The following is a 144,179-nucleotide window of genomic DNA, read 5'->3' as shown; positions in this document are numbered from 1 at the left end:
AATTTAATCTACCCGCTCTGCATATTATGTAGTTTCTACACTATATAGTTACACTTAACTTTAAACCATGAGGCAATTGTGTTACATACACGCAAGATGCTTACATAAATCCAAGAGCTGGCCAATCCCTTTTTTTCAGTGTGTATACCATTCAAGTAAACTTCATTTGACTGGATTCACTTAAATATAATGTTTTATATTGTAGTTATGTAACAGAATTAGATGGAAGATATAATCAAATTACTTACTTCCAATTACAGGGAAGCTATTTGTAGTCAAACTGCACATACACACAGTATATTCTGCTACATTCTGAGGACCACCTACCCTTCCCAACTGAGTTTTCTTTATAGAATCCCAAATACTTCATACCAAAATATTTCCTCAACCTGTCAGATTCAAATTAGATCCTTCAAAAGGCTCACTGTGCATTTGCTCACATGCAGTTACTGTGCAAACAGACAATGCCTGTTTGTTAAGTATTGCTTCTAATACGATGTACCATCTATGAGCTACAACTGTCTTTATCTGTTTCAAGACATGTTAATCCAATTTTTATCCACGTGTTCTGAAAGTTGAGTGAAGCAAATCTTTCTGTCTGTGACACACTAACACCAAAGATATCATCAAAGTACCCACAGAATTAAAACCATTAAGATTAATGGCCTAATGGTGGTGTAATGATCTTTAAGCTATCATTGTGTAAGCTGTTTCTATTGTAATGGTGATTATTCGAATGGACAGCCCTGGGCAGTCGTGGATATAATCATGCGATATTTATTGCAAAACTGAAGTAGATCTGAGAATCTTTACAGGGTAAGCATAAATTAGTCAAAATAAAGACTCACCTCGGGTGTTTTTGTGGTTGATTGTTTTATGGATTTTACAGGTTACCCACATAAAGAATGACAAAAGTAGTGGAGTAACCAAGAAGATTAAAGCCACTACTGATTGAGGTAAAGAATGAGAAACATCTTACTTCAACTGAGTAAATCCCAACTCAAAATATTTCCCTAGGAATAAGAGTGAAGTGTTGGGAGTCAAACAAAGAAAAAAAAAGGAAAGGGAAGTCAGGCAAGTGAGAAAGGGAAAGGAAAGATCATCTGGCAGGAAAAAAAAGGATGACTGACTGTGGTTCAGGAAGAAAGAAAAAAAATCCATATAACTTTTTAAATACCAGGGCAGCTGTAAGGATCTGTGGAGGCAGCCTTCAACCCAGGAGAGCACAGACATCAACAGTGTCAAAAGTTCTTGGCTGACGAAGACAAAAAAAAAAGCCTAAAAAAGAAGGCTGCTTCTGGTAGGTTGAACACTTGACCTTTAATTCACACACAACAAAAGTTATATCAGTTTCATCTTTGTTCCACCTGATGTCATGTCTGAATTTAAATGTGTAGCCAGCAGGCAGAAGCTAGATCCTTTTAAAGAAACTCTTGCATCTTGGCTGTCATCTGTTAACCTCTGAGGAGTTATTTTAGGTCGACTAAACCAAGGCTACATGTAAATGAAATGTGATAAAGACCTGCTTATTATGGCTTTATTAATGGCTCATTTCAGAGAGATATTCATATGCAGTAACCACGAAGAATGATACCTTCAGCTTTACCAGAACTAGTAGTGCAACAATATGACTGATAAGTTTTCAGGTGTGTCTGCTGACTGGCTGTTTTGAGTGGCCTTCTGGCAAGTACAAAACTCAAACAAATCAACATATTTAATGAATATTAACTTCCTAAAGCAGTTCCATACATCCAAGACGTCATTTGTTTGACTTTTTAACTTAACATCCTAGATCATTAACAGTATGAGGAGCATTTTGGAGTTTGTACTCACACTGACACCTGTGTTCCTGTATTATTGACTTACATTACACCCACGCTCATTGTGCTTGATGTTTCACTCAATAGCTCAGCTCAAAGTCATTTCCATCTTTCTTCTACAAAAACACAGCATTTTTGAAGAACTTGTCCAACAGCATAGTTATTAACTCAGTCTTTTGCCATGTGTTTATGTGCGTGAGTCATGGAGTGCTATTTACACAGTCCTGTGGAGTAATCCGCCTTAAAAGCCAGCTGTAGGACACATGAAAAAGCAGAATTTGTTTTTGTGGTACTTCAAAACCACATAACGAAAAAGGTTTCAAATCATTTGACTGTCTGAACCCTTTATGGCTGCCCCACTAAAGAAAGGGTTGCTCTGCACGCTCCGTCAGCATTCTGGGGGAATAAAAGTTAACCAAACTCTTGGTAGTGTGGTTCTTCAACTCTTTGACACTATATCATCATTTTCAATGCAGTGATGTGGTAAATAATGGACGAGTAGAAGCGCAAACATCGAACGCCCGAGGCTTAATTCCAGCATAAGGGGGTCTCAGGCTTGCAGGAGGCTTAAATCAGAGAGTGCTGTATACTCCGTCTCTGATTTACTGATGAGTCGCCTTTGCAGTCGTGATAAAACACCCAGCCCAACGGTGTCCCAGAGTGTCAGTGTTATGTGTTTATGTATATTATTTGGTCCTTTTTGGTTTACTTTTTGCTTTATTTTACTTTCTGTGTTTTTCCTTCTGTGTTTTCTCACTTTTCCAAGCATTTCTATGACCTTGATTTCTCTCTCAGTCTTTCTCAGGTCACCGCCTCTACTCCATCTTCCAACTACCTTCGGTCCAGTTTTGGACTCTCCTGTCACTTTGTACACTTTGTTCATCGAGATTAGTCTTGCAATTTCTGATATTTGTTGTTGCGTCAAAGATCTTAATTTACTTATTTTTATTTTACTTCACATTGTGCAATGACTAAGTGAGAAAAACAATTTTTGCATAAACAGCATACATCTTCTACTTCAACTTTCAGTTGCTGCCACAGCAGATCCCCTACCTCCATCATCATCCTCTGCAACACCAACCCTTTGCATGTCCTTCTTCCCTTCCAGGAAGCCCCTCTGTTTTGTTCTGTTTTTGTTGTTTTGTTCATGAACTAGTTCTTACATAGTACTTTTCTACTCTCCTGGAGCCTTCAAAGTACTTTATACAACATGCCTCATTCACCCATTTACACAAGCATTTTTCTGCACCTTTCTACACCTTTTTCTACACCTAAGTGCTCTTTCGCTTCCTCTCTTGCTTACTTCCTCTCATCACCCCCTAGGTTCCTGCAGATGGCTGCTCCCCCCTGAGCCTTGTTTGTGCCAGATGTTTCTTCCTGTTAAAAGGGAGTTTTTCCTTCCTACTGTCTCCAAGTGCTTGTTCAAACAGGGTCATTTGGTTTTTGGGGTTTTGCCTCTATTACTATAGCTTCTTTACCTTACAATATAAAGCATCTTGAGCAGATTATTGTTGTGATTTGGTGCTAAGTGAATAAAACTGAAATGAAAATGTAATCGAATACTTCTCTGTTACTCCTGACTCCCTCATGCACTACCACAGCTCTTCTCTTGGCATGCGCTTCTAGATCTTCAAAGACACAGTGAAACTCCTTCTGACTTTCTCTATACTTTCTCAATACTCTCAAAGCAATCGTATCTGTAGGGCTCTTTCTCAGCATAGTGCTGCTTAGTGAACATCACCTCGCTTCTTAACCTAGCTTCAACAACTCTTACCCATAGCTTTACGGTATGGCTCATTGACTTTATTCCCCTGTAGTTACTAAAGCACTGCACATCACCCTTGTTCATGAAAATCTGTGCCAGTACTATAATGTCTCCTTTTCTCCAGCAAATTACACATAAGTTTATGCTTCATCTTTAGAACAACCATGAAAATGCTGCTGGTAAGCTTCTGCCGCCAGCTCATAAGCTTGCACGATACTAACTTTAACAAGGCCACACTCTTCTTTATACTGAGTGATGAATATGCCTCCTGAGCTTTACCAACTAGAAAAAACTAAAACAGTAAGGTCTAGCAATTCTTTGATTACACGTTCAAAGTGCAGAAAGTACTTTTCAACATCTTTCTCGCTGAAAGGGGGGGCCAGATTATTGTTTTTACAAATATCAAAATGACTCATTTTTTTTCATGGTGGCACTTTGGGTTTGAGCTCTAAGCTCCATCTCATTCATTTCTCTTTCATGTGCATGCCTTTGTTTTTTTTTGTTTTTGCCCACACTACCTTACCTGCTCCTTTTCCTTGCCTCAACTCTTAATTCTTAAAGACCCAAGTCTTTATTTCCAGCTCCTTTAATCCTACAACTCTGTCCTGTATCCTTTCACTCTGCTGCAACTCTTCTGTCTCTTCACCTTCAGTGGTTAAGTCACAGAACAACTCAAACACTTCAACTAGTATCTCCTGTCCAGCCAGACCATTATTGCTTTTGACACAGAAAATCTTTAAATTCCTTAAATTACCCTGAGGACCAAAACTGGTCTACCACAGATTGGAGATCTTTCTTTATGCAAACTAAGAGTGCTATGATCCATTTGTATTTGCAGTTCTTAGGTTCATGTTCATTTAGTCTGTTCCCCTTCATGCTCTGGTTGGCTTGGTCTCCTCTGTGTTCTCCCCAGGCAGTCATGTCTCTCGCCCTCTCTGTTCCCTCGTCTATCATGTTCCCATGTCTGTTTATCACCCGGTTCCAGTGTCAAACGTTTGTCTTTTAGTCTGCATCTCAGTGTGTTTCCTGTTTTATTTTGACAGTCTCTCGTCCTGTGTTCGCTGTGTTTAGTTTTGCTTCCTCCCTGTATCATTATGTCTGATTAGTTCTGGCTGTGTTTCCCTCCTGTTTCCTATCCCCTCGTTATCCTTTGTGCATTTAGTCCCCTGTCTTCCTCTGCCTGTTGTCTCGTAGTCGCATGTTGCGGCGCATGTGTCACCGTGTTCCTCGGTCCCCTTGTTACTGCCTAGTCTGTTCCCAGTTCTTAGTTCCCAGCTTTCATTTTCCAGGGTCAGGTTTTTGCTTCCTTGTATTTAGTATTTGGTTTTGTTTACAGTGAACAAAAGTTGCCTCCTTTTCTCAATTCCTTTATGTTCTGAGTCCTGCAACTCAGCAATTCCAACCTACCTGATGTGGTAACACATATATGACCTTAGTGACCCAAAAGTGATGGGGTAGGTTTAGATCATGGGACAAGTCTCCCAAGTTTCTCTATAATGTCTGTAATATTATAATAGAGGCTCGTCCCATGATCTAATGCCAAACATATTAGTAGACACAGCACCGCAGTGAGAGTTTACACGCCACTGTTTATTGTAGGCAGATAATTAGATAAATGAAGAGCCTAATGCCAAACACCACGGAGCAGGTTAGAGGGAGAGTGCTAAAACAAAGGACCAGCCTGTATAAGCCCAGCCCACAAGCCAGCACAAGTGCCAATCACCTGCCGTAGCCAGGGTTGATATGGAAACCGAGAACACTGGGATGTAACACATGTTTACAGCAATTTGCAGCATACTCGCATTTCTCACACGGACTTAACTACAAACAGTTTTCGTTATGACCAAAGAATTCAACAGATGTTTTCTAAATACAAGATGCGGCAAGCTTCATGGAGCTTATCAGTAGAGCTTGAGGGGAAATCCCCACCCCCCCACCCCCTCCACCTCCATTACATGGTTACATTCCTGGCCTGGCATTGATATGGGTATGGTCTGTGGGCTGCTGACAGCACAAATTGCCAGTAAACAAACAACTGAGTCTTCGCCTGATAACACATGAAAGAGAAAGGGTCTTCACAGTGGCACTGTGTGTGTGGGCAGACAGTATGTCTTCATACCTTTCTGCGGTGCATTTGTCTCCTTATATGCCATCGGCGCATCAGAGGATTCCCACTGAGGGGCCGTCGCTTTGAAATCCTCCTGGTATGTTTGTTTATGTCAAGCGCTCGCATGTTTCAGGGATCACATCTTTCCTTTTTCCCTTTCTTGAATTCCCCTCCTCGATTGCCTCAAGGAATTTATTAACTCCTTCTGCTTCTCACACACACACACACACACACACACACACACACACACACACACACACACACACACACACACACACACACACACACACACAGCCGCACACATGCACATACACATTGAGTGGTTAAAACCTCTCATAGGATGAGGACTATATAAGGTTATTAGGAAGAATTTGTGCAATATATGTAATCCAACATCACAAACACAGCACAGAGAGTTAGATCTTGAAAGAAAATCTGAATATTGAGAGCTGGTAAAATAAATATAGACAAGCTGTCTTAATCATTTTTGGCAGTAAGCAAAGTGACAAATATTTGTTGCTTTGCAGTGTTCTTTTCAGCACCTTCCATCATCCTTTTGAGTTTAATGGTCAGGCTAATTAGGTCTTCGGAGAATACTGCTGTCAGACGTGTCAGACTTGTCACTAGAAAGGAACCCAGAGAGACCATTAGAGACTGAATTGATGGCTGCAAGACAATCCCTCCAAGTGTTGTTCATTTTAGGCTAAATGAGCCTTTGCTGATATTCCAAACAGAAAGCTAAATCCCATGGGTTCATTTGATATGTATTAGTGGTCTAGAAGCTCCCTCATGGCCAAGCAACCATGCTCTACAGTACATTTTGGACTCCTATACAACTGTTTTGTTTTTGTTTTTCATGCTTGTGAACTCATCTTGTACATATCTGTCCTCTTGTTTAACCAACAATATTACATGTTATAGATAAACAGTAAATGAGCATTTTTTAATTTGGGTTTAGTCTGACTAGCTGCTCATTGGTTTGGTTCACTTGGCTGCAAGCAACGCTGGCTTTAAATGAGTGAGTTAAACCACTGAAAACATAATGCAGTGACAATAAAAATACATATCAGTGTGAATATTTGTAGAAAGAAGTTCATTTCACAGCGTTTCCAAACAGAGAATAAATATTATGAATATATCATAGCCACAATCAAAGACCCAAGTCTGGCTAGTGTTACAAGGTTGTGTACTTTAAGCTAAAACAGACACCAAAAGCACGGTGATTACATCGCCATGTAAACTCACATTTAGTAAGTCAGTGTTTTATTTACGAGAACGATAGGTGCATATTAGCACAAACAGTAGTTTTCTATCTTACACAATGAGAGCAGGAAAGTTTTCCCATCTACCTCTATGTCATTCAACAAGAATGTCACTGAAATATCAAGTCTTAACATGTCGAGCCATGAAAGCTTTCTTACTGAACCGGAACATACTTTAGGAAAACGGTTATAACAAAGTTTCAGTCAGGTCTGAGTGGACCTGAAAAGCAGTCAGATGTAACTGACAGAATATTCAGCAGACTCAACATATCCTCACAAAGTCTGGTCAGTGATCTGGACTGCTAATGACTCACGGTGATTCATGCAGGAAACAGACAGAGAGGTGAAGTTTGGGAGGGCCAAAGTCTACACTGTCGAATCATTTATGCATTTCAAGTACTTCTCTTTCTTTTCTTAAACACTGTCTAATAACCTTGTCACACGTGACGAATGCTCTATGAAGATATATGAAGTGGTTCAACATATTAGAAAACAAACGTTTTTCTTTTCTTGTCTAAGCAAAGACTGAATATAAAGGATGGAAACAGCCTACAGATCTGAAAGGGGAAGTCAGTGTGCTGTAGTCTTTATAATAACCAGAAGGGGGCAATTCCTCTGGTTTCAAAACTAAGTTTGGGTGTGTAGAAGTCTATGGTAAAACAACCCTTCATTTATCTTGATTTTTTGATCTCAGTAAAAAATTTTTATAAGGATGAGTTTATCATTCTCCATCACTAGCTTAAAATCATACTGAATACAAAATGAGATTCACTCATTGGACTGGACTCTGCATCCAGTTAGAGGTATGTTTAAGGCTGTGGCTGCTGTCAAGACATATTGTTGCACATCTGAGGGTGCAGTGCCTTTAGTTGCACTGCCAGATGTACCCCTCTTAATTAAGTCTTATTTATAAAGCTGAAGGCTTTACAGTAGGATTCACTAACCAGTGGGTGATGTCATGTTAGCTACATGTAGCTGAATTGTAAGTTTACTCATTTCCAACAAAATGAATGTTGAAGTTTCAGGTTACCAAGTTACCAAGCCAAGGAACCTAAAGGGTTTAGAGTTTCTGTAAAGAAGAGGAGCCAAAATCCCTCTTGAGATGTATCCAAACATGGGATGTGTTACCAAGGTACTCGCCAGAGAAAAACATGTACTTTGAGGACAGGGTGGCGAGTGTTTACTGGAGGTAGTTGCTTGTTGTCATTTGGTAGATTATTTGCTAAGACGTATACAGTATTGCTCCAAAAACCCTCTTTTGATTGTTTACGTTCCTAGCAGATTGCCATGGCTGCCTGTAGTTTTCATGAAAGACACTGACTTGTTTGCGCTCATCAGATTCTCACTAAATAGTACTTTAACTTTGAAGGTTGTCAGTTAGTGAGTGTTTGCAGACAAGTCCGGGTCTTTCATGCAGTCAACCATGGCAATCTGATACCAACCAAACAAGGAGGTTTTTAGTGTGGCACCCACTTTGCAACCATTTTCACCCAACAGCCAGCAACTTTCAGCAACCGCTTGCCAACCACTTGGAGAATACACGTTTTCTTAGTGCACAGAAGTTGCCAGGGCATTGAGGGCCGCTTCTTTTCCTTAAATGGAACATATCTGTCACTGTCTTTTGATGTGGAGACTTGAAAGAAAACCTTAAGCTGCAATTGGTTTCAGTGTAATAACATTTGCGGTTTCTGCCCCACCCACTGATCAAGTATCTACCTGAGTACTTGTCAGTCATCTTGAGAACTGCATACTTGAAAGCAGTTGGCCTTACCTAATTATAGGTAACACCTATAATTATCAGGTTTTGAAGCAGCTGAGACATGCAGGGCGTCCAAGTTATTTTACTGTTAAAAAAAAGAATGCATTGTGGTTATGTTGTGTTATACAGCTGCTATACAGTAAACTAGAACCTGCGTAACACATGACTCTGATTTCTGGCCAAGAAATTTCAGGCTTCAGCAAGCATTTTATTAGCTTAGCTTAGCACAACAACCTGAATAAAGGAATCAGCAGGAGAGGTTCCGTTCACCTTTGCGAGAATCTTTTCAGCCTCGATCTCACGACAAAAGTAAAATGACAAAAAAGGTTAAGTAGGCTTACAAAGTCTGAACATCACCTTTTTCAAAATGGTATTGATCCAAAACATACCAGAGAAGCACAAAGAACACAGAGTCTGTAATACACCACAGTCCCATGCTCTCCAGGCTACAGGATCAGCTCACTAAAATGACTAGTTTCAAAAAACGGCAGGGCTATCTGCTAAATACAATAGTGAATACAATCCACAGAAGCAGCAGAGCCATCTAAGACGTCCAAGTTATTTTACTGTTGAAAAAATAATGCATTGTAGTTATGTTGTGTTATAAAGCTGCATATTTCATATTCCACAGCTTGTGTTAAAGGTGGTTGAAAAACAAATCCACAGTGGCAGGGTCAACAAGAGGTTCAGGCAAGACCAAGATCCAGTTTTTAAATGATGTAACAATTCATGCATGTGGTTTTCTAGTGCTTATTTGAGGTTGGAAAATGCCAATAATTTAGACTCTGGCTATATGTTATATAGTGGAATTAGCACACAAGATATAATAGTGATAATTAGTGAGTGTTACATGTGCTAGATGGTAGATCTGTCACTGCTTCATCTTCTTCTTGAACCCTTCAGGGGTTCCCACAGTGGATCACCTGCTTCAATCTCACCCCGTCACTATCCTCCTGCTCTGCATGTCCTCCTTGACTACAATCAAGTATCTTGTCTGTGGTCTTCCTCTTTTCCTCCTGCCTGGCAGCTCCATATTCAACATCCTTTGTCCAGTATATCAGCTATGCCTCCTCTGCACATGTCCAAATCATCTCAACCTCACCTCTCTAACTCTGTCTCCAAACAGCTCAACCTGTCTAATCTTGTCCATCCTGGAAAATCTTAGCATCTTCAACTCTGTTACCCCAAGCCACATATTTTTCAGCATGCAGTCTCTGAGCTTCGCTGAGATCGCTGCCTGGAATCAGGATGAAACTCTTTGGCTTATATACGATTTTATCAAAAACACAACTCATTTGTCTTCCTCTGAAGCAATCAAAAGTAAATATGTCATTTCTTTCTTCCCCTGACATTAAATTTGGGCAGCATTGCTCCCAGCCTATCCCTTCTTTATTTCAACAGAGTTAGATGTAAAGGCTTCTGTAATGCCCCCCTGGAGGCACACAATTATGAGAGTCAGAATAAGAACAAGGTAATTACCATCAAGACTTTTGGGCCTCGACCAAAAGCATATTATCCACTTCAAACGCTGAGAGAAAAATGCAAACACAGGGGCAGGAGAGCTACTTTGCTGCATAGCTGAACCTTCACATCACTTCTGCAGGAGTTATGTTTATGGAGAAACATTGTTTGATGTATTATTTCTCTTTTTTGTGCAAAGATACATTTCGGATGCCTTTTTTCACAAATGTTTGTAGAAGCAGTCTTCATAGGTGCTTAATTTTTACATCTGTGGCCACTGAAGTGATTGGAACACCTGAATTCAATGATCTGGATGGGTGAGTGAATAGTTTTGGCAATACAGTGCATCACTGTTGCAAAAGAAAAAGTACATTACCGTAAATAACCGACTATAAGAGAGGTGCAAATATGTTTTCAGGTGACAGATTGCCAGGGAGAGCTGAACAGTGTGTGCAAATTATGGTGACTGCAAATACGGCGCCTCTTTGTTTCCATACCCATCTATTTTTTCTTGCCTGTGCAAACACGCGGAATGTGACTTTTACGACATCTGCGGCGCACTTACCGCCTCGGAAATGAAAGAACACTGTTCCAGAAAGTAAATGCACTCGAGCGAGTGTTTGACGGTTATTGGGCTGAATGTTTTACTATGTTTTTCTACAGCCATCTCAGTGCCTCTTTTGTCCAGTTTGGCATCGATTCGGTGACGCAACCATTATGCTCTTGTTAATCAATAGCTCCCAAACAAAAGCATTAAGTAGATGCACTGTAAAGAGAAATATCTCCTTGAGCACGCTGCTATGAATGGCCCAGCACAGGCAGGAAAAAAAAAATCTATAAACAATACAAACATGCCCACAAATAATTATGCAAAGACTACTCAGTCCTGACCCCAGCAGCAACCATTAAAAATGAAATAATGCTTTGCACTGCTCTCAGAAAACTGCTTTCACAAGGGAGCAGAAATTGTTGTAGTAAATAAAATGATAGTGGGAGCCCAGAGACTGCGTGCCGTGGTTATAGCTTGTTTCCCAGACCGCCTGTAGACAATAAACACTTTCCCTTCTCTCACCATGCCTGCAGATCTCTGTGTGCACTGTGAACCTTGTTGTTGTACGATGCAGCTTCTAAATTTGAATACATGTAAATATGGGGCTGTCTGAACAATGGTCAAAGGAAGCCGATCTATTCACTAAGCACTAATTTGTAGCTAGTGTATAAAATGCTGCCTTGTTGTTAATTATGAATAATGAACCAGTCATATCCGCAGGTTGGTCTTTATATTACACTAAATGGTGTTTTGTGAGGCACAGCAAAAAACAGCTTTTATTACAGTTGTGAGCAGGATCGCTGCTCAGTCTCGTCTCGTTTCTCTGCGGTCGAGAGGCGCTCTGCTCCAAAGATTTAATTCTAACCAGCATAAAATTGGACTATTCTTCACTTGCACTTAAGCGGAGCGCCTTGACCTGCAGTTTTACTTCGTGCATCCCCTAACAACGCAATGCTGAGCCAAAGATACATTACAAAGACATCAACAGACCCGAGCACAGAGTGTTCCTGAAGGGCCACGTGAGTCCAGTCAAACCAGCAGACAGGAAATAATCTGTCGCCCTATACGGGAGTGAACATTTTAATATTCAAAACAAAATGAAAGGTTCGAGTCCAGATTTGATCTGAAAAACTAAAGTTAGTAAATGTAAAAAGAAAATAAAAATAATAATAATTAATTAAAAAAAAATGAAAGGTTATAAATGTCATGGAACAAGCTTAGAGTAAAAAAAATAAAAGCTGGTTTGATAAATACAAGAAAGCTGCCGACTATTGATGAATATTCTTGTAAAAACGAGGTTTTATAAGTATCTGTTTAACGCAATTTGTCTCTGCCTATTTTAAGGATGTGCCATCTGTATTCATTTATGTCAGCATTACATGACGTGATTAAGCACCAGATCTGAAGAGTGTTACACAACCTAGAGATTGATAACCTCGTGTGTGAGTACAAAGCATGAGACACTGTTTCTAAAGTAACCGCAGTTCTCTAAATTCATGCCAACAGCTCGATATCTATGTTAATTTATTGAATGAAAGGGTTGCTTTGTGGACATCCTGGATGACCAGTTTATTTGAAGCACTACCGACTTCAGAAGAGACAGATGGAAAACATGAACAATACGCAGCAATGCCAAGTAGAGGAGAAAATAAGAGGAAATGAATATTCTAAACTTTATTATGTTTATTTTAATGGATTATTCGTTTTTTTGAGAGATCACTGTAAAGACCAGTAATATTCAAGGCCTGTCCAAACTTACACAGGTACACATTTTGGAAAATGAAGCTTTTTCAGTAGTTTTTGGAATTTTGTCCATATGTGGTGTTTTATGTTGCTCAAAATGAAGCTTTTGAAAAATGTTTTCCACGTGAAGACATTCAGAGACGCTGTTTCTCTGTTTACATGTGGATGAAAATTAGGATTTTGCCTCGCAGTGTCAAAGGTGTGGCCTTTATCCCCTTTGCTGATCGCAGATTCTGCAAGTGTTATTGTTTGTAGGGTTCTAATTGGTCAACATTTTTATATGGTTATATGGTACAGTGATTTATTAAAACATGTGCAACCATAAATAAGTGGAATGGAAATACAGAAATCAATATTCAATATTCGATATAACCACCTTTTTTCTTCAACACAGCCTGAAATTTCTTAGGCACATCATTCCGAGTTATGCCACGTTTATGGCTAAAGGCTTTTTGGAATCTCATTGTTGGAGCAAAAATATCATTTTATTCTTTTCAAACTGTGTTATCTTTGGCGATTTTCATAAATTTAGCTAAACAAATGAGAACAAATTATATGTTTTTGTGACAGGCTGTTAGCAACAAAGTGCCCAAAGATACAATTAACCCTTTAAGACCTACCATAGAACCAAGTCCGCGAGAGCTTATATTATATTTTTACATGTTGTAGAGCCATTTTTGGGAGCATTTCAAGTTGATATACATCAATACAACCATTATAACCCAAATTTTAATAATATGTATGCATTAAGTGCATAGTAAGTACATAAATTGCAAAAAAGTGCAATAAACTACAAAAAAATTGAAAATCGTTTTTGTTTTTTTTAACATATATTTCTAGTTAGAGAAATTTAAGAGGCTTATCCCTCAAAACTGTAAATACAAAAAAGTTGCACAAAATAGTTTCCCACCACAGGAAATTTATTTTAAGTGTCTTCATAGTTTTATTTTTGAAATACACCAATTTTCATATACTGCAGGAAAAACGAAAATAAATATTATAATGCAAATTTGCAAAAAAACAGCATGTGCATCAAAATAAACTATTTCCAGCAGTGCAATTTGGGTTCTAAGCATCCCAGAAACGACACAGAAAGTCATAAAGTCAAACATAACTTTTAAACACACAAGTATAGGCTCATAAGCCCCTGATGGTAAAAAACTACATTTCCGCAAAATGACGTCACTTCCGGTTTCGGGCAGGTCACAGCGGACATGCGATAGTTCGTGCTGATGGACGTAGGAAGTGTTACGAACAGCTGATCGGATCGGCAAAGCGTGTTTCTGGAATATTATGTTTTTGTTGCTGCAAGTGCTTTTTATGCAGTTTTTGCAAAGCTATACGTGGAAGGAAACCGTGACCTAGGACAAGCTGATGGCATAAAATGTAAGTTCAACTCCTCCAGTTTCATATGCAAAAAAAATTATTGCGCTAGCTTACGTGGTTGCAGTGCTACCGGGATTTAAAAATAGTTACGCACAACGGAGCGTGCCCGCTCCGACCGGCTTTAAAGGGTTAAAAAGTGGTATTTTGCAAAGTTGTCTGTTACGTGCAGAGATGGGCAGTTACTGTAATCCAATTACTTTTTTCGAGTAATGAGTAAAGTAAGGGATTACTATTGCAAAAAAGGTAATTTGATTACTGTTACTTTCCCGTAAGCACGCTGCGTTACTGCGTTACTAAAACCGTGATTTTTTTGCGAGAGTGTCTCATGACAATGATGTAAGCGAGTGCGACGTTCGTGGCAACAGCTGTGTGCAGATCAAAAATGGATAATATAACGAGTGCGGGAGAGAGTGTGACCGTGCAGTGTTTAAAGCGTGGAAGTACTGATCTTACTTTGAGTTTGATTCCGTAAAAAGTGACAAAAACATTAGCGTCCGCTGTTCACTGCGTGGGAAGAAAACTTCTTTTTACAGGGAGAAAACCCCTAAACGTCTGAGGAAGCACCAAATACGCTGCCGCTGGAATGTGAAATTCACAGAGAAACTGCTGTATCCTTCCACTGACCGCTGCGGCACACCTGCACCAGGGCAAACCTCCGCCTGCCCCACTCCTGCTATACAGGTGAAAATAGAGCAACAAGACCGCTGAGTCTTTAATTTTATTTATTTTCTGCTGTGTTTTACGTGCATCTATTTGAAAGAGTGAGTGTAAACACAAAAAACTATTTTATTTTATATGCTGGAATATGCAGAAAATAGGTTTAAATGTTAAACAAATTTCTTCCAGGCAGAGAATGTTGCATATAATTTAATGTTTGCTTGATGCATAAAGTTAAAAGATTAAAACCAATAAAACAAGTTTTAAAAAGAGACTTTTTCATTTGATTACATTTTATATGATGGATTATGCAGAAAAAGTAGAATTGGGCTGAAAGATCTATTGCTTTATTACCTATTCAGGGGATAACTAAGTAACTAAGTAACTAATTGCTTTTGAAAATAAGTAATCAGTAAATGTAACGGGATTACTTTTTTGGGAAGTAATTATTAATTAGTTACTGATTACTTTTTTCAAGTAACTTGACCAACACTGGTTACGTGTAGACACAACACTGGTTCATCCCTTGAGTTAAGTGGCTTAAGAAACATTTCTGTGCAATGGTCAGGTACAAGGACAGTAAACAAAGTCCGAGAAGAAAAAGAAGAAAGTCTGTCTCCTTGGAAACATTTTTTAAAGAGAAGGGGATAACTCATGACTTCTGTACAGTACCACAGCATCAGGTTTTAGTAAATTATAATTAGGATTGATTGTTTCCTTGACACACCCAAAAAAATATATACAGAATAATATGCAACTATACAAAATCCTGTGCATAACATACTATAGATTGCTATCAGTTCCAACAACAACAGTAAAGAGCCTTTAATGAACATGGTGCTTATAAGAAACTCGCAATTATAAATAATTGACCTGAGGAAGCAAAAAACTGCTTTCATCATGTAATATTACAAAACAGGTCAAAGTGATGGAGTTGAACCAGAACATTACTGAATGTATGCAGCTGTGTTAAACATCAGAAGAGCTGAACATCCTATTCCCAGATGTTTCAATCACTTTCAAAGAAGAGAGTTAAAATGTAGGAAGGATAGTAACAGGAGTCAATTTTGGAAAGCGCACGTAGAAGCAGTTGGACAACGAGTGGACTCAACAGCAAGACTGAAAGCAACCAATACAAGTTTTACTCTTTGGTTTACAAGCAAGGATGCCATAACGATTCAGGTAAGTGATCCCAAGTAAGTATTTTCACCACGTGGGGAAGAGCAGAGCAGTGGACTGGCAAAAGTATAGAGAACAGGTTAGTGGTGTTTCCAGTGAATCTGAAGAAATTCAATGAATTGTGCTTAGTAAGAGAAAATAAAGAGCAGGGCCTTTACAAATGTGCAGTGAGATAACTTATTTGTCCCCACACCACTTTTATAGAAACATAAAAGAAGGAAACGACAGCTTCTCAACACATTTCCACAATGCTTCACAGGGATTATAAACTGAGGAAGGCAGATTTTCTGACTGATCCTTTAAAAACACTTGGAGAGACTTTACTGGCACGGCACTCAGCCATAGAGACCGGAGACTAATATGAAAAGTGTCAATCAAAGCAGCAGTGAAGCAGCAGAAAACATGCATACAGACTCAAACTCTCGAGCTCTCGGGATTCTCCACCGGATCGGTGGGGGAAGAAAGTACATGTACTTGTATAACTGGACAAAAATAATACTATGGGTTAAAGAAAAAGCCTATATTTGTTTCTGTTTGCACATACTGGCTCCATATGGGGATGTTCGTGATGCTTCTAAATTATGCCGAGGAAAAACGGGCTTGGATTTCTCCACCAGTAATCTCACATCAATAAACAGCTGCTAGCAGTGACCTGCACTGCTTGGGAGGTCAAACAGGCATTCCTAGATTTCGTTGTCTTTCTTACTTTATTTATGTAGTAAGTGCAAGCAGAGACTCTTAGAGCTGAGATTGTGTGAAAAGAGTCATTTCTATTATAAAGATAACCACCTTTCTTAATGAGCATTTTTTATAATACCTGTGTTTATTTGTCAGGTGACTTGAAGGATTATATATATTTTTTATGTCTGTGGGTGTCGTGATTGACAGTAGACAGAGCATAACATCTTTGCGTGCTATGAAAGAAGCTCAGCTGCAATAAACAAATAAAAAACACAAAAAGAAAACCCAATAACAGTGCTGAGCTTATTGTGATGGATTATGGTGCTCTGTGGATGATGTTTTTCTTTCTGTACACGTAAACTGCGTCCATGTGAATAAATCTCAGATAATTTTCTGTCTACATTTCCCGGGCTTCAGATAGATTTCTTAAAGTTCAGCATCCACACACATAAATGTCTAGACAAACAGTCAAATCCTTTCTTCTTCTGCTTCTTACAACAACAACAATGTATGTGGGAATGAAAGTGAATCAGACAGCTTGGACAGACACAGCCAGAGGCTAAATTACTGCTGGAGTCGCACTTTTTCTGTGATGACATAGCTTGTGTTTCAGTATAGCTGACCATAAAATAGAGATGCTGTCATTAGCATCTGTTTTTTAAAAAGAGCTGCACTTTCATTAAGCAGCGATTTGATATAGGCTAATAAATGTGTCCTGATAGCCAAAGCTAACAGTGACTCCTGGGCAACTACTCAAAAGACCTTCAATCCAAAGCGTGTGATGGTCTGATAGCATGAATATAAAGACACTATAGATAATTTTACTCTTAATGTTACTCCTACTGAGGCATAGCTGACATGTCTGTGAAAGCAATCAATCATAGATCTGTGCTTTCAAATGCAACGCCGTGTAAGCAGCACTTCTAAACCAATTCACTCCTGGAGAATTTTCATTGGGGTTCCTTTTCAGGGACCCAAAAGGTAATCTCTGAAGCTTTTTGCTTTCCATTTGTAGTGATATCAGTCAGTCATGTCTGAGTGAGATTTGGCTTTTTAAAAATCTATCTGATAGTGGGACTGTAAGCAGTGTGTCATGCAGAGAACAGGAAATCTAGATCCAATTCTCAGTTAACCATTATCCAGGATCTGTTGACTAATATGCAGAAGTCTAGTAACACTGGCAGTTAATGTTATCTTTGTTGGCATGAAAAATCAACATGAAGAACACACCTGGTTATGGTTCAAGCCAATGACAGCAAACCTGAAGGTTGAACGGATAATGTAAGCATCTGCCAAATGCTGATTAGAGAATGGAGCGACAGTATGAAAAGAACAGAAAGTGGCTGCAGTGGACACGTTTCATTGTTTTAACACTTAGTTTCACTTTAGCGCTTTGTATGTTAAAACCTCACTCTTCTCTGCACTTGGCTTAAGAACCAATAACAGCACAAGCACGAGTGGCCCACAGACCTGGTTTTACCACACAGTTTGAGTAAAACCCAAAGCTCACAGTAAAAGAATGGATGGGTGTGATGACAGCCAATATTTTGGTGCTTCTGGTAAATTTAGTGGATATTCAGGCCAAGACTTTGGGTTCCGAGGCCAGTGATTTCGACGTTGCATTCTGGCAAATGTGCTCTCCCCAAGGACTGCTTACTTTCATGGAGCCACAGCCCGCTCAAACTTTACTGGTTCTATAGATGATGAGCTGCAAGCTCACCACAAACCCAAACCAGAAAGCTTCCCATATCATAACCTTATGTTGCCTGTCAACAGGTTCTACATGTTCATATACAAATATTCGCTTACAGAGATTATTAGTTTAGTAACTGAGCAGGTGTTGATTTTTTTTAGAAATGCGTATTAAGTTTGTTACTTATTACGTCCCTAAGCCATGGAAGGACAGAGAGCAGATCCATTGAAACACTCGGTCATGTTGCACTCTATATGGCTTTGCATTTGCACTTTAACCACAACGTTCCCAGCTTTATGTCTAAATCAATATTTCCTTTTAGCATTTCTGCAGTTTTGCTGATTAGTCAAAAGGCGGATCACCTGAATAATACCGAACCTCAGATAACAACATACGTGTATCAGACATGTGTTTGTGCAGCTGTTTGTGTTTTTTGTTTTTTCCTTTAGCTAATAAGATTTTTAATGCATTTCTCCATAGTCACAAAAAGCATGTGGCTGCTACCCACAATAACTGTTTGTTACCATGGCAATAGCAATTTAAACACCAGTGCTTCCAACATAGACACTCCTGTGTTTACATCAGGAGTACCTCACATAGCACATCTGCGGTAATGAAGTGGAAGCCAGTTGGCTTTGTTTACAGGCCCCAGCAACAGTCTGCTTACAGAAAGCTGCATTAAATGATACATAAAAATACCTTTTGTTGATTTTCTGGCCCATAGCACAAAGTTCTTGATATTTATATTTTAAATCAAAAATAAACTGGCAAACTCGAGCTCACTATAGGTGCTTTCTAATCAGTTAAGTGTTATACAGCTGATAAAACATTTCACAGTCCCTGTGTCAGAGCTGACCAAATGGATGAGAAAAACGTCAAACAAAAAGAACAGGAAAGGTGTCAAAATACGCAAAGCCAAAACATTTCCGTGGACCAAATGCTCAGTAAATGTTGGCATGTTTATACAAATGTAATAAAAAGTGTGACTGTCTGAGTAAATCCCCTCTACTAAGCAGCATTGTACCTTTGTGGTTTCTGTTAGTGTGCTAGCAAGTGTTTGCGTTGGGAAGACAGAGGAAGAGAGCGAGTGTTGTGGGCTGTATTTGTGTTGGTGACTGTTTGTATGTTCGGTGAAGGTGTCAAATCACTCCGAGCTAACAGTGAAACAGCTGTGGAACTCTCAGGTTCTCATGGAGGATGAAAGGAAGGAAGGAAAAACAAGAAGAACAACACGATCAAAAGCAGCTGTATGGATATTTGTTCCCGAGCCTTTTTGTTCGCTTTATCTTGGAACACCTCGCATGTGTGTGGTATCTGCTCCTCTGTCTGGAAGAAGCTCTGGATCATTATCAAGTACTCGTTTCAGGATGAAGTTGAGGAATTTCAAACTTGGGTGTGATGTTTAGCGAGCCTCTGCTAAACCAGCACAAAGTGATTCCTGTAACAGCTTTGAGAGGGTGTTTGATTGAAAAGTGCTGGTGGTATGTCTGGAGGCGTCATGAAATATTCAGAAATTAGATCACAGGAAATGATCAAAATGATCTTATAAAAATGTCTCCAGTGCACAAATATGCCCACACAGAAAAGATTACACATCCAAAACTTCCTAATGTGACTGCCACTTATTTTGTTTAATAAAGTTTAACTTCTACTAGAACTAACCTTACAGGCAAAAATCTGTCTCACCTAAAGCTTTCTTACCAAGAGTTAGACTTTACACTAGTTGCTGTCCATCATAAAACACCACAGCAAAGTCATGTGTCTTTTGCACACATCTCTGTTTCACACTTCAATAGTTTTGTCTCCTTCTCTGTCTTCATTTATTTATTTGCACTATTTGTATTTATCTGTTCTATTTCTATTGTATATATTAATCGGCATCTGTGGGTGGACAGCAAAGAAAGAATTTCATTGCACAGAGAAATGCCTTTTTTTCTTGTGACACATGACAATAAACACTTTGAATCTTGAATGTGTGAGATAATGACCTACCCAGAACAGGTTTGCCAGAATGGGAAGTTCTGACTCCATTTGCCAGAAATATTTAAAAAACAAACAAACAAACAAAACAAAACATAATAATCTGCAGTGAACCACGATGAGAGCCATTATTCACAAATAGAGAAAACTTGGAACAGTGGTGAACCTTCCCATTGTGGCATAGAAGAGTGGGCAACTGTTCCTCCACAGTGATGTTAATTGTCAACGCTTGATTGTGGCACAACCAGTTATTCAGTCTTGGGGGAAATTACTGTTTCTCAGAGGGAGAGCTAGGTTTGCATAACGTTTTTTCCCCTAATATATGAAATCATAATTTAAAAAATGGGAATGAGAACACTTTGGCTACAAAAGTTGTATAGTGAAAATCTATTGACAGCCCTACTTCATACATGTGGAATTCATACACAAACAGAAACATAAAAAGTAAACTGCAGCCTTTTGAAGAGAGAAAGCAAGGGGGAAATCAGAGTCTGACTTTCTCCTGTCTTAAACTAACAGAAGTTGGTTACACACACAAGTGTGGGATCAATCTTCCTCGCAAATTCTCCAACAAAACTCCCTGCATAAAGGTGGAAGCAAGTATTTCTTAAAATATTAAACTATTGCTTTATTCCCAGCTGTATTACACTCTTCGTAGCTTTTACCATCCTGCAAATTTGCCATTAGAGACACAGTGTTCAGCAATATTACCACTGCATATTTAGCACAACCAGTAGCACATTACACTGGGTTCTCATTTCAGAGACAAAGCCATATCTTACAGCAGAAGCCACAGATATAAATGCTGTGTAGAAACCAGCAGTCGCCAGAAGTTTTGGGTGAGAAAATTGGATGGGCCTGCCTCCAAAACCCTTCAGTGTTTTTGCAAAAACTGGAACTAATACAATAATGTTAAATCACCAGAACAGCTACCGGCACAAAACTTATCATAACACCTGATGGAGGCCCTGGCATTCCTTGATAACTGTACACAAACATACATATTTGGCTGATATAGCAGCAGAAATCAAACTAAAGCAGATTTACAGGCAACAATAATTCAAAAAATAATAACTAGCCAGCTGGAAAGAACAGACTCTTTTCAACAAACTGATAACTCTAGAAGAAAACATGTTCAGAAGGGCTTGTTTTGTGCATATATTCACAAAAGATGAAGTTAAAAGACATGCGTAGACAACAGCATTCACAAGACTGTAGACGAGACTGAGCCAAATGGCTTTTTAACCTTTCGCATTGTGGGTAAAAAGACTTTGACTGACCTGGACAGACAACTCATTTAAATTAGGAATAACTGGCAGTTATCCTGTTAAATTCAGATTTTACAATCATTTTTTACAACACACAAATAGCAGATAAAGAGTTGCAACTACACAAACTATTTGCAAATCCAAGATATAAGGATTTTTTTGTAGTTAGACTTTATACTTCGACTTTCTATTTCAATAGACTTGCATGCACTGCGAGGCCCCCTTAGTAATATGGCAGCTGAGTTAAAACATTGCTTCAATGTGGTATCTCCCAGGGATGCACAGATCTGATATTTGGATCAAATATCATTGAGAGTGAGTTGATCTGTGATCCAGACCATTCAGTTCAGTTTTGTACTTTGACAGCAGCAGCTAGTGGCAGAGTTTGCGTAGCATGGAAGAAGCTAATGGCAGAATGTCACTGGTTCAGACTGGGACAGGTATTTCACTGTAGCTAAACTAACAGCATCTGTGCATTTGCAAAAGTGGTTTTACTTAACTGCAAACTGCGGGCAAGGTAAGCTTACGAATGAAAAGATCCAGTGATGATGCTGCTGTCTTTCTCTCACTGCACGCTCATTTACTCTCACTCTCATTAATTTTGCTCAGAGACAATATTAAAGAAGCTAGCTAGCTCAGCCAAACTATTGTTGGTAAGCTTTTGGTAACCTAACGTGCCAATAAATGTTTTATCACTTCAGCTGTCTCCTGTCAGCTCTACACTTGTGTGAGAAGATCTGAAATAAGACCAGTGCAAATAAATTAAATAAACACCACGTGCATTTTTTTCTTCTCTGTATTTATCCTGGGTACTCAGTATCAACAAACACCCATAGCTAAGAAACTGGTGCTGGATTAGAATGAGAAAAAACTGGACCATCCCTAGTATGTATACAGTATATCTACTGGGCTGGATTAGCTTAATTAGCCTACTTAAAGTATACAGCAAAAATAGTTTAGGTCTCTTAGAAATATGCCTGAATATGACCTTTATCTTCCATCACAACATTGTCAGGTGGCAAACGTGAGAAATTGTTTGGTTGTTGCTTAAAGTTGAGAATGACCAAACAGTTATTTTGCTAAGCTACAGTTACCATACATACACTATACCCCACATAGCTTGTATTTGTAAAGAAGAGGGTGCTTAAACTTAATTGCATTGTGTAAGATATAATAAAGCGGAAAATAAACATTAAGTAAGAAAGATACTCCTAATGTTTTTTTTTGTGGTGTGCTGTGTTTCAACTCCCTTTCTATACACATGGTAAAATCACTTTTTAGCATTTTTTTCTAGTAACAATGTAATTGCCTCCTGAATTATTTATTTATTTATAAATGTTATGAAGGTCTTTGTGAAATCTGCAATTCTGTAACACCACAGCAATGTTTTTTCAGATACATGGACATATGCACTATGTATGCTGCATGCATAATGGATTCCAGTTACACACGTCTATCATGAAACTACTGGAAATATCCAGTATATATATATATATATATATATGTGTATGTATGTATGTATGTATGTATGTGTGTGTGTGTGTGTGTGTGTGTGTGTGTGTTTTGTCATTCACAGATCTAATGAGTGGTCACATAAAAGTATGCAAATGAATATACACAATTCCATAATGACAGAGAAATATAAAACACGTGTGTGTATGTGACAAAATGGCCATATTTTGACCTCCTGTCTTGAGTTTTATGCATTTGGCCCCAGGTGAGGCAAACCTGTGACTAAATCAGAGCCAGGAAATCTCACAAAGACGGCAAATGTGACAGCATCAAAGACAGGATGTGTTCATTTTTCCCATACATTTGTCTGTTTTCCATAGCTGTGTAAGACTGAATGCAAAAAAACAAGGCTCCACTTCTCCTCAACACAACATTACTTAAGGGCTATTATTAAGTATATTTACACATACAGACACAGGCATGTCTGTGGGTAATCAAACATAGCTCTTTAAAATGACATTAGTGACTGCTCTTCTGCTCAGTAAAACTGCGCATGGGATTTTGTTGTGAAACAAACTCCTACTCTCATTTTTCCTAATTTATTTTGTTTTATTTTCCAATCACATAACTGACTGATATAAGAACAATTACCACTGCCCGCTCTACCTCCCAGGCAGCCGCTGTGCTGCAGGCTTCACTAATGAATGTAATTTAAGTGTTATAGAGGATGCGGTTTCATACTGGTGATGGATGGTGGTGTGTGGGGGCCTATTTTGTGTTGTAGTGGAGGTGTATTAATCATTATTAAAGACGACTTAAATGCTTTCCCTATGCACCAAGGTGATTAGGACTCCTGGGTGGACAGTGTGTGTAGCACTGAGGGGACTGCTGCTGGTAGTTTCCATAATGAAGTACTTACTCAACCTACTGCCAAGGGACTGCAGGGTCATGATAAGCTGTTGTAGTCAAGGTGAAGCAGTTTATGGGCATGTTCAAGGGCAAACACAAATATACACATGGCTACATGTGCATGCCAAGACATACAGCAATGCACTGTATGCATACTGTGGAATTAAGTGACACAATCACCAGACAAGAACAACAAAGCTTCAGCAAAAAATAATTAAGTTTGATATGGCTGCAGCCAGGAGAAAATAAATGCAATTTATTTATTAAGTCTGTTTTGAAAACCAAAGTGAAAAAAATGACTATATGCAGAGTGCCAGCAGAGACTTGGGGACATTACTGGAAAACACAGTAATTAGTGAGCTTCAGAGATACTGGTAGGTGAATTTTATTAGCATCAGACAAAGCCTGTCTAACTGTTTTTCTTCATTTTCACAGTCTTTATGCCAAACTAATTTCATTTATTTGTTTTTAAGTTTAGCAAAAGAGCATAATACAAGTTATTAGCATATGGTTGGAATAAAGCAACAGAAACACATTCAGTGCTCACCAGTCACTGAGCCTGTGGTGATGGCTTTGGCATGTGGTGCCAAACCTAGCAATATTGAAATCATTCTGTTTAGCATTCATGGATAAACTAGTTTACAGAAAATAATGACCCAAACACAGTGAAGCAAAAAGATTAAAAAAGATATAAAGGCCAAAGAGGATACCCTGGACAGAGAAAGTTTGGCATCAATTTATATATACACTAAAAAGCTACTTTCGACTGCTCCCTTATTCACAAAGGTTCGCCACAGTGGGTAGCTCCACGAGTTTGATTCAGCAGATTTTTAACAAGCAAATATGTATATGAACTAAGAGAAGTAATAAGCTCATTGGGACCAGTTGGTGCAGAAAATTAGCAGGAAAAGCACAAAGGGCTAAAACAAAATGAACAAGGATACATGAAATCAAAGGATTACAAAATAGCATAGGAATCAGCTCGGCAGGAATAGTAGCCATAAGCAACCTTACTTTAATTTAGGAATATAACTAAATACATGTGCTTATTTGCAAACCTTCACCAATCTGTCTGAGAGTGATTGCAGTCAGTCCAAGTTGTATCACAAGTGTTGAAGACAACTTGCTTCCCACCAGGAGACCTGTGCAATCAAAAGATGATTAAGGCAACTGCCATTTTTTCCAAGTCATAAAGCCTTACTCCACTGTAAATGAGTCATAAGGTGCTAGCTGCAAAAAATTACAACATGAGTGTGATATAAAAACGTCTGTGACTGAGGAGACGCAGTTTCCCGGTGTTGCACTGTTTACCTTTGACATAAAGATCACAGAAAAGCATGCACAAAGTCTCCACATTTCTAACATCCTGCAGAGGACATATGCTCTATAGTCAGAATCTTCAAATACACAGGCATACCATGATATATATATAGAGAGAGAAGAACAAGTCTCTATAAAAAGATGTAAGCATTCATACAGAATACCACTTTATAAACTTCACTCAAGTCAATGAGGTACACAATGTTATGCAGAGACACAGCAAACCCAAACACAGCTAGAAGCATCATGAAAGACTGTTTGATTCAAACCCAATCAACAGACACATCAGTGACTTCCTCCATTGCTTATGCTTACAGAGAGGATGGTGTGTTTGTGGAAAAATGTAATTACCTCGACTTGAAAGCCACCATCAATCTGTCCTCTTTACAAGGATCCGTATGTGTTTGGATGGAAATGCCTAAATCACTGCGGCGGCTCTCCAAGATAACTTTAATTTTTTGTTTCACACAAACAGAGCCGAAATAGAAGCAGAAAAAAAGGAAAAGGCATTTGAAGGTTAGCATTTAAGTTTTAGTCAATGAAAACAACTTTCACTTTAATAATCAAATTGTGATCAGGTTGACTGGTTAGGATTAAGCAACCAGAAAAAGAAGCTGGACTTTTTGTTTTGGCCAAAATGCTCTTTAGAGGAAGGATGAAATTCAGAAATGTCATATCCTGTCATAAGCAACCAAATCTGCTCTGTTTGCTGTTGCCAAACAAGAGTTTGCGGATTGGCTCGCACCAATTCCACCATTACTTTTATTTTTGTGCATGCCAGCAAGAGCATGACGACCGCTGTGCATAACTATTTTGTATGCAAGCTCTTTTCATACATGAAGACCAACATAAGTGACAAATGACAGTCAATTATTCTCTGCTCCTGCTTGAGAGACCTTCGAGCTCAATCAGAAGGTCCACTGGTCTCAAAAAGAAGTGGAGTATACTTCTTTAATGTGGCTTCTTATATTTTGAAGGAAGACAATTTATAAGTAAAGTTGATTTTTGACTAATTAGCATCATTATCACAAACATCCAAGTTGTCCAAATTAATGGACATCAAATGCTGATGTATACATGTACATAGAACATTAGCTTGCCTAATGAGAAGTGAAATGCATTCACTTTCTTCATGCATTTGTTATTAATCAAAGGTTATGAGCGACACTGGAAAAATCCCGAGCTACTACAAAAGCAAATGGCTTAGCATGAGGTAATTCACTGGCCAAAATACAGCTAATCAAAAATTCCGGTCCTTCCTTTTGTGTTGTTCAAATCAAAATCTTTGTGTCGGTGCCCTGCTACACCTACAAGCTCTGCACTGAGCATTTTTACTGCATACAGTGTGTGAAAATTACAGTGTGGGACCCTGATCGCATGATCACACTACTGACTGACTCTCCTTTGAGTAACTGTGGATTGCAATCTATGCTCAGCTTCAACAATAATAAATCCATTTTCTCTCCTCTCCTTATTTTGAATTAAAACATCAGTGTGTCAGACATTCAGTCTGCAGCTTCTCATTTTTAGCCGCTGCTGAAATTGTCCTTTAATTTAAAGAAAGCAAATAAAAGGGAAAAAGTTATTTTCTGATTGTTTCACGGCACTTACCTTCAAAACCGCAAGTAAATACACCCACACCTCCACACAGTCCCACTGAAAGGTGCTGGTTTGAGTGCGTGTAAAAGCAGCCAGGGTGCAAGCTTCTTGCTGACTGTTGTGGCTCTTTCTGCTCTTTGCCTCAGTCTGTAAGCACAGCAATGTCCTTGACTACACAGAGACTCAGATCTGCACCTCTTTATACATCAATGAATAACAGAGAACTAAGAAAAGAGATGGATATAATGATGTTTTAAGGTTTTTTCTTAAAGACTCCGACCTTCACTCTATGCTTGCTGTAATAGTTTACAAGGCTGCACACAAACTGCCCAAAGGATGCAACCCAGAAATGTCCAGCAAAACAAGAAGATATGAGAAAATACATGGTCAAAGTCCCTACACTCACACTGACTTCTACTGGGTCATAAGTAACATAAGTTACATAAGCCTAAAATTGTCTATGTGTCTATATATTCTATACATTAATCTTCAAGTAACTTTAGCAAAGGCCAAAACTTGGCTATCTTGTCAATATTTAAGCTGTACAACTATAAGACGATGTTTCTGGCATCCCAACAGTGTCCACATATTTATATGACTTCTCTGTAGCTTATTGCATCAGGTAACTTTAATCAATACTTTCTGCCTCGGAAATTGAAGGTTGCAGATGATAAAAACTTTTGGAATTTTAATGTATTTTATCTGAAAGCTAAATGTAATAATGTAACTATATTTATAATATTTCTATAGACAGAAATACTTAAAAAGTACTACTATTTTATGTACTAAGTGACCAATTTTTACATATCATAGAAAGTCATGGTTAATTTAACAGAAAAGCAAACAATATATTCCATGTTAGATCATAAATGTGGTGTACTTTTCAGGGTGTGGCCATTGTATTGAGTACATTAATCTTGCGTTTTTACATCTTTTTTACATCCTTATTTAATATTCATTATCTTGATGTGCATCATGGATGTTATGTTATTCAGTAATTGTGATAAGGACTATTTTCCCTGACCAACTGAGAAGAAAAAATAAATAAATAAATAACTCAACCCACCAAAATTTGTATGTTTATGTGGTTTAAACTTATGATTGAGAAATTACACAGTAATTAAAAAATACTTGTGCAGTACTTAAAATACTTACAGTATAATTTGTGTCTCCTATCCTGTAAAATACCTGTGATATGCAATAGCTAAAATTACTCATGCACTACCAAAAACTGTTTATACTTTACTTAAATTACTTACAGACTACTAAACATAATTACATTTTAATTTCTGATAAAATACATTGAAGTTACATTTAATTAAAGGGGAATTACACCCTTATTCACTGGTGGTGTTAGAGTAGGGAAAATCAGTGTTACCAAATTAAAGACTGTATCAGATTTGGTAGCAGTTGATGGCAGTATTGGCCATCAACTATTTTTCAGAGTCCACCTTAATCACCTCTGCAGTTATACTTTATTTATTCAGCATTTATAACTAGTAAAATAACTAGAGTCTCCCAATGTAAAGCAGCAGCATGGGAGTGAATACACAAGCGTGATATGATGTTTCAGTTAAACTAACAAAGGCCTTGAGCAATCATTATGACTCCTGTCTACTGGGAGCAGAGGGTGTAGCGAGGTGTGATTACAGGGGCCACAAAATGAACAGACGGAGGAAAGGTAGGTGATTGGGTGGTTAACAAAATGTCATGCTTCTCACCTCCTTTCCTATAATGACAGTTGGAAGTAATAAAGAGTATTGTACATATTCTTTAGATGTTATTGCTGTTTACTGCCAAAGCTTATTATTTTTTCATTAGCAAATATACTAAAACAATATAGTAAACATATGGTAAAAAGTAAAAATTCATAACCTTTGGTAAAGCCATTACTTAATTAACACTTATTAAACCTTTAGAAAAAGTGCTTTGAAAACAGGACTTTAAAATAAAACCCACTTTTAATTGCAGCATTGATGGAAGTACAATGCTGCATCAAACACTTGAAAATGTCCTGATGATTGCAGAAAATGTGTCATGCAGCATTATTGGGGCTGATTCCTGACTATGTGTTTTATCAACAACAATGGACTTGGAGTGGGCAGCAATTAACGAAGCCTTCCCTTCTCTGCTTGGAAGGATTTTGGTATGTGCTAATCTTCATCCAGAAGAGAATTTGTGAGGTTAGCCACTGAAGTTGGACAAAGGGCCTCAATTTAGTTTCTCTCAAATGTGTTCGATGCAAAGCAGTCAAGTTCTTTTACACCAAACCCATCAAGTCTGAGGTGCAGTCACGCTGAAACAGAAAACAATGTGCCCCAAACTTTTGTATTGTATTGTGGCAAATGTCTTGGTAAGCTGAAGCATTAAGATTTTTCTTCAATAAAACAAACAGATCCAGAACAACCCCGTGTTGCAAAATTACATGGAGACAGAATAAAGCATTACGCAGCTTTCTATTCATTAAGGCCCCATTATATTTGTAACTTCCCGCACTTGTGATAAAGTCATCACACAGCTACATCCATTTATGCGTGCCATTACAATGCAGGTAGCCACTGCAGTATTCTCCTGAACAACAGGTGTTGCCACTCAAACAATACATCCAGATACAGGAGAAGAAGTATCAAAATACTATTAAAAGACCAAAATTTATGTCCTCCTTTAAATTCTCCAAAAATGTGCAATGGGCCGGATTGGGGTCTCTGTTGGGTTGATTCAGCACCATGGGCCATATGTTTGACACCCCCGATGTAATCAGTGACTCTCTGATCTTCCATCATAGAGTCAGAGGTGTGATCCAATACTTTTGTCTCTGTGTCCCTTTAGGCTTGCGTCTCTCTGATTTGGAAAAGTTTCTCCACGGCATTTGTTTATTTAGCTTACCTGTGAAACAAACAAGGAGATTGGGCCTTCACTTCTGTCTGAACTAACCTGGAAAACCACAGAAACAGAAATAAAGAGAAATGAAATAAAAAATCATGGCTCAGCTCGAAAGTCTTTCAGATTCTCTTTCACTCCTCTCTGGACACTGAGACTGAAATTTCACTTTAATCCCTCGACTCCACGTCTGACTGACAATCCAGTACCGTCCTTTCTGCAGTCACAGCCAGTTCAGCCTCTGACCCTGGATCTCACTGTCCCTGACACAGAAAGCAGTGGCCACTGATGTGAAAAATACTGTCACTCATCCATATTTTTTTTCTTTCTGCAATTTCTGAGAGGTAAGTGTGAAATAACCTCAGAGAATGATTCATTTACTGATGCAGCTTTTGATTACTGGCAGACTTGAGTGAGTCAGCCCTGTGAGAGCTGACAGATCTGGTGACATCATGAGCTGACCACTCATTTCTAACCCTACTGTATTTTGCTCTGCCCTCTTGTTTAAGTGCGGCAGCCTCACTGGGGATGGATGACAGTTTGCTGTTAATAATTCAGCAGCAAATAAAAGCCATATTGCAGCAAATTACCTCACTGCAGCTCCCGGCCTTGTTGCTGGGATTGTGATAATGAAGTCATGGGTTAGATCAGCTGGAGAGACTGTAAAGAGAAAAAAAAACATTACATCATCAATTAGAAGGCTCTCGGTTTATACTTTACACATTTTCCATATAGATTTATTGGACTAGCTTCTAGCTCCTTGCATCTGACTTGTTTTACATTATTTGGAAATTACATTTTGAACTCAAACTGTGAAAACTGGATTTACTGAAAGAAATAAATGCTGCAGAGGAGAGAATTTATGTATGTTTTGTTTTGCTTTTTTCAAGTAGAGCCTAATTTAAACACTTTCATAGCCCTCATTCTGAGTCCATTCCCTGTGTGAACTACAGAAAGGCTGTTTTATTGCTGAGCCACAGTGGCAACCATGACAAATAAAAGAAACCACTGTAGTCAATTGCCTGTGGAGCAACCATGAGAAGAGAATGAAGAGATCATTTGTTGTGCTGTCTGAGACCTCTGGTCAGATGGCAGAATAGAGTTGTCAGGAGTTAATACAAAAGCTAAATTAAATAGATAAATCTCTCATCTCTGCCCTCACTGATTGTCTGAGAGGCTTCGAGCTGTGCCGGGAGGTCAATGATGGCTCAAACTTCTGCCACTAGACCTCGAGTCCATGACTCTGTTGTCACTAAGAAACTGTAGCTATGCTTGTGAATGCATCGTGTTGTCTAGCTAACCTCTCTCCATTCAGCCAAACTCCTGTACTGTACGTAGCATAGCCTTCTCTTTAAGAAGCAGTTAAATAACAAGATGATCAAATACCTAAAAGTAACAACATGCGCTACTCTCTCTCCTGCTTCTCTGTCCTTGTAGCTGCAGTGCAGACACGAGTGGGTGGTTATTTCTATTTGACGGAGCCAAATTGAATGAGCGGGCCACTGTTTGTGCCTTTGAATTTATGCAGTTTCTGCAAACAATATTGGTTCTGAGCCAGAAGGACTTTGAGCAATTTATACTGACAGCCAAGAGTTTCTTTTAAATGTATTTTACTGCAGATAATGAACATGGAGGCTCTGACAGGAACATTACGTGTTTCTGTTGAATGTTTACTGATTTTTTTTTTGTGTGCCATTCGAGCAGGTGGAACACACCTGCAGTCATTTTACAGGTGTGAAGAACAGTTTCAGCGCTTGTTTTAATACACACTGCACATACACGCAACCACATAAATGACCACACATGCTGCTTTATCTTATACATCATGCTCTGTTCAGCTGTTCATTTTGAATTTGCTGAAGATGCTTTTACTTGTATTTAGGGAACTTTGTCTTTATAATCAACGCTGGCAAATTGCTCTGCAGTCACCTGTGATGTCTTATAAAGGGAGTGCAAACTGTTGCCACATTATGTGGTACCTAACTGAAATCCCTGGCTTTAGATATGTTGTTTAATCACCTGACCCTTAGTTATTTTGGATTTTATTCATGTTAAAATAAGTACATGTTGAACTCACTGGTTGGTTTTGTTTGTGTGTAGTTGTTTTATTTGGATTTGTTTACCATGTGTGTAGGCTGATCTGATGAGCTGGTATTTAATTTCCTCTCTGGGGTTTGTTTGTTAGGCAAAGACGCTATAAAACCTGGGTGTAGCTACTGGACTGGAAAAATGAAGCCTACAAAGAAGTGCCTTAAAGCTGTATTCTCTATCTGAAGGCCACCAGATGGCTACGGCTTTGGCTGCAAAAAGACTCCTAGTCCTATTGAAGTCTATGTGAAAAGTGTCTTCCTGTCTCGATCTCTGTAAACACTTTCATGTTTAGTCACTCATTTCGGGTTATGTTAATAATAAATTAAGTCTATTTTGTAAATCTTGGTCACGCTATGATTCAAAATGGAGGCAATGAGCAAGCAGTTTCACACTTCACACAATTTCACGCAGTTTCTGTGTGTTTGCTTTTTTACACCATCATAGACTGGCACTTATACACCAATCAGGCATAACATTATGACCACTGACAGGTGAAGTGAATAACACTGACTGTCTCTTCATCATGGCACCTGTCCACTGTCGAAGCAGCAACCGTGCACACATGACCATCATAACTGGACCACGGAGCAACGGAAGAAGGCGGCCAGGTCTGATGAATCACATTGTCTTTTACAACACATGATTGGTGGTTTGTGTGTGTCGTTTACCTGCTTAAGACGATGTTCTGCTGGGAAACCTTGGGTCCTGCCATCTATGTGGATGTTACTTTGACATGCACCACCTACATAAGTGTTGCTGAAAAACATGTACACAAAGCAAAAATGTTTCAGGGATGGTTTAAGGAGCACAACAATGAGTTTGAGGTGTTGACTTGTGTTCCAAATTCCCCAGATGTCAGTCTATTCAAGCATCAGTGGGATGTGCTGGACAAATAAGTCCGATCCGTAGAGGCCCCACCTCTTAACTTATTGACTGATTGACGATCCCACTCTACCACCTGAGCCACAGCCGGCCCTAACATAATAAACGCGCTCACTGTCACATCTTCAAGTTACCATAAAACCATAAATCTTAGAGGCTTCAATACAGGACTTAAGAAACTGTTGGACAATGTCATGGTATCCACGTCCACCTTCTATACCATGATTTTGTATATTTTCAATGTGTTAAAAGAAAAAAGTGTTTCAAAACTTACCTATTTGTATTGTGATACAGAAATTGTATCTTCTAATCATCCTGTATTGATGCTGAATGAAACTATGAATCATCTGAACCAACAGGACCTCAGAAGTAAAACTGCTTTTTGTCACAAAGTGTCACAAAAGTAAAACATTTTTGTGACACTTGAGAACAGGCAGGGGTTTGTGAATTAAAAATAATGATATTTATAGATCTAACTTGCAATGTTTCTCAGTATTACGGAGCCTCTTTAAACTTCCTTCAGGTGAACATAAATACAGAAGGATAAAAAGTGTTCTCTAATTTGACCAAAGATACTTCTACTTTCACATCTGTTGGATATAGATGGATATCAGCAGTAGGCCATTATATTGCAGCTATTCAGTAGCAGTTCAGGTGAATTCCAGCTTGAGGCAGATAGACATGAGCTGCAGTCACCATCTGTGCGCTGGCCCAAAAGGCATGGTTTTCCTTTCACTCTTTCCAAACATGAGAAAGAGTGCAGGGGGTTGCAGAGAAACAGATCAGACGCAAAGTCCAGTTTCAAATGCAGCTTCTTCTTAGAGCCACCTGCCAGCAAGGTTAATAAGAAAGACCTTTATATTTTATTCAATAGTCAGGTGTGTTGTTACGATCTTTATAAAGGAAAAAAAGAGCCACTGAGAAGAGTTGTGCTATTTGATACAGAGTAAAGCCAGTGTTACAGAGACAAAATCTGGCCTCCAGTGTAGTGACTCCTGACCTCAGACGTGTACCGGCATGGATTACAACACGCCCTTGGAGTATTGTGTTTGTAAAGATCATAGATGGTGATGGTGCTGCAGCTGCTGCTCACACGACACATGACGGTGTGTTTCACTTCAAATTTAAAATGAAACTACCATAAAAACTACAGCCTGTTCATTTCTTTGTAAGTGAGCAAACTTCAATTTTCAGCAGGGGATCTGTACCAGCATCTTCGTCTATGTTTTAATTGTTAGCATTGTGATGTGTGCAGCTGAACACACACGTGCTGGCTCAGAAAAGACTGAGTGCTGCCGCTGAGGATGAGGAATCGAGCAGTTTTCATTGACCTTTGCGCTGTAGCAATGATTGCTTGTGCTACTTTTAATTAACTTATTATACAGGTACACCACACACCTGGTATGAAGGCTGTGACGATGTGGGGCTGTAATGAGCATGACAGTGAAATTCCTTGAAAACAACAGAGCCTTATTGATAGGTTTGTAGCTTAACCCGATTCGCTGGAACGTTGAAGACAATGTAATTACACAGCAAACAAGACACGAGTAGGCAAGTTCTTCATGTTTCACGTGCACGGGAGAGAACTGGACAGGCGCCGTTCCTTCGCTTGACCCCAGTTGCTCTCGTCCGCTCCCCCGTAACACTGCTCTTTTATTGTGGTTCCATGAATATGCATAGGGTCATTAACATATAACAGCTTACATAGGTATGCATGTGAACAAAGAATACCCTGTGTGTGTGTGTGTGTGTGTGGTCATAAAATGACTTCCTAACCCTGCTGGCCTGAAAGTCCAGCAGTTCATCTAAACAAAATGCACTTAGAGTAAAACAGACATAGATACGTTTATCCTACCATAAAACAATAAGACAAGGTACGACCTCTCCCATGCTCCCAGGATGTGGGTGTGAAAGCCAGAGTGCTCTGGAATGCACACAACGTGTGTCTGCAGACTACTAAGGATCAACCTTCTATTAATCTACAACTAATTATAAAACTCTAAGCATATATGAGTAGATATTTCTAAGCATAAATGACAATCAACAATACAAAACCTAACACTTATAATAACCGCCCTCTGTGTACACTGATGTATACGCGCAGAAGATAAAGATCCGCTCTGCCTATCAAACACACCCAGAAGGAAGGTTAGCCAAGGACTGCAAGCCATCTGATGCTGTACGAACAGCCATACAGCCTATTCTGTGATTAGAAGAATAAATCTACTGTTGTCTACTATATTAAGCAGGAAATGAGGGTAATATTTACAGAAGATCCTCACTTGCTGCTGCACATGTTTCTGCTGTCCAACTTCATATTCTGGATTGGATTCAGATTTGAACATGCACAGGAGGATTTAAGGAATTGCTATTTCCAATTAGGAACATTTTTTTAAGTGACTTAACAGATTGTTTTCAAAACTTTAGCAGAGTCCCAGAATACAAATATGGATGTGAGCTGGGAAAGAGCATATGTCCACGTAATAAAAGCAATAAAAGTCCACAATTCAATTACCAAAACATGAAACCAGTCTTTTTTAATCTTCATATAGTAATACAATTTCAAACATAATACAAAATTGGTGCTGTTCTGATACAGCTTTAGTCAGGGCAGATGGGAACAAATGCATAGGTGCATTCAGCGGGTTTCTTGTGAGGAATTCAATTTGCTTCTAATCAAGCTAGGTGCATAGCAGATGGAAAAGAACGGGTGTCAGGGTTTCAAAAATGAAAAAAGAAGAAGAAGAAAGGGGTTTTGTGTATGTGAATGCGTGTATGACAGTTCTGGCCCCCAGCCTGGGGGGACAGGTCTGTTTCTGCAGGCCTAAATTGGCTGTCAAACCTGCCACAGACGACTCTTCTCACAAGCCTCAGTCTCATATTTCTCCTGTAATATGAACTGGAGGCGAGAATGGGGGAGGGAAAAAATGCAATTACTGTTCTTTTTTTTTGTGTGTGTCTGTGTGTGTCATCTCGGTCATGTATGAAGGCAAAAACAGAGGAGCTCTTGTTGTAATGAATCCCGCAAAACTAATTTCCACTCCCACAACAAGCAACGGGTGTGCGGGATCCCATAACATGAACCCGCAAAAGATTGTCAGAAACACTCCACATTACATGCCATTACTCCGTATTCTTCCTGTTTTAATAAAGGCTTCTCGGTACATTGAGTCTCCTGAGAGCTTGAATTACATTACATCCTCTTGTCCATGGGTATGAAGGCTTTGTTTTTTCCTCTGAGAAGTTACAGTATTAGTCTTTGGTTCATCTTAAAAAAGGAGACTAACAAAGCCAAATGATATTCACCACCTGACATCCTCATTAAAATGATTTATGGTAATTGGGAAGAGTGACAGCAACCTATCTTGCTTTATGTGTATATTATAAGTGTATATGAGCTAATACAGAATAGTTGTTCTCATTACATTACTAACATTAATATAGAATAAGTCCATGATATTGCACCAGACTGCCATTGGACTGGATGACATGTCCCTTTATTATGGGTACCATGGGCATTGTAGCTCATTTTAAGATGACTAACAACCTGCTGCTGTAAGTACTAAAGCTAATATAGTCCCCAGCAAATGTTTCCACTATGCTGAGTACATTCTACGCACTATATCATGAACATCCATCCATCCATCCGTTTTCTTCCACGTATCCAATTCAAGGTTAGGGTCAGGGTTCAGACAGTGTGGGAGGGCAGATGGCTGGAGCCTATCCCTGCAACCACAGAGCAAGAAGCAGGCACCAAGATGTCTTACAGAATTATTTCAACTCAAACAAAATGTCATTTATGGCTCCCAATTAGTTTATAAAGACTTATGTCAATGGGTTTGGTGCCCAAAGCCACAGAGCAGTAAGAGAAATGGATATACCAACAACTTAGTCATGACTTACTGTAATTATGACAGCCCATACCCAAGACATTAGGTTAATTGGTGATTAATTTGGTATTCTAAATTAACTATAGACGTGTGTGTGAGTGTGACAGGTGTACTCTACCTCTTGCCCTGCGACAACTGGGATAGTCTCCAGCTCCGCCACGACCTTGAATTGGATAAATGGAAGAAAATGGACGGATGGATAAAAAAAAAACAATTTTGATGACAGCCAGTGCCAGCATGGTTTATTTTATTGTCCTGTTCTTTCTTTTCCCCTCTGTGCTAGGAAAACAAACAGATGATAAGCTGTTTTTATAAAGTCTTTTGGCTCTTTCTCACCCTATCTGCAGACATTCAGCCAGTGCCAAGCTGATGTAATATAAAAGATACCTATCAGCCACTGACCTTGGTAAATATAATCTAATTTACAGATAAGATGATATCAGTCAGCAGGGCCTATACTGCCCTGTATCACTGTTCCTGTATCACGCTATAACAAAACTATAGAATTTCAACCCAGCTCAATCATGAAAGGATAGTTTTGTTTTCTTTTAATGTATAATGTATCTTTGTGTGAAAAATTAAATAAAAATCCAAGAAAGCCAACAACCAAATTCTCTGGCATCCCTGCTCAGAAATCCATCAGCACAATGTTCAATATTCTGTTTAACTTTGCAACAATGCAAAGTTCGAATTCCCTCTGCTTTCTCCTTCTTGTGGTTTGTTGCTTGTTTAATGCTTTGTTTTTATGAGCAGAAGTTATTCTGCAAAACATCTTTCATGCCATGCTACAACTACACTGCAATGGACTGCTTTCCAAAGGCAGTTTTGAAATTGATTGACAGCCACCCACAGCGACATGCTACTGTCTCCATCTCTCGACCAGACAGATTTCCTCATTAAATGCACTGTTCTGGCACTGTGGAGGTGATCGATGGCGTCGCTTTCTCATCCTTGTGTGCTCCTCATACGATTCATCATTCACTCTGCTCCTAGACCCCGTCCACCCCCCACCCTCCACTACCCCAAACCCCATCTCAAAATTCTGCAAGGTGAACCATTTCAATGTGGGGATAACAGACGTACAGTAGGTCAGGTGTGGTAATCAGGTGTGGGGGAGGAAAGCACCAAATGAGCCATCTTTCAAAACACTATGCAGAATAGACCTCTGGAAATGCTACAACTCTGGAAATTTCCAGGCAAGGTCACGTTTCTGTCCCTCCTAGGCTTTGTCTGACATTGTGACTTCATGCTCTGGCAACCATTTCCACCAACTGATGGATCACAGGCAATGCCCTCCCTTGCAAGTCTTTTTTTCTGCTGCTTTTTTCCCTCTTGTAAAATAAAAGGAGGTGATTCACCAACTCCAGGGAGGCAGGGAAGGCCCCTGATATGACTTGTATGAACAAATCACATTCTCATTTTCCACGATCATTATCGTTGACATCCAGCTGACCTGTTTTCCTACAGCTGCGACATAGAGCCTCAACTGACGAGTGACCAACAGATGAATCATAATTAAAAACCAGTTCCTCCCTTCCCTCAATCACCACCGTGGCAGCAATATCACTGAGAGTTATCAGCGTGAGACAAGCTGAAGTATAAATGAAATGCAGAAAGAGACAGAAGGTGTCAGTCACCCTGTTTAGAGTGAGCATATCCATCTGTGTCTCCTACAGGCACCGAGGAGGTGCAGCGGCCCATCAGCCAGTCAGGAATAGTTCCCACCTCCTCCCTTCTACTTTCTGATTATTACGTTCTTCATGAATAACTCTGGTTTTCAGTATACCACTGTGCTGCATACTCCCGTCTTGGGAAAGGGGGAGATTAAAAAAAAAAAAACTGCCATTAATAAGGACAAAGGAATGCAGGGCACGCACAGATAACATGTTTCCCTGTGCTGGATAACAGCCGTCTGCTTGCTGTTTTTCTTAACAAGCACAAAAACAGAAACATGTGATGTGTGCTAGGTGTGTTTTTGGAACCCTCAGAGGCACAGAGGCTGGATTGGATTTCCATACCTTGTTTTGGTATAATGAAATGCAGATCCTCTTTGTGCTCCAGAAAAGATAGCTTTCCTAGCATTCAGCTGCAGGATTATCACGTACAGCATAATGTTCGTGCATAACTGAGTCGTCTCAGCCGAGACAGCCGAACAACATTTGACACAAATTATAACTAGCGGGACACAAGTGACATATTTGTGGCTCTGAAGAAAGACATTTTCATGTTATTTTTTTTTTCAGTCTGTCAGAGTAGATCAGGGGTGGGCAATTAAATTTCCCAAGGGGCAACATGAGAAACTAGGACTGTTGTGAAGCGCCAATAACACTATAAAGCATTACAGTTAATACTGAACTGAACTGAGTTCAGCTCATTGGTGTGGCCCGCCACAACAGACCCAGTTTTTCATTAGGGCCCCTTGGGAAAATTAATTGCTTACCCCTGGTCTACCTGGTCACATATGTGAAACATGAAGTACTCTGAGATCACTCTCTGGGCAGTATTTATTTCTAAGGAAATAGTATTTTATTTTATATAGATTAATTTTTGTTTCTTTGCTCTTTTTAAACACCCCTTAAGAAGTCAGATAAGGGTAGCATGACAGATGTTTACTTTGATTACACTAACATTATGTTATGAAGGTAATTATAGCTAACTATAATGTGAGATTTAGAATCCCCAATATACCAGCAATATTTCCTAAATGCTGACAATACAAACAGAGGCAGTAGAATTTAAATCACAGTTTTAAAGGCAAGAGACAGTTTATTAAAGTTTGAACTTATTTATCCATGAAGATAAGGTCAGAGGTCAAAGTAACATGATATTTTGAATCCCCATGTAACATTCCCTATATGCCTATATGTTGACAATCAAAAGAATGCTTGAAGGAAACTTAGTTTAGCCCTATACATGCATTATTATCACTTTGACATTCAGATCAATCAATTGACCTTGAAGGTGGGGTCAGAGATCATGTGGTATTTTAAAGCTCATACAGTATTTTCTATATGTTGACAATACACCCCACACTTGTAATGATCATAGTTTCTAAGTTATAAGTTATTTGTTTTGGTTTTTTACCAATAAACCATTAAGCTGACCTTTAAGGCCTTGGTGGATGTAAGCCACATTTTAATGGATTGCTAACATGAGCCCACTCTACACCCTTACAAGGTTTTATCAGAATTCATTCAAAACTTTTTGAGCTATTGGATTTACAAACAGAATGACATGTACATAAACACCACCAAAGAACATAACCTCCTTGGTTATTACATCCAGTACATTAACATACATTTTTCTACTTACTGTAACTGCTAAATAGCCTCACTTTCTTTCTTTCCTGCTTTTATTCTTGGGTGACAAGTAGCTAAATTGCCCTTTTAAAAAGTAGTACAGCCACTAACACCAATTCATCCATGACCAAGTGGGTGTCCACTTGTTATTTAATGAGGATTTCCTTATATTAAGGAAACTTTAACAGGCTACAACTTTGCACATCAAAGTTTCCTCTATAGCCATTTAAGAGGATCCAGTAAGTGTAAAATCCTTTTCCCTCATTAAATGTCACTAAGTTAAGAACACACAAGTCATGCTTGGAGGGTTTCCATCACGTGTGCGTCAAGTGTGTGTCAGGCCTCCTCGTGGCAAACGTGTATTTATATAAATAGACTCTTAACTCATTGCTTATAAAAATTCATATTAAGTCCTGACTTCACTTTTATGAGACAAATGGAGCAGCAGAGCAAACATTTTTTTCTGTATCACATCATTTTAAAATGTCAGATTAATTATCCAAATAGGGTCTATTGCAAGCTTTCACCTTTGTCACACGCTACTTGTTAGCATAGAGAAAGCCTAAAAGGATATTCTTCTCCTGGTCTTTCTGCTACTAATTGGGCCCCTGAAACTGCTGCTAGTATGGTAATTGTATCTGAATATTCACTTCACCACTTTAAGCTTTTGGAATGAAAGTTCATACAGGGTTCAGGGGTTTGTGGTTGTGCCATGTGTTCATATGAGTGTGGATAAATATGGGAGAGGTGTGGTGAACCAATGGAGTTGATAAGAAAACCCTCCTTCTTTTTGCTTTTAAAATGTAATTGACAGTTGTTGTCTGGGTTCTGGATTAATGCTTCCATGTGAAGACTTCCTTTGGGCATTTGAAAGGAGCCTTGTGTAAGGCATTTTTTTTAACATTAGGAAAAATTAAAAACAAAATTTTAAGAGAATGTGATGAGTGTTGACATTATGGCTGGCACTTTGATATATTGTGTTGCAGAGATTTTTACTGAAGTATGGGTGCTAACCAGCTTGCCCAAAGGCTCTGCCATCTCCTATTGCCACTTTGTACCCCAAGAGTGAGTCACCATGGTGTCAACTTCAGTTCAACATATGAGGAAAAAGAAATGGAGCTGCCAGAGTGTATTTTTACTCTGTAAAGACTGTCTTGTCAAGCAAATTGTGAGGATAGGTGGATGATAAATGAAACAATATATGCAAAGGAGAAGACAAGGGAATCTAACAATTATTCTTGCCGTAAATTAATAAAATGTATTAGACAGTAGGTGCACTATTTTCAGAATTACAGCCAGATGTGTCAACTAGCAGGCCTGGGGAATAGAACTGGGCAGGCACTGCTCCAATTTGGCTCTCAGGATGACATGCATTTTATGGCTTTTCTTCTTGATGAAGACCACTCACATTCATACTACAACAAAGTAATTAAATAATAGAGGGCAATAAGCTATCAATTTTAAACATTTCTTTCTTGCAAGTTAAGGCCATAGAGTAGTGGTGACCAGTGTTGGGCAAGTTACTTTGAAAAATTAATTAATTATAGTTATTAGTTACTTCTTCAAAAAAGTAACTGAATTAGTAACTGAGTTACAAGATTCTAAAAGTAATTAATTACTTGAAAAGTAACTATTGCATTACTTAAAAAAAAAAAAAAAAAGTTTAACCCTCTGGGGTCCGGGGTATAATTGGCCATTTTTGACTACTTTTGATGTTTTCTCTACATTTCACCTTTGAAAACAATTTACTTTGCCTTGTTTGGTATCATTCTTTTCAGCACAACCTCACGTGTCTGAATTTACAGGTATGTTTTCATTTTGACATACTGTATTAACACAATTGATCTAAAATCAGACAAAAAACATAAAATCAGAGTAGAAAGTTGTTGTTTTTTTTTTTACTGATATAAGATGCGGTAAGCTGAAGACAGCTTCAACCATCTGTTTGTTAAAAATAGTAACGCGACCACAACGCATTTTCTTGTTAGTAACGGTACTGGCATTGTAATGATAGGAATAGTAATTAGTTAGATTACTCGTTACTGAAAAAAGTAACGATGTTAGTAACGCCGTTATTCCCATCACTGGTGGTGACAGCATTTATTTATCCCTTAGAAAACCTGAGCCATACTGATGAGACTGCACTTCTTTTTCTTATACTAAGATGGATACTGAGCACACTAAGTAGCTGGATAGTGCAGTGGTAAGACTAATAATAATAATAATAATGGATTGCATTTATATAGCGCTTTTCGGGACCCCTCAAAGCGCTTTACAATACCACTATTCATTCACTCTCACATTCATACACTGGTGAAGGCAAGCTACAGTTGTACTACACACCTTTGGAGCGGGAGTCACAAGGTCAATTCCCACGCAGTACCCAGTAAGGGTCCTGGCTAGAACCACCATGCTAAAAACCAAGCCCTTGAATGGTGCAGTTATTTCTGCATTTCTATTTCCAACTGTCCGCAGTTCAGACACGATACATTTGACTTCATGTTGTACTCTGTATGACTGTGTATGTGACGAATAAAGCTTGTTTATTTGAAGGTATCTCAGGGATTAACTGTGTTAAACTTCTTTACAATGACAGAAGGGTAAGTTTCACAAGTCTGGCCCACTTAGGATCAAAGTGGGCTGCATGAGGCCCATGATGTAAAATGAGTTTGACATTCCAAAAGCAACCTCTTCTGAATATGCAAACAAGTGATATTGCTTACTTTCCGTTTACCAGGTGTTAAGGAAGAGATTGGACCAGTGAGTGTAACACAAAAGTCTCTGTAACAGTAATTTTCGATACGGTTTAACTTTGGATGCTTTGTCTCAGAAGCACAAGGTCCAGATGAACAAAATGCCCATGAAGCCATGCAGAGGTAGCAATGATTCATTCAGCGTTTGTTCTGATATATCAGGATGTAATTCAGCAGGCTTGTTCATAAAAGCCAAGAGAACCCAAGATGTCCAGGGGCTATCTTCACAAAGATCCAACCAAACATCCATGACACTGTGAAAAAGGAACTCTTTATCAACTAGTGAAATGATGAACTTATATGTGTGAACTAACTAGCTAGCACACTCTTCCTAGCAACTGGAAATTTGGTGTAGAGATGAATCTTTAAACATGTTCTTAATCTACCTTTTAAAATTTTGCTTTTGCTTTTCAAATTCCATAGTTCGGGGTGCTATTGATCTAATCTCAGTTTATGCTTTCCAACTTTCAGCTTGCTATCTCTGTACTTTTTAGCGACACTACAACAGTATCGGCCACTGAATAAATTCCCTCAGCCACAGTAAACTGAAGATGAATTCTCACAGTCCTTGGGTCGTTTTAATATCACGCATATCCTGTTTGTTCTTTGCCAATCAAGTTGTTAAGCCAAAGCTCAGGTTGACTGTTTATCTGGCATCCCCGCTCGCTGGGAAACAAAGCCAAGCATTGTAAAAAATTCTACTTCCTCTTTTCACCTTCTTTTCTGTTCCAAGGCAGATTTGGGAGAGGCTGATTTACAGGCCTGTAACGCAGCATTTAGGAAACATTTGTTTTGATTAAAGACAAAGTTTTCAGTTAAACTGTTGCAGGCATTTATAGCACTGGTCTTGTGCGTTCACTGGAAAATGCATTTCCATTCCTTGCAAGAGGGAAAACACTGTAATCACTTGGAAAGAAATATTACTTTTTTTCCCTAAAACTTCTAAAGTTGATAAACATTATTTATCTTTTTTACTTTTTAAGAAATGAGCTGTGTCATAATGTCTCACATAGATATCGTGTCTTTTTTTCTTAGTTATTACTACCACACACAGTATTTACTATTATGGAAGTATTAACTTGGCATGATGTATCAGCTAAATGACTTCACACAGCAGACACCAGACATCTGTTGCAATTTTCTTGGCAAAGTTTCTACACCGGGTTACAGGACCATCTTTCACTCTCACCTAAACAACCGTCAGAATAAGATGTTCCATGTGTTTTTTGTACAAATAAAATCCAGCTGAAAATGAACTGCAGTCTTTCCGACAGCCTTGAGACACTCCATTTTTTTCAGTGTAATTTTACCTTAAATGGGCTTGATTTAGGTTTCTGACTGCTATCCACCGATGAAGCTCTAACAGCTGCTTCTCTAAGCACTAACTACAAACATTTAAAATAGTGCTAAAACTCATTTGTCCTGAATTAATAATTATTAAAAGACTTGTGCCCAGTGTTTCCTGAGTTGCTGTTCATGCCCGTTTATGAGAAATTACCTTTTTACATACCGTCTAATGCATTTAGCCCTGTGAGACCAGAGAGCACAAAATATAAACACAGAAATGTCAAACATGATCATCTGACAGCTTCTTCATTAATGGGGCTTTGCTAGGGATTTGAATATTTCAGGGTTGTTGATATACCAATAGCAGCACCATTTGTCTGGGTGTTCATCAGTAATTTGGTAGTCTGGGACTGGAAATACAAATATTAACCACTTGGGCAATGCAGGCAAAAGTCAAAGACAGCCTAAAATCAGACATTGTGTACCCAGAAAGGTGACCCTCATGTCTGTAGGTTCGATGCTATACATTTGATGTGTTAGACACATGATTAAGTGAATTTATAAATATAGTACACATCAACTGCATCACAATGTGAGGTCATTTTTGACCCACTCTTCCAACAACCTGTGTCCCTAAAAATGCAACGAAACAATTAAATATAGTTATTAGATTAATTTCAATCACCTAGTGCAAATAATCAAAATAATTACAATAGTGTGAATCCAAACAACTGCTGTTCTCTGACAGATAAAGAAATGAAACAAAAATAGATTCAGAGCTATAAAGCTTTGAAATGTGTTTTAAATTTCAGTGAAATAACATTTGATTATGGCTTCACAGTGCAACACACCAACATCAATCATAAATAGCAGTGTGAACAACAAACACGCAGAGTGCCTCAGTAATTCAGCTGAGAGCAGGGGGAAACCAAACACAGAAAGAGGCTGTGATTTTAAAGCAATTGTTCTGTGATTGAAGTACTCTGTTCCCCAGCCCCAGGCTCTCAAATAAAGCCTGATCCCTCTTCCCCCATATCCTCCAAAATGTTTTAATGAGACCAAATCCTTTTAACTCATGCCCGAACTGCCAGAGTTATGGATATAACTGTGTTTGGTTGTGTGTGTGTGCATGTGTGTGTTTGTATATGAGAGTTCTGAACAGTTTCTCCTTCTCCTGGAGTGAAAAGGGAAGAGCAGCAGTTTCCTCTGGAGGGGAAATCACATCAAAGACATCAAAAGATCCAAAAAGGTGATCCAAAGATCCAATTTCAGACCAAATGAGCATTATCTCGCACGACCAACCGCCTAGCTTAACCCAAATACACCAAAATGTGTCCGAACTCTGAATAAAATGTTAGCAAAATATTACACCTGACAGACTTTAAGCTTATCCTAAGCAGCAGTCCTGATCTGAGTGCAAAACTATAACCAAACTGTGTCCGGGATAAAAAAAAAATCGGAATGACTCTTACATGTCATATAGTCAGAAGGCGTTTATCATCAACAGGAAATGTAATTTCAGTGTAGCAACTAAGTATTAAAATAATAATAATAATAATTAGCCTCAGCACAAACACACACACACACACACACACACACACATACGGGTGGTACTGGTCTGTGCTCGGCTGTATAAGGAGGAAACGTTTTCTTTTTCTACACTTTCAGAGTAATGTGGAATTTTCTGAGGAACTGTTGCTTAGCACTGATGGTTATCATTCACAACAAAGAAACAACACAGTGAAAGGGGATGTTCTAGAGGCTAGAAGTGAGGTAATGTTGATAATACATCGTTCACTTAGCTATTTGCAACAATAGCGCCACAAATATATAAACCTCCATAGTTATTATTAGCCATGCCATTAATATGTGAGTTGGACAGTCCAGTATTTCAGTTTGTATTAAATATTTCAAATAGTATTGAACAGCTTGCCACAAAATTTTCCTGCAACACCACTTTGAGGTTGATGTGTGGTTTAGAGTACAAAATATTTAAAAGTTTGAAATAGTTTAAATCATGAGGTGTCTTTAAAACTATTTTTACATGACTATTTAACTAAACCTCTCAACATCCTTTAGATTACCACAAAGTTATGTTTAAATACTCATTTATCAAAGAGTTGTGTGACCTCCATAAATTCATCATCTTGTTTAAATGAAATATCTTGCTGAATCGTACAGATAGTGTCAAATCAGACTCCTACACGCAATAACAAGTTCTTATAAGTTATCATTCAGTCTTCAAGCATTCCTTCACTATCATATGATCTGTGAATGAGTATTTCATGGGAGAGTGAGAGAGAGGTGAGATAAAATGCCATTTCCTAAGAGAATAACATAATAACATATTCCAATTGCTCTGTAACACAAACAATATGCAAGATGTGTACCATTGCTTTAACACAATAAAAGAGATTTTTCTGCTTCCTGCATCTCGTCTTGTAATTAAGAATATAGCTTTTAATTCAACTAGGATTGTTTTGAATATCGTTTTTTGGGCTCCAGAGATTCACTTGTAAATAGCAGCAAATGTTCAAATGTTCATCCAGCAGAGCCAATGGAGTTTGATATTGCAATTATCCAGTGTTTATGATTAAATCTGTTAACTTTTTCAAAGTCAAAAACGGTAAAAGTTGAGAGTAAAACCTTTAAAAGTGATCCAGCAGCTGATATTTTGTGGTGAACTGCTGCTTTCAAAGCTGGAGATGATCACAATCGTGTAAATGGTGGCTGTTGTGATTTTTTTCAATTAATGGCCTCAGGGAGCCAATCAGATCTTTGTGTTTGTATTTATTTTTTAAAAGACTTTTACAGTTATCAGTGATTTTGGAAAATTTTGGTAGTGAGTAAATACAGCAACAATATCAGCACGGATACATTTAACTTATAAAGGCAGGTTATTTCAGTTTGCCGTGATTTATAAAGATGAACTAGAGTGTTTTTCTCCAGTTGATCCTTCTGAGTTAGATTTAAGAAATTATTTCCTCCAAACCATCAAAGTGCCTTTTAGACCACATTATGACAAAACTGCCCAAATAAGTCCTACCATTAATTAATGCTTCAATCACAAATATGATCAGTCTATCTCTATTAATCAATTACTGACGACAGGCCTTCAAACTGGCAGTAATTAAGCCATTACTTAAAAAGCCATCACTTGACCCAGCTTGACCCAGCTGTCTTAGCTAATTATAGGCCCTTCTCCAACCTTCAAAAGTTCTTGAAAGAGTAATTGTGAAACAGCTAACTGATCACCTGCAGAAAAATTATTTATTTGAAGAGTTTCAGTCAGGTTTCAGAGCTCATCACAGCACAGAAACAGCATTAGTGACGGTTAAAAATGATCTTCTTATGGCCTCTGAGAGGACTCAGAGGACTCATCTCTGTGCTTGTCCTGCCAGACAAGCAGTGTTCAATACTGCTGACCATAATATTTTATTACAGTGATTAGAGCATATTGTAGGTATTAAAGTTACTGTGCTGCAGTGGTTTGAATCATATCTATCTGATAAATCTGCATTTGTTCATGTTAATGGAGAGTCCTCTTCACACACTAAGGTTAATTATGGAGTTCCACAGGGTTCCCTGCTAGGACCAATTCTGTATACATTATGCATGCTTTACCTTGGCAGTATAATTAAAAGCATAGCATGCAGTTTCTCTGCTATGCAGATTATGCCCAATTTTATCTATCCATCAAGCTAGATTACACACACACCAATTAGTTAAACTGCAGGAATGTCTTAAAGATATAAAAATGTGGATGACCTCTAATGACCTCCTGCTTCTACATATGATATGTGAATATGTAGGACTGATTCCTTCCATTTGTGCAGTATCTCTAAAATGAGAAACATCCTGTCTCAGAGTGATGCTGAAAACTAGTTCATTAGTTTACCTTACAATATAAAGCACCTTGAGGCAACTGTTGTATGATTTGGCGCTATATAAATAAAATTCAATTGAAATGAATTTAATTAAAAATTAAAAATTGAAACACAATCAGTTTGCAAAATTTGTACCCATGTTAATGACCACAAAATCACAGCGATTTTTAATTTCCACAACAATTAGTTAAAACAACAAAATGGACCTTTCAGCTTTTCATGTACTTTTATTTTTTTTGGAAACCTTTTGATGTGCCTGTCTCTAAATCACTTTGGGTCAACTTTTTTATTCTTTTTCATTTTTAATGTGCTATAGTTATAAAACGAAGACGTGACAGTCAACACCAGGAGGTTCAGGCAGCTGCGTCTGCAACTAGGGGTAAATGACCTCTCATAGCTATAATTGCCAGTTCCCCATAGTGAACAGGCAGATGGAAGTGACTGACCTTTTTTTCACCTACTTTAATGACCAAGGAGGGCCAACTCACTATCTGTTACCTGCTGCCTCCTCTGATGCCAAGGAGAATGTATTCAAAGGAATGAGCCTGTCAGACTGTGGCAGGGAGCTCATGGTCCAGTGAAAAAAAGGGGTAGATGAAACTGAAAATATGCAGAAGAAAAAACTCCATTTTAACAGGAAGAAACATCCTTATTATCTGCTACTACTACTGTAATATGAAAATGTTTGCTTGCTGTTAATATTTGATCCTTAAGGACGTCAGCATATAGTAAGCAATATTCCAGGGGGTCTTATCTTTAGTTGGGATAGGCTCCAACCACTGGATGGATGGATGACAATTGTTAATTGTGTGAATGCTGTAGGCATTCACACAATTATTGTGTTATTATGTTTTTATGTTTCTGTTAAGTCAAAATATTTTTGTTAAGATGTTATGTTAATGCTCCATGTCAGAAATACATTGCATTAAGCCCCTGTCTGTGTCTGTGTGTGCAAGGGGTGCAGCTGTAGTGACAGGAAAAAAGTGCACAGCCTGACGAACCAGACAGAAGCAGCCTCTCTGATTGGTGTGTGTGTGTGTGTGTGTGTGTGTGTGTCCTAAATTAAATGTAAAAACATACACATACACTCTGACACACAGATGCAAACATAAATGCACAGATAAATTCCTTGCATGCATCTTCAGCATTACTGGGTTTCTGCAGCTCCTGGTTTTCGTGTTTAATACATTTCAGCACACAAGCAATTAAACACTATGAATTGGTTCCACAATATTTGCAGTCACTTTATAATGGGTAAGTTGTAAAAAGGCAGTCACTGATCACCACTATAACATTTTGACAATAAATTGTATTTGAATTAAACTGTTTCCTGTAGCCTAAATCTTCGGAGGGTCATCATGACTAGGTCTGCATGCCTACTGTAAATGCACCGATTTCCAGTCATGTGACTGGCTGATTAGATATTTGTCTTAACGAGCAGTTGAGCAGCTGTACCTAAGTTACCTGATTTTAGTCATTAGGCCTTTTAAAAAGTATTACTGCCATTTGTGTCTTAATATTTCTAGTAACACTACTTTAACTGTAGTGAGCACGTGAGACATCCCTTTTTATGGAAAAGGAAGGAAAAGTCATACTTATTATTATTCACATATTACACAGACTATTTGTGCTGACTGAACAGGCTCAGACTGAAGCAGTGCAGTTCCTGGCCCATTTTCAAGTATCATTAAAGTTACCACGTGTATAAGCCTCAATATTAGATGTCAGTAGATTGCAGATTGCAGTCAATGCAGTCACTTTTCTTATCCTTCCTAATTCAAGTGCATAAACCGATCTACGTTAGCTCTGGTAATTCTGATGATCGTTCAATAAATCTTTGTTTAATCTCTTTATTTGCTTTTTCGAGAAGTGAAGTTACAAAAACCCCTTCAATCAATTTTGCTTTGGTGGACAGAAAACAACCGTTGTAGACTGTTTGGGGTTACCTTTTATAATGTGGGACTAGTATTGAATTTTCAAAAGTGAAGTCAGTTCTTCTGACCAGGTTCAGACCAGGATGAGCATAAGTATAATATTGAACCTGAAGTATGATCCTCCCACCCACTAGGGAACCGGTCCCAGCTGTGGGTTCACCTCCTCCTGCTGAACTCATAGAGCAGCAAACAACCAGTCCAGAGACACACTCTAATTTAGCATCAATTTCATCGTTCACTCCTGAACTCCTGTGAAGCATGACGAATGTGGCCTCTCTAAATATGAGTAACTAAGAAAGCATGACAGTAGGCATTCTAGCCATTGCTTTACTGCATAGGTTCCCATCTACTGTAACAAAATGGAGATAAGCAGGCACATAATATGAAAAGGCATGCTGTAGGTTGACTTTGTCTTTTCTGATTCATCGGTTTGTGTGGTTCTTTTCACAGGAGTGACTTAACCAACACTTTATTTACTTATATGATAAATGAAGTTTAGTGTAATGTAGTGCAAAATACATAGTGTTTTCTTTTAATTTAATAACATGAATCTGCATCAAGTTTCCATGGTGACTGTTCAAGAAATTCTGCATTCATAAATAAACATCAGACTGTCAAAAGAGCTCATCTGTGCGACAAGACCAGCGAGTTGAGAGCATTTTCAGGTCAAGAGCCCACCGTAAGCCATTGTTGGAGAGCATTTAAAAGTTTTTCTTCCCGACTGATTTGACAACATCTAAATGGAATCAAGTCAAGGAATTTATAAACCTATCAGGGTATGTGACAGATTTTGTTTTTACTGCATTTCAATAATTTGAAGAATGATGTAGTTTTAAAAGTTAACAAACTGAGAATCATTTTAAGTAACAATGACTAAATTGCTATTTCTTTGACAGGTGTTGTTCAACACACCGATTTATGAAACAGCTGTGAAGATCTGCTGGTATCTTCCGGGCTACAGGACTCAGGTAAGACCCAGATTCATGCAAACCAAAGCTGACAGAAAATATCAGGTAATTTCTGAGGACCTGAGAGTGATTAAATGTCTCCTTTTATTTTTAGATTGCGATTATGATGGAGTTTCTCCGACTTCAGCAGGAAGATCTAATTCCACCTAACCTCACTGCTGAAGATCTGAGAGATCTTTTGGTGGAGAAAAGCAAGGAGACACTCAGAGAGCAGTGAGTTACTGTGACACCTGAAAGTCTGTTTGTGATGAAGTGTAAATGCTGAGAGAAAACTTCTGTTTTGCTTTCTTTTGAAGGCTATGGGAGTTTGAATTAGAGGATTTTGAAGAAGAGGAAGCCAAACCTCTTCTGAGGCTGGTAAGACTAGAAAACTCACAAGACTTGTAGTAATTTGGAAATTTCTTTTTTTCATTATGTTCACATAACCTTTAAACATAACTGCACTGTAAATGTGTTTTCTGTTTCAGGTATGGGCGGTGAACGTCATCAATAAAATGAGGGACGTTGAATTTCAAGCTAGAATGCTTCTTCAGTTCCCAGAGGCCATACCTCCTAAATTTCAGTGAGTCACATGTAATATACAGTTAGTAACCCTATAAGACCCAACCCATCAAAAAATAGCCAAAAAATTCTGATTTTTTGGAACTGAGATGTTTATTAACCCTTTAAACAAAATCCACAAATTTGTTTTTTGCTATGTCATGTTGTGTATGATATACTTTTATTATGTATTTATTATATTTTTTGTATCGCATTTGATACATCGGGTGGTTTTGGCAACTTTTTGTTAACAACAATGTTAACTTTCGACAAAAAAAGAGTTTTGTCCATAACATTTTGAAATTATGGCAAGTATTGATCATGTTGATGAGATAGAGTTCTCAGAAACTCATGTATGTAAGATACAAAGTATGATACAAGTGATGTAAGTATGATACAAAGGGCATTATAGGGTTAACAGTCCAGCTACAGTGTTTCAATATTTAAGTGATGCTTTGAATATTTTAAAAGATAATTCTTATAATGTTTTTCTACAGAACACCTAAACTCCTCAGCATGGTGAAGGACTACATTGAAGTCCTAAAGAAGAAGCAGCAGGAACAGCGTAACACCCAACTGCTCACCATGCAGGAGGTAGTGATCGAGGTAGTTCCCCGCGTTCTCCAGGGCTTGTGGGAGCTTCCTCCTCGTCCGCTCCTAAACATGGCCTCCCAGAATCTAAGCATCCTCTCCACGAGTGTCACCAAGGCCACTTTGGATCGTGTCTCCAAGAGCCTCACGGGGATTGAAACACAGGCCATCTTCACCCGCTCCATCCGAGACAATGTGGTCGACAGCATCCTGGCTGAGATCAGACGAAAATTTCCTCAAGAAATTCTGTCGATCAAAATTGCAAACTTTGCACCAGTGTTGCTGAAGACCATTGCTGACATAGCAATGATCCGGATATGTGAAATGTTTGAGCCCCCTTCAACTCTTCCTATTGTGAAGATCACAAATGAAGAACGCTCCTCTGATGGTCTTTCAATGACAAATGTTCCACCAGCCGAAGGATCTTTTTCAGAAAGATTTCCAGCGTCTGACGTTCTTTGTGAGGAACTTCTTGCTGAAAGGGCATCCAGTCAGAGTTCTCAAGACCTTAAGAGTGAAGGACCTCTTTCAGAAAGTGTGCCAGAGCCTAATGTTCCCAGTAAGGAAATTCTTGCTGAAAGTTTATCTAATCTGAAGGTTGAAAGTGTGGCAGTGGCTGACATTCCCTGTCTGGAACCCTTTGCAGAGTCCGAATCTAGTCTTAACGGCGAAGATCTTGGGACCAAAGGATCTCCTTTGGAAATTGGGACTGTTCCTGATGTCCCCTGTGAGGAACCCTTTGCAGAGTCCCAATCTAGTCTTAACGGCGAAGATCTTGGGACCAAAGGATCTCCTTTGGAAATTGGGACTGTTCCTGATGTCCCCTGTGAGGAACCCTTTGCAGAGTCCCAATCTAGTCTTAACGGCGAAGATCTTGAGACCAAAGGATCTCCTTTGGAAATTGGGACTGTTCCTGATGTCCCCTGTCTGGAACCCTTTGCAGAGTCCAAATCTAGTCTTAACGGCGAAGATCTTGAGCCCAAAGGATCTCCTTTGGAAATTGGGACTGTTCCTGATGTCCCCTGTGAGGAACCCTTTGCAGAGTCCGAATCTAGTCTTAACGGCGAAGATCTTGATATCAAAGGATCTGTTTTGGAAATTGGGCCAGTTCCTGATGTTTCATGTGAGGAGCCTTTTCCTGAACCCAGTATGAAGTCCAAAGACCTTCAGAACAAGACGAAGAAGAAGAAAAAGGGCTTCTTCAAAAGACTTAAAAGTCTGTTCTGCTGTTGTTGCAGACCAAAAGACACTGACTGACACTGAAACGGAAACTGTCACCGTACTGGGTCTGCAACCCAGTATTGGTGTTCCAGTAACTGTAAATATGTAAATATGTTCCTTAATGATTGTTGTTCATGTTTTTAGGGTTTCTTTAGTTTTCAGTGGGCTGGGTGTTTTTTTCCCCTTAGTGTTCTTTACTTAATTCTTGTTCATAGTTCCTGATTTGTTTTCCTAGTTCTTGTTTCTCAGTTTTTAGTTTCTTGAGTCTTGAGTTTTTGGTTTGTTTTTTGTGACGTTTATCTTTAATGAAAATGTTTTCCAGCAATAAAAGCTGCCAATTTAAGTTTCATTCTACGTAAGAGTCCTGTGTTTGGGTCCTACAACCTGCCCGTCACAGCACACCATGACATAAATCAAATTTTATAAACTCGTTCATATTTCTACATGAGTCTCCATCTATATTAAAGAATTTTTTCTTTCAAACATTTGTAAGAGTCTCTTATGGTTCTCAAAATACTTCCACAAGTCCAGTAAGTGTAGTGCAGTAACATAACATATTGATGGTATTATTTTTAATACAGTTTGAACTTATTCTGTTAACATATGAACAACAGTAACTCAAACTGGTATAGAAGAAGAAGGTAATGTGATATCAAGATAGTACCTGATAAAAGAAAAAATGTTCTTTTCTGATTTGTTCTTTGTAAGTTTGATCATACATCACTCGTACATCAGTTTTACAATTCCAAAAGAAAAATAAAGGTCAGACAATACAAAGCTGGGAATGCTTTCTTCATGTGGTAAATGCTTTAGGATTACACTACATCTGTTAGAATCCTATAGGTTGCACAACACCCTAGTAATACATTATTATCTAGTAATTACGCCACCTCTTGTTAAACGTCATGACACATGGCTACCTGACAGTCCTCTATAATTTAAAAGGACAAAGAAGCAAAATGAGGGTCCCATTGAAAACCTGGTGGGTGGGTTGATCAAATGAGTGAACCTATTGTGAGGGATTACCTCAGTGTCACGGTGCAGGATCACAGTGAACAGCTCATCCACACGCTCTCACGAACAGCATCACATGAGTGTCCGACACTCCTCAAGTGCTGACAGATATGAACCTTTGATGTGTATTAGTATGCCTAAGAGATGGTTCACCTCCACCCTGTGCATAAACACCAAGACTGCAATTAAAAGGAGCATTTAAAAATAGATGCGGTCTGTCATGTCACAACAATGTGGGCCATAGATAGCCGACGACCGCAGCGCGTACACATCCAGTTAAAACGATTTTCATCCCTCGCATACAAACACATGCGTGCATGCACACGCCTTACTAATACTGTTGTGCCAACAATATCGCAGGAACGACTGATGACACTGATGACAGAAAGATGAGAGCGCTGACAGGGCGACAGGCGGTGAATACACTTTCATGGAAATAGCTCACGATGAAAAATGATACACTATTCATAGCAGAAAGGTACCCAATTGGTGGCAGATGTTAGATGCAGTATTTTTATGTTATTCCTCTCCTCTCAATTTGAAAAAAGCAATATACAGTATAGCTGGAAACCATTATACAAGTGGACATTTTACCAAATCAATGTAGAAAAAAACTGCCATGAAATGCGCATAGACGCACGTAGATCATACTGGTATTGATTTGTGCTCGCCCTCTGGCAGTGTGAGGTATTTGGACACCACTAGAAGGCCATGGTTATCAATTCAGATGCTTTTTTGATACATGATAGCCATTAATAGAAAGTATTTCTTTGCCTTTAGCAAATAAGAAAATCATTTAGTCGTGCCTTTTCTGCTATGAGGACATATGAGTTTTTGTTTTGTCCCTCTCCTCTGTTTTAATTTATTTTAACTTTATCTGTTGTGATGCCTCCAACCATATGTCTGGGAAACTAGATTCAGATGTACTGTACAGGGATGGGCTTGGATAGACACGAAAAAGAAAAGAAACTGATTAAAAAAATAAAAAAAAACAAAAGAGGTTTCAGTTACCCTCACTGAATTCCCTTCCTGTCCTCTCCCAATATTCTGATAAAATATAAATGTCTTTTAAAACAGTTTTTGTAGCCCAGAACGCAGGAATGAGCACAGACTTCTGTCAAATGAGGTAACGCATGCTCATTTTCTCTACTGTACACAGCATTTATGTTTCCAGCTGCGCATATTCGACCCCCCCAAAGGCCTTTTCCGAGCCTGGAAAAACTCTGATGTAGGCCCCAAAGCACTTTGCAAAGCAGTCCCGTGATAACAGTGCTGAAGAGCCTGTTAATGCTGCATTTACGTCAAAGGGAAACAACATATTTGTATTTTTTCCAGCTTATAAAACAAACATAGAAGTCCTGGAAGGTAACTCTTACGAGCTGTTTGATGTTTTTTTCCCCTGAACCTCTGATTTATCTGCCTGTGTTTCACACAAAATTGAAAGGACTGAAAAGCAGCTCAATGCAGTCATGCACATATACCTACTTAAGTTCAAACTGAGCATCAAAATGGGGAAGAAAGGTGATGTACGTGACTTTGAATATGAAATGGTTGCTCATGCCAGAAGGGCTGGTCTGAGTATTTAAGAAACTGTTGATCTACTAGGATTTTGCCACACAATCATCCCCACAGTTTACAGAACATGTCCAGTGAGCATCAGTTCTCTCTCTCTTTGCTGATGTCAAAGGTCAGATGATAATGGACAGACTAACAACGAAAGACTAACAGGCATGTAAGTAATCACTTGTTATAACTGAGGTATGCTGAAGAGCGCAAATCACTGAACACCGAACAGAGTGCCACTCCTGTCAGCTAAGAACAGAAAACGGTGGTTAAAACTTGCACAGGCTTATCAAAATTGGTCAACAGAAAACTGGAAAAACATCTGGCCTGATGACTCTCGATCGCTGTTACAGCATTCAAATGGTAGGGTCAGAATTGGTGTAAACATGAAAGCGTGGATCCTTCCTGCCTGGTATCAATGGTTCACGCTTGTGTTACTGGTGTAATATTGCAGGGAATCATTTCAGTAGCATGAAATGAGCATCTTTTAACTGCCGCAGCCTACCTGAATACTGACGCTGACCATGTCTATCCCTTTATGGCCACAGTGTGCCCATCTGCTGATGGCTGCCTCCATGAGGATAGTGCTCTATTTTACAAAGCTTAGATCATCTCACATTGGTTTCTTTAACATTACAATGAGCTCACCTTACTCCACTTTTGGGATTATGATTGTGCAGCTGACAAATCTGCAGCAACTGTGTGATCATGTCTGTATGAACCAAACTCTCTGAGGAATGTTTCTGGCAGGCTGTTGAAAACATGTCAAGAAGAATTAAGGTAAATAGGGGTTCAACCCAGCACTAGAAAGTGTCTGATAATTGTACTGTATGTTATTAACAGTGATAATCTTCGCTATAAAAGAACATTTTGTAAAAGAGTGCCATACCTGACATGCCTTTGCTTTGAAGCTCAGACCCGTGGCAATGACACTGAAGCTGCACAGTGTGTAAGTGTTGTAATTAGCACTTATTTTGGGTTAAACAGCATCGCACTTGACTTTGACACAGCTGGAGGAGATGATCATGATTTTAAAGGGACGTGATGAGTGAGACCAATTAAAACGGGGGTCAGACATAAAGATCAGAGGATGTGTCAGTTAAAAATGTCTCTTCAAAAGAAGCAACTTTTTGCAAATGCTGCAAAGGTGTGCCATAAGCAAATCTGAACGGAAATATTTGCTTGCACCAAATACAGTAAAAAAGAGAGTGAGCAGAAAACACTGAAAAGTACTGAAAGTCAGACAAACATGAATCACGTTGTTATGGTCATTATAGCTGTAGATTTCCCTCTCTGGGTATGGTTTTGAAAAGTCTGTATATATACTGAGTCTATCCTGTAACTATAATTCACCCCTAAGAGAAATCTAATAACCTGTATATATGTTGTATATTGTGCAGGTTTCTCATAAAAGCATCACTCACTGGGATAAGCTTTAATAGCTGTTATTTATATTTGGACTGAGCAGGTTTATTCTGTGTGCCTACAGAAATCATTATACCTCCTCTTGGGAGAGCCTGTAGCAACGTGTGGTTCGGCCTGCCAGATGACTCAGCGATAATATGTTTCCCCTTTATCGGTTTTTCCGTTGGTGTTATTGGTCACCTTCCACAGAGGTCATTAAAAAACAACTAGGGAAGAAGGGACAGAAGCCTCGTGCTGTAATAAGGAACAACCTTTAATTACTGATCCCAGACAAAGAGAAGCTAAACGGATGAAATGCTAAACAGCTATTACTTTAATTTCAGCTCGAGTGTGTTTATGCTTTAAATTATGACACTTTTGGCTCCACTCCTCAGGTAGCCGCAAATGAAAAGCGTTTGTGATGATATTGGGGAACTTTCAGCTGAACTGGAAAAATCTAGATGGTTGATTGACATCCTACTGCTATAGCTCGAGTTAGAGCGTATTTCTCTGTCAAGCGCCTCCTGATTCCGCAGTTCCAAACACGCACCACACAGTAGATCCTCTGCATGGTCACCTCACAGCAAGAACATTCCAGTTTTTGACCTCGCTGAGCCAGGAATTTCTGTGGCAAGTTTAAGGGCGAAAACACGACTTTACACTCAGTTACTTTTCTAATAGTTCAGAACTGTTTAACTCTTTGTGATGTACGTTGAACAACGTGCTGGAAACATTTCTAATTCCTGATCCATATTGAGATCTACAACAGTGCAGATGATTTCAGTGTATTCATAGTTTTCACAGGACTTCAAATCATTATGGAAAGGACCACCTGAAGAGCCTGACAATTATTTATAAGCATGTAAAAAATTGGGCAATCTGCCTCACAGCTTAGTAGAGCTTAGAAGAAGATAAATTATACCACCCTTCACTTGCATCTAGTTTAAAGGAGCCAAAAGTTCAAATGGAACAGGAGAAAAATAAAGCAGAAGAGCAGGAGGAAAATTAACACCAAGAAGAATGAAAGAGAAGAGGTAAAACAATAAAAAGGTGGAGTTCACACAAGGCGTTAACGGGAAGAAATGAAGGAGAATATGAGTTAGCTCTACAAGGCCATCATTTCTCTTGAAACTTACAACCCCACCGTTTTCCCCCTAACTTATTCACTGCCTCTTACTTCAAACCTTTACACCAACACACCCCCTAATCCATGCACCTGCCTATTTAACCCTTATAACATAAACATTTACCCCAACACATGTTTCCTAAATGTAGATAGACAGATATAACCTAATAAAATCGAAGGAAATAGCTCAGAACAACAGCACAAAAACAAGAAATTGCTCAGAAGGTGTAACAAAGAACAAAGACGACCAACCAACCAGGTCTGTTGAAGTGAACTGACCCTGTCTGGAAGTTCCTTTTTAACTAAAGCTCTTAAGCACTGTATTCTAGTGCTTGTTTATATAACAGTACAAACATATGCGGCTGTGCGAACAATGACACCTGTCACATATACACGCACACACACAGGCACCTCTATGACATGCATACAAAAGCTCGCAATATCATAAAAGGCTGTTTCTTTCTCTTCCCACACCTTTGTCAGACACCTTTGTCCTAGACAAAAATACAAAAGATTCTTTTTCAAACAGCTGTTTGGTTTTCCTTCAAAACTGATGAGGTAAGGTACACCCTATTCCACTGAAAGCTCAAGAAGGCCTGAGGGAAATGGGCGTAATCTCAATTTTAAAGCAAAGGTAATACGTACAATGGATCCTTGATAAGGTCTGACTAAAATGAATTATTTTTAAATGATTTAAAAAATGCTAATAGTGTTTTACCCAAAAGGCACAAAGTTATCGTACAGTCTCAGTGTCAAAGTACCCCCTAATTTAATAAAGCAGTGGTAAATAGAAAACCATCAATTTTGCAGCAGTTAACATTTGAAAAAGCTCAGATCTCTCAGCAGCTTGTTTCAGATCTGTACCACAGAGAAGCTAAAGGCGTCATCACTATATTTTATTTCAAAAGTTGAAGGAGAAGCAGTTCCCAGATGACCTGAAAGGCCTTGAGGGTTTATAAGAGCGCAGATAAGAGTATTCAGAATATCAGAACTGTTTTGGTCTTAAAACATTTAGTGTTTTATAGGACTGAAGTACATATTTATATATATATATATATATATATATATATATATATATATATATATATATATATCCTGGTAGTGTGGATCAGTGAATCGATGTCTCGTTCACTCTTGGCATACAGCTTGATGTCATCCATGTACAGGAGGTGGCTGACAACCGCTCCGTTTCGTAGTCGGTATCCGTAGCCAGTCTTGTTAATGATCTCACTGAGGGGGTTCAGGCCTATGCAGAACAGCAGTGGGGATTCACTGATCCACACTACCAGGATATACAGCAATGACATTGGAATGTCGTTCGGACTGGAGAAGTGTAGTCGGATGGTAACAAAGAGAGGGAAGGTAGTCAGAACTGAGGGGATTGAACTACCAGAAGGCAACATTGCAGACATAGAGGACAGTTACAAGTACCTGGGGATCCCGCAGGCAAATGGGAACCATGAAGAGGCCGCTATGGAAGCTGCAACCACCAAGTACCTGCAGAGGGTAAGGCAAGTCCTGAGGAGTCAGCTGAACGGTAAGAACAAGATCCGGGCCATCAACACCTACGCCCTGCCCGTGATCAGGTACCCTGCTGGGGTAATAGGCTGGCCAAAGGAGGAGATAGAAGCCACTGACATAAAGACAAGAAAGCTCCTGACCATGCATGGAGGGTTTCACCCCAAGTCCAGCACCCTGAGGCTGTACGCTAAGCGGAAGGAAGGGGGCCGGGGACTGGTGAGTGTCAGCACCACAGTCCAGGATGAGACAAGAAACATCCACGAATACATCACGAAGATGGCCCCAACTGACAGCGTGCTCAGTGAATACCTCAGGCAGCAGAAACCCAAGAAAGAGGAGGGAGACGAGGAACCATCATGGAAGGACAGGCCCCTGCACGGTATGTACCACCGGCAGATAGAGGAGGTGGCTGATATCCAGAAATCCTACCAGTGGCTGGACAAAGCTGGACTGAAAGACAGCACAGAGGCACTAATCATGGCAGCACAAGAACAAGCTCTGAGTACAAGATCCATAGAGGCTGGGGTCTATCACACCAGGCAAGACCCCAGGTGCAGGCTGTGTAAAGATGCCCCTGAGACAATCCAGCAAATAACAGCAGGGTGCAAGATGCTAGCAGGCAAGGCATACATGGAACGCCATAACCAAGTGGCCGGCATAGTGTACAGGAACATCTGTGCAGAATATGGCCTGGAAGTTCCGAGGTCAAAATGGGAGATGCCCCCAAGGGTGATGGAGAATGACCGAGCTAAGATCCTGTGGGACTTCCAGATACAGACGGACAAAATGGTGATGGCTAACCAACCGGACATAGTGGTGGTAGACAAACAGGAGAAGACGGCTGTAGTGATCGATGTAGCGGTTCCGAATGACAGCAATATCAGGAAGAAGGAACACGAGAAGCTGGAGAAATACCAAGGGCTCAGAGAAGAGCTCGAGAGGATGTGGAGGGTGAAGGTAACGGTGGTCCCCGTGGTAATCGGAGCACTAGGTGCAGTGACTCCCAAGCTAGGCGAGTGGCTCCAGCAGATCCCGGGAACAACATCGGAGATCTCTGTCCAGAAGAGCGCAGTCCTGGGAACAGCTAAGATACTGCGCAGGACCCTCAAGCTCCCAGGCCTCTGGTAGAGGACCCGAGCTCCCAGGCCTCTGGTAGAGGACCCGAGCTTGAAGGATAAACCGCCCGCAGGGGCGAGATGGGTGTTTTTATATATACATATATATATATATATATATATATATATATATATATATATATATATATATATCCTTAACTCCTCTATATGGTGATTGAGTCAAATATTTACTCCAAATAAAAAGTACTGTTTCTTTTTCTGTGCATTTACACATAAAAACTGCACGATCGAGGAAGGGGTCATGAATGCATGCCATATTTATGCACATAAATCCAACGTCACATTTGCACATTCATATACACCCATTTATATTTAACACTCACTGCAGGGGTTCAATTTTAAGAATTGGCAAATTTCCTGTCTGCTGCACCTTTACTGTTCTACACCATTAATAGAGGGTTAAAGATAATCATAGCAGATGGCAAAGAGAGGGGAATCTTTGCTAGCTATGTCCAAAAAACCATGATCAGCGTACAGGCCACAGGTAATGGCTGCTTATTCCTTTAAGGTCAAGTACTGATTTCCAAATTTCTACATTTCCAATTAAAAGCTCTTATTATTAATATAATGTGACAGCTAAAGTGTCTGACCTGCAGCAATATGTTCAAAGGGTGACACTTTATAATACTTTCATGCTATTAAGCATTAGTAAAGTATTAGTGGGCGCTTAATTCATCATTTGTATATCATTACTCCTCCTTAGTCATTTTTAAATAGAGATATTTTTATACAGCTGTTACTTTTTACACCATGTACAGCTACCACTGTGCAGTCACAGCTATCACTGCTAATACAGCACTGCTAGTAATAATCATAATAGTTGTAAAAATCTTAATAATATTAATCATAATATTAATAATTCTTTTACTAAGCCCAGTTTGATGACCTAGGCTACCACATGCAACTCTAACTCTAAGTCCAAAAAATGATGAATTACACTGCAGGTCTTTAAACAAACAAACAAAAAATCATGCTTATTAAATGCAAAATGTACTAAGCCAGAAAAAAGACCGGGGCGTGCAGCTGACATGGAATGAAGTGGGCGTTTACAAAATATGCAGCACGTCTGTGAAATAATAAGATGCAAATTGGGGGCAGAGCCGGGACCCTGTTGCTATCACAGACATCTGCTCTTCTTAAACCACGACAGACGCAGAGACACAGGTGGAGCACATGAAATACATTACTTTTATTGTCAGGAAAAAACCTGAAAGCTCTGTTTTTGTTTTTGGCCTCTCGTGAAAAGATCAATTTTGGTTCGCAGAAATCCGTATTTGAAAATAACAAATAATGAAATGCCCAAGAAACGTATCGTTTGTTGCAAAACAACATATTGCATTCATCTGATACTGGAGCGGATTTTATGATTGCAATTCAGCAGTGCGCTCACATAGGAAATCATTGACATTCACGCACCTGGTCTGCCACCTGTCACTGCTGGCAGCTGAACGGGAAGCTCAATCACACATCTGTTTACACTGTTGGAGATACTGCACAAGGAGACCAAGGACATAAAAACTGAAGTGTTATTGTCACCCATGCTGAGCTCTCTGTTTATGATTCAGCTATTTTGCTGTTTCAGTGTAATAAACCCCATCATGTAGCCCCATCAAACAAACCTCAAGAAAAACAAAGGACCGCGTGAAATTCTTTTTAAATGCAATTTTATCAGTAAAGTCAAGAATGTACAACACATGAGCTCAAAACAAGAAAATAGACCTGGTTACACACGTTCACGTCTTTGTGCAATAGAACCCTTCACATCGCACAGTAAAACATAACTTCTTTTTTTTTTTAATAAATAAATAAAAGCACATAAGTTATGTACATGGTACTTAAGTCAAAACATCAAAACACTTCCACTGCCTTGTGGTCTGATTACACTACAACAGAAACTAAACAAGATTCATGTTATAGTGCCTGTACAAACACTAGGAGACACCTAAAGCATTGGCACATTCTTTACAAAAAAGAAATCGTCAGGAGAAGCAATATGTAAATGCTAGCTGAATTGTAATAGTTCAGCACAGAGCACAGGAGCATCAATAAGGCAACTTCTTATTGTTCTGGGCACTTGGGAGGATATTTATATTAGGACATTTTTCACCCTATGAAGCAAGCAAAGAAAGACAGCTAAACTGAGCAAACATATTTATGATGCTGAGCTTTAAGCACTATAGTTCAATGGTTCCTCAGTCTTAGTTTAGGGTCTTAGCACACTAATATTACTAAATCAGCACTAAGTACAAAGAGAGACCTGTTAGGTCATTTTGTTTACAGGAACTGTTCAAAACTGTAGCATTTGCAAAATTAAAGGGACATTAGGTTTTACGAAAGAAGCACATTGTAATGGCTATGAAATGACAGTGTTTAGACTTGCTGCCAAAAAATATCACTGTAACTATGCAGTTCTTCCTGCCACTGGTACTAAATCTGGACTAAAAAGCAGTAAGCACTTTCCCCATTACAATGCACTAATCAGGCAAGGAATAACTGTGGTTGGACATAGCTGCATGACTGAAATTATTCGAACCATGTGCAATGAACATTAGCTACTTACATTCAGAGTGCAGCCATAGATTTCAAACAGGAATGTCTCCACAAATAGTCATGTAGTTACTGCATGACAGCAATTTAACTGAAAAGGACACAGGCACTTAAAATCAACCTTGCTTTTATGTAGACATATAACTAGACTACAACCAGTTGGCAACCAGTTTGAGTACATATTGCAAAAGACGAGACGAATTTCACTTATTGGCACAGACTGACTCAGATTGATCCCAATTTGTTGGCAATCTGTCTGTTTTATAAATTAGATGCCAGTTATTTGCAACCCTTGACAAATGTCTGAGTGATTTCAATCCAAGCTTGTGACTGTTTGGAGACAGGTATGCCTTACCAGGTGACCTGTGCAATCTTCTTGCAATCAAAAGTCGTCACCCAGAGGTTGAAGGTGTTGCACCAGTTGGTCAAGCTAACTACTTCCAATTAGTCGCTGAATACAAAAAACAAAAAAAGAAATCAATCCAATTATCACTTTAGTCACAAGTAGGTTGCAATTCTATTTTTACTAGAGCAGTTTCTTTACTCTAGTGTGACTGAGCCTTTAGTGAGTGGTTGCTCTCCCCAGTTAGATGATGTGATGGGTGTGATCCAGTCTTTGTGACAGCGGGTGCTGAAGTCTGTTGCCACTTTTAAATGTTTGACCTGAACATGACACTAGACGAAATTCTAAAGGCTAAATTACGGTGACATTTTTTCCTGTGGAGATCATTAACGTTTGTACCAAAGGTCATGACAATCCAACCAATATTTGTCAAGACGTTCCAGCCAAGTGTCAAGCAGGATCACAAATGCCTTTAGAAAATTTTATGGAAATATATCCAACAGCTTTTAGGACATTTCATTTCATTTCTGATGGACAGTTGGACAATCCAAAGAGCCAGGCTAAATTTTGACTTCAGGACTTAAGGCAGTTTGAGCGAGCGTGCTTTTGCGTATTGCAGGAAATAATACTCAAGTGCTCGAAAGCTTATTTCTCATTTCTACTCCCTGATTAAACTGACAGATTAGCCCAGCTGCAACATCCCCACTAAGACCATATCTGGGCTTACTTTTTTAAACAAGAAAAACATGCTTCAGATAAAAGGAAATAAATGAGACGGCAAGACTGCAAAACGTGGGACTGATGTTGTCGGCTCTCATCTCTCATTTCTAATGATCTGTGCTCCCCATTGCTCTTTAGCTGGTAAATAAACAGGACCTGTCTGATGAATGAAACAGGGACAGTTTACTCCAAGGCAAAACAATCGCCCACCTGAGAGATCCAGGCTGATGTTTCACTGATATGGAGTATATGCTTTTCTCTCACTCAGTGGGAACAATAATAAATATAGAGCTGGAGGGGTGAGATATGCAGGACCTGAGAAAAGCAGCGAGGGAGAGACGGTAAAAAAGCAGAGAAGGCGAAAGGGGAAACGGGCTGCAGGGGATTTGACAGTCAATATATGGCCACATATATACACACACACAGACACACACACAAAAAGAAGACAGAAAACAAGGAACACTGAACACTCAGTGGTGTTTTGAGCTAAGGTGCATGACAAAGTGAGACAGAGTCTGCTTCTCTCTCGATGTTGCCAGAAACTGTTTACAAAAAAAGACCAAAATAACCTTTCAATGGTAGAAAAAAAGCGTGCCGAAAAACAAATGTAAAAAAACAGAAATGCTTTCTTAAGGCGGCACAGTCCAGTACTGATGCTGATCGTGAATGTCTTTCACCGAGTGTTTTTTTAGAGTTTGAAATGCACCAACGTTCATAGGTACACAATAGTTTCCTCCCTGCCCTCCTCCCCTCCACTGTCGGTCTCCAAGGAAACCAGTGCACTTAGGTCCAGCTGAGGGTCACTGGGATGTGGGCGCACCGGATACGGGTCAGTTCCACTTGCTGTTAGTGACCAGGTCTCCCCATTGTAGCTGTGATCTGAGTGGGCACAAAAAAACACCATTTGTAGGAGAAATACAATCACTGAAATTGAACAATGAGATGTCATCATTTATTCACCACTGATCAAGTATCCGACAGTATGGGACACGTAGCCACGTGTTTAATGAGCTCGGTCTAATTGCTTAGCCCACTTATGTAATCACTAACAGCATACAGATTAAGCGCTGCTGAGCCTGCTGCTCCCTCCTGCACCGTGTCTGAAAATGGGGAAAAAAGAGAATTTCAAGCTATGCATCACACCCCCTCAACTCAGGCGTGTCACTTTTATCAGCAGCTTTCTCAACACGATCAATTGTCAGGCTTCGATGACATCAGCCTCCTCGCAAGCGATGGCGGACAAAAAGAGAAGAGGAGACAAGGGACCAGAAATGACAAATGAAACTGCTAACACCTACGAGTTGGCAAGCATATGGTTATGCTGAAGTACTCTCACAGCAAAATACTATAACCCTGACCAGCCTGTAGTTGCTGTTCTCATAATCTTTTTCAAGGATTAGTATCATTATTATTCAGATGCAATTAGCTCTTAAAGAGGCTATGCTTTTGTAGGTGGTAACTATCACTTGTCTCTGCTACGCTTGCATTCTTTTTTCATCCATGTGCTGTCTAGCATTAGGGCAGGTGTGCTGTCATGGTAACAGATGGCATGAACTATAAATTGCCTCATTGTGTCCCTGTAGGAAAGTGTCTGTTTGATTAATTATATAAGAGTCTGTCAGAGTAGCTCTGTTAGCCAACACACAGGCCAGGCCTCCACTAGATGAGATGTAAAGATAAAAATACCAAATCTCTTTCTTTGAGTTTCATCCATGAAATATTAAGATTGAATGATAATGTGACATGCATGCTGTTAAACATTTAAATTGCAATAAACACAAGGCTGTTAAAGCGTGGCACAGGGTTGTTTTATTTTCTGTCTACAGCAGTGAAAGGTAAATACTACACTACTGCTGTGTGTCATACTTAAACTCACTATTTTGAGTGCAGAAGTGTGTTCACATTATCAACTATGGATACATGAAGTACTTTAAGAGTTGGTGTACTCGTAATGGTCAAAAAGCCCAAAATTCCTGATGTTTGACCCATGAAAATTCAAACACTACAGAAACAAGTGCTCGCTCTGCAGAAAGTAGTGTACAAAAGAGAAGTATCCACTTTAACAATTTAGCATCGCATTTTAGTTCACAGCATGAAATAAAATGTAGCACAACAAGAGATGAGTCTATTTTTTGAAGTGTATGTATTTTTTTGATTTGCATACATAAACCAAATGCAAAATTGGTGCTGACAGTTTAACCAGATGATTTACAAACAGGGAAGAGCTCGCAACTCTCCCAAGTTCCTGATCAAATTCAAATCAGCAATGATTTTCTAACACCAGCCACCCGGCGATTGTCACCGTTTTATTTTTAATTTAATGATGCTCCCAATGTCTGGCATAATTATCGTTTGGAAGCAGCTACAACCAAGAGAGTATGTGCTGTAATAAATCCTTTATTGGCCAGTAATGGCTCAGTCACACTAGAGTAAAAACAGGACTCTAGTGTGTCTACGAAAAGTCAATGGTTGACTGATAATTGCAACAAACTTTGTTGCTTTCGGAAACTGATTGCGGGTACTTGCAGCCCAAACAATCACCATCCAACTCAGACTGACTGCAGACAGGTTGCTGAAGTTCGCCGTTCAATTCATAAATGCAGACAGATTGCCAATACATCTCCTCAAGACATCGCTTGGTAATAGTGGACTTGACCTGGTTACTAACAGGCTGTATTCTGGTTACACTCGTATATAAAATCATGTCTGTGATTTTACAGTTTAATCAATGTCCTGCAGCAAACACGTCGTTATTGGTGAAGGCAACCTCACAGATTTCTGAATTCTTGATTGAAATCTACAAGGTTCTGATTGGACTCTGAATTTTACTGCATGCTTTTCGGTTGTCTGTTGTGTCTGTATTAAGAGTGTGCATGTAAGGATGGATGACTGATGTGTGCAGACCAAATCTACCTACGGATACAAATAAAGTAACCTCAAAGTGACCTGTTGTTAATATGAATTTCTGTGCATGCAGACGGCAACAGATAAATTGCAGTTTTCACCAATTGATCACAAATAATCGGCATATTATCACAAAGAGATTTCCTTTAATCCAACTACTGTTTTCCCCGTATGACTGAGGCATTCACAGATTTCTAGCTTTCTGTAGGGGATATCATGCTCTATGTATAAAAAACAAACAAAAAAAACCCAAAACAGTAGAATTTTACTTTTTTAATTTAAATTCTGACAATAAATAAAAGCAAACTTAAACAGAATTAGGGCTCAGACTAACTTTAGCCAGCCTCAGTACAATGAAATAATAGGAAGCGAACGGGCTCTCTGTAGATGGGCTCGGTGGGTTTGATTGAAGAAGTGGCTGCGTTAAGCTAGTTAAATCAAATCAGCCTGGAGCTGCTAGACTTAGGCAGAGAGAACTCAATTCATTCTTTTTATTTCAGTCTTTTAGGTTTGTGAGCACTTGGACTGACAACAACACGCTGGTGTCAAAAAAACGATACTGTTTATTAGGAAACTAATGATGAATGAATAATGTGCCGTGATCATTGTGTTATATAGGCTCACAGTGTACAAAGAAGCTTTTTTATTGAATGCCAAGGAATTTTTAATGCCCAATACACAACACGGTGTCCAACCTTCCCACAAAATAAATTGTACACAACAACTGTTATAAAGAAAGCAGTAAAATGTCCTGATGAAGGGAGGTTTTATTAAGTTTTGCACCTTTGCAAAAAAAAAAATTATTATTTGTATTGTGTAATGTCCACTGTTTTCTAAGTGTGTTGCAGACTCTCAAAAAATGATCTATTCAAAAGCTACTGTGCACTGTGATGCTTGAGCACAAAGTCACAAAGCAGGTTTTTTGCCTCCTGCAGCACTTTGTACAGGGTTTGAATTCGTCAGCGTGCCGTAAAGTGAAGCGGCTTCACCTTTCTTTTCTTAGTCAACCTCCTCACAGAGCTCTCGTCTTTTGTGTAAAAAGGTGAACAACAAAAACCTGATACGACTCATCAGATGAAGCGTCAGTGTAAAAAATTCCATCCAACTGGTTCTCCAAGATTACACTGAACCAGAACGAATTATGGAAATCCACTGAATTAAAAAAGGTGTGTGCATGTGTGTGTGTGTGTGTGTGTGTGTGTGTGTGTGTGTGTCGTGTGCACAAGAAGAAATAGTCACATGCAAAGGTGAGGATGAGAAGAGAGATCATATTTTGATCCATGTGACTGACAGCACAATGGATCATTTGCATCTGAAAGAGATTCCTTTTCTTTTCACACGGAAAAAAAAAGAATGGAGATACCGGGTTCCTCCACATACCAGGCAGCTTGTGACCCAGAATGAGATCGCACGAGAGCTCTTAAAATATGAGACTGAGCATAAGACACAAAAATGACTCCTTGCAGAGGTTAAAATCGAACAGGAACTTATGTGGCGATTTGGTCTTTTATTAACTGTCGAGGAGACCCTTAAGGGACCCACTGAAGAGCGCCTTGTGGTTACACATCAGCTGGAGCACACCCTGTGCTGTAGACTGCAGGCAGACATCCACCCCGGGCTTGTTAACAAGTGACTCAGGTTTCACTGGGGCATTGCATGTGCTCAATGATGAGGAAAGGTTAATAAGCTGATCAATGACAAAGAGATTGTGCTGCCTGCTGTAAGCTGGTAAACAATAGCAGGAACACCACATTAGGCTGCGCTGACCCGGTTTTTACGAGGGCCCAGGGAGACAGGCCGAATGTAAACTGTAATTTTCCCCGCCTGCTGAGAGCATCGGGGCGAGCACGCTGATGAATGGATCAGAAATGGGGACGGGCAAACATGGGAATGTAGCCGACACCTCCAGAGCGCAACCTGATTAATCTGTGACTGCATCTCTCATTCCTCCCCACCCCCCGCCCGCTCACGCCGCCCCCTTTTCACCTGATGCGATGACAAGCCATGCTGTAATGAGTTTTGCAAAGATTTCTTTCAGATCGATGTCCCAATCAGTCAGCCATCGCCTGCAGACTGTGATTCACACGCTGTTGTCTCCCCGGCCACTCGATAGATAGAGAAAGCATTGATTTTCTTTTTCCTTTGGCAGGCTCCAGCATTGTGGGGTGGGGTGGAGTTTGGGGGGGATACTGGTGCAGGTGCAGGTGGTGGGAGGACAGGCAAGGCCTCAAAGTGGTTACGGCCTTGAGAGTGCGGCGTGTTTGTGTGTACAGTAGGCTCTCGCATGCATGGGTGAAACCAGTGCAAGCAGAAGGTTTGTTGACATTCTCACAGGGAGCAGATTTCTAATTTATGTTGACAGGGTGATAACACAGTACGCTACTGTTCAAATACATGAGGTAAATGCAATGTGTAGCGCTGTGCTAAAATGCATGTTCTTACATATTAAATGTAGTAGAAATGGAAATAAGTAATTGAGCTATTTGGTGCTATAAAAAATACGATCCTCTTTCGGCAAACAAAACGTATTCACTGACAGAATTGTCAAAATATATCCCAGCCTCAACTTTAAGAGGTCTGTTTGAGCAGACGGGGAAAACAACAGCTCTGAAACCAGCACAGTTACAAGTGTACCAGAGACTTGTATGGAAGCCAGCTGACGGCTCAGTATCATTAGGTCTTCCTCAAAGAGGAAGGTCCCATCTTATCTTAGGCTACGTTCACACTGCAGGCGAAAGCGCATCAAATCCGATTTTTTTGACCCTATGCGACCCATATCCGATCATGGTATGACAGTGTGAACGGCACAAATCCGATATTTTCAAATCCGATCTGGGTCACTTTCGTATGTGGTACTGAATCCGATACATATCCGATGTTTTAAAAAGCGACTGCTGTTTGAATGGTCATGTCGCATTAAATCCGTCTTTTACGTCACTGACACGAGACAGACGCCAATTATCAGCGCCGGAGAAGCACCAGAGAAGACACCGCGAACGCTTCCTGGCCATCCAGTGTAGATGTTAGTGAAACTGTTGGGAAGACAACGTTGGAGAAACGTGAACATTTTATTTGTACTGTATAATCTGCAGATTCTGACCGAAATCTGCAACTATCCTTTGAAGCACCGCTCCTCTAAAACAGCAATAAGGATAATTATTAGGTTTTCTATATTATTATGTAAATAACAAAATAACTTCAAGCAAAAATTGGGAAACGTAAAGTCCAAAGTCTTTATATTAAGGGCCATCAGTCAAACAATATTGTTTGCTCTGGGTCTAAACAGAGCGCGTTGTGTGTGACATCTTCTTTTGCGCATGCGGGTCGCTTTGAGCGTTCACACTAGAGCGCGTTTGCTGTCGCATTTTATTTGTAGTGTGAACAAGCAGACAAAAATCGGATTTGATCAAAAAATCGGAATTGAGCATTAAGACCTGCAGTGTGAACGTAGCCTTAAAGGCTTCACAGTACCATATCCCCTTTGCTCTCAGACTGAAAACTTACTTGTGGTTCCTAGGATATTTAAGAAGTAGAACGGGAGGGAGAGCCTTCAGCTTTCAGGCCCCTTTTCTGTGGAAGCAGCTCCCAGTTTGGATTCAGGAGATAGGCAACCTGTCTAATTTTAAGACAAGCCTTAAAACTTTCTTTTCTAAAAAGCTTATAGCTACGGTTGGATCAGCTGACCCTGCACTTTCCATTTGTTATGCTGCAATAGGCCTAGGCTGCTGGGGGCTTCCCGTGAGGCACTGAGTGTTTTTCCTTCCCACTGTTGCCAACTATTTGCTCATAGAAGGTTGTCTGAATCGTGTGGTTTTCTCCCCACTATTGTAGCATCTTTAGCTTTGAATATAACAGTGACTGTTGTGATTTTTTGCTATATAAATGAAATTGAATTGAACTGAGAGAGGAGAGTAAGTACACCAGTGTACAGAAAAGAGATGCACGGGACTAATCCCATGAAACTAAAACCAAATCGAGACCATCAGTATATCTCAATTAGAACCACTGAAAGCCAAAATGTGAATGCAAATAAAATTCAGTGTATAATACAGTCCAGTTACCTCATTTGTTTTTGATCTGTTTGGAAATCAATATAGTAGCAAGCAAGTGACTAGAAAAGTTAAAAGACAAAGAGGCCCAAGCTGGCTTTGCATTTGTGTCTTCTCTTTCTAACTTTGAAATTGAACTTTGTGGTAATTCTTACCATGCCTTCCTGCAGGGCTGTAGAGGTATCCAGTCCCCATCATCCATCCCTGGGAGTCTGAGTGTTGGCCGTGGGGAGTCTTAGCTCCAGGAGGCTGTCTGCCGTTGGATTGGGCCAGCAGGGAGTTGAGACAATTGTGTGTGCTAGCATCATCTCTTCTGTGGTGCACATGGCGGTTGTTGACGCTGGTATTGGCTAACGCGGCCTCGTTCACAAACACAGAGCCGTTACCAGCATGGCCTCTGGACGGACTTGATGCAGAGTCCTGAGGGAGAGGGAGGAAATATCAGGGCTCGATCCAGACTAGCAAGATGATCATCGAGAACCATGAGAACAGGAAGAGGAAACCCGTTTTCGTTCCAGGATAAGATCATTAACAAACAATGAATGCTGACAGCTGGATGGCATTCACACCTGTGAAATCTGTCGACAATCAACCTTTGAAATACACTCACGCATTTACATAAAAAGACCAGGAAACACATTTGACATACCTGCCAAGAACTAGAAAAGCCTCCATTTCAAGATCTCTACTTTTTCTCAAGCTTTAATTACAAAAAGACAAAAAAGTGAGTCACTCAAAATGACATTTTCTCACTTCATGCAATAAACGGATCTCTTTCTCTGTCTCTCTTTCTCCAATATAAAGAAAGTGAATGAAATTTTATTTTTTGATGCTCGCAGTACTGAAACATTTCTTTCTGTGGATAATATAAAGACTTCACTGTGAAGTTTCTGCAGAGGCAATTTCTTCCAGAGAAAGCCATTTCCAAGAAAAGTGCTCACAGTATGTTCTGTGGATTTATGTGAATAATGGAGAAGCTGTTTCTGGAAAGACACTCTCACTGACATTTTTTCCCCCTCACAAATGACTCACTTATAGTTGCAAAGGGAAAAACTCTCAAGAGAAAATAAAAATAAAAGTATATCAACTAAAGGTAAGTGAGGGAACATGTTGTCATTTGGGTGAAACAACCCTTTAATGTTTGGCTAAGGGCAGATTAGGACTCATCTTCACATAAACAGGGCCTTTCCCTCTGCTGAGTGCAGGCAGCACAGCTAATTAGATGCAACCAGAGAGTCAAAGTGTGTGTGTGTGTGTGTGTGTGTGTGTGTGTGTGTGTGTGTGTGTGTGTGTGTGTGTGTGTGTGTCATTTGATCTGTCTCTGACCCTATGAACCACTGCCTCTGGCTGAAGCATTAGTGTGTGTGTGGGGGGAAACATTAGGACCTGCACTGTCTCGGCACGCTTTTGTTGGACCGACTAAAATAGATTAATGGAAATAAATAAAGACTGCAAAAAGCCAGGAGAGCCTCATCACGTCTAGCCTGGAAAAGACCAAGGTGGGGGTGGCGGTTGTGGTGACGTCGGTGTGTAAATTAATGAGGGACAGAGGGAATATCGAAACCTGAGCCTGCTCATTTGTCCGTCCATTCTGTGCTCTCTGTGTGTCTTCTGAACAAGTCACACCTGCTGCCGAACAGAGCAACACAAGCCCCATAAGCCAACGGAGGTTCAGATAGATGTATGTGCTAAATTAGTTTCACCACTGCTGCAGTTCCACGTGAGGTATATTGGGACTTAAAGGGCAGGGGGAACAGCACACCCTTTATCCTCCATGCCTTCCAGCTGTGTGGGACATTTTGCTGGAGTGCTTTTCAAACAAAGTGTCGATAATCTAAGCCCCTTTGGGTCACGATTGATTGGTTTCTTAGGCTGTGCGCCTCTGGTTTTAATTATTTTTGTCAGAGCTTTTATTTGCAGTGGTTTAATTATCATCAATCATTAAGATGTTTACTGGTGAGCGGAGCTGCCGGAGCACTAAGACAAATGGTGCTGAAATTGCTCTCATTATCGCGGGTCGTATGTCAAGAGGGGATTGGGCTGCTAGGTGTGAACGTGTGAACCAGTGTAACCCTGGCTGATGGCTGTATGAGAAAAGCTTCTTGTTAATGATTTTAGCACAAGAAATACTCCATAGATGCTGTATATCTGCTCCCACTGAGGTCACGAGCGTTAGTGAGGGGCATTACTGGCTCATAGATTCACTGGTAAAAGAAAGGGCTATCACTTCTGTTCCCCCCAATACCTGCTGGCCATCAAGAGGGATGAACATGTGAGGATTCGCAGTTGGAGGGCTGTCCTGCGGCCCGTGCTTCCAGCACTGCAGCAGCTTTTGCTGCTCATCCAGGCGCTCTCGCTCCCTCTCCACGCTCCTCTGGCCCTCCCTGAGTCTCTCCAGGTTCTGCTGGTACTCCTCGAGCTGCTCGTCCAGCTCTACGCGTTCACGTCTCAGCCTCTCCGCTGCCACCTGGCACTGCCTCTCCCTCTCTTCCAGCATGCTCTCCTGCGCCCCCTGCTGACTCTCCCTAGCCTGGCACTCTCGCTCCCAGCGCTCCTTCTCCTGGCGCAGGCGGTCATGGAGCCGCTGGGCCACTGCCGCCTCCTCCTTCTGCTTCTCCAGGTTACGCTGCTTCTCCTGATCCTGGAGGGCGCTGCCCCGGACGCTTGGGAGGTGCAGCCGTTGGGCGCGAGGGGAAGGGCGGCCGCTCTCTTGGAGCAGGAGCCTCTGGACCTCATAGCAGCTGTCCTGGATGGTCACTGCAGCCTGGCACAGAGAGGGGAAGGACAAAAGCGACATGGTTCATCAAAATGCAAACGATCAACTGCCACTTTTACCACCGTGTTGCCTCCTCGCAACATATTTGAATGGCAAAATGTGACGGAAATCATGATCAAGGCTAAAGTGATGGCCTTTAATTTTTATGCATTAAGGTCACAGCAACTAGTGACAGGAAGCCACAGCTACTCTCCGCCTGTGGTTTTCCGAGTTCATACCCAAGATGAAACTTTGAATATGGAAATCACATCGTGATCAAATCCTCGAGCCTAAGTAGATAGGCAAGAGTGCGCAAACATGTCATATGCAAATACATCCACATTCTCCTCCTCACACAAATTTAAATTTTACACCAAAGAAGGAGCGTGAATGAGAGCCTGCTTATGATATAGCACGTATCTGTTCATACTGAGATCACAGGAGGTGTTTTTCTTTTTCTTTTAAATTCTTTGTTGGCCTAATATAGATGAGGGCTGTGAGGAGGGTAAATAAAAATAGCTCACCTGTAGACTGTACAGCAACCGAGTCAGGTTTTGGACACTCTGAGCCACCTGTTAATAGACAGAGTCAGATACAAAACGCAGATTAATGGGTCTTCTGCAGTTTTCATGTGTGAACATCAAGATTTCACTTCCTATTAGTTAGCTACACAAGTAACTACAAACTGCATTCCTCTTTAAGCTTGAAGTTGCATTCACAGAACACCTGTGCCCCCTGGAGGCCACATGTGGAACATCACCACATTGTTTAGGGTTAAATTATCTCAGCTGTAGTTGGCATGAGAAGTTATTCTCTCTTATCAGAGTAATTTACCTCACAGGTCACAGAAAGCTGCAAAGAGCAGCAAGGCTGTTGCATGGTAATTGGAATAAGTCCCCATATCAATATTTAATGCTGCAATACCTCAGGAAACTAAATGGACTTCCTTTATTATGAACTTATCAATGATTCATTAGATTAAGGCCAAGATGTAATTCTAATAGACTGCACTGAATTATTCAAGCAACAATCTTGAGCCACACATCTGTAAAGACGTGGAAAGAAGCCGTGCTCAGATGCAGGGAACACGTTACCTCCGCAGTACAGCAGCGAGGGAGGCATTACCTCCTGATATCTGCATCAATATTTAACTCAAAAAGCAATTTAATTTATCTTCTCTGTTTATATGGTGAAGTCACAGTTCCTATGAGCTAAATCCATTTTAAACAGCAGGTTGCGTACCTTCAAGTCAACGTCGCCTCGATTGTCTTTTTGAAAGTCAGTTGTGGACTGAAATACGAAGGTCTCAGGCCAGCTCCCCTCACTGCCCCGAGGGTCTTCAGGCAAGACCTCCAAAGAGTCTGAGGGCTCGACAGGTACGGCAGGGCTGACAGGAAACACGGAGTCTGTGTCAGAGTTCTGGCTGTGACTCGATGGTGAACGGGCCTTGGACGATAACATGGCCTTCAGGTTCTCAGCTGGAAAAAAACAGACGGGACAAGTATAAAACTCAAACTAGTAACATCAGTAACAACATTACTGAATCAACTGAAGCCATCGACTGTTCAATTTTGTTGTAAGAACATAATCCAAGTTTTCTCGCCGGAGCCGTTGGCATTTTAAAAATCATGTAACTCTGTTAAATTAAAGCGCCAGCATCTCACACTTTATGAATTTTCCTAAAATGGGTTTATTCATCATGTAGTGAATTTCAGGGTATGTGGAACAAAAAGAAAAAAAACCCATTATGACCATTTCAACCTAGCACCAAAGACGTTACTTTATTAAGCTAAAACAACAGATGCTGCCTGCCGTGCTGTTTAGCATCATGCCTTTTTTGCACACCTTTAAATATGAAAGCTGCTATACCAAGAGCTAGAGGTAACTTGCTAAGATTATTTATATCTCTTACTTATATTTGTGATTTTCTGATTTATTCTTACAGTGTAAATATGTTTCTTCTTTTTGCATGTATTGCTCTTTATGTTTATGAGTGTTGTTGACCTATTTTGGCTTCATCTCATACACTCGTACACATGCTGGAGTCCTTGATTAACACATAAATGCAAAGGGGACTGTAGTTAGATAAAAGACAATGGGTCACAGATAATACCACATGTATAACCAAAATTCATTTTTAGCTTTTCCATAATGTTTTTCTTCTCTAATAAATGAATTATTAGATGTGTTAACTATTGTGTTCTCTGTTATTCCCTTTGTGGATTCTAACATGTATTTTAACGTTATTATTTGCGTTAATTTGACCTGATATTAAAACTTGTTTGATGATCTAAAACACAAAAAGAAAGGAATTAGGAACATAGGTTTTATGTTTAGGTATTTTTCCTCTGTACTGTATTGCTACAGTAGATTTTTTAATTAAATGATCAAGATGTGATCAAGTGCAAACTCTCAGCTTCAATTCAAGGGGTTTTACAAAAGCTTTTCAATAACTGTTTAGGATTTTTATAAGTACTATAAGGAATACTGTAAGTTGATAGTACTGTGGATATGAAAATATGTTTGCTGAAGTGTGCAGTGCATATGAAAGTTTCACCTTCTTGCAGAGCAGCGGTCAGCAGTGCAGCAGCCTGGGGAAGCTCCTCTGAGTGCGGCTGCACCAGCACTCGCGGTTCAGCTAGCGAAGCCTCCAACCTCCCACTCAGAACAGAGAGCTGTGCGTAGATCTGCAGCTTCTCCGCCAGGCTAGAGCAGATCTGCTGGTCCTGGCTCGTCAGGCTCTCTGGTACAAGAGTTCATGTAGTTCAAAGAGCGTAAAATGTTAACAGCTACTATGTTTACAGTTTTTCTCAGTTGCTTTGGCTCATTTCTTAAATGACAGCTGAACGTAGCCAAATCATGTGTGAAACTCTTCAGAACAGTCTGTTACTTTAGCACTTCAGAACAAGCTTTACTTGTTATTAGTGTTTGCAAATATTTTAGAACATTTAGGCAAGAGACGACACTGAGTGCGGTGTAATTGAGACCATTCAGAGATGCTTCAGTCTTTAATAATGCTTCTATACGCTCAATATTTTTACTCTTGATAATATGTGAGCATCAATTCATTTGCAGCTCAATGAACAGCGAATAGTCCATCTAACAGTCACAAATATGCTGAGCCAACATGTACAAGTCATCAGACTGTAAAGCATCTTTTAGAGCTTCAGTGCAACAAAGTTACAACAATGTAACATTTTTCCATTACAATAGATGCAAAACATCATTTTGACAAATGCATAAAAGGCAGCGGGCAAGTTAAGAACCTTTGGCAGTTCATCTGCAGTGTTTTAACATTTTAAGAGAAATGCATCTGCAGAGCCAAAACAGCAGCATTGGGAGAAAAGTGTCAAAGCATCTGAAAAAAAACAACCCTGTAATAAATCTACATTTAAAATAATTACAGTCAATAGGAAAAACACCCCAAACAAAATGGTTAAAAATACCTTGTAGCTTTTGAATCTTCTGAAAACGAGCCTCGGCAGCTCGCTTCTCCTCGTCCGATTCACTTGTGTATTCCTCTTCGTCCTCCGGACAGCTGAACAGAAGCGACAGTTAAATCAAGTCAGGCAGGCAAATGTGTACACATCATAAAATCTGTGTATTCAGTTCTCAAAATCCTCCTTTTCCCCACAATTTAAACTGTAATTTAATTCAGTTTAGTTTTATTTATATAGCACCAAATTACAACAACAGCCACCTCAAGGTGCTTTATACTGTAAGGTAGAGACCCTACAATAATACAGAGAAATCTCCAACAATCAAACAAACCCGAATGAGCAAGAATCTGGTGACGTGGGAAGGAAAAACTCCCTTTTAACAGGAAGAAACCTCTGGCAGAACCAGGCTCAGGCAAGGGCCTCATACACACCTCTCTACGGCCTCTCTAATGAGCCTCATCCATGTGTTTCGCTCCTCTTTGGACGACGTGTGGACCTCATACATTTCTGGTCCAGCCGCTGAGGCGCTGATCAGAAACATCCCTCTCTCTTCGTTCGCTACTTCCCGAACTATTAACTTCTGTAGTGGAATCACTGGAGGCTTCTGGTCCTTCAACACATTTAAAGCATAGAGAAAAAAAACCAAAACAAAACATCAATCATCCTTACACGGTGCAGTGTTTATTACTGATTTCTTTACTGAATGCGTACCACAGTTGCAAATGTGTACTTCTGGTCTTTTTCTTGGAGGAAGATGAGGGTGTCTGTGAGGAGCAGCGCCAGGACGTCTGGGCAAAATAACAACGGGTAGAAAAACAGTTAGATCAGCAAGGATGCAAAAATGACACATGAACTTCTAAGTATCAGGTATCACCTTTGAGTCGCCCGGTGGCAGTCTTCCACAGGAGCACCCCCTGGTGTTTGAGCACTTGTCCGGGTCCCATCATATCCTGCTTGCGGAAGGTGTGTCCGCTCTTCAGCTTAGCTGCACTGCGGTTCTCCATGCGGTTAAAGACTTCCTGTAACCTTTGGTGCCGTTCGTATTCGCTGACCCTCATATCCACGGCTGCTATCACCTCTCGAATGTGAGCCAGGGCTTTCGAAAGGTCTGCGTGCTCCTCTGTTTCCTCTGATGGACAGAGCAAAGGAAAAGCAAAAATAAAAAAAGAGGGTTTTCTTGTTTTTTTAACTAAAGTAAGGTTTTATTTTTTGTCCCCCCAACACCTAAGTGTAGTAGTCATAAGAGTCTGTAGCCAGCAGAGGGCAGTAGATGACTGACCTTGAGTATAGTGTAGGATCCTCTCTAGCAGCACTGGGTACTTTGTAATCCTTTGGGTTACCAGCAAGATGCACTCTGGGATTTCCCTCCGTCGCACCAAAGAATTATTCCCTTGTTGCTTTAAAAATGAAGTATAGCAATTATGAAAGATCTAGTGAGGTGAAAGGGACTGAGTCTATTTTAATTTAATGATTTTTGAAAACATGGCACAAACGTTAAATACCCTGATGAAGGTCTGAAATCGTTTGTTATGTTGTTGGAGCTCTTTGAAAAAGCTGACAGCTTCATTATGGCGGCTGCAGAATTCCCCGTATACCTGCTTCATCTTTTCCCCATTCTCATCCGTGAACTGCAAAAAGTAGAACTAGGCAAATCAAACATGACCTAATCCGGTGTAACCACACCTGAGACAAAGGTATACCCATAAACACCAGTTAACCTGCTGGAGCAAGATGTCTCCTATTCTCTGGATGAGGTAGTTCCTGTGGCCCTGAGGCTGGGTCGAGCTGTGTCGCCGTTCCCTCATGGCGGCAAAGAAGGCGTGGTGAAAGAGGAGCAGCTGGTCCAGACAGGGGAAGACTCGCTCCACCGCTTCGGTGTCCAGCTGCACTTCTTGTCTCATGCCTCGCCGGAAAATCTCGGCCATGATGTGCAGAGTTTGCAGGTGATGAAGCTCGGTCTGCATCAACTCTGGATCAGGGTGGGGGAGGTGTTAGATTTGGGACATGTGTTAAATTATGCCAATAAAAAGCTGAATCTCTTACTCAGTCTTAAAACAGTTCTCTGTGGTTTGACACTTTTACATATGAAATCCTGACACATGCAGAAAGTAAAGCATTCCAGGAGACGCCTTTCACAACAGCAACATCTGCTTACCATAGATTACATCCTGCCTCTTGACAGCTCGTTTGTCTTGCTTCTTGCAGAACTTGTGCTCAACCGTCAGGCTCCATGATTCAGCTTCATATTCCACAGAATCAGCTGATATGTCACTGTGGATGTATGAGTCTGTGCAGTCTGCAGACGGAAAGAGGCATACAAATCACTTTAATTTCTCTCATTTAGTTTTGTTTATTTTCTGTAACATTTTATTTAGTAAAAAGAGACTCCCTAGCTTCTTTCCCCACAAATTTGACAAAATGACACCTGCAAGTTCTAACAAGGTGTTCAACTTTTTAACTGTTCAGCATTTAAACTGCATAATAAAAGAAAGTTTGGATGCTTCTTATCTCACATAATGTTTTTGTACGATTTAATAGCGTAACCTTGGACTACAAAATGTTATGAGAATGTCAACAAAGTGCAGGTTATAATGTTCTCCCTACGAGATGATAACAGCGAAAAAAAGCTTCACAGCGCAATGTTCTGAAACCACCTGCAGGGCATCGGTGAGGCCTGAGATTTAGAGGGAATCACAGAGAAGTTGTTGGAGACAGATTATACAACAATACACACTTAAACTCTTCACATGTGAAAGTCTGGGATCGCATTTTTGATCTTCAGTCCTTTTATCCTAGCAGCACTGGGTACCTCGTAATTCTTCGCATAAACAATCCTCTGATGCCATCAGACCAAAACAAGTCAACTTTAGTGACTATATGTTACTTTCGGCTGCTCCCTTGTTACAAAGGATCGCCACAGCAGGTAACTAAATGTTTAAGCAAGAAAACCCCTCTAAAGTCAGATGTTGGAACTCTGAGGGCACTAGCTTAGTGCATTTCAGTAGGAAAGTCAGGAAAACAAGGGCTGCTCTAACTTTACAAATCCAAGTTGAGGGGGGCATTGCAGATTAAAATTCTGACTTAAATATTAGGTTAACTGGTGTGCATAAATTGGCTAGCTGTCTGTCCCTCTGTGTTAGCCCTTTGATGGACCGGCACACCCTCCAGGGTGTCACTAGTCCCTCTGTGACCCTGCACCAGTTAAGTAGTTAAGAAAAAGGATAGATGCATTTCAAATATTGGAAAAATTGCTATGATATCAGAAAAAACATTGCAACCACCATTTCCACTAATGGTTTGACTGAAAGTTGGAATGCGCAAAAGATTTTACAAATGCTTCGATAAACACTGAACGTTAATCATAAATTACACAAAAAAATCTGGCACAAAATCTTGCCCCTATCATATAGCCTCCATAATAATTAAAAAGACTGAAACTAACACTGAAACTAATAGAAACAAAACTAAAACTCAACATTTTTAAACACAAAGACTGAAATGAAACAAGAAATTCCACTCTGGCCTAAAGTGGACTAAAAACAAAAAGTCAAAATGAAAAAAAAAACCCATCAACTAATAAGTAAATAAATAATTAAATACAAAACTATAATACTTCTGGTTAGGCCATAACATTTTAAAATATTATTTGTATTGTCAGAAGGTTAGAAAAAACGGTTTTGGAGAATGTTTTCCCAAGTTTAAGAAGAAAGTTTTGGGAAAAAAATAAAAGTGCCACTCAAAACTTTACTAGATCTCTGAATCATAATGATTGGGGGATCTACGCTATAAGTGCGTCTCAGAGTTGGTAAGGATAACTGCCTTGTAAATATAAAAGTCTAAAAACAGTGTAAGACCCCTGATTTATTTACAGACTGTGGAATGCATGTTAATGGTTCACTAAAGCTGTGTAAATCTGAGACTTGTCTGACACACAAACACACGATGCCTTCAGGTTGCTACAGGAAAACACACATATCTTTGCTCTCACTAAATTTCAGTACATTTTCTTCCCCAAAGCATCTCCTTTCTGATCAGGCGGTTTAAAAAAAACCTTGAAGTTAGTATTTAAATATGGATTTCACTGTTACATACATTTTTTTTTTGTATTTGGGGATCCTGAATGCGCCTTTATCACGCCTTTCCTACAACTATTCTATTTGAATAGAATATCTATTCATTGGTTCTATTTTAAAAGTCAAATATAACGATCAAAAATAGGTGGAAAGCTACTTTTTTTACAGTAATATTATAATATAATACTTTAGAAAATAGGAATGTTTTCCAATTATTCTTTGAACACCCATCTGCTTCCAAACATTTCCTGATTTAATTTAGAGTAATGGAAGGAACTGTGATGCCTACTCAGCAACTTATATGCCTTTGTCCCCCATAAAAAAATACTTTCAGTTTCTGACTAATATTCTTACAGTTTGACCTTTTAAACTGCACTGATCAGGCTTTTTCTTGCAGCAGCAAACAATGAAACAGAAACTGATCTGTTTCTTTTTGGGTCTTTTAAACAACAAGCCCTATTCATGCCTTACCCTCTCCAAAGGACGACTCGGTGGAGGTGGAAGACACTGGAGTTGGCAGGAGCTCTTCGGATTGGCTGCTCAGCTTCAGGGTATCGGACTCTGTCTCTGAACTCTCAATGAGTTGGCTGTACCAAGAGGAAAAACACAAACAATCGCTACTTATCGCTATTTTTTTCTTTTTTAATGAATGTCACCACAACAAATTGTGTAAAAGATAAAGATTAATAACCTTTCCACGTTGGGGAAACTTCGTGAGAGAGACTGCGTCACGGCATCCTTCTTCTCCTTGGGAGTCATGACAGGCAGAGAGGTAGAAGTGGGGATCACTGAGTGAGAAGGGCTGTCTCTCACTGTGAAGTCTGAGGGGGGTGATGGGAAAGCAAAGCAAATTAGCCTAGATAACAATAATCATCCCAAGTTTTATAAACAGGAAACTCTTGCATGACATAGTTAAAATCACCGGCGACCAAGTGTTGTAAACTCACTCTGTGGAAGGGATGCTGTCCTGTTCTTCACCATGGACACAGCATATTTTTCCTGATGTTTCTAAGTAATACAAATGAGGGAGTCTGCTTACAGCACATAAACAACCGACAAAGGGACGATCTGCTTTAGGCCAAGACTCACCTTTAAACACGGGGGGACAGATTCCTTACAGCCCTTATGGACAATCGCAGTGCAAGCTGTGATGGAAAAAAACACAATTTTAAAGTTTTTATACATGAAGAGAAATTAATATAAATGCTGGTTGGAATTTAAGTTTTACCAACTTGAGCAATGTAGTAGGTCCTTTCCAGAAGCTGGTTTGTCACACACCACACACACCGTGGGGCCTAAACAGGACCCTGTCGCAAAGCGATGTCCATTCGGCTGCCTGTCCTTGCCTTCTCTGTCCTTCCCTTTCCCCTTTGAAAGCCACGCCAGAGACATTGGAGTCAACAAAGAGGCCATACATACGCGAAGCAAAACGTGACTGACAGTTACACCTATAAACTCAAGCCCATGCAGGACTTAATACAAAAGACGATAAACATCTTTGTGAAAGTTTCTATTCGCAGGGTAAACTCTCCAGCATGCGAGCGGATAAACGAGGCCACCAGGAGGACCCGCCTTTTTCCAAACCGTAAGAAAGTCCACTGACACGGAAATGAAGCGTGGTGTAAACAACAGACACAAGCAGGGAGGGCTTCCACTCTCTGTGCTGACTCAACAACTGGGGATTAATCATTAAAAAGGAAAGAAGCTGGACATGTTTGGTCTGTCCCTCTGACCTTGAGTGCTTCCCAGAAACATTTCCTGGTTCGTGTCTCTCAGAAAGCAAAGACTTGAGTCTAGACGTGGGAATCACCCAATGACATAAATAGGCTCACAAGAACAACACGAATGATCCTTTAATCTACGGATTTCATCACACCAAGGCCTACAGAGCAAACACCTGAAAATACTGCATGCCCTTTTAAGGTATTAGACTGAGAGTTTCATGTTGTAGCTAAAGCCAGCTTTAATCTACAACAAGGTGAAGTTATGCGAGTTATTCTTTACATTGTTGTTGTAACTAAAACTTTTATAGGTGTAACAGCAGGACTCTTTGTGGCTGGGGTTTACCTTGCTTTTGTTACGTGTACTGGACATCCTGCTCTTGAGAAAACTGAATGTGCGGATGACTTTGTACTTCTCCGACTCCGTTTTGGCTGGAATGTTGTATTTATCCAACTCCTCCTCTTCAATTCTGTAGACAGGTTGATGTAAGCAATGCAGTTATTATTATTATTTTTTGTGTGTGTGTGTTCTGCTTACTAACTGGATTGAAGACATAAATTAGTCACCGTGATCTGATTTCCTTCTTGCAGAGTCAACAAAAGTAAACCAAGCATGACAGGTTTGATGAGGTGCACACTCTTACATGCAAATAGTCCGCAAACATAACGGATACATGACGTGACAAAATATCGTTTCAGCTGATACTGTGCAGCATGTTGTTTCTGTTAGGGACAGGAACTGAAATAAAAGACTGTACAAACATTTCTGTTATCTACAGTGGGGGAAATAATTATTTGATCCCTTGTTGAATTTGTCACATAAACATTCTCTAACTTTTATGGTGGTTTCCTTTTAAAGCAAAGAGACAAAATATCAAACAAAAATTTAGAAAAAAATATGTCAAAAGTTATAAACTTATCTGGATGTTATTGGGTGAAATAAATATTCGATCTCCCTATAGCCAGAATTCTGGCTCCCACAGATTGGCCGTTTGCCCTCTGTGGATTACAATCACTCAGTCAATTACACATTCTCCTGATGTCAACCAGTTTTTTCATTCCAACTTCTCCACCACCATGGGCCTGGCCAGTGAACTGTCAAAGGACATCAGGGAGAAGATTGTAGACCTGCACAAGACTGAAATGGGTCACCAAGAACACCACTAGTAACACACTACAATGCAATGGATCGAAATCTTGCAGTGCCTGCAACGATCTCCTGCTTAAAAAGTCACATTTAAAGCCCTCTCCTAAGTTTGCCAGTGACCTTATAAATGAGGGCTTGGTAGAAAGTGCTGTGGTCAGATGAAACTAAAATCGAGCTCCTTGGCATCAGCTTGACAGAGAAATGCTGGGTATGATCCAAGTAACACCATCTCCACAGTAAAGCATGGAGGTGGAAACATTATGCTTTGGGGCTATTTTTCTGCTAAGGTTACAGGACATAAGTGCACTAAGAGACCAATGAATGAATCTATATTGTACCAAGCCATGTTTTGCTTGGGGATCAAATACTTATTTCACTAAATGACAAGCAAATCATTTTTTGGTTGATATTCAAAAAAAAATTGAGACTGTTCATTTCTTTGCCAGTTAGAAAACTTCAAATTCAGTAAGAGATTAAATAATTACTCCCCCCACTCTACAAGCACAGACCAAAAAACAAGTTCTCCATTTCTGCAACACTTTGCTGTGAAAGCAAGTAAAAAAAAAACTAAGAACTGTTAGAAGTTAGAGACATGCATGACAAAGAAAGACATTCGGTGCATATTGTTAAAAGATCCTAATTCTGTTACTGTTCTGCTGTTAGAGGAAATGTGGTTTGTTGACAGGGGGTACACGTGCTGTACATTTTGTTACGTTTTTTAACGGTTAGTCTTTTATGTCGGATGGTTAATGACGCGGAAACAGGCAAACAGAGGTTGATCCCCCACATACTCTTTGAGAAACTCAGACAGGGTGAGATGTTGTAGGGACTCTGCCAGCTCCATGCTGCCTTCATCATCAGCAGACTGGGCACGCTTACGAAACTTGATCTCCCTGTAAAGAACAGCGCCATAACACACCATGTTTATATATTCTCTGCCACTAGAGTAGCTTTGTATGAGTCACAGTTCAAAATAATCCTTATTTATCCAACACAGGGCTTTGGTAAAACAAAAAAACCCAAGAGTTTTCTTTTGTAAACAGGAGAGCTGAACATCAGATTGGCCCTCTCTGCTCCTGAGATGATCACATTAAGGATATCTACTCTCTTTGACATCATAGAGATCCTAAAGTAAGGAAAGCTGTGCGAGTGAGTGTTTAGAGCAGTCAGAATCCCAGGAATTTGCCTCACAGGGATTACTTTTGCATAGTTTGTCATCATTATACAAAACTATGAGCATCTGCCATTGTTATAAAACATCCACATAACGAGAAAGTTGAAGCGCAAAGTAGGTCCACTTAAAAGTGATTGATAAGTAATATCAATTGGCTTTTCTTTTTAAATGGAAGAACTGGAAACTGTGCTTTCATATTTAAATCATAAACATTTCAACATCAATCCATATCCCTTTCAACTCAGTGATGAAAAACACAGAAGAGCCTTGTGACACTGACAAAAAAATCAGGTTGGGCGTAGAGCAGGCTCACATTGATATCTCTGCGTCACTACCTCTTTTGTCCCTAGAAAAAAAAATAGATCAAACACCAGTAATACCAAAGAATAGGCTCTGAGTCATCAGGACAAAAGAGCTTCACAAAAACCAGCAGCCAAGTTCACAGAGCGCCTGCTGTCACCAAGCAACCTGGTCATGACAGTTACCTACATATGCTGCCCTTGGGATTGCAAATTTATTGACGCATACGGAACTTTCAATTAAGAGCTCCAAAAGGTCACATCAGTTAGTGCTAGGAAACAAAAGGAGACAGAAAAGAGACCCTGGAACACAAAATAATCCTAATAACGTTGAGTAAATTAAATGCAAAGTATAAATACCTTTTCTCATGAGACTGATCTGATATACTGGAGGCTCTTGGCTCTGTGAACACAAAAAAGGGGCAGATGTCACTAAAGTTGAAAATAATAAAAAATAGATTATTGATAACCCAAAGAAAAACAGCAGGTAAAGTAATATTTAGACTAGGCAACAAGTTTTGTTGTCAGATTTATCAGATTTTATTTCCATTCTAGAGAAGCTGCTCAGTTTCATATGACAACATTTGAATACAGACACAATTGTTATGCAAAGCAACAAAGATGGTCCTCAGGTATCAAATCAGGACAGGATGATAATATGAAAAGCAGTAGCACAGACAGACAAATGTGAATTCTTCTTGCGCTCCCCTCGAACATTCTGATTCCAGAAAAGCTGTGTCGTGATTACGAAAGCCAGACACAGACACAAAGACAAGCCAAGGTTATTACAGTTTGGTGATTCTAATTGAATTCTCTTTTTTTCTAATCTTAATTTTCTTTCTAATTTCTTGTTTTATGTGCTTTGATTGAAGAGCATTAGAGTATATTTTTACATTTTGCTGGTTTTTTAGGTTAATATGTGTTTTTTCTAAAGTCTGTATAAAACAAGAATAAATGTTTTCTGAATTTGTCACATCGCATAAAGTTGTGTTATTAAGTGTTTAACGTATATGATTAAAATATGATGAACAAATGAAGAAACTCAAGCATTGAGGGCATTTGCAAAGACAACAAAACTACGCCCATCTGTGGGAAAGGTGCAGCCTCTCAAAAGTTGAAATACCAGTTGTGATTTGGTGAATGCATAACAGAAAATAAATGCATTCTAGCAGCAGTATTAGAGTTTAAGCCAAAAAAGAAATTCCAGGCAACAATGCCCTACCCAAGAATCAACTTTTCCAGCAGACTGGTGTGTGGCCAAGTAGAGTAAGGCTGTCAATAACAAAGACCCAAACATTATTTGGTAGTATTTCTTTGTCTCTCTAGAGTTAGATTAAATTGACAGATATGCTCCAAGCCATCTAAGTTGAAGTGACAGTCATTGTAGAAACTATTCTCAAATTTCAGGTTCATGTTTCTTTTGTAGCAGTTTATGTTTTGCACACGAATAAAGACTGTACTTTTGTGCTTTGTGGGGGAAAAAAGAATTTAAATATGATACGCATCCAGCAGGCAATGTAATATTACTATAGGTTACTGTTACTAATTGGTTTTCCCTCATTGACAATTTGCATTTTTTCCTCAGTATCAGCCCTAATTACCCCATTATATAGATTTTAGGCTAACATTGAACCTTAGTTGATAGTAAATAGCAAGCTATCATAGTACCGTATCATCCCAACGGAGCACTTTGCTCTCAGACTTCTAGTGTACTTGTGGTAGAATGGGAGGCAGAGTCTTCAGCTTTCAGGCCCCTCTTCTGAGCTCCCAGTTGAATTTAAGAGACAGACACCCTCTTTACTTCAAGATTAGGATTAAAAGTTAAGAGCTGGGTCAGGTGTCCCTGAATCCTTGCTTAGTTACGCTGCAATAGGCCTGGCTGCTGGGGGCTTCCAATGATGTATTGAGTGTTTTTCCTTCACACTTGTTTTTATACACCAATCTGAATTTAATCATTAATTTAATCATTAATTATTATGGCCCTCTTTCACAGTGTGTCTTTTGTGCTGTCTCCCTCCACTCACAGGCTCAGAGAGGGGCAGCCATCTGCTGCCATCTGGTTCTACAGGAAGTTTCTTCCAGGCAAATGGGACTTTTTTCCTTCCCACTGTCGCAAAGTGCTTACGAATAGTGGGTCGTCTGATTGTTGGGGTTGTCTCTGTATTATTGTAGGGTCTTTACCTTACAATATAAAGTGCCTTGAAGCAACTATTGTTGTAATTTGGCTCTATATAAATAAAATTGAATTTAAAATTAAATTGAATTATATGACTATTACTGCTTTTTTCCACATTATTACCAAACTATTACCATGTTGTCACCAAGTTTCAATATAAAATTCTATCAAATTATGACTCAAGCCATTTTTCTTTTTTTTTTAAGAGTTGAATCAGTTTACAATAATAACCTTGAATCGCCCCTCCCACACATATGCAAGCATTAACAGTGACAGTGGCATGCCGGCTTTGCTGGGCCTTAGCATAATGTGACGGCTGCAGGTGTCCAGTACTTACTACCAGGGTGGAGCAAAGACAGAGATTTAGACAGAGAGAGGGCCTGAAGAAGAGATCGGCTGTGGCTGACACTGTGGTGCACGGCATCTACAGGGCACAGTGGATAGAGGAATGCTCATAGATCAGCTAAAGACACTTGAGACTATCAGCATGTACAGTCAACTCTAAGCTAAAAGCTGTTAAACACTACTTTTTCATTCAGTTTTGTAAACTTGTTTTGAATAAAAACTACTAATTACAACTACGTAAAGAAAAACCTTAAACTTTCACTGACATTTTGAAAAAAAAGTGTTTCTTTTTTTTGTTTTTTTTTAAACGATTGCCACTGTCATGTCTACGCATTTCATATGAAGCTGGAGGCAGCAGCCAGTTACCAGCTGGCTCACCATTTTAACAGGAAACAGCTAGCCTGGCTCTGCTGGAAGCTAGCAAAATCCATCTAATTTGTTTAGTCCGCACAAAGAACACTGTTTAAAAATGATAAATTGTGTTTTTCCAGGAGAGGTTTTCTGCCAGATTATTTCTTGTCTAGGTCTGGTACACTCATTGTGATGTCAGGACTCCAGAAATAACTGACTCCAGCCAAGAATTTGTCTGTCACATAGAAGCACCCCTTTTATTCAATGCATAACGTGCTAATTTGTGAACTATAACTGTTGCAGGTAGGTTAGCTTACACCCACTGTTTCCACCCTTAGATAAAGATAGATATTTTTTCTCTGTACATATATTTACTATACAGACAAGAGGCTGAATGTTCTCAAATGCAGGAACGTGAACAGGCATATTTCCAATTCAAACCACTACTTAATTTACTTAGAGTTGACTGTACATTATATTAGTTGTAAAGCTATCTAGTTCAGCTGATCTGTCACTTGAAAGCTAATTTAAAATTAGCTAAATAGAATTCTCACCAACCAACGATGTGAGACTACCCCATCAGTGACAGACAAAAAAAGCAAAATAAAAAGGTTAATTGGAAATGTTGTTAGTCATGTGTTAAACTTTTATCATGCTCAACAATCTGAGCGTTACTAACCGGGGCTGATATCTGAGGCTTGGTTATCTCGAGTAAAACGAGCTGGACGTAAGCTGATTTTGGAGGAGTAGGAATAGGATCGCAATCGAAGGCCCTCGTCAACCAGTTCCTACATGAGAAACAAGTAATGTTTGAAAGCATCAGTATAAAACTTGTAGAGCACTTCATGTACGGATAAGCTGAAGTACTTGATGAGAGGATGGTATATTACTTGTGAAGTGGGTTCATATGCTGATGCAGACTGGCTACGGGTGCAAGTGAGATCAGGAGAGGGAAGAGGGAAAGTTTCCTCTTTGTCTTCACTTCTCTCCACATCTGATGAGAGCGGGGAAAGTGGAGACTTTGGCCCGACGCTTTCTTCTTCACTGTCCACTTCCAGAGCCACCAGACTGGGACTGGAGTTATAGATGACAAATTAGTTAGACACTATCGGTACTCACAACGCACCGGAGAAGACATCTGATTAATACCTGAGGTCACAGGTCTCCATTGGTGGACTGCCTCTCTGATCGGCCTGCTCGGAGGAGGCGGGATGGATCAGCCTTGTGAGGGCCAGATCGACAGGTGAAAGCAGGGGAGAGCCGGATGCAGACGATGGGTAGAAGTCTTCTGAAAAGGGCGGAGGGGTATCGGTGGCTAAAAGAATTTCCTCCGAGTTGATGGTATCCCATAAACTGCCATCTGTCCCTGTACTGTCCCTCGTCACTCCACTGACATTGTATTTAATGTCAACATCATTCGCCTGAGGTGAAAACATAAGGCAAAAGAAAGAGCAAAAAGAAAGAAATTTATTAAGCAGCAAAGCAAAAACTGAAATTTTATAACTAAAAAGAAAGAGAATGACCTATGACCTGTGCGATGGTGCGGCCGCTGCTGTGGATCGCAGAGAGCAGAGGGTGGGCAGCTTCCTGAGTGAACTGGCTCTGTACTTCACTGGACGGCATGCGATCTCCATTTACTATGACAAGCATACAGTTAAAACTTCAGAAGAGATTCACTTTGGTTTAGAATAATTCAAACAGACTACTTCTTCTTGTCACACACACACACCACTTCCTTAGTAAAGATCAACTACTGCACACTCTTGATTACAATAATTCCTCCCAGCATCAGCCCCATCAGCCAGAAACTAGAGAGAGACGGCTCTCAAAGGCAGGATAAAATAATCAGGCGACTTATCCACACAAATAAATCAAGGAAACTTCACCATGACGTGGTCAAAAAAGCATGTCATCATAATAGACCTTTAAATCATTTTTGCTTCTCTCTCCTGCTTTTTTCTGTTATTTGAAGTGTTTTTTTTAACCATAATTCAGTCATCTTATTGCTTAAATGTCATGGCTTAACACGAATAAAGCAAAAACGTGATGACCTTTAAGGGGTTGTTTTTATAGAAACTTCCACATATGATCCTTACCGGCAGCCTGTTTGTTTTCTGAGGGGGGAAAAAAAGCAGATTACTGATTTGCACTGAGTCATGCTCACTATCACTCTCTCTCTCTTTCCTTCAAGTGCTAGGTCAACACAGTGTTTATGAACACTCATTCTTAGTAATATTCAGAAATACAGGCAATGACCTTGGTGAGATTTTAGATTTGAGCTTATAAAAATCCAATGATGAAGAATAAAAGAAACAATGTTGCCAAAGTTTTATATCCATGTGCATGGGTTTTTTTTTTTTTTCAAAATTTAAGAGGTCATAAACCTCCTTGAAATCAGAGTTGAAGTTGTTAGACTTTTCTTTTTTTAATTCATTGACTGCTTGGCACTGAAGAGAGGCACGCATCTCTGTCTTAATCTCATCTTTCAAATCTGATCTGTTTTCCTTTTGTCGCCATATTAATTTTTTGTGACATTTTCTGGTCACTGAGCCTATACATGGTTAGGATCTGTTTGCGTGTGCTGCCTCTGGCATTCGGGAGCTATTTTGCCAATTAATAATCTCTTTTTAGGGCGACATAACATTCATATCTACTTTGGCTTAAAGTTTCTAAACACTGCATACTTTGGTATTTAGACAGAAGTGAGGTTTTAGGACTGGTCAGAGTTTGTGTAGAAAGGAACAGTTAGTTCCAGGAGGCTGACGCAGGGAACTCTTTTCTGCGTTAAGCTCTTGGGTTTGAAATTCATTTTTTGTTTTTTTTTTAAGTAATTTTCTGGCAGTTATGTCAAGGTTCCGATCTTGGAGTTAATGACCAGCAGGGGACGACACCTTTTCCTGCATACAGACTTTTGCTTGTATAGAAGTCTACAGCAGTGTTTCCCAACTACAGTGCCGCGGCACATAGGTATGCCATGAGAAACGATTAGGTGTGTCTTGGAAGATTATCTGGTTCCACCTGATTTGTACTCTAAGCGATCGGAGTAACGGGCAGAACAATTACATTCTCTTCCACTAGAGGGCAGTACAACTAGTACTACAACTACAACTGCTCTAATTAAATGGGTTGATAACTTCCAGTAAAACAGAAGAAGACAAGGAAGAAATTATAGAAAATTGCCTTCCTTGATGATAATAGTCATGCTGTGAGTGAGAAAACACAGCGCGTAATAGCAATAGATAAATATTTGAAAAGAAAAAGTAGTCAATCTGACCTGGGTCCTGGAAAACATTCCAACCCAGATGAAGTCCCTAGCATGAGTAGTGGCCAGAAGAAAGCAAAAACGGTATAATGGGGACAAACTGAGCCAATTCTGCTTTACCTGGTGCACAGGGAAAAATTATCAATATGCTTTTTGTGACATTTTTGTTTGGTGGTGTGCCGTGTGATTTTTCTAATGTGAAATATGTGCAGTGGCTCCAAAAAGTTGGGAAACACTGGTCTACAGTCCTGTGCTCCCTCAATATGTGACCTCAATCGACATTTTTGTGATGACTCCCAGCGGACAATCACTAGTTTCAGACTATAGTGACTAAAACATGAATTTCATAATGTGAATAAGTCATTAGCCAATGAGCATGCGGTGCTCTGTCACAGTCTGATCCATACCATACTCATCAGCTTGGGTTTCAAAACACTAAAATCACAAAAAAGCTCAGCTTAAGTCTTTATAACAAGACTAACCAGTGGGTAACATACCATTAGGTATTATTATTTTTTTATAGTGTCTATGGTCCCAGCAGCTCCCTTATTTTGAAAGGGGTCGCCTTAGATACACTCACTGACTCCCTGAGGGGTTTGTGGGTGATAACAAGCTAGTATACTGACCAGAGGTGGGAGGTAATGAAGTACAAATACTTTGTTACTGTATTTAAGTAGAACAGCACAATTCACCATTACTCCACACTTCAAAACATTAAACCAATATGAGTCTAGATGGAGGTAACAATAGCTCATGAAAGACTATCTCATTGGTGTATCCATTATAAGGGCTTTCTGCCTACACAAAGATGAAAGAGGCAAATATATAAAAAATTTATGCACCGTTTATAGCACTATGCTCGAGTTAAAATGGGTCAGAATGATCTGGAATGGCGTTTTTAGTCCAGATGTACATAAGTTGTGGTCACGGTACTTCAGCATCTAGCTAGCACTACAGGAGGAGAAGCAAAGTTTTTTTGTAAGTAATTTCAAATGCAGTGTCACTAACAGTTCAACACACATCAGCAAACACACAAACTGTTTGTGTGCAGTTTATCACACAGTGTGTTGCTAGCTAAAGGTGCAGCTGTTGCATTTCACAGGAAGAAAAGATAACTTCACTCAGACATGGAGAAAGATGTAAGAAAGAAAAAGATGTAGAAAGACGGGCAGGACAAAGGATGTAATGTCTTCATTTTTAAAAATATGACACTGGATCTGTATATGATGTGAATACAGTAAAGCACTGTACTGGGCTGGTGCACAGCCGGTGAGATGTTCCTGGTCAGAGTTGGTTTACATAAAGGGTAGCAGAGATTAAATTGAATTTAAGATGATGATGCTTTGGTTCATTCAACTTTTATAATACTGTCTAGTATAATGACAGTATAAACAGTACACTGCCAGTGTAGGGAATGGAAATCAGAGAAGATAGCTCATGAAAAATTTTCTTACAGCTTGTTCAATTCAGTTGTGTAAATCCACAAAGACCAGCAGCAACATAGGTCAGCTGATCACAGCATGTACACAAAGAAAACAGCTCACAATAATAAACAGGAGTAGAGCTCAGAACAGAAATGACTGAGTTCCCTCCTGTGAAATCCCACTTTAATGTTGGACTGTACTCATTTCCCTGTTCAAAAAAAGTTTGTATTCTCATGTGTTAATATCATTTAATTATTTAATTACTTTATTAATATAGCACAAGGTTCAGTTTACGTTTTACAAAAATAGCTGGTAGAGATGCCCTCCAAAAAGCTACTTTTAACTTTTTTAATCTGAGCACATTCAGAGCTTGTAATCTTTCACTTTTACTTGGGTAACGAATTTGAATCGGTACTTTGACTTTTACCAAAGTATTTTTAACACAAGTATGTGTACTAGTAAAAAATGCTTTTACTTTTGACACCCCTGTCTATGACACTGTCAGATATTTTAATCTATATTTTATTGGTGTTCAGATATTTTTTTTCTCTTGCTTTTTTCTGAATCTTATTTTTTCTTCTTTTCTAATCTACATTAGTGGTTTCCAGTTAACTTCCGATGAATCTTGTCTTTAGTGCTAATTAGCAAATGTGAGCATCTGGTTTAGATTAAAGGTAAGGTGGATTAAGCTTCTTTGTATAACTCTGCATGTATTTATACAAATATACACACTATAATGCCTGCCACATGATCTGTATATTGTAAAAAAAAAACAAAAAAAAAAAAAAAAACACAACAGTAATGTGACCGTTAAATGTATTTAAAAAGCACAATATTTCCCTTTCGCTATGAAATGTAGTAAATTTAAAGTAGCCTGAACAATGTCTCAAAGTAAAGTGCTGTTGAACATGTACAGTGTACATAATTACTTGGGCAACTGTAAGGGAGTGGTGGTTGGCATTTTTATTTTAAACACGTGGAAAATTGCCTTCCTTGATGAGTGCACTTTCCACCCAGACTTTGATGTCTGGACCGGCCATGGCTGCACTAATGTAAAGGAAATCCTGGGCATCACAGAGGCATTTCCTCTTTGCTGCTCTCACATAGTGAAGACATACAAGTAGCGCAAATGGAGCTCAAATATACAAGGCAGACTTCTCATATAGTTCCATGACTTTTATCTTGTTTTTATGTATCTGCTGTGACCTTTAAATAGAACCTTTCACACAGGCAAAAACAAAGAACCAAGATTCCAGTACTGGATCTAATGGTGACAGACACAAGCAGCACAAGTCTCGGCTGGTAGACTAATCGTAACACAAGCTAGCTCCAACAATAACTGCCACCGCTGAGTTATGTCAGTGAAACATGAGAAACTGTTATGATCATTTCAACAGATCTGGAAAAAACAATAACTCCAAATGACACTTTTTCACCACGGTAGCCCCGAGACACTGTCATCCCATCTAAAGCACTCAGGCCAAAAGAGAGTTTAAGAACTTGATGAATATAAGGAGAAATCTGCAATCTGTGGAAAACAATGGGATCGATGCCTCGTGTTTTTCACGCGACACTACTTAACGCCGACACTTCGTCGTAAACGCACACACATACTTTCATTTATACAGCATTTACAAGCGCCATTCAGTAGCACCAGAGTCTCTCCAAAGTTTACAACAAACTCTTCATTCTTCCACAGCATCACACAGGAAAATTAGCATTCGCAGTAACCGTGGTGACACCCGAAACACTTAAGCATCCTCTTCAACTTTTTTTACTAGCCAATGAGCTTCAGCTTATATAGTCTTGGGTAGATGTTGGATTTAAAAGGGAATCAGCGTAAATGCATGTGTCTTATCTGAAATGTCAGCTTTTGTAAGCCGAGGACACTTTAGCTTGTTAACATTCCACCTCTTGCTTCGAGTACACAGCTCTACTGTTTGATCCAGGAGAGAATCGGGGGAGGGGATGGCAGGGCGACAAACCAGAGGGGGGGCATCTCATAGCTCAGACAAAGTCTGAGTGGGACAAGCCTGACCCCATTCCTGTCTTTGTCCCACTGACAGGGCAGATTCCTGGACCCCTGGATTGAGTCATTATGGAGCCAGTGCGGGTAAAGACACAACCAGCATCATCCAAAGACTCCCGGAGGATAATATGTCCATTTAATAAACGAATACCACCTCTGTGCCTAATACAGAAGCCCATCCCTGTCTGTGCCTGTGAAGCAGCAACTGCATCGATTTCCAATGATGTGATTCAAAACAGAGCCTCGCATATTGTGCTAAGACCACGAGAGAAACAGTTCCTCCCCAGGCTTCTGTACTAGCTTAATATGTTCTGTTCCCACACCCTGCTGTTCAGTGCAGCCACAAATATGTTGTTGTATTTTTTATGGATTACCCATTCATCATTTAATCCAGATGCTGAAGAGTTATTGCCGTAATATTAAAACGGAAAATAAAAAGTTGTGATTGCTGGGCCAGAACATTGGGCCAGTGAATAAATCATCTGAAAATACTTGAAGCAGAGGTCGAAGAGAAGAGAAGAGAAGAGAAGAGAAGAGAAGAGAAGAGAAGAGAAGAGAAGAGAAGAGAAGAGAAGAGAAGAGAAGAGAAGAGAGTTACCAGATAATGAGGATGAGTACTCTTCTTCATCATCATCGTCATCTAAAGACAGGACGAGCTGCTCTTCAAAAACCTTTAAGCAAACACAAAAAGCATGCACACCTTTTCACTAAAATTACATATAGTTTACTTGAAAAAGTCATAAATGTGTATGGCTGCATTCAAAAACCAGGAATGACCATAAGTGGAAAATCTGCAAACATCTACAACATATGTATGTATACTCACACTGTCCACGAGCACATGCTCTTCCACATGTTGTTCCTTGTTGATGCCTGTGCAAAAGAAAAACACTTAACCAAAAGCTGAAGCCTGACACACAAACACCCTCATCTTCCTCCTCCTCCTCCTCCTCCTTCTCCTGCTGCTGCTGCTGCTACTCTAAAAAAGAGAGTTATGTGGAAGGCACAACATCAGGTTCTCTGGATGTGACTCTGCTATCCAGGAATGGAAAAACTAACCAATCAGACTTTGCGCTCGTCCAAACCAGCAGGTCCAGAGAAAGAGCACAAGCTCCCTACTGTGGAGCTGTTATTTCAAGAGGATTAATGGACGGCTGCTAGAGTCGCGACGGGGTTAAGGTCAATACCGTGGTACACTTCCTGCTTCCCTTTATGAGTCGATACTGCCACCTGCCATCTCTATGGTTACCAAAAAGAGTAGCCACAGATTGAAGAAACACAAAATGTGTGTGTGTGTATGTGTGTGTATGTGAGACATAGATATAGAATGATGGCATCAAAGATTAGCAAAGATTACTCTCTGCATGTCTGCATGCCAGCCTGAACATGTCACCGCAGGGAAAGAGAAACAATGTGCTTCTTCGGTTTTCTCTGAAGGCTCAGATGTGCAGTGGCTGTGCCTTTTATGGTGTCTGTTGAAAGTGTTTTTCTAGTCTCTTTAGGTCCTAAGTGATGGATGTCTGATCATACCATTGTTTGCTCAAGTGAATCTGTGGCTGTTCATTTTTCCACTGCTCCAGAGTAAAGTCTCCAAACTTGCATGCCACCGCAGGCAGACAACACGCATGAGCTGTTTGCGCACGCACAGATCAGTGTGATGACAATAGCAGGGTTGTAAGTAATTATTATTTTCATTGTTGCAAAATCCTTTGATTGTTATTTTTGACAAATCAAACACTTTGTTTCGGCTACAAAGCATCAGAAAGCAGTTTAGAAATGACCGCTACAGGTTCTCAGAGCCTGGGATGAAGTCTTTATACTGCTAGTTTTGTCTGACAAAACAGTCCAAAGTCCAAATATGAGAGTAAGTGATCTGAAATATTGAAAAATGCAATGATCAGTTTATTATCTGTCAATCAAGAATTTGGATCATGACTGAGTTCATGGAAGAAACAGTGCTGACATGTGTGTTTATGAACCTTTTTTTGTTGTGTGTGTGTGTGTGGGGGGGGGGGGGGGGGGGGGGGGTTAAACAGCCGGAAAGTCCGTGTAATATGGGACAAGACACTGCTTTGGTGTGGACTCAACCACTACTTCTGTAGTAATAACATGGGTAAGGACAAACTTGATTAAAGCTATTTCTTATATTTACTGTCAATTTGTACGGTCGAAGACCATTCTTTATTCTAAAATCCATAATTCTAATCCAACATTTTTGGTGAAGACTTGCATTAAAGGTACAATCAGCAGCATTTTGAGGTTATTTAATAGACGAAATACTGCTGTGTTCATAAATATAGACTGATTAATGTGTAATTACATCTTCTAACATATAAATTTGGAATTAATCCATAAAAATACACAGGAACAGACACCGGTTTGTGGACGCTGCCATGTTATCCCACCGTCTTGGATACAGTAATAAGTTGGACATAGCTGCTCTTCCTAATCACATTTTATGTATGTGGTTAGAGACCGGCCCCATACAAAGTACACGAAAGGCTGGATAAACATTGGCCTAATATTTTTCAGATAAAAGCCTGAAAGTAATCAATTTCTCTGATATTATGAACACAAATTGACCACAATGCTACACATTAGACTGAGTTTAATTCAGAACTTACCTTTGTTAGTCTGAACACCTTCATCCGTATCCCTCTTGCCCACCACAGTATCAGCTCTGAGCACATTGATCTTGGACAGAAACAGATGTTTGAGTAAATTAAAACTGCCATGAACTGTACAAAGAAACATGACATTATGATAAAGTACAATTATTTAGTCACTACTGCAGTCTTACTATAATATGTGTATATACAAACTATGTATGGATATATGTCCATATGTACTCACATACAGATGGGCCAATCTGAACCAAACTTTGCATGAACAACATCACACATACATTATTAACATCGCTATGTTTTTTCATTTGCGTATTCATCATCTAGGAATGTCAAATGTCTCTGTTTGCGTTTGCTTCAGATGTGAAGTTCAGTGTAGGTCGGCCTTTGCTTTGTTTTTGCTATTATAAATTACACTAATTTCAATATCAATGTCAATTTTGTTTATAGAGCACATTTCATTACATGTAAACTCAATGTGCTTAACACTATGGGTGGGTTTTGATTATCGATTTATCAATTAAAATCAATTCTAGCTTGGATAATGTGATATCGATCCTGAATTGATTTTTTAATCTAAATTTATTTTGTCCGAAACGCCAGAATCTCAGGTTAAACCTCACAAAATTTCAACAACCACCAAACAGCTAAAACAGTAAAAGAGAGCAGGTACACGGATTCTGCACAAAGACGTAAACACAAAGCGCGGACCCGCCGACGGATCAGAATCAGTGAGATGTGGCTTTCTCACCCGACGGCACGGACACGGTCAGGGCTGAAACCCGACAGCCCGCTGATTCTGATCCGTCAACGGGTCCGCGCTTTGTGTTTACGCCCTTTTTGCGCTGATTCTGAAGCTGCAGGTTTTTATCTCTCTCCAAACAATATTGACTGAACCAGCAGCAAAAGAAGATCCAAACTACGCTTCACATTTCGCTTCACATAAACATCGTCACGAATTCCCTCTTAGTTTTGCTGTTTTGCTTCCACCACGATAAAAATCACACTTCATCACAAGTCTACCGTTGTTTACAGCGCTGTCGGCTGCTGTTTTTTCCTTTTACTTACTTCCAAAAAGAAAGCCTTATTTCTGCTGTTCAATAGGCTACTGAACAAATTTAAACTTTTTAAAATTATGCAAAATTGCAAAATGCTTAGCTGTGTCTCTAATCAAACCTCTGTTACTTTGCTCTGCTTCACTTCAGCAGCATCAGGTACTGTTCATATGTTGATTGATGACTTTTTTTCATTTTTGATCTACTGCAGAATATTTTTAAGGTTATCTGCTATAAAATCCCAGGCAAGGAAAGTCGCCTTCATGTTTTTCTGTGTTTTATCCTCAGCTACTTTGACACAAAGGCATCTGCTGTGATGCTTACACTTTTAATAAAGTCTCAAGTGTCAGCTTTGTTTTTATAGATATAAAAATATGGAAATGTACTGATACGTGATCAGAATTATAATATTTCTGACTGAGTCAAAATTTCCCCGATTCAAATCGAATTGAATCTAGAAATCAGTGACGATACCCAGCCCTACTTAGCACACACACACACCCACACACACGTCCACACATAGATATTAATTTTAAGCCTGTGAGAACAGAAACTCAAAATCCTTCTATTGGTTTTTCTGAGTGTAGACCCATTTGTAACTGACCTCGGGTCAGCAGGCATTATGTTCCAAAGAACAGGACCACATTAACTGAAAGCTCCCTCAGCTCACTTAGATCTAATTCTGGGAATAGTTAAGAGCTGCACCTGATGACCTGAGTGGTCTGATTGGGTTATCAACAGGGAGCAGGTCACAGAGTTATTGGAGAGGTCGAACCATTGTTTGCTTTATTAGCGCACAAAAGGATTTTCAAGTGTGTCCAAACATTAAAGGTGGATTGATTTCCAACTCCATATTTAAACTCGTGGACACTGCTATTGTAGTTTCACATGATCCACAGTTCAAAATAATCCTTATTTGCCTTATAACAGGCCTTGATGCGACCCCTCAGCTTATCCTCTGCCTGAAACAATTTGCTTTGGCTTCTCGCTCTTTAAGGTAATCCCCTTAAGCCTGTTATCATCAGCTAACGTCATTCATTTTCTTCCCTCATGCCCTTCGTTTTACTGTGCTGCAGAGGTAATGTATTTACTGCTTCACTCTTATCAAAACCTATGATTGTTAAAGAGCATGAGTGTTTACACAAGGGTTTACTAAACTTATGATATGGCCTTAACTTGACAACATAACTTTACATCAAGCACAGACAGGCATTGGAACAGTCATTTGCATTTTCTTCCCTAAATTTTTTAACAGACATCCCCTGTGGTTTATTCTCACCATTTTAGAAACACCGAAGTCTCCTAGTCTTTCTCGCAGGACCATGATGCTATCCTGAGGGGAGCTTCCCGGGGTATGCCTCACAGAGAGGGCTAGAGAGTCGGTCCCAGGGCAGAACCTCAGCATGTAAGAACTGTTGGACCACAAGCACCACACACCAGGAAGAGGGCTAACTGCAGGACCTGGAGAGCTGATGGAGAAAAGATTTACTACAATAATCCCCAATATATCAGCTATTGTACATACTTCTCATGCTCAGTCTTTACAATGTTATTACTGCATGTGGAAATGTTAGAGGTTTATCATATTTAAAATAAATTCTCTGAAATTTTATGCATGTGCATTTTGTGTATATTTCCATCTTAATTTTTTTCATCATTACTCATCATTTACTTCATAAAGCAATTATTTACGATATTACAGTAATACCTTCAAAAGGAAAATACTACTACCTTTCAATAGTCGAAAAGAGACAATAGTAAAATAATAAGAGCCTTACGCTGCTAGCAGCATGAACATGGCATGCTGTCCAGACTTTTGAGCCAATTGGAGGGGTGTGTCTCCCTCCTGATTGGGTAAGGTCAATGCCCTTTGACCTCTTGGTTGGTGAATTAAGAATCGGGCAAGGTGAACCAAACCCAAACGCACCGCAACATGGAGAAGGGTTTCTCTGGGATGAGGTTTGACAGCTGGAGAAAAAGAAAAGAGAGAATTATTTGGAGGGAGAAAGATACTGAATAATCTTTTAATCGAGGAGATGTTTAAAAAGCGCTGACACATGTAAAACAACCTTCTTAGCATGTGTCTTCTGAGTAATCAGTGTCAGAATTGACTTTTTAGTCAATATGAATGTATTTGGAAATCCCAAATATCAAAAGCGGTATTAGCTTCAAGAACTTTTCCTGCTATTTCCAACAGACTTCCAGTGCATCAACACAGCAGCAGGGCACTGTGCATATAAGGAGTGAGTGACTCTGTGTTATGCCTGTGTGCACTATATGAATATTATCATTACCAACTAAAACCAAATGCTTTCCTAAGCAAACACCTGCTGTGACACAGTTGCTAGATCTAGCCTCCTGTTCACTGGAGCATAAGGGAGTATAAACAATGAGTATGAGGACATGTCAGCAGTCGTTATTCCCTATGACTGACTGATCTTTTAACAGTCTGTAGTCTAATGTAGGGCAGCAGGATCTTTCCTGCCAAGCGAAAAACCACCAGTAAATTTCTTCCCTCTACATCGTTGTCGTCTTGTAAGTTCAGGAAGAAACTTTAAAAAAGATTTTATCTTCTGGGTCTTCCCCCCGTCTGTGGGTGAGAGTTACCATGGTACCATCTTTCCAGTGCAGAAACAATGTGCAGAATAATTCAACTATTTCTCTTCTCCTTTCCAATTCTTGTTGAAACCCCAAAATGAACTGAAATGTCCTGCCGCCTCAACAATGGTGCCATTAAATTGTGACCCAGTTTGGAGAGACCAAGGGGAGCGAATGCTGCACATGCTCTTTATGCAAAGTTCAACAAACAAGCACCTCATTGTCAAATTGTTGTCATTGCAAATAGTGCGCCGCATGGCTATGGGGGCCAAGAGCTACTTTGAATTTGCACCACACCCAAGCTTTGCATCAGCATTTGCTTCTTTTTTTTAAGCAAACCATGACCATACATGCATTGCCAAATAAAAGGACACACACACACACACACAGTCTGAATGCAGCCTTTAGCACTACATGTGAATATGCTGCTTTAGGCTGCCTATAGTCTCATTTGCTTTTTCTGCTTATGATGAATACAAACAGTCTGGAATTGTAAAGGCATAATGAAACAGCTGGACCAGGATATGTAATTCCTAATTTCTTATTTTCATTAAAATTTTGTTATACTGTTGAGCATTTTAATCCTTTTCATTAAAAAGGATAGTACAAAACATAATAAATAACTCAATCTAAGGCTAGATGCCAGAAACTCTAACAATGAAAGTGTAGTGCAAAGGGTTGTGGAAGTTGATTTAGCAGCCACGGAGGTCTGCAGGACAACTCTAATCTGACCAAGAAAGAATAATGGCAATAATTACTTTGTCTTTGGAGCAAACCAGCCTATGCCCGACTGGCTGCCTGGTCCTCTGAATCATGTGATGACTGAGGTGAGCCGCACAGTCAGATCTCATTGGGTTTGAAAGCACTGAACACGAGAGCACCAGAGCAATAATGACCTGAAGGATTAATACGGTCCTTTCCTCAAAACTACAAAAAAAAATGTTTTCCAAATGATTCAATAACTTTACTTTTGTGATATCAACATGTGAAGATAGTAGGCACCTTGTGTGCTCCTTTCTAGCACAATGTTGTTGTTTTTTTTTTTTAATATTATCTAATACCAGACCTTGCTGCAACCACTCAGTTTCATCTCTGTCTGAAACCAACAGTTTCCCCATATTTCCCTTTAAGGTCAACCTTTCTGATTGGCTGCCCCTTTTTAACAGAAGGGTTGACCGGCAAGTAGGTGGGGTTTCTCTACTCACAGCCAGAGCTGTGTGGCTGAAGTTATGATATTAGGCATATCCACTCTCAGTGGCATCATTAGACAGCTAAGAGACTGACCTTATTATATTAAACTTGACCAAGTTTCCATACACTCATCATGCTAATTTGCAGCTTTTAATAATTTTTTTGAAAATTTCTTTTTCCAGGGTGGAATATTTGTACAGCATAGATCTTTAACTACTTTTTAAAAAAACAAACAAAAAAATTTATGCACAAGTTTACATTTATTTTGGATTTTCTCTAAAGCACAAAGACACAACAGTATTTGGTTAAATTTCCCGATAACAATTGCACATTGACCAGACACTTTAACTAGCTTGTAGCATAATTTTGGATGGATATTTGACCACTCTTCTTAGCAGAATTGGTAAAAGCCTTTCTGATGTGTATTTGGGATTGTGTATCACTCTCCTGTTGTAACACTCAGTTGGTATCAGTACCACAGCAGCAAAACAGCCCCAAAGCACGATGCTACCACCACTGTGCTTGACAGTTCGTACAGTCTTCTTGGGTTTGAAAACCTTACCTTTACCTTACCTGCCTCCAAACAAACTCTTGTCAATGTGACAAAAGAGCTCAGTGTTTCTGTCTTATGCCCATAAAACTTTTCTCCAGAAGGGAATTGACTTGTCCATGTGGGTAGCTGCAAATTTTAGTTTATTTTCTTTATCCGCGCCCTCTCATTTGTTGATGACGCAAAACACGTTCCACTGAGAACAGCGACTGGTATTCCTGCAGTTTACAGGTCATGTCAGGCTTGAGTTGGTGGTTCCTGGGTTGTTCTTGAACATTCTAACCAATTTCCTCTCATCTGAGGCTGACAGGTTGGGTTTTCTTCCAGACCTTGGCAAGTGCCGACATATCCAAAAAACTTGTGATTGCTTACAGTTGTTTGAACTAATGATCTTGCAATCTCTGATTATTTAGAAATGGCTTCAAGAGACCTTCTCAACTTGTGTAAATCTGCCGTTCTTCTTAGGTCTTCACTGAGTTACTTGGACATTCCCATTTTTCAGAGTATTGGTCGATCTAATGAGTGCTCTCAAACAAATTGTTTTTATGCTGGCAAAAAAAACCAGTTGTCGTGAATCATGATTATTAACGAGATGTTAATAGGCCTTCACCTTGTCACACTAAAAGACATAGTAGAATCTTCAGCACCACGTAAAAGTTTAAAGTCAAAGCATGTATATATTTGAGCCTGTGTGGATGAAAGCTTCAAAATAAATTCAAATTTGTGTACCCACAATTGTTCTTTTTAAAGTCATTAAAGATGTGTTCTGTACAATTATTCTACCATGGAAAAAGAACATGAAGCAAAAATAATATGAAAACACATTTGGGCTTTAGAGGCAGAAACCTGAGATGCAAGTGGTTACTGAAGTCTCTACAAAATAACCTCCGACTTAAAGTTGGACTTTTCATTTCATTACCTTCTTTAGGTTGGCCATCTGTTTTCCACTGCTGAGGGTAATCCATGTTAGCCAAAGCATGTGTGATCTTCTCATCCAGCAGCCGAAGATCAGCTGAACTTTGATTGATCTCCACCTCCTGCTCAAGGTGAGCTAACTTTTCAACAAAGAGCTCATCATCCGCTCCCTGTGCACAACAAGGAAACTTCTTCAGGATCTCTAAGAAGCTCTGGGGGTCAAGCTGGTCTCTGTTTTCACTTAGGTATTCTGCTACTTCCTGGGCATCATCCCTGACGTACTCAAAGGACGCTTCCCCCTCACAAGGTTTGACTTTGTTCTCAATGTGAAAGTAGGATGTGACAGAAACAACTTCCTCAAGGTTGTGGCCTGTGGAATATAGGGAAAATCATAAAAAAAATCAAAGCAGGAAGTGATGACAACATGAGAGCCAAAGTGGTTGACTAAAGGACATACCTGGAACTGTGAAGCAAAGACTCAAGCAATCCTTGGCTCTTTTTGCTGTAGTCACGTGTGCAAGTCTAGAGCCTTGTACAACAATGTAGAAATCTGCATGTTCAGAAACTCTGGTCTGCAGCCTTACATGAGCCTCCACTTGTCCCTGGTTCAAGAAACAGAAAGTCAGGCAATATTATCACCCTTGAGTACAGGGTCAGACTGTGACTGTTTGGAGACAAGTTGCCTTCCACCAGGCAACCTGTGGCTTGTCATTCAACTTCTTGGTGACCAAATGATCACTGCAACTACTTACAATCTGTCAGTTCAATTCAATTTTATTTATATAGCACCAGATCACAACAACAGTCGCCTCAAGGCGCTTCATATTGTAAGGTAGACCCTACAATAATACCACCAAACACAAAAAAAGTTTATGCAATTATTGGGAAACCACCAGTTGTTCCTAGGATGCAAAATGTAAAAATAGGTCATCCTATTTTAAATCTAGTGTGACCGAGCCACTAAGTGTAACCTATACAGTAAGAAACCTGAACTTAAAAAGGCAAACTAAATTGGTGATTTAGTTTCACCACCTTTACTGCACTCCTTGTACTTAACCCTCCTGTTGTGTTTTCCCAGGAAGAAAACAGGGGCTCTTAAGTTCTCACAATCTATCCTATGAAGAGATTCTACTTTTTAACCCACTCTAGCCTTTTTTCCTGCATTATCCTAACGACTGTCATAACTTTACCATCTTTTACGGATATCAGCATTAAACATGACAGCACTGACTTATTCTGTTTGTACACAAACACCAGCAAAAATCACCAAGATTTTCTTGCCTTCCAGCTCATACATTGCAAAGAAAACACAATGACATCGAATCAGGAATATGCTGGAAGGACAACTGTTCTCTGTAAACACTGTCCTCGTGTCAGTATAGATAGCTCAACACTGGAATTCATCTTCTTGGTATTATGTTCCTCCATAACAGGGTTAGCAAACAGTTTGTCCGGACTCTGACGTTCCAGATAAATTGTGTGCAATACTCTTATCTAAGACATGTCACTTTCTAATGCATTTGCAGTGCCTGCAGTGATTTCACTTTCAAGGAATTTTTTTCTCAGGACACTTTATGTCTTCAAACATGTTTTGACCTATATTATACATGCGAGTATAGGTCAATCTTTCCCATGGAAACAAAAAAACAAAACAAAACAAAAAGTCTATAATCATTTCAACTGCACTTAAAATCTGGTTCCAGTCAAATTTCTAACCTTTACCCCTGTTCTTTCGAAACCCTTGGGGGTTTCAAGAGTCGCTATCTTCCTGTTGTTTGCGAGGCTGCTATTTGGAAGTGATAAACAGGTCTGACTCAAGCTGCAGTTTCTCCGTTTTCAGCGGCTAGCTGCAGTACCACTTAGTGCACACTTATCTCTGATTGTTTTTCCGCATAACAGAAGATAAGATTTCATCCTGCTGCTTGTGTAGCCTTCGTTATTTCCTGTAAGTCTAACTCCACATGAAATAGTCATTCATAAAAGTACATTTACAAAAAAAATGTAATAGAATTTATTTAGATATTAATGTGCAGTTTTCTGTATTTTTTTATACTGTATTCCTTTGTAAATGTCTATAAAAGACACATCACGCAATATTGTTTGATTGTATTTTGAATCCTGCACAGAGGATATAGTTTCCACTCAATTGTCTCAACATTGTCCCATAGCCTCAGACAATATTACTTTAAGAGGGGCAAAATTTGATCAGACAAATCTGTACCTCCTGAGCCTTGGAGATTAGAACAGAGGTTGGCTGGGGTTGTGATATGACAACACACCGATGTGATCTATGGCCTTTTTTCCAGAGCACCGTCATGACACAACCTGATCCAGTAACAATGAAATATTCAACACCTTGTGGTTTTTTACTTCATGCCTTCCACGTGGCAAGTTTGAAGGTCGGGGAGTATATTTAGTTATGAATACAAGGTTTTTCATATATTCCTGCTCTGAATCCACAAGGTGCTTTTGCTGTTGTGTGACATAACAACTGGGGTGCTTTGTTTTTAATGTTTATTTTTATTAAAACACTAAATCCAATGATACACCAGAGAAATGGTCTTATAAACTCCGCATGTTAATGTCCATTCAGTGTGGGGGGTGGGAGGAAAAACAACATCAAATCTGCTGCCCGGTCTCCAGGAAACCTGTAGTTGTCAGCTCTACAGCTCTTTGCCATGATCTCCTGAGTGTATCACACGGGTGACGTCAGGGGAGTAAGATCAGTGCCACCGCAACAACAAAAACATCTCCAATAACAGTTAGCTCCCCTCAGTGCAAAGACCTATTGATGTCAGCTCTCAAGCATAGTTATTTCAGTTTAATAACCAACACAAATAACATTTGGTACCATTAAGAAAAACTGCACTGTGCAATGGAGTCTGCTATAATCATAGAGTCACTATAAACCCTCATAACCTATTTAATTTGATCAAAGGACAACAGAGGCCACCGTTCCACTTACTTCCACATGCTCTAAGATTATATGCTCATGAACGTTTACACACAAAGGCATTACATTAAGCAAAACAATTGTCCAACCACAAGTATGTGACAGTACGTCACACACTACCATAGCAACACTATGGGCTGTTCACATCTGAACTAACATAGACTCCAGAGTCTCGAGAGTGACAACCAGCTAGTGCTGAAGGCCTTTTCTCATGCTCAGCTGAGACACATACCTCTGATTTAATCTGCTGTGCAAATGGGATACTAATAACTAGTCTACATGTCAAAAGGGGCTGGTGCAGTGCCACAACCATTCATCTCAAAGAAAAGTCCTGTCGGTAGACTAGCTGTTACATAATATTCTCAAGAAGTACTGAAATGAATAATTACGACATCTGAGAAAGCAGCTGTAATAGGAGAGCGTGTCTATTTGGTGAAGTAATGTTGTTTTATCCTTCTTTTATGGCCAACTTTCTTGTTCCGCATCAATAAATATTTGGAAACGTGAGTCTTTCTGTTGGTTTGACATGTGAAAAGCAAACACAATCATCACAACACTTAAAGGGGAAAAAAACCCATAAACCATTACACACACACATACCTGCTAGTTTAAAGGAAACCACCATTACACTACACAAACCACACTCGCAATCTAACAAACATTGTAATAAGGAGACACCCAATCTATCTTCATTTGTCAAAATGTGGCAGTACTGCGCTGAGATAAAAACTGCTGTTAAGGAAAAAAAAGAGCCTTGGAAGCAGATGTGTACTGGTTTAAGTACAGCCCAACAATGCATTCACCAGCCACTTTACTTAGTACACCTTCCAGAAAAGCTTTAATTCTTCATGGTGTAGGTTAAACTAGCGGTCCCCAACCTTTTTTGGGTTGTTTTTTGTCTGACAATATTTTCACAGACCGGCCTTTAAGGTGTCGCGAATAAAAACAACAAAATAAAATCAGTACCGGTACCAAAAAAAGGAGGATGTATTCATAACACATGGGAAAAGACCCAGGGAACGATAAAAACTGAAAAAAAAAAACCCTGAAAACCATAAGTAACAACCGAGCCTTAACTCTCGTGGCCCGGTACAAAACAACTCACGGGCCGATATCGGTCCGTGGCCCGGGGGCCGCTGGGCAGTAGCGGTTTTTGATACGGGCGACACGGGCAGTTGCCCGGGGCGGCATCGTGGTGGGGGGCGGCATCACGGGGATCGGCAAAAAAAAAATAAAAAAAATTCCTCGTACTCATGCTGCCCCGACATCAGCCAGCGCATATTGGGAATGGCATAGGTACCGATCGGTTTTCTATCGCCCATTTGCTGGGAGTAAGGGCGCCCTCCGTTTGCGAGGTGCGCCTGCTGTTTGCTACACAGGGAGGAGAGGGCGGGACAGCGGGGGATTCTCTGGGTGTCTGGAGCGGCGTCTAATAACCAACTCGCAAAATAAAACAAAATAAAAACAAAACAACAAACACGAAAACACCAGACATTATGATACAGACTTATAATTTGCACCGATGTTTTTTCGAAATTCTATACGCGAAAAGTGAGCGCGAGAGCCCTCGGTGCGCCTGCTCGCTGCTGAAGTCAAAGTAAACTTTATTGTCATCTCCGCTACATACAGTCCAGTATATAGAGAGACGAGACGACGAGGCTCCAGTTACAGCAGTGCAAGTAAACAAACAATATATATAAGAGTAAGAAAATAGTGTTCGCCCGGGACGCCAAACAGGCTAGGACCGCCACTGCCGCTGGGTTACAACCAAACAACCAGTCTGATCACCTGCCTCCCCAGTTCTGATGCTCAAACAGAGCAGGTCATCTTAACCATGTTTACATGTCCTGAGTTGCTTTTTGGATTAATGAGCAGTTGACCAAGTGTACCTAGCGTACTGTAGCCCCAGTGGCCTAATCCCTAAATTAGGGCTTGTGAGTCTGAGTCCCAAGCAGAGTGGCGCAGTGGAAGTGTGCTGGGCCCATAACCCAGAGGTCAATGACTCAAAACCATCCTCTGCTAGAAAAATATTTAACCACAATTTTGTTGTACAATGACAAAGGGCTATTCTATTCTAATAAAGTGTATGTGTGAGTATATGCTGATATTAACAACTGATACTGGCCTATAACAGATGTATCGTCCTGCCAGGTATGTTGACATGTGCCAATACAAAAGCGTTTTCACAGAAAATAATCCAGATTACAAAAATGGAGCCAATTTTAAAGAATTGTTTTTCAACAAAATGTACCATAATAGTATCAGGATCAACTGTCAATATTAGCTATTTGCCAATCAATTGGTATCTGCATTTATAATAGCCAGTAAATTCAAGTTTAAAATACAAAGGGAACCAGGTGAAAACACCCTTCAGCTATGTTATGAATGTTAACATTGCATAGTTTGTCCAGCAGAGGCACTTTGCAACTTCCTTGTTGGAACCACATATGTTTGGAAGACCACAAACATAACAACCACGTGATCCAAGCAGAGTCAGACACAGCATAAATGTGTAAATAAATAACTGCACATAACAAATGTTAGGGAGATTTATTTATGTTTCATTTCTGAAAGCCAAAAACCTTTGGCCGGCATATTGAATATTGGATTCTTAAATCATTAAATATTGTGTCAGTGTCTGTCTTAAAAACCCTGCTCAGCTTGGCAACAAAAATCCAGGATTGGTCAAGCACTTGGACATAACATCTTAAGATAAACATTAACGCTGTTATGCTAACTTGCTCACAACAGCACTGCTAACATCCTGATGTTAAGCAGTTGTTATGGTTACCCTATTTACCACCTTATTTGGCAATCCACAGATTTAGATAAACTAAAATGACCTAGAAAATATAAAATAATGTACAAAAAAATGTTAAAATTACTATTTACCCCTCCAGAACACAAATATGTCAAGCAGATTTCTATATAATAGCAGTAACAGCAGAATTTGGGGATTTTTGAAAAATCTCCTGTCTAGTTTATCACATTTAAGCCTCATTAATAGTTTCAGATCCTTAAGCATGAACGAATGTGGTGGAAAACCAAGAAAGAAACAAGCTGATGGTGTTGCTAGAACTGGAAACGTAGTTAGTTCAGCCTCTGTTGTGGTAAAATTGCACTTTCCATTTCACCAACATGGCCACACATTCTTCTTTCAGGGGCATAAGTTTAATTCAATCATGCACCTGGACAAACAAAATGACTTTCGCATGAACCTGAAGCTAAACTACAGCTCAATAAAATCTCCTTCCACACAGGGACTGCCAACACTTTTTCCATCCAACTCATGGCAGCCACTTCTCCATTGATCTCGTCCATCAGTATTTGCTATGGGCATGACACTGTGTTGCGTGCGTGGAGGTGCACCATAAAACTTTACTAGGCATGCTACAATAGTAGTCTTTATATCACAGCAGTGTGCCACAGCTTGTCTACACAAAGCCCAGCATTGAAATCTGGATCTCATTCAGTCCTGAGAGTTGCTCCTGTTCAGCTGTGTCCTCTGAGGGTGGAGACACCACTTCCTCTTAGTATGTGTAAGTGCTAGCGCCCATAATGATTCACATGTCTGGGCCTCGAGACCGGCCCTCCATCAGATTCTGTGAGCGAATGGAGGCAACGATTTCGAAGCGACCCCCACCCCCATCACCACCCCTCTCTCAAACTGGTGACACAGCAAAACAAGCAGACACTCTGCTTACCAGAAATCTGGCAACGCTTCAGTGACTGGCCCACCCAGGCTTCCACATTTACAGGAGAATAGGCAGAGAGAGAGTGAAAGAGGCAAAAAGGAAAAGAGAGAAAGAGATGGCGAAACAAAACTAAAACGTCCAAAAGTTAAAACAAAAAAAGTTGTCGAGACAATAATTTGACAATTTTAGAAAAGAAAATCCACATTTTTTTTAAACTTGTGTAATCAGTAGTTTTTAAAGAGCCAAGAATACTCTGTTATTCTTAGTCCCATGTTCACTATGGGAGCCATGCTTTCAGAAGCCCTTGTCATGTGGTGGGCGGCTGTGTAGAGCCTGGCTTCCCCAGGGACTGAAACCCTGCTGGGTTGGGTTTCACCTGCGACACAAGGCTCACTAGTCAACCACTGCACACAGAGAGAGTCAGGACTGAGAGAGGAGGAGGATAGCTGGAGGGAAACACTTCTGCTGAGTTAAAAAAAAAATCATGCCTGAAACATAAGGCCTTGGGGTCAGTATCAGCCTGGCAAAGACCTCAATCTGGGCCACTTGATGGCTTTGGAGTATATGAAAGAGGGCATAGATTTTGTACTTTCAACTGTGTTTTCTTAAGTTTTACAGCTTTTCTTACTGATAAAGATACAACCCCCCCCCCCCCCCCCACACACACACACACCCCACCCCACATTGCCATTGTTGTTCATATTACACCAGAGTAATTAATAGATAAACTTGAACAGAAAATCTTCTGTTTTTAATTTTTACTATCGCCTGTAGACATTTCTGTTTTTACAATGGGTCCACAGAAAAATAAATAAAACTTTTTCTGTATATTAACGAAGACTTTCAGTTTTGCAGTTGCAAGAGAGTCTGGGCAATGACCAATGACAATTTCTTTTATTTACTACAGCAACTTTCCACATAGAATAGAATTCAGAATAAGCATGTAAAAAATAGGCACCTGCTGTTCAAATTGCACTTCTTGTTCTTCTATGAATTGGGATTAAATGTGTATTTGACAGAAATGGAAATTGTGGACCACCATGAAGAATAAGTTTGACAACCCTGCATTATGCAAACACCTCAGACACACACAAGCAAAGGAGGTAGTCACTTACATATAAAGGCAGCTCCCTCTGGTTCACCTCCATTTTCTCTCCATCCACCAAAGACCTGGAGACAAAACAGAGGTGTTACTATGACATCGGGTTAATAAGAGCACCGCCTAATGTAACCTATAGCCATGCTACAACTGAAGCATTGAATGTTGCACCAAATTTATTGCACTTATGTTATTGTTTGGCGTGAAACTTTAACCTCCAAGATCTGACCCGCCTCTTAGCCCCACTGTCTCCCAAAGTCAGGACCGAGAGATCGCTTGCTATTTTTGTGTGCCACGTTTCAAAACATTTCCTGAGGTGAGTAAGATGAAGACTCTTATAGGGCTTAGTTCGCTGATATTGCCCTGCCTGCATGAATGGAAAAACAATAGCCTTCAGACAGGATACAGCAGTGGTAGAAAGGGTAACTGTATCATCAGCACACACCTGATCCACTGTGACTTCAGTCTCAGCTGTGAATAGTGCATGACTTCAAAGCTGCACAGCAGGTCTGCAGGCTGCGCTTTGTCTAGACACTCACCTGCATCAGCTGGGGCACATCCAGCAGGCCTTGTGGCTCTGCAGACTTTTTGCATGTCCCAAACAGGCAGAAATTCCATTAAATGAGCCAAATGTTAATGTAACCCTAACCCATAAACGGCTCCCTTGCATGAATAAATTGTAGCCATGATTTTATCTTAGGAACATTTTCATTTAATTGTAGAAAGTAAGCCACATGAATGTCCTGGCTAAAATATCGAGGATTTTTTTTATGGTAACCATGATGAAAAAACAGCTATAGTTTTGGGTAGATTAAGTACTTCCTGCTTTTAAAAGATGAACCTTTTAAAAAAAATCTACCAGTATGCAAGTTTTCACACTTTTGAAGAAATTATGGTTAAAATTGTGTTGTTGTTTTTTTTAACCAACCAAAAGCAGGAATCATGCTTTAATGTTTATTAATTTATTAACTGAATACTCTTCTCGGCTTTGATTTCAATACACATATTCTAATGATTATTGAATATTTTTTGATTATGCCACTTCTTCCATATAAAAGTACGTAAAGGAAAGGTGGGCAGGTCAATTCATTTACAGTGGTGGAAATGATTATTTTAATTTCTAGCTAAATTTTTAAGAACAGAGCAGGATCTAATTCTGATGGTAGTTTAAATTTAATGGAGAAAGACAGGATATCAAAAAAAGAAAAAAAAGACTACATAGAAATTATAAATCGATTTGCACATCAACCACGCAAAATATGAGTTAGTACTTGGTGGAGAAACCCTTGTCAGCAAGCAAAAGGGTAAGATGTTTCTTGCAGTTGGTCACCAGGTTTGCACACATCTCAATGCTGGGCTCGCTCCTCTCTACAGAAACTGTAAATCCTTTAGCTTTCTTGGCTGCTGCTTGACAACTTAAAGTTTCAGGTCCCTCCACAGATTTTCTATAGGTCTTAGATTTAAAGGTGATACTCCTTTGTTGGCTTGGTGGTATGTTTTGGCCCATTGTCATGCTGGAAGACTCATAAATGACCCATCTTCAGTGTTCTGTCTGAATGAAGGTTCTCATCCAAACTTTTACAGTACATGGCCACGTCCTTTGGCCCTCAAATGGATGTCAGTGAAGTGAATTCGCCCTATATCCTTAGGAGACAAAAACAGTCTCAAAGCATAATGTTTCCTGCAAATTTTGTTGATGCCAAAGAGATCCATTTTGGTTTCATCTGACCACAGCACTTTCTCCCACACCCTCGCTGAGTCATTTAGATGTCAAGTGGCAAACTTAAGACAAGTCTGTGCATGCGCTTTCGTGAGCAGGAGAAGGTGCTGCAAGATTTCAATCCATTACACAGTATTGTGTTACCAATGGACAGACCTTTGACAGCTCTTTGGTCTTCCCATGGTGGTGGAGGAGTTGGAATGGAAGAAATTGACTTTGCTGACAGGTGTGATTTAGACACATAACAAGTTGAGATCAGGTATATCTGTAATCGATTGGTTGATGATAATCTGGGATCATTTATTTGCATGTGAGCAAACTTAGCAATTCACCAGGGGATCAATGATTATTTACCCCAATGGAAGATCACTGTTCTCATACCAAGATATGTAATCCCCATGCATTAAACCCAGTATTATCCATGTTATTTTATGAAAATAAACCTGCACGGTGACACTGCAAACCAACAACAAGCATTCAGCGTCTTTAATGCAGGTCCAGTCACATTAGATTGTAACTCTACAGCTGATGTCCTGAAGGTTTATCTAACAATAATATCACTATCATATTTACACAGTGTAATTCTCTTCACAGGGGATACTTTACCAATAGAAGAGTGGAATACCAGAGGTTTGGACATTCTCAGTTTTCAGTCATACTTATATCCATAGGATTACACTACTGTGATGTACAACTAATAATGGTTAATCTATCCTATTACAGAATTTTTTTTAAATGCCCACAAATGCGATTGTTCTGCTCATCTTCCCTTTATAGAAAGTTCAAAACAAGATTCACATCCAAACACAGAAGGAAGAGCTCACCTGATCTTCACGAGCTCAAAAACAACTTTTGAATAGTCTGCAGGTAAAAACAAAGATTGGATGACCAGGAAACCAAAGTAAGGCACACCACCATCTACGGATTAACCTTAAACCCAACGTTTATTGTCTATTTTTTTCTAATACTGTGCGGAGCATTAGTGTCATTCATTGTCCTCAGTCTGACTGTTCAGTATGAAGGAGAAACCTGATATGAGTCGTGGCCAGGCACGCCAGAACAGAGCGTGAGAAAACAGAAAAAAGATTACACATAACCACACGCTGTCAAAAAGCATTTGGAAAGCATTTTGACATACATAGATGGGAGTATGTACACCCTGTCTTCATCAGCCCTTTTTCAGATGACGCACGCTTAAACGATTTAATTTCCGTTCACATGGCAAGCTGCAAAAACAGGCTGTCGAAAGCATTTTTATGCATACAGTGAATGACAACTGCATAACTCCACACTTTTCAACATGACGTATTTAAACTTAATAAAAGAGCTCACAAATTCATGAATGATGTATGACGACTTATGAGTGTCTCCGTAAATTAGAGTTATCGGACTCAGAATGTAAGGTATTACTTAGAGGAAAACAACCTCGCTTTCACATTAATGCATGGAGCAGCCACACAAAGAAGTGAAAACGGGGGACCGCACACATTGTGAGCACTCCTATGAACAATAAATGATCTCCACTGCTACTGTCAGTAGGAAGCGAAACCCCTGCACTTAACAGTCAAATACAGTCAGTAAACATCATTTATATCTCATCACAACAGCGGGTTTGAATAGACAACATAGACAGGGGAAAACGCGCGTTTTGCCTTTTACCTGTGAACGCACCAGCATTTCACTCCATCCACGCCTCACGTGAACAATTAACAAGTAAAAAAAAATGTATACAAAAATTAAAAAGTACATGAAAACAGCTTCGCTGTCTGCACACTGCTCCTTCCTTTAAGCTTTAATGAAAATCTGCGTGAAACGGAACTTTTCCGAGTGAGGATGAATCAGCTTCCCATTACCTGCTGCGCTTTCCTCCCTCCCTCCGCTTTCTCGCTCCGGGAGTCTATTTGGAAAGTGTTTGAGCCGCTCGCTTCTGCTCCGCGTAGTAGTTGTGACTAATAAACATACTTTATTAATGCACCTTTTATTCCGAATGAGTTGTTTCTTTCCGCTTCTTTCAGGTTTCCATGTTTTTGCTCCGAGAGAGAGCAGGTTAGAAGTCTGCAGGTGTCGCCAATGTTTTTCCTTTTCCTTTGCTGCCTGTCCTTTTTTTTTTTTTTTTTTTTTTTTTTGGTCCACCCCTTCAACGACCGGGCAGCATGAGTGAAACCTCTCCGGGAGGCAGGGCCAAACGTGGCGACATGTGCTTAATTCCGTCTCTATAAATGTAACGTCCCCAGCATAGGGAACTCATAATGACATTTAATGCTTCATTTGACATTTCCTTTAACTGAGCTCCTGTATTTAGTGTTTATCATTTTAATTTAATCCAATCAGAGATCAGCCTGAGTGATGTCACTGTGACCGAGTACAAAGAAACCACAGCAGCAGCGGTGAAAAGACTGTAAGTACAAAGTCAATTCAATTCACTTCAGTTCAGTTACATTTTCTCACACAATAGTCGCCTCAAGGGACTTTATATTGTAAGGTAAAGGCCCTACAGTAATACAAAGCCCCAACCATCAGATGACCTTGTCCAAGCAAGCACTTGGCAACATTGGGAAGGAAAAACTCCCTTTTAATTGGAAGAAACCTCATCCAGAATTAGGCTCAGGGAAGGACAGCCATCTGCTGCTACCTGCTGGGGGTGAGGGGAGGGAGACAGATGGAAGAGAGCTAGAGATTAATAATAACTGGAAAGAATGCAAAGTGCATAAAGCACATTTTTATTCTACTACACTTCTTCCACACTTTAATTATTATTAACCTTAGAAAAAAATTGCTCCACTTTATCAGCCCCAATGTTAAAATGCACTTTACACATTAATACAACATTAACATGCCACATCACTATTCTTTGAACTTCTTCTTGAGTTGGATAGTTGTAGAGTGTACGTTCTTGATAGGGATAATGGATCTTTTAAATACCAGGCAGGCTGATACAGTAAAGTCCAGAAATTTACTGACAACTGTTTTGGATACATTAACTACATTTTTTGTTGTACTTTTACTTTGTATTTGTAATACAGTCTCTCACTGAGTATTTAGCACTTTGGTGTGGCTACTTTTGGCATTAGCTAACGTGGTAATAAATATAGTATAAATACACACACGAGAAGTGTGTTTCACAGAATTCTAATGTATTATTAATATTATAAGCTAGACTGGATGTATGAATGGTCATGACCTTACACTGATAAATTCCATGTTGTTTGCCAATAGCCAACTTCAGACAACATGGCCAATATCAGCTGAAACAAATCTTATATACTGATGTATCCTCATCAATCAAGGCTTGCTTTCAGTTCAGTTCAATTCAGTTTAATTTCATTTATGTAGTGCCAAATCACAACCACAACCCTATTTATATTGTAAGGTAAAGATCCTACAATAGTAGAGAGGAAACTCCAGCAATCAGATGACCTCCTATAAGTAAGCACTTGGCAACAATGGGAAGGAAAACCTCCTTTCCACTGTTGTCAACGAAGAAACCAGGAAGAAAACTCCAGCAAAACTAGGCTCAATGCAAAGTGCTGTATAAACACACTGACAGTGAAAAAAGGTGAATAAAGAAGAAATACTTCGTGCATCGTGGGAAACCCAAATAGGCTAGATCTATTGCAGCATTACTAAGGGAGGATTCAGGGTCACCTGATCCGGCCTTAACTATATGCTTTATCAAAAAGGAAAGTTTTATGCCAAATCTTAAAAGTAGAAATGTGCCTGTCTCCCAAATCCAAACTGGGAGCTGGTTCCACAGAAGAGGGGCCTGAAAGCTGAAGGCTCTGCCTCCCATTCTTCTTTTAAATACTCTAAAACCACAAGTAAGCTCACAGGCTGAGTGTGAAGTGCTCTACAGAGGTGAGGTGCTACTTTGAGGTCTTTAAGATAACATGAGGCCTGATTATTCAAGACTTTTTACATCAGCAGGTGCATGAGGGAAAAGTAAAAATGAAAGGGCCTTTCTGGACTTTGAGATGATTCTTCTTCTTTTTAGTATTTTAGCATTAACTATTGACTCAATAAATGTGGCTGTACAGCTGTTTTATTTAGTGACATCAGGTGTATCAAGCATAACTCACATTTAATATGTAAGCTGATTGGTGATTTTTGCACGATCTACTTTAGGAGTTATTTTCTTTTTTATGAAAATGAACTCAAGTGGAGTTAATTGCACACTGATAGCAGAAGGACAGAGCTGTCTCAAAATAGTGCTTAATTTGTGTGGGACTCTATACTTACTTTTTAACTGGCTCGGGGGGAAAAAGACCTCTTTCATTTTCAGCTGGATTCTCATCTTAGTCGCACACAGAGGAGGGCAATTTATACTGATATTTTACATTAATAAGAAACACAAAAAGAAGACAACTTTCCCACAATCCCTGCTCCCCGGTCACTCACAAACCCTGTTCCCCCACTAACTAATAATGAGCAGCAGATGAACTAAAACGATGGTCCAGCTTTCACACAGTTGGCAATATCAGTTAATTTCACCCTGTCCACCAAAAAGTGCGGTCTTGCTTAATTGGGTGATCAAAGGATTATAGAAAGTTTGAAAGAAGAACAAAGCCTCCCTCAAGTTCAAGCGCCGAATTCAGAATTCATAAGACTATGGTGCCATCTGCTGGTGTAACCAAGAAGTGACTAAAATAAACAACACTTGTGCAGGAGGCTTTTCCATACCACATTCCACTTGCATCCTCTATAATGTCATACACTAAATTCCAAAGTAGTTAAGGTGCAGTAATCTGCTGTATTTTCTGCATGCAATCCCCGTTTCCTGTAGATGGCGAGAGCGGTACACAAAAAGACACACTGAGGTTCACTGAGTCACATTTAACAAGGCACAGCTTCCTCAGTGCAATTGACCTGGAAGGTTTTTTTTTTTCCATCAAGACCCCCTGGTGTTGTTGGAGCAGCTTCATGGACATCCCAGGACCCTTGACCTCCTCATTAGAAGCTTGAAAAAACAAAACCAACAGAACAAAAAGGCCTCGGGAGAAGCATCGCCATCACTTTTTTACTTCAAAACAACGTGAAACAAAGGCGCTAATATTTGAGATACAAAAGCACTTTCCTAAAACAATTAAAACAACAAAACAAGAAGGGTTTCTGTCCCAGCGCAGCTGCCATCACACTGTTTCAGTGAAGCCTTTTTTTCCCCAGCCGAAAAGACATTTCAGTTACAGTCCAATAAAAACAGATTTTGAATCATAACTTCAATCTCCAAATCCTCCTCTGATTTCTTAAATATGTAAAGCATTTCAAAAAATCATTCAGGGGTTTCAAAGGCAATAATTCAAATAACTGTATTTGTTTTCTCTCACAGAATTTATAACGTCTGTGTCTTTGCAGTTTAACACGGTGATAGATTACCAAGTTTAACTCAAACACTGCATAATCATGAGTGAGGAATTAGCCATCAACCAACAGTAAACATTGCTCACAGAAGCATTAGAGGAAAGCTGCTGGCATGGATACCAGGCAGTTAGTCTGATTTTTTTTAAAAGAAATTATACAGTAAAAACACTATTAAACATTCTATTTAGGACTGCAGGGATAAATACTGCAGGGACTTAAATACTGTTTATCCTCCAAAGCCTAATCACACCATTAAGAAATCTCTACTTTGCAAAACAAACAGAGAAAGTCAAAGAATACAAACACTTTCAGAACATCGACAGCAAGCAGGGAAGCAAGATATGGAAATACACAGATTGTGAAACAAGCAACATCACACAAGATGGGCGGGGGGGGATCATTCCATATTTATTTCTGAATAAAAGGATTTCACACATTCTGAGGAAATAGTTGTCGCGGCCTTTAAATCGGATTATTGTATTGTAAGGTTGACCTTGCCCTGAAAATAACCACGGTTGGCAGAACGTTTGAATTCCCTGTCATTAATGTGGCAAACTGTTTAAAAGGAATAAGTAAACAAGCTCAAATTCTTCAGCTTTTGTAGCTTTTCTCACATAAGCCCCTACTTAATTATATAATTTGAATATTATTTAGAACACGCGTCCACACAAGTGGGGATTAATTTCTTTCAGACTTTAGCTTGAACCAAAGACATATGCAAACTAAGCATTTTATTAGGTGCACCTTGCTAGTACTGGGTTGGACCCCTTCTGCCTTTAGAACTTATTTAGTTCTTCATGGCATAGAGTCAAAAAAGTGCTGGAACCATTCCTCAGAGAATTTGGTCCATATTAACATGACATCAGCACACATGTTGCTGCAGATTTGTGGGCTGCACATCCACGACACCAATCTTCCATTTCACCACATCCCAAAGGTGCTGTACTATGTGCTGAGAGGTGCTGACTGTGGAAGCCGTTTGAGTACAGTGAACTCAGTGGTGTATTCAAGGAACAAATTTGAGATGATCTGAGTTTTGGGATTTTGCATGTTATTCTGATGGCAGCAGGCATCAGCAGATGGGTTACACTGTCTTTATAAATGGACTGAGATGTTCAGCAACAATACTCAGGTAGGCTGTGGTGTTTAAATGATGCTCATCTGGTCCTAAGGGGCCCAAAGTGTGCCAAGAAAATATCCCCCGACACCATTACTCCATCACCATCAGCAGCCTGAACCGTTGCTCCAAGGCAGGATGAATGGGATCAATACTCTTTTATGCCAAATTCTGACCCTACCCTCCAAAATTCACAGATGACATCGAGACTCATCAGATGAGGCAGCACTTTTTCAATCTTCTGTTGTCCAATTTTGATGAGCCTGTGCAAATTGTTGTCATGGTATTGGGGGATTTGACCCAGTGGTTCAGAGTGTTTGGACTTTCTAGTGTTTATTTGAATATTCTGTTCTGATTCCTGGTTTGTTTAATGTTTATATTTCAGGTATTCATGTATGTTTCATGTATTCTTGGTGTATTTGCTCTAGCTTGCACTTCCTAGTTACTTTAAAGTGTAAAGTAGCTGTCTCCGCTTCCCTTAACTGCGCTTCTGCACATATACAGTGAGTGCCTCCCATTGTCCTGTGTCAGACCATGTGTTCCTGTTCCTGTCTCTCTTGCCCCTAGTGGTTTTCAGCCTGAGTGTGTTTCCTAGTGGTTATACTGTAGTTTTCAGTTTCCCCTTTTTGGATTTATGTTTCACTTTTTGGATTATGGCCACTTTGCTCTTTTGTGAACAGAAAGGGGGCTCACTTTTTGATTTATTCTGGCTACCTCCACACGACTGCATGTGGGTCCGTTTCTCTACATCCAGTCTCTATAATCCACAGACTGTGACAACTGCAGCCTTTGATTCCTGGTCTTAGCTGATAGGAGCAGCGCCAATTGTGGTCTTGTGACCATCTGCTTCAGTGTTTGTGTTCAATGTATGTTTTTCTGCATACATTTGTTCTAACAAGTGGTTGTTTGAGTGGCTGTTGTCTACAGCTCAAAGCAATCTGGCCATTCTCCTCTGACCTCTAGGATCAAGATGGCATTTCTGCCCAGAAACCTGCTGCACGCTGGATATTTTGTTTGAGTGAACAGGATAGATGGTGAATATATTTGAAGCATTAGATAAATAACCTTTTTTTTCAGACTTCATTAAATGATTTTGTGAACTTGGAAAACCAAATACTGTAAAACCAAATAAAACAAAAATATAGAGGAAATATCCTCAGTTTTAATATGTGATAGTTTGTTAAATAAACTCAAACATTCAACATAAATTCAAACATTAAAAACTTAAATAAGAAAATCCACTCTGTAAGCTAACTAAAACTAAACGGAATTAAAAAAATTTTAAATGAAATAAAAATAAAAAATAAATAGAAGATACAAAACTATGGTAACTTTGCTTCAAACTGTAACAGACCATCAATTAAATGGCCTACCATTAAATAACAGCTTTGGTATTTTGTTTGTGTGATGCAGTTTCCGGTCGGAACTTACTAGGGGGAGTTTAAAAGATGACGCACCGACGTTTAAAAGACGTCCAATTGCGCATGTGCAAATCTATCAAAACACCGACAAAAGAGCGACGCTTGCATGGAATTTATCTAGAAAAAAATGTCTTATGGACTTAGATTAATTGATTTTTTAAAATAAATATTTCTTTCTTGATAGTTACGGTTAATTTGTATGAAGGTTAGCAATCCGTTCTCCATACACAGCGTACCTGGCCGAAGGTTACATTAACAGTAGCTAGCATGCTAAGTACTGGTTAACCACCGTCTGTTGTTTGCTAGTTAATATGTTTCACACGCTGTTGTTTGTAAGGCTTTTCTGTGTTCCTTTAGTACGCAGTCGAGGATAAATGAAAATGACTCTGACGCAGAGTGCTGATTTCCATCGATTTTTAGCATAAATTTCCTCCGTGTTTCAAGCGTGCGTAGTACACCGTTTAACCTCAGTGTGAAAGCTCAGTAAGTGATCTGGGGATGGACAACGTTACGGTGTCAGCCTCCGATGGGACCGCAGAGTGCCCTCTGGTCTCCGAGGATATGGAGGGGATCTGTGTAATGCCTGACTTGAGTGCCATAAAGACTGAGCAGTCGGTGGGTGCAAGCCCAGACGACACAAACACCCAAAACGTGGCTATGGGCATCAAATTCATCTTGCCCAACCGCTTCGACATGAATGTTTGCTCAAGATTTGTAAAGTCGCTCAACGAGGAGGACAGTAAGAACATCCAGGATCAGGTAAACTCTGATCTGGAGGTGGCTTCCGTTTTGTTTAAAGGTAAGAAAAAAGCAAAACCCTGTTTCTTCGTCTTAGATTAACTTGTGATTGTGTCGAATACACCATACTAATAAACATGCTTTGGTTCTGTCAGCCGAGTGCAACATCCAGACCTCACCTTCCCCGGGTATACAAGTGCGTCATGTTTACACACCATCCACCACCAAACATTTCTCGCCAATCAAACAGTCCACCACTCTCACCAATAAACATCGAGGCAATGAGGTGTCTTCCACACCTCTTTTGGTGCACTGTAAGTACCATCATTTCTTTCAACTTCAGTTTCTTTCCTTGTTTTTATGTGAGCGGAATTGTTAAAATGTAATTGTTACATATGCATTTGTTTCCTTTCAGCTTTATCCATTCATCAGCTGGCAGCCCAAGGAGAGATGGTGTTTTTGGCCAGCAGGATTGAACAAGGTAGGCTGTCAAAGGATTACAGTTGTTGTTGTCATGGAGTTCAAGCCATCCAAAATTAGTTAAATGAAAAATTGCACCACAGTAACAACCAAAAACATCACTGTCATACATGCACCATTAAGCATGCATAAATTATGTACCAATGAAGTGCAACACTTTAAAATAGAAACACATAAATTAATATAAATGATTTCACATTTTGACATACTAGGTCTACTTTCAATCTTCTATAATGTTTAGTTCGCAGAGGTGTGAACTGTATATGAACCAACCATATGAACAAACTTCTTCCATTTTCCTTTAACAATGTTAGTCTTTCCAGACTGATACATTCTGAAAGTTCCTTTATCCCATGTTTCATAGAAGGAGCATCCATACTCTTCCAGCATAGTGCTTCTGTGTTTGTCAGAAGCCCACTGGGTAAATTCCCAGCAGGCACAGTTTAACATTTAGAGGGATGTTGAAGTTGAACACCTCTGACAGACAGTTGATGACATCTTTCCAGAATTTATGAATGTTTGGACATTCCCATGAAAAGTGAAGAATGATTCCTTTTTCATTTAAACATGTTTAGGTTTAACAGAAGTTATAAGTCCACATCAACTACTTATATTGAAGATGCTTTATTTATATTTGTGCCTTTAGACAAGTATCATTCCAGTTTGTTTCATATATGTCCTCTTATCTGCTGCTTCTCGGGGCATTTAACTTGTTCACTGCTGAGACTTTAAAAGTAGATATTGGTAGGTTATAGTAAATAGAAACTCAACCTTTTTCTTCCAAATCTCCAAAAGAGACTAATTCTATTTTTCATTGCTGTTGGATAAGCGTGTATTTTTTTTAACTGTAAATGTTTAAAGATTCTGCTTTTTCAGAATTTTTGAATCCTTCTTTCTCAGACATTGAATTCACCTTCACATAAAAGAGAAAAACAACAGTTCTTCATGAGTTTACCAGCAGATATTGAATCTTGATAATTACTTGTGTATGCAAAATATAAAGTTTAAAAATGTAATTAGACCAGTAGATGGAGATTAAATACACTGTTATGTTTTATTTTCTATATTTATTTTAACAGAGACTGTAATCAATCTCCAAGATGAGGAGGGCTTCACCCCGCTGATGTGGGCAGCTGCACACGGACAAATCGCTGTGGTGGAGTTTCTGCTCCAAAATGTATGGAATATTCATTAAAAATGTTTTATTCTGTTTATATGTTTATTATATCCGAGCAAGACTTCTTCACTTACTGTCTGTTTGTCATCCTGTGACACTTTTTGCTGTAGGGTGCTGACCCCAACCTCCTAGCCAAAGGGAGAGAGAGCGCATTGTCCTTGGCTTGCAGTAAGGGATACACAGATATTGTGAAGATGCTCATTGACTGTGGAGTCGATGTCAATGAATATGACTGGGTATGTTATTATAAAAAAGTGTGGTTAGTTTAAAGTAGCGCCTCCGCTCAGTTTGTGATCTTGGTATTAAATGTTATTATCTCTGTGGGTTTTTAGAATGGAGGCGCTCCTCTGCTGTACGCTGTCCATGGCAACCATGTGCGCTGTGTTGAAATCTTGTTAGGTGAGCAGAAATCTTTGACTTGCAGGAACATCTGTGTTCATATTTGTTAAAGGGTAAGCAAAGCAGTTGTGTTGAGTTCTAACAGTAAATGATGTACAGTGATTGAAATTTTGTATGTTTGCATGTCTTCCAGAGAGCGGTGCTGATCCTACCATAGAGTCAGATTCTGGTTTCAATGCAATGGACATGGCTGTAGCCATGGGCCACCGAAATGGTATGTGAGAAGAAGAGCAAAACACAGCTGAGAAACATGCTGGAACTGTCTCAGTAATCAAATTGTCTCTGGCGTAACCCTGACTATATTCTAATATGTATTAACTTTAGAGTTTGCTGCACAAACCCCAGAGCTACACTTTTATTTATAAAAAATGAGAGAGGGAGAGAGTGTGTTTCTTTAAAGGAATAAACAACCAGGCACTGTTATGACTTCATTTCATTTTACCTGTTCAGCTAATATCTTTAGAAGAGAGTAGGGTTTGGACATGCAGAGGAGGGGTAGTGGATCAATTGAACAAAGGATGTTTAATATAGAGCAGCCAGGCAGGAGGAAAAGAGGAAGACCACAGAGAAGATTCATGGATGTAGTGAAGGAGGCCATCTTCCATTCACCGCATGTGCTGGAACTGGTCAGCACAGCGCTGTTGTTCCATATCTGCCACATAGTTTGTGGTGGATTTTTTCTGAGGGGGATGCTTGAAATATATACAGGCATATTCCCTCTGTAAAAACCTGATGCCTTATGGGTTGAGGACAGCGAAATTAGATTTGAGATTTCTTTTTTTTCCTATAATGAATCATTCGGTCATGGCATGAACTTAGCAAAATAAAATTAGGTTTTGTCCTGCTGCCAAAGCCCAAAATTAGTAATTGTCCTGGCGTTTGTCCTGTAAAACTTGATTTGAGTCGATAAGAAGTGCTGCTGTTTCCAAAAAAGTAAAAGTCTGCTAAGATAAACACAAAGTCGCCTTTTCCTGCCAGATCCACACTTTCTCCTTTCTCAGAGTGAAGAATGGTCACATGGAAATGTAAATATTGTTCTTAATTTTCACTTTTAATGCTTAAACTATCGCGGTAATCAGGATTTGTTTCCACAAAGCCCACAGTTCAGTTAAATGACCTCAGTGTATGTTTCTCTGTTTAGTTCAACAGGTGATGGAGGCACACTTGCTAAAGTTATTGATGGGGATCAGAGAGTGAACTGCTGCACTTGAGGGAGAACAAATACGGAAGAGATGCTGCTGTGCGCTGGACAATCATGTAGCATGGCCAGTCTGTCAGCCTGCAGGAGTATTTTGTTCCCTTAAGAGATATTTCATCAGCGTTGCTTCATATTATTCATGATGCAAGTGAAGGTTTGTGGTGTGTGAAACATCAGTTTTAACCCGCTTGAAGCCGTTAAGCTCTGCACTTTTTTCTTTTATTCAACATTGACTGTGGAGTTGCATATCCAATCAATATACACTGACTGGTTGTCAAAGAGCATGCTGAGTTCTTCACTACAGCCCACCACGCACTCCCCTCCACCTGTAGTATGTTGCCAAATGAGCAGTGCAGACTGGAATTGACTTTGCTCTAAAGTAGCAAAGAGCTTACTTTTTACATTGTTGTAATTTAATACCTTTTTCCCATCATTGTGTTTTAAGACTAACCTATTATCTTCTATTACATTATTTTATTGTAATATTTTCACGTTCACACTCTCTGAACTCGGGATATTTCTGAGGCACGAGATTTTATGACTCTGTCAAGCTGTTTGTGGTCCGTTTACTGAAGATCTTTGTGTTTGATGTATTGAATTTATTTATTTTAATAATTTAAACTGTTATGTCAGTTTGTTTCTTTGTGCAGTGATACAAAATGTTCAGATGTGTTGTGAATTTTAAAAGACCTCACACAAAAATTAAATGACACACAAAAATGCTGTGGTGCTCTTTGTATGAAAATACTAATACTTGTGTTTATTATAGATATTTATCTGATGTGCATGAGTCAATGAAGTTAAGCAGTTTAACTTAAACATCAAGCTTTTGAAAGTACAACCAACAGCATCACATTCTGTGATTCTGTTAAGCTTTTCTTTTTATATTGTTCATAAGATGGGAAGAAAAGCCTGTGTTGAACAATTTTACCCTGAAAAGCACTGGAAAATTTGACTTTCATGCTTCAGTGGCCATAATGCTCTGAAAAAAAACAAGCAAATAAAATGTAATGGGGAAAAAATAAAAACATACTCATTACAAATGAAAGGTACAGTCGTGAAAATAAGTTTTAACAGGACTTTGTGGAGTCTTGTGAAAAACGAAGAACACCCCATGTTCAGAAGCTTGTAGATCCACTGTTTGCTACAAAAACTTGAGGTGCTTGTTTTCTGTATGCGTTTACATCATTGTGGAGGAATTTTGGCCAACTCTTCTTTTAGTAGTTCTCTTTTACTACTAAAAGAGTAAAAGTCTCAATTACTTCAGTTATTGAGATTTGCAGGCATTCGTTTATGAATGGTTCTTTTAAGCTCCTGCCACAGCGTTTCAGTCAGATTGAGGTCTGGATGTGACTGAGCCATTGTAACCGGGGGGAGGGGGGGGATTTGCTGGGATGCCCCCTCCCTGGATCATTTTAACACACACCTAAATTGCTGGTAAAATTGTTATTTTGCCAAGTTTCATTAATTTGACACATTGTTTCATTTAGCTGCTGTTTCTTTGTATCCAAAATGCTGTATTTCCAAAATTGCTCATGCAGATTGCAGCATCAACTACTCACAAAACTGGAAAATGGCATTTTAAAAATGAAATTGTGAAATCAGCATTGTCTCTCTGACCTAAGTTTTAGCTAAAAGCAGAGTCCTTGAAGCAAATCTTGACTCTTCAGCAGCCATCTTCAAAGGCCGTCCTTTGTGCTTAGCCTGAACTCTCTTAGGGGAGCTTCTGTTTTTTTTTAAGTAATCTTCAGAAATAGTTCTCCAGCTTCTTGAAAGACACCCAAAGCTCCTTGGATGTTGGCTGATGATCCCAGACTGCTGACCCCTGTTGTGGTCTGGACTTTGGGGAGGCCTATCCATGATTATGACCGTGTTTCCAGATGTGTTCTGCATGGTGAAATCAAAATCCCGATCTCTTCCATATATAGTGATCATTTTTAAGTATGGCTTGTCAAGTCAACCTTCCATACTGACCATGTCTGATGAGGCATCAGTGAAAAGTAGATGGATGACACAAAGGACCAGATGCATATCTTTGATCTTGTACTGGGACTGGATACTGCTCATGTGTTAAGAATGCCATTTCTTTTGTCCTCCACTTGTCCAGATTCCCTGATTCCTTTAGGGGCACACTACACTTCATACCAAGATATGCAAGGTTTTCATCCAAGATCTCTGGGAATCATAGTGTTGCTGGAAAAATACAATTTTCTGTCTGTTAAATTGTTATTTTTGGCATTTTCCATAGAGAAAACTAAACAAATGGAGGGGGAAAAGTGTTTGCAACAGGCTGCTAGTAAAGTACTTAAAAACAGTGTGCTACACTGTTTTGTCACTCAACCAAAATTAAAGTATGGTTCCTTAGAAGCAAAATATAATGATTCAAGACTTTTTCATATTACGGTCATCATAGATAATTCTGTAGTTATAACTGTATTTTAATATACACTTATGGTCACACTCACCCTCTCCATTTTCTTGACCATAAAGTAAAACTGAGGGCTTGACAGCCCTCGTTACTCGCCCAGCAAAAATATGCCTCTTACCCTCATTGTGTAAATTGTGGAACATACTAAAGTTCACTGTATACTTTACCTCTCTGTTACTATCTGCAGACAAAGAATGTCTGCAACTGCCCCGACCTTACAGTAACTAAACAATGTTACAAGTTTAACCTGCACAGTTCATGGTTTCTCACCAAATCTACAGATCAGCATCTTCTTGATGCATTCTCAATCATCCAGGTAAGTAAATCTCCAAAAGTTGATTCTGTTCATCTGGATTTAGCGTTTTCAGTGAGAGAAACGTTTCGTCACTCATCCAAGTGACTTCTTCAGTCTCAGCTGACTGCAGGTTTCCCCAATCTTATAAACAGTACATTTGCATAATGACTGAAACCAGCCCACTGAAGGAACAATGGGCTGGGAGGTCAGTTCCTTAATCATAATTATGCAAATTCTCATGACCATTGATCAACAACCACTGATCAAAGACCACTGATCAATGGCCACGAGTACCATTCACAGAGAGTTTGGGAATGGCTACAGAAGAGCAGTTGCAGTGTTTCAATTGTAGAACTGTACTTGACCAAGAACACAAAAACAGAATTTTTAGCTATTTATTGACAGTAGCAAAGGTTTATTCCAGATATGGTGTTTTTAGGGAGGCCACAGATTTAGGGGGTCAGTAACATGGAGGAAACAGAAGGACAACGTGAGCCTTTAACACCACATTTTTACAAACACTCTCTCACTCTGACCACACAGCACAACAAGCATTAAGGAAGTCTGGTGGCAAAGAGGAGGTGGAATGAGTACTAAAATACCTTTCACGGAAATACTGCTACTCGAGATTTAATACAGAGTACTATTCTAAAAAAAAGTTACTCAAAAAATAATTCACTTAAGAGTATGCAAGTACTTTCAGGTGTTGCACATGTTACAGAATGCTCACAAGCCAAAAAGAATTTGACGTGTTTTTCCATCTTCTCAGGTACTTTAACTGTTAAATTTTCCACCCCTTGAAAAAGGACATTACAACATCTTGTGCCCCACGTGGTCCTGTCAAGTTTCAACACTCTAGAGTCCCATCCCCTCTAGTTGGCCTCATCTTTGGATGCTTCATCGAAATTCTCCACCAGATCTGAAACAAAAGATTAGACATTAAATTGATTGATTGGGGAAGAAAGTGAATGCGTATCCCATCTGCACAAGTGATTCAAAGGTGCTGGAGAACAATTCAGGAAGTGTGTGTTTATGTGAAACAGGATACTTGGTGTAATGCAATTCTTTGCTCATCTCTCCCACTCCTACACACAGACGGCAATGTGCTCGACATATGAGGCCCTTATAACTACTGAAAGCAGCTGTAAAAATGACAGCAAAGGGCATCAAAAAGTTGGCTCCAATTACCCCGTGAAATGTGAGAAACCCACCTATCCAACTCAAAGCTCAGAGGGTCGGGGGTTCAAATGGAAACAATTCAAAAGGTCTGAGCAAACATGTTCCTTCAGTGAGAGAACAAAAAGAAATCCTTAACTCCAATAACAATGTGATGGCAATGGATGTTAACCCCTGAGCCATCGGGCTTCAACTGCTGAGTACATATGTAATCGTTTGTTACGTTAGTGAGAGCTCGAGCTGGAGGGAGAGAAGCCCTGGGACAAAAAAAAAAAAAAAAAAAAAAAAAAAAAAAAAGAGCTGAGATTATTGTAATGGCAACCTCATGTGCTCGGTCCATTTTCTTCACAAAGAAAAGCAAACTGAATCTTACAATCCTATAAACAAAGAACATGAGATTCAAACAAAACCCAGCACTGCACCATTGTCAAAAGTAACTGATGAGTCCCCTTCATATGACCCCCTTTTTATGAGCCAGAAAGAAAAGCAAACCCACCATGGTTTTTTCTTTTTTCTAGCTAACAGAAAGAAAGAAGAAAAAAATCCTGCAGCAATAAATGACAAGTGTAAAGCAGGGTTTCCAAACAGAACCGCAAAAAAAATCTGTAATGTGAGGCAAACAGATTTTTCTCGAGAAATGTCGGGCTGGTCTTTGATTCTGAGTGGTGGAGCAAACTGCTCAGACACTTGGATTCAACATATGAAAATTGCTCACCTGGAACATCATCTTCTTCTTCTACTGCAGCAATTGGCGCTTTTCCATCTGCAGCTGTAAGAAGAGAACAGATCTGTGAGAAGCCTTAGAGTAGCCACAAACTAAACCAAAGCCTTTTTCAGACACAGCTGGCTTCATCAGTCCATCACACTGATGGCATTCTTCATGGCTCCACTGAGACTTTACCAGGACATGGACCAAACTAGCCACAGTGCTAGTTCAATATGGTACAAGCAAAGTATAACGCATGCGGCCGTGGGTTTTCTCTCTTGCAGATTACATTTTAAAAGTTACTTAAACAGAGCACTGCTGCCTCACAGCAAGAAGGTTCTAAATTTGAATCCACCATCTGGCTGGGGCTGTTCTATGTGGAGCTCTGTGTGTTCTCTCCAGGTACTCCGGCTTCCTCCCACGGTTCAAAGACATGAAATTATTGGGGTTAGATTACTGGATAAGTTTTATTTGCCCATAGGTGTGAATTTGAGTGAGAACAGTTGTCTGTCTCTGTTAGCCCTGTGATAAGAGTATCAACCCGCCTAGGGTCTTCCCTGCCTCTCGCCCTATAACAGCTGGGATGGGCTCCAGCCCCCCGCGCAACCCTGATAAGGATAAGCAGAAGAGAATGGATGGATGAATTTAATTAGATGCAGTGAATCAATCCCACAGCTGTAAAAGCTCATCAGTCTGAAGTAAAGTACACAATGTCACATGTAGTTACCCTGATCTATCCTGTCTTCAAGTTCTATGATATTACAAATAAATTAAATTACTGTTGTTGTGCAATATGTAAATATAAGGAAATCTCAATTGGCTAATGGATGGATTGTGTTGCCGTCTGCTGCAGCAGGTTTTTAAAAAAAATAAAAAATAAAAAATAATAATCATACAGGACTTCTAGGAACAGCTAGCAGCAACAAAAAAGCTTCGCCTGCTGTGGAAATTCTGTCAAAACACAGATTACAAACATTAACAGCTAGTCTTCTTATTCTGTTGTCACAAATGTGGTCTTTACTGCAGTCAGATTTTAGAACTATTGCATTTTCACTCTGCAACAGACCTGAAACTGCAGAACAAGCTGCTGGAGAGACGTGGACCTGTAATCTCAGATGTGCATTCAGACTTTAGTTTGCTAAGTATTGTTGTATTTATTTGATGGGAGGTATGTTTTATTTGGTATACTGGTGTCACCAGATGTAAGTGGTGGTGTTAAAAACAGCAAATTATTGTTCTGGGGTTAAAGTACAGCACCATCAGATCTAACCACACTGTATGATTGACAGCTTACAAGCAGTCAGACGTTGACGACTGACTCAGCGTCTGACTGCTAGTAAGGATTCTTCCTCCATTTTTCTGATTTACTGTTAGTTGGCTAACAGTTTCTATGCATTAGAAACCTTGACTCTTACAAAAAATGGCTGTGCAAGCAGACATGAAGCTGATACCATAAAATGTGTGTCAGATTAACAGAAACAAGTGGATATCTGAAAACTGCTAAAAGTCTGACTAAACATGCTCAGAGTCTAAAGTGTGGTCAACTACACGCTACATTATAACTTGAGGCTACCAACCTTGTTTGGGCAGAGCCTCGGCGAGTCTCCTGAGGCTCGTCAAGCTGTCTGCTCCCAGCTGGTTCAGGATGCCTGGCAGCATCTCAGTCAGCTGTTTGGTCTCAGCGTGGCCGGTGATGGTGAAGGTGTTGGCTGCGAGGGAGGCCTGCACTTTGGGATTGTTGAAATGGATGACTGTTCCTTGATTTGTAAACATGTTGACCTGGAACCGATCAAAACACATTTCCCATTCTTAGTGATAAAAATGACAATCTGTACTGGTGCATGTAAGAAAAATCACAATCAAAGGGATGACTCAAGAGTGATATATGCCCCACCTCCTCAATGCCGGAGATGTTGTTCACACCGAGTTTCTTTAAGGAGAACTGTAGCTTCTTGTCATCTGCGGTTGCTGTTCTGTGGACCACCTTCTTCTTTCTGCGAGCTGTTCCCTGAATGTGGGCATTCGCACAAACATGTTTCTTAGTCAACATAACCTGAGTGATGTTTTATGCCCAAATGAGGGAGGGTGTTTTTATTCTATTTATATACTGTGCGCAATGCTGCCTAAAATTACTGCTGCTATGCAACAAAACTATAGATCAAACTGTTGGTTGTCATAGAAACTAACTATAGAAAATTCAGCTGCTTGAGCTCAGGTTTCATGTCCCTAGATTCACATTTAAAGGGGAAAAACAAACAAACAAACAAACAAAAAAAACAAAAACAAAAACCCAGCAGCAGATTTACACTCAGAAAATGCTTTGGAAAAAAAAAATCTACCCATTTTCATGTGATGCTAGATCCGCTTTGCGTGCATTACCTTTCCACCGATGCGGACTTGCGCTTGTAACTTTGCAAGTTTTTCTTGATTCATTATTGCTTCTTTCATCTGAAAGACAGGAAAGTTGCATATTATTATGTCAGTATGTAAATGTAATTATCCGAAAACTAAGTAAGCAAAACAAGTTAATCCACCCCAAAGGAGGCACCAAAATAAAGTGCAACATGCAGATAAGAAAGCAGCACCCTGAGACAGCAGTGCAGTTAAAATGACACCTTTATACTCATCTACACCAGTAAAAAGATTAATAATGGTTTGCCCCATTATTAAGGCAGAGTGGGGAAAACGGAAAACAGAAGGGACCTGGCATGAGGTAAAGCGTTATCTGGCCGGACACCGACTTGAAACATTTCTGTCTTAGCATTTTACCAGATTTAATAAAAGCCAGCTGGCAAAATACAGTCACTTCCCAGTCTGCTGTTTAGAAATTAACTCTAGCTAGTGCAGTCACTGACTGGCTCACACAGACTGTATTTTTGGTCCTTCCATGTGTTGATCAGAGGCCATCTTACCTACATGACAAACGCTAACCAAGCACTTACAACAGGGATGTCGAACTCCAGGCCTCAAGGGCTGGTGTCCTGGAGGTTTTAGATGCGTCCATGATCCAAAACAGCTGATTTAAACGGCCAAATTACCTCCTCAACATGTCTTAAGGTTCTCCAGAGGCCTGGTAATGAACCAATTCAGGTGTGCTGACCCAGGGTGATATGTAAAACCTGCAGCGGTCCGCGAGGCCTGGAGTTTGACACCCCTGACTTACAAACTCCTGTGTATGTGACCACGTGAATTACAGGAGGTCAAACACACACAGTGGTGTTATTCTAAATAATCATGAGTCCTATAAAACAAAATATTTGGTTTGTATTTGTTCTTATTTTTCATTTAACAAGGCCACTCTGGGATTTCCAGCTATTTTCTCTGTTTTGTTTGTTTTTTGTACGCCTTTGTAAACTTAAATGTTTAATAAACCGAGCTGCGTACACACATCCATTTGTGTTTAAAAAGCACAAATTTGCGTATTAAGAAACTGTCATATTAAATACGTGTTCTGTTGATTACGTTCACACCTGCTGATGGCCTCTAACTAACCATGTGACCAATTAGCTCTAACCATGATTTCGGTTTTTTTTCCCCACTATACAATTTGGCTAATGACTCAAAGAAATACACTGTGTGCCGCGAAAATTCACAACAACTGTGCTGGGCAAGATATACCTGTGAGGAAATTAGATGAAAACAAACAAACAGACGAGAAACAAAAGTAAGGTGGGTGTGGCTGTGGTAATGAGCGGTAAAATAAGATATTCAAAACAGCAAGCAGACATTTTAAAAAGCCAGAAAGGAGCCGTCAGCGTCACAGCAAGCGCTGCTCACTTCACAGGTTAATTAGCAAACGCCTTTTCCTTGTAGTGTCAACTACCGAAGATAGACCAATATTAAGTTATTGTTGCTCAAATAAATTGAGGCGAAAGCACCACCGGTAACAGCATGTCTGGTTTAGCTGATGAACACTGAACCGAAACGAGGTGTGGTTTAGCTTTTGTGCCAGAACTTGCAGGCTAACTTCTGCTAGCTTCTAAGCTAACTGGGGAAATTATCGGCCTGTCAGTCACAGCCTCTCACAAGCCCGTCAGTACGGTTAGCTTCACACCGCGGCAGATTTCAGCCATCTAGTCAGAAAAGGCTTTCGTTTACCTCTTGCCGTCAGATCAGTGGAAAAAAAGAGGAGAGAAGAAGGTATTTAAAGCTCCTGACTGACCTGTAAACTAACAGCAAACACATGCGGGGAGCAAGATGGAAGCGAGAGAGAGGAGGGAGGAAGTGACGTAGTAGAAGAGCGAACTAGCGCGCGTTGGGTTTCCTGCCCTGAGTTTTGCTTTCCAGGCAACACTTTCGAGATTCTTGCACATTGCCAACCATGCCTGAAAGTTCTTGATTAGGGTAAATTTAGGGATTTGTTATTTAGGAGAGTTTAAGGCCTAAAGCCTCTTAGACAATACAGAATCATTTTGTAACTACACAGGCTATTTTATGCCATAGAAAAGTGGGATAATTTTGATATAATTTCAGGTTTGCAACAAACAACAAGTCTTCTGGAATAAGGTCCTTTAAACAGACGTGACCACAGTGGAGATGTTTAGACATAATGCACAGTACCGCATTTGGTGAAAACCTAACACAACATATCAGCACAAACACATTATACAAACTATCGAGCATGGTGGTGGAGGGGTGACTATTTGGGTTTTTTTCCAACTACAGGGCTTGGGCACCTTGCAGCAAAGCACACCAGCAAATCTACAGCAGAATGGCTGAGAAAGAAAAGAATTAAGGTGTTGCTATGCTTGAGCCGAAGTCCAAACCCTAACCCAGGGGTGTCGAACTCCAGGCCTCAAGGGCCGGTGTCCTGCAGGTTTTAGATCTCACCCTGTTTCAACACACCTGAATCAAATGATTAGTTCATTACCAGGCTTCTGGAGAACTTTAAGTCATGTTGAAGAGGTAATTTAGCCATTTAAATCAGCTGCGTTGGATCAAAGACACATCTAAAACCTGCAGGACACCGGCCCTCGAGGCCTGGAGTTCGACACCTGTGCCCTAACCCAATTGAAATGCTTATATGAGGAACCTTAAGAGAGCTGTGCATAAATGAATGCCTGCAAACTTCAATGAACTGAAGCAACGCTGTAATGGAGAGGGGGGCAAAATTCCTTCACAATGATTTGAGAGACTGATAAAGTCATTCAGAAAGCAATTACTTCACGTTATTGCTGCTAAAGGTGGTTCTACAAGCTACTGAATGATGGGGTGTGCTTAATTTTTCACAGAGTCCCATGAAAACTTTATTTCATTATCTGCATGTTTAAGAATGAATCTAATTTGAGACAGATTGAGAGCTCCTTCTATCAACACAGCTGTCAGTTTTGCTTGCCCTTTCTGCTTATATCTTATTTTTATACCTGCGGATTATATGGAATTATATTTGGTGATCATCACACCATACTGTTTATTTATTGTTGGAAACTTTGGTTAGCTTTTGTTATGGATTTCCTGATGTCTGTCTCTATGCTGGATTACTAATGAATGAAAGTTTATTATTTATTCTGTCATCTCTTAAGTAGTTGCTATGGTAGTTGAACAACTGTATGCGCTTTGATTGCCATGAAAATGAGATATCTCAAAGGGGTTTGTACTAATAGATACATTTTTAAACATGACCATAATGTGGCAACGCTTAAAACAAATGAATAGTCTGATTAGACTAACACTATCAGGTAACAAGCATGTCATCCCAACTCAGCTGTGTGAAATGCCTTTATCATCAAGTAATCGGGACTGATTGCTGATTTACAGAGATAGACAGATAATTACACTCTTAAATCTAAACCTACAGTCAGCTTAAATCACCAATTTATTTACCAAGCACTCCAAGGATGTCTTTTAATTGTGCGATGATACAGAAAGGCAGAAGCAGAATATGCAAACAGCACAAGGAAAGTCCCCAGCTAACCAGGCAGTTCAAACCCAGCACCTTCTTGCTAACCACTGCACCCCAACCCTGAACAATGTGAAATGGGATAGCCTGTAAAGTGAGCTGATTGCTTGCTGAAGTATGTCTTATAATTAGGTTATTTTCTGTTTTCAGGTCTTTGTAATGAACAGAAAAAGATGAGGGATTATATCCAAATCCTACTTAGAGCCACAAGATTATAATTGGTTTGGGATTAGCTACAACCTCGAAGGTGAAATTCCTCAAAGTGGCTGATGTTTATAAAAGAAACCAAGCCTCAATAGATCTATTCTTAACAATTTAAGTTTAGTTTAGTTTTTTAATGTTGCAAAAATTTTGGAAAAGTGGTGTATCCTATCCAGCTCATATTCACTTTAATGTATTATAATAGAATATGTGATATATCAGTCAGGCTTTAGAACACAGAAACTATTCAAACTATTTAGTCCTCAGGTTAACCACTGATGTCCTTTTAGCAGATGATAGGGAAAAGGGTGTAATTTTGATTCTTTAAGGCATAAATGTATATGATTCCACTGGGCAAATTAGACAAACTCACAACATCTCTTTTCATTGCTGTACAGATGACACCAGGTGAGTGAAAAGGGCTCGCTGATGTAAGCTGTTGGATGGCACAAATGTTTCTTAACTCAATTTATTTTAATGAAAACACTTAAGAGTTTACTGATCACTTTTAAAGCACATTTGAATGAGTCTCCAAGCTTCATAGCCAAAATGTTGACCCCCATATGAGCTCTTTCACAGTCCAACTGTGAAGCGTAAATCTAAGTCCTGTTTTTGCCAACATGAACCCTTAGCTCTGCCCAATAAGACAAGGCTCACAGAATCAGTGACTTTATTAAAATCCCTTCCAAAAACACATTCCTAACGACTTTCTTATATGTTTTTCATGTGGTGTTGTCTCTTTCAGTCTTCTCGATGTCTGTCATCCTTTACTTGTCTTGCTTGTCATTTCTGTTATTGCTTCATGTGCATGGTATTCATTCATATTCACAAATGTCTGCATCGCATTCTATTAATGGTGCTTAGATTGTGTGCCAAAGCTAGTTACTCCTGCTTTCAAAAAAGAACAGTAAGTCAAAGAAAGTCAAGTCAATTGCGAGGAAATATTTATTTGTTGTTTCTGTTATTGTTTCATGCTTATGGTATTCATTAATATTCGCTATTTGTTCTTTGTATTTTGTTCTAGTTTCAGCTCAGTTTTATGTCTTTTTTGTTTGGTCTTAATTTGGGGGTTTCTCTTTGAATATATTTATGCTTTCTGTTATTACAAATAGCAAACACTAAAACCAATCAGTTAAAGTTACATACAGTGTGCCACAGGGGAATGTGTCCATATTCATTTAAACATATTCTGCGAAAACAAAGAATGAACAAATTACATTATACACCTGTTTTAAGCCAATTATCGTTATTATTATAATCATACTTCGCACCTTGTTTTGTATATTTGTATATCTACTACACCGATCACTGTGTAGTGATCATATACCACTGACGTTTATCATGTATTCTTCAAATGAGTCTACATCTGGTCATTTGTCCTCGTGTAACCATTTAAAGTAAAAAGCGTGATTTTGTAACAGGGGTCGCGCTGAAGTGGTCCCAGGACCGGAGAGGGACAGAAAGAGCGAGAAAAAACAAACAAACTTGGGAAATTATGCGAACTTCCCGAGACTGAAGAAATCACTTGGATGAGTGATTGAAGGTTTCTCCCACTGACAACTACGTCCAGATGAACAGAATCAACTTTTTGGGATTTCCTTACCTGGATGATTGGGCATGCATCAAGACATATACGCACTGTAACGCTTCCAAAGCCTCAGATGTTGAGATCGATATTTTCCCACTAAGTCTTACAAATGAAGGCACTTAGTCGACTAATTTTCACTAAGTCGACACATTTGGTTTGATGACTGATCAGGAGGGAAAGTCGAACGATTTTGTGTCAGGACTGCACGGAAAGTGTGCGCAAAACCAAAAACATCAGCATAAAATGTCCGCAGTTAAGCTTAAAATATGACAAACGGACTCGACAAAGTATTCTATCAGGTGTCCTCTCAGGGCAAAAACTCTCTCTTGAATTCAATTTATTGAGTGTTTTTATTTTTTATTTTTAGCTTATTAATTATTTGTCTATGACGGCTCTTATAGACATACATTCCAGGCAACACATCATTGCCCTTTTCTGCATGTGATACACATTAATCACATGCTCCACTCAGACGGAGCGTTTTGGTGACATGAGGAGTTTTAATCAGAGCAAGATCGAGGCAGGCAGGGTTGCCTTGAAACAGCTACTGAAAGTGCTTTCTTGGTTGAATTTAAAGACACTTTAGAGGTGCTTTACCACCCATGCATTTTATAATAATAATAATAATAATAATTATTATTATTATTATTATTATTATTATTATTATTATTATTATTGTTATTTTTATTTATTTATTTAATTTATTTTTTTATGATAGTGGATGGTTGGATACGACCATTAATGAATCCACTCTTCCGTCTTGACTCTGGAGGGTCACTTACATTCCGAGTACATTACAGAAAAAAGAGGACTCATTAACTCATCACACAAATTAACAACTCGTAGCGTCAAAGGAGTCCAGGAACTTTGCTAATACAACGTCACATCTGATGTCAAGTTTCAGGATTTCCAAATGTCGGTGACTCGTGAGTCGTCATCTTCTGCGCATATGGTTTCAAAACTGGGGGATAAGCTATGAAAGACTAAAATGCAAAGAGTAAAATGTAATTATTTAATGAACACAAATTCCTCTTCAGTTCATTGAAACTGATTGTGTTTGCTTGTTTGTTTTGAATTCTCTTATACGAAAGATTGGATGTTTCGAGTGTTACCTTATCATTCTTGATGAGAACAGAAATATGATTGTTACAGACTGATAATTGGTTATTAATGTAGGTAAACTGGGCATACATTTAAAACCTATAATCGTTTTAGGAGCACCAGTCTTAGCTGTTGCAGTAATTCCTCTCATAGGCCTATTTTGCACCGATAAATAGCACAGATGAATTTATTTGAAATCTCTCATTTTAAAAAGTTCATTTAATCAAAGCGAACTTTATCTGTTGGTACAATAATAGTACACATCATTTCAAAGAGGAAAGTGGCAAAAGTGGTAAGCAGGACCAAGATCACTGGCGCAAGCAGAGATATCAGAAATACAGTTTGATCCATCCATGACAGTAAATCATTATAAATAATGAATAATCTAAACGGGCTGGTTGGAACCTAAAGCTTTATGCGAGGATGCTAAACTGTTCAAAAATGTTGTTTCCCATATTTAAAAAATGCCACATGCCATATTTCTGGCTGTCTGTACAGTTAAAGGAGCTTGAATCCTTGGAGGAGGTAGACCGGTAGTGTTTTGTTAATAGTGAAACAAGTTCACCACTAGATGGCGTTAGACAAATGGGAACGCCTAAAAGGTTCGAGAGGTCCTACACAGAACCTAAGCATCTGTCAGACTTAATGAAGCACACGTTTATACCCCAAGTGGAAATTTCATTTAAAAGTCAGCTGCCTTTATTAAAACCTGAGTGATGACTTTCTTTTTTAATTTAGAAAAATATTTAAAAATCAAATTAAATTAACTAAATAATTTAAAAGGCTGTTTTGTTAAATGTGCGTGCTTTGTTTTTAGTTATTTGTCACGTCTGCTGTTGTTTCCTATAAAAATGGGTAAGTGTGGCAGGGTGACAACTTGTAAATTGTCACATATGGAGGTAAAGTCGGGCGGCGCGTAAAACACAGTCCTTCGATATTCATATTTTAATAAGCCAGACATATTCATCTTGACTTGGTTTACTGCAGCTCCACCGAAGTAAGAAACAAATAATATAAACTAAACTATATGCTGGTAGAGTCAAATTGTATCTGCAAGGAGAACAATTAGGTTAGAAGTATAATATATATTACCGTGGGTTTTAATTGGCTTACACAAATTCTGCAGCTTCTGAAAATTTTAACTTTATTGACATCATTTTTATCACGTGTTTATACTGTTTCCTAAAACGCAGGCCGATTGATAATTTTAATCTAATAAACACAAATAAATACATTAAAATAAATTGTGATTAAAAAAAAAACACCTAATTGCCGTAATTCAGTGAAAATGTTGAAAATGCCAAATAATGTCCAAACACAGGCACAGATACACGTACACACACAGTGCAAAGTGCTCCAGACGCACGGCACGGCCTTCTTTCTGTGCCTTGCATGCGTGACCCGTGACTGATTCGAGTTAACAGCTGACTCTTTTCCATTACAAATGGCTCGCGGATAATCTAGATAACTACCGGATCACGCAAACCGAGCTGCCTGAGTATGGTGCAGCAGACTCTGACAAAGGCTGTTTGATAAGAAATGTAAATATCGTGGGTGGGGGGGGTTGATTTTATATATACGTCGCTGCGTAGTTTGTTTGGAAATTAAAAATCCAGATGTTGCCCCCATTAATTTATGACATTCGGTAACTTAACAAAGTTCAACAAAGAAAAAAAATGCTTGTCAAAATATCCTCTCGGATCCTACAACGACCACACCGCCAATTAGACTTTTCTAACGATTTTTTAAAAAATCTTCCAAAATCTATTTTTGTTGAAAACATTGCATGGAATAAAAGCTTTAGATTAGTTATGTGTGGAGTGTAGGCCACCGTGAATGGCCACTAAAAAGGATGCAGGCCACACCAAACTTTTTTTTTCCATAAAAACACTCATAGTTCATTTTCTGTCCCTTTTTTGTGATTGAATTTGTTCCTCTCTTTTCATTCGCCGTGGTGACGTTTCCTCGCCATGTGATCAGAGCAGTAGTATAAATACCGCGAGAAGATCCGCCCCTTGTTTGATTCAGGTTTGGCCCTTTTGCAGGTTTCACAGCACAGTTTCTCAGCCTGCCATCGACGGGGGTCGCTCCTCATAGTTGGTGATTTTTTTTTGAAAAAGGAAACAGCCTGTAAACATATGGAAATAGCGACAAAACGGAGGGACAATTCTCACCGGTGGCGAAGCGTGCTCCTCTCCTCTCCCCCTCCTCATATGAGTTGCTGAAGAGGGAGGAAAGGGACAGCTTGTGCATCTCACGGTCTTCCTCATCTGGCGTCGGAGGGGCACGGCCGTGCGTGAGCCATGACTCTGAGCTCAGAGATGTCGGATGCCTCCATCCTTTCGGAAGAGACCGACATAGACGTGGTCGGAGAAGGCGAGGATGGAGACAGCCAGACGCGCTCCTACGTGGATGAAGTAGCGCAGATGCACGACGGTATCCTCCTGGCCGGCTCTCCACCTCCGTGCCTGGACAGCTCCACCTCTTCAAGGGATACCTACAAGCCGGCGGGCAAGAACACCCTGGTGAAGCCACCTTACTCCTACATCGCCTTAATCACCATGGCCATTCTTCAGAGTCCCAAAAAGAGGCTCACTCTCAGCGAGATCTGCGACTTCATCAGCAACCGCTTCCCGTACTACAGGGAGAAGTTCCCTGCCTGGCAGAACTCCATCAGGCACAACCTATCCCTCAATGACTGCTTCGTTAAGATACCGAGGGAGCCCGGGAACCCAGGGAAAGGCAACTACTGGACTTTGGACCCTGAGTCGGCTGATATGTTTGACAACGGAAGCTTTCTGAGGCGAAGGAAACGCTTCAAGCGGCAGCAGACGCAAGACCTGCTGCGCGAGCACAACACTTTTCTGCCCGCGGCCGCTGCCTATGGCTACGGACCGTACGGCTGCGGGGGATACGGCATCCAGCTCCAGTCCTACCACGCACACTCTGCGCTTTTTGCTTTCCAGCAGCAGCAGCAGCAGCATCCGAGGCATTCACACTCACACTCGGGGACCATTATCCCTGCACCGTCCCTGATGCCCACCAGCACTACCACGGACTTAACCAGAAGTAGATTTTATCCCCAGCTCAGCTCCAGTCTGGGCTCAGCCGGTGTGCAGGCAGCATCCCCGGTGCAGAAGTCGAGCTCCCCGGTGCAGCGGTCCCCCTTCTCCATAGAGAGCATCATCGGAGGGTCTCTTAGCCCCTCCAGGACTTCTCCTGTCGTTGTCCCAGTCTTACCGTCCTCTCTGGGGCCTGCAGTGGCCAGCCAGCCTCAGACCATACATCCTGGAGCTGTTTTACATCCGGTTGAAAACTTTCCGAGCAGAGTTGTCAGCGGCACTAGCGCCTGTTAAATGTCTTAACTCCAAACTTTTCAAGACACTTAAAAAAAGAGACAGCAACCTAAACAAAAACGCCCCTCTTTGAAGGTAGGATTATTTTTGTATGTTTGTTTTGTTAGCACGCAGCTGAATGATGGACATGCAGAACACTATTTGTGCCTATATATTCATGCTGTTCATGAAGATATATTTATGTTCATTATTTGTGTTTGTTTATTTCGGTGTGAATCAGACTTTCGACCACGAATTTAACTTTCCAGCCTTTTTTTTTAATTCCCTACCATGAAGTGATTCGTTTTCAGTCACTGTATAAAGGCGTCTCAGGATAACGGACAGGTTACAAACGATCACGTGTCTGAAACAGGCTTATAATGTATTTGTGTCAAACACATCAATGTTTTCTATCAGCCAATCAAAGCGACCTTTTTGAAGGTTTTGATTTGATGTTTGTATTAAAGAGAAACGCAGAGCAAAGTCATACATTTATAATAATATGCAGTGTTTATTTCAGTAATTAAACCTTGTACATTTTTGGCAAGTATTGTGTAATTCAAGTGTGATATTTTTACACAGTTTATTGTTTGTTTTTTTTCAACAAGAATAAATTTCGTTTTGCAAAAAAAGAAGAAAAAAAGCAATTTGTTTGGAAATAAATTTATGAATTGATGTTGAGCTTCCTTGGCGGTTACTGCTACCATAGTGTGTTGAAACAGACGTGTTGCTGATGTTGTTGTGTCTTTACACTGCGGATGTGTTAACTATAACTGTATGATCCAAATATAGTAACCACTGAATGGCTTTAAGAAACAGACAAAACTCTTTATAACACACACAAACACACACACACACATGTGCGTGCCAGTCAGATAATATTTACAAATGCATTAAATCTGACTGCACTCTAAAGTCATTGTTGTGCCCTTTTGAACATGCGCACACAGGGCCTGCGTGTCCATCTGACCTCTTTCACACTCATCCTCGTAATTACAGTGAGCGGACAGGAGTGTGTCGGAGGGGTGAGACAGGGGCTGTATTTCTGCCTGCTTCAGCACAGCGATTATCCCGGTGCTGGTGTCGACAGGCGGCCTGGGCTCTTGAGCAAACACTACTCATCCAGAATTTCATTATCTGCTCGTATTAGACCCGAGAGAAAAATGAAATGTTGCTCCTGAAGTCAACAGCGCTCACGATGTTTCGGAGGTTAGAATCACCTTTAATCCACTCACCGTTTTCAGTGTTTGACAGCCTTAATGCAGCTTTATTTGCCTCACACGCAAGAACCCACTAACACATGGATCCAAGCAGACTGTGTTGTTTTTAAATACACGGGCATTTAATTTGACACTTGAAAGAAAAGAAGAAAAAGCCTTCCCAAGCACCTGCGCTGTCGTGATGCTGTGTCTGTCAGAGCTGTGCTTTTTAAAAATTTCATAAGCTTTCATAATGTTGCCTGTACTGTACAGCCCTGCTGCTTCCGTGACTGTAAGTGCGTTTGCCTCCCTTTATTCAAAGCAACGTGTGTGTGTGTGTGTGTGTAGTAGAATGGCTAAATTGGTGCAGCGCTTAGAGCCAGTTCACTAGGCCACGAGAGGACAGCTATTGCGTGATGATGTAACACGCAATGAGAGAAAAAGGTACACGCACGCGCTTACACTCTGGAGAGAGAGTGACTATAGCAGGGAAGGAGGTCATTTGTACTGTGTGGGCTTGTTTACAAATACAGGAGGTTAAACAGGGAAAATGAAGAGATGAACGTGATGTAGCACATTATAATAACGCATGTACTCGAGATTGTGTCTGCTGAGCAGTGGCTTGTAAT

At 39.7% G+C, this 144,179-nt stretch overlaps 4 protein-coding genes across 8 annotated transcripts; 2 read left to right on the top strand and 2 right to left on the bottom strand.

Moving 5' to 3' along the window:
- Positions 1–62,251: 62,251 nt before the first annotated feature.
- Positions 62,252–115,821, bottom strand: arhgef28a (Rho guanine nucleotide exchange factor (GEF) 28a). Of its 4 annotated transcripts, none has more exons than XM_063478142.1 (36): positions 115,591–115,821; positions 112,034–112,088; positions 104,728–104,872; positions 104,275–104,640; positions 100,795–100,984; positions 100,296–100,485; positions 97,962–98,031; positions 96,164–96,210; positions 95,936–96,008; positions 90,153–90,259; positions 89,772–90,043; positions 89,513–89,696; positions 89,302–89,410; positions 88,264–88,350; positions 86,111–86,153; positions 85,069–85,170; positions 83,477–83,600; positions 82,642–82,777; positions 82,499–82,554; positions 82,357–82,417; positions 82,101–82,230; positions 81,881–81,996; positions 79,492–79,632; positions 79,055–79,305; positions 78,839–78,964; positions 78,616–78,733; positions 78,211–78,465; positions 78,048–78,124; positions 77,768–77,946; positions 77,343–77,434; positions 76,454–76,639; positions 75,139–75,374; positions 74,421–74,468; positions 73,387–73,905; positions 71,297–71,561; positions 62,252–65,067 (listed from the first exon to the last, which is right to left on the bottom strand). In XM_063478142.1, exons 2-36 carry the CDS (start codon positions 112,064–112,066, stop codon positions 64,901–64,903), a joined length of 5,301 nt encoding a protein of 1,766 aa, XP_063334212.1. In that variant the 5' UTR covers positions 112,067–112,088; positions 115,591–115,821; the 3' UTR covers positions 62,252–64,900. The 4 variants fall into 4 exon arrangements, with proteins under 4 accessions (XP_063334212.1, XP_063334213.1, XP_063334215.1 ...); XM_063478143.1 differs by lacking the exon at positions 115,591–115,821 and adding an exon at positions 115,397–115,441; XM_063478145.1 differs by lacking the exon at positions 85,069–85,170.
- Positions 115,822–121,686: 5,865 nt separating this feature from the next.
- Positions 121,687–126,351, top strand: ankra2 (ankyrin repeat, family A (RFXANK-like), 2). Its single transcript, XM_063480588.1, has 8 exons — positions 121,687–122,429; positions 122,524–122,682; positions 122,784–122,849; positions 123,928–124,025; positions 124,136–124,261; positions 124,358–124,424; positions 124,558–124,638; positions 125,566–126,351. The coding sequence occupies exons 1-8, from the start codon at positions 122,129–122,131 to the stop codon at positions 125,619–125,621; spliced, it is 954 nt and encodes a 317-aa protein (XP_063336658.1). The 5' UTR covers positions 121,687–122,128; the 3' UTR covers positions 125,622–126,351.
- Positions 126,352–128,726: 2,375 nt separating this feature from the next.
- Positions 128,727–134,445, bottom strand: btf3 (basic transcription factor 3). 2 transcript variants are annotated; one of them, XM_063478140.1, is made up of 6 exons: positions 134,390–134,445; positions 132,607–132,675; positions 132,122–132,235; positions 131,805–132,006; positions 130,237–130,290; positions 128,727–129,264 (listed from the first exon to the last, which is right to left on the bottom strand). In XM_063478140.1, exons 2-6 carry the CDS (start codon positions 132,673–132,675, stop codon positions 129,218–129,220), a joined length of 486 nt encoding a protein of 161 aa, XP_063334210.1. In that variant the 5' UTR covers positions 134,390–134,445; the 3' UTR covers positions 128,727–129,217. The 2 variants fall into 2 exon arrangements, with proteins under 2 accessions (XP_063334210.1, XP_063334211.1); XM_063478141.1 differs by having other exon boundaries at positions 134,326–134,435.
- A 6,612-nt stretch (positions 134,446–141,057) lies between these two features.
- foxd1 (forkhead box D1) lies at positions 141,058–142,913 on the top strand. Its single transcript, XM_063480587.1, has one exon. The coding sequence runs from the start codon at positions 141,320–141,322 to the stop codon at positions 142,370–142,372; it is 1,053 nt and encodes a 350-aa protein (XP_063336657.1). The 5' UTR covers positions 141,058–141,319; the 3' UTR covers positions 142,373–142,913.
- Positions 142,914–144,179: the final 1,266 nt, after the last annotated feature.

Source organism: Pelmatolapia mariae, linkage group LG7, assembly GCF_036321145.2.
Source record: "Pelmatolapia mariae isolate MD_Pm_ZW linkage group LG7, Pm_UMD_F_2, whole genome shotgun sequence".
Lineage (NCBI taxonomy): Eukaryota > Metazoa > Chordata > Actinopteri > Cichliformes > Cichlidae > Pelmatolapia > Pelmatolapia mariae.
The sequence above is the reverse complement of the archived record's forward strand: the minus strand, read 5'-3'. Positions and strand labels throughout refer to the sequence as shown.

Coding starts and splice junctions, on each gene's coding strand:
- arhgef28a (XM_063478142.1), bottom strand. CDS start 112,066: ATGGAGGTGAACCAGAGGGAGCTGCCTTTATAT. Junction 96,009..96,163: donor AGCATGTGCTCGTGGACAGT/GTGAGTATACAT, acceptor GTTTGCTTAAAG/GTTTTTGAAGAGCAGCTCGT. Junction 77,435..77,767: donor ATTAGAGAGGCCGTAGAGAG/GTGTGTATGAGG, acceptor GCTTCTGTTCAG/CTGTCCGGAGGACGAAGAGG.
- ankra2 (XM_063480588.1), top strand. CDS start 122,129: ATGGACAACGTTACGGTGTCAGCCTCCGATGGGACCGCAGAGTGCCCT. Junction 122,850..123,927: donor GGCCAGCAGGATTGAACAAG/GTAGGCTGTCAA, acceptor TTATTTTAACAG/AGACTGTAATCAATCTCCAA. Junction 124,639..125,565: donor AGCCATGGGCCACCGAAATG/GTATGTGAGAAG, acceptor TTCTCTGTTTAG/TTCAACAGGTGATGGAGGCA.
- btf3 (XM_063478140.1), bottom strand. CDS start 132,675: ATGAAAGAAGCAATAATGAATCAAGAAAAACTTGCAAAGTTACAAGCG. Junction 132,236..132,606: donor AAGTCCGCATCGGTGGAAAG/GTAATGCACGCA, acceptor GCCCACATTCAG/GGAACAGCTCGCAGAAAGAA. Junction 132,007..132,121: donor ACATCTCCGGCATTGAGGAG/GTGGGGCATATA, acceptor GATCGGTTCCAG/GTCAACATGTTTACAAATCA.
- foxd1 (XM_063480587.1), top strand. CDS start 141,320: ATGACTCTGAGCTCAGAGATGTCGGATGCCTCCATCCTTTCGGAAGAG.